We start from the raw sequence: 127,484 nt of genomic DNA, 5'->3' as shown, positions 1-127,484 counted from the left end.
TCCACGCTGCTCGCCTCTGTCTGCAGGTCAGCCACTCCTCCGGAGCCGCGGGGACGAGGCACCCCGAGAAGGGGTGAAATGCATGCCCCCCCCACCCCGCCCCGCCTTCACAGCTCTGCGCCCGCCCTGGCTGTTCTGGAGAGGTCTTCACGCGTCCTTTAGCCCCCAGTGATTAGTGCCTCTCCATCCCAGGCTGTTTAACCTAAATCCATTTGCTACAGCTCAAGACTTTTTGACCTTTGCTTTTTCTCTTCATTGGCTGGAGCCACCGCAGGAGAGTGATTGGGACAGAAGTGAGACGAGTCTATCCCTGAGCCCCTGTGAGGTGCCCATTTCTGTGCAGGGTCAGTTGAAAGTGACATTGTGAAGTAGGCAAAACCATGCCTTGGGTGACATTGTGAAGCTGGCAAAGGGTGGTGCCCTAGGTGACATTGTGAAGTAGGCAGAAGGCATTTTATTCACTCAGTGAGCATTTATTGAGCCCACTGCCATGTGCCAGTCATAAAAGCCCAGAGCATGGCTCTAGAAGAGAGACCCGCCAGAAGAGACAGCCATAAAAATTGGTGCGTGGAAGCTGCCTTTCATGCTGTCACAGGGCTTGTCTTCAGGTGCACTGGAGGACTCCAGGATAGGACAAGCCACCCACAGCTGGGGGGTGGGGGGGTGGGCTGCACACCCCTTTTTTATCTGTCTTCCAAGTTTAAGGGAGGTGGCGAGGGAAGAATTCCTAGAGGGAAACATCCATTTTTAATTATTAGCAAAGATCAGAACGATTATGTCAAATTTGCAAACGATGAAACCCAAGTAAGTCCTGTGGTTGGTTGGTAGCACCTGTCAGTGCCTGGAGGATTAGACCATTTAATGAATGAAGGCGTTAAAGACAGTGTGGACATTGCTCACTTTTCCAAACCACACTTTGGTTTGGGAAAAAAATTGAAAATCATGAACATTTGGTTGTAACATGTGGGTAAGAGAACTATATTAGGAAGTTGTCCACCCCAAATTATTTCAGTCATGCTACCCCTTAGCAGCATTCTTCCTTACCAACCCTTCCAATCCCAGAAGCCAAGTGTTCTGATGTGATCACCTACGTAAAAATGCCTGAGGCCAACTGCCATCTATTATTCCACCATCAATACCTGTTGACCACCACGTTCCAGGTATAGACAGTAATCAAGATGGACAAAGTCCCTGCCCTTGACCTTAGCCCTCTGACATTTTGACCCATATAATTCTTCGTTATACAGAGTTGCCCTGTATGGTCCCTGGCCTTTGTCCACTAGATGCCAGTATCACCACCCCCCTCCAGCTGAAGACATTGCCAAATCTTCCCTCTTAAGGGGGCAAATCTGCCCTCATTTAAGAATCACTCAACTGAGTGGTGATGTTGAGTGATAAGTCCTGCCTTCTTTAAACTGCCTAGGGTTTTTGTGTGATGGGAAATGAGCAGCTAATACTCATACCAAAGCCAGTGCTGGAAGGACCAAAGATGATGATAAATGTGATGTTTTTTCTCATTTCTGGAGTAGACGTGTGTGATTGAGGCTACTTATCCATCAGCCATTTTCAGAACCAATTTTTCATGGATCTGGATTCCATTGGTTTCGAGGTTTTGTGAGTAAGGGGGGAGGCATTTTTACGCTGAGAGACACAATCATTAGTTTCATTGACTTGGAATTTGAAATTACTTCATGGTCTCTATTGGGGTCATCTGAGAAATAATGAGCTATAATAGGGTTAAAAATGTTGGTTAGAGTGTCTGTCAAAAAAATAGCCCTGCTAGGGGGCCTCCCTGGTGGCACAAGGGGTTAAGACGCAACACGCAACTTGTGAAGCTATCCGCAGCTTCTGCAGCACGAGTTTGATCCCTGGCCAGCCAGGGAGCAACCCACATGGCGCAGCAGACCTCTCCTGACTCGTCCACTGCTCCCCTCAGCAGTGTATTTCAGTCAGTCTGCCTGTTCCACTCCCCACTCTGTCTCTGGTGAATCCTCTCACCCCCCACATCTCTGGCCTGTACCCCAGTTCTTGTATGCATAAATAAATAAATCTTTTTTAAAAAAAAAATAGCCCTGCTACCTCACAGGAGGAGAAGCAGTAGAAGATCAGGAAAGTCCCTTGTATGACCACATCTCACTGAGGTGGTTAATAAAAGTGCTGTCACCACCAGACCCTCAGCTTCCACTCCCCAATGGGCAAAGAACTCCAACTAGTTGAGAAGCTGGCCCAAAGCAAGAGGAACATGGAAAGAAGGTAGAGAAATCATACAGATCTATAGCTGACTGGCCAGGTATAGAAACTGATTTGGCGACCTCTATATTTCTTTCCTCTCTGAAACATATATGGTGGATTCAAAATATTACAATTCTAGATGAAATGTGACATCTTGCATCTCTTGGCTTGTAAGTTTACAGTACAATTCATCTAGCATTCAGTTTGTCCATGGATGGTAGATTTTGAAATGTCAGGTTTAAGATTACTTGGTCTCCTTTGTGTTAAATTCTTAGCACTCTTTGCCTCACATCCTTCACCCTTTTTTTTCCTGTGAGGTAGATCTTAGTTTCAGGGGGTTTATGTACTGACCTGGTACTGGATAGGAGATATCTACTCTGTAAGTCATCCTCTTGGTGTGGTGACCTGCCCTGAGATGGTGAGTTTGTCCCTCTGGCTCTCTTTGTGATATCCAGGAATGCATTGCTGACATTTGCATCTCTTGGCCTGTTCTAGATTCCTTCATGTTCTGTGGCTGAGTTAGGCTAATACCAGCTAATACCATGACAAACTCCAAAAGTTCAATGGGTTAAAGCGACCGAAGTTTATTTCTGGCTCATATATCACTACAGTGTGGGAGTTCTTAATTGGTAGGTGGCTTTCCTTCACGAGGAAACTTAGGAACCTGGCCTCTTTTCATCTTGTGGTTCGGCCACCCCTAAGGCAGAGGCTCCCAAACTTTCTTGGTTCACAGTGCCCTTAAAGTCTCAATTATATATTCTGTGGCTGCAGACCAAAAGAATTATCTGCTGGTTTCTTTTTAAAATTCCTTTGAACCAAACAATTTATTAGTAATAATTTGCTCAGTTCCTATACACAATTTCTCTAAAAAATTTTTAATAATATCCCAAACCCCCCTTTGATTCCTTATGGCATGTTCTACTGCTATTACTATTTTCTGTGAATGTTTAATATAACCTGGGGGTACTCCCCATGAACTCACTGTGGTTGTCAAATTGTGTGCAGGAACCATGGCCTTGAGTTGTTTCTTCTAGCTAGATGAAGGGGAACGAGAATGGGGAAAGCACCCCTACTTCTTACTCACTTTGTCTCATCCCATTGGCAACAGCTAGACATACTGCTAGGTTCAAGAGGCTGGGAAAGACAGATTCCAGCTGGGATCTCAATATGGAAACGAGAATGCATATTTTTGGTAGGCAGTCAGCTGTCTCTTGATACTTTGGGCAACCTCTCCTTCTAGATGTGGATTTTGTTTGGCTCCCTGGCTCATTCTCAGACCTCTCCTAACCCTGTAGGCAGTAATAGGGACCCAAAGATACCCTAATCTAGTGTGACAACCAGTGAGCCTGCCCCCAAGTGCTTCTCCCCAAACATCCCTCATTGTTGTTACTCTGCAATTCAGGAGCCCATGGCTACAAGGCTTGCTAGTTCCTGGGCTGCTGTCTGCAAACTTTGAACATTACCCTCAACTACAGTAATTCTAGACCTCTCTGGAGTATCAAATATCTTGTATTTCCAGCCCCCACCCCACCTATCAAACAGGTGACTCTATCCCTACAGGAAAGAGAGAAATGGCCCTTCATAGCCACTGTGGAAGTTTCCTGCCATTTCGTGCAGCTTTCACTTCTTTGGGTAGGAATGAATTCAACATTATTATATATTTGTATTCTAATTTATCATTCTTTTGAGTATTTCATCTACTTTTCTCTCTGATGTATAGATCTTACATTTTAATGGCTTTGAAAGGTCTTGTCTCTACTATACAAGCCCTCAAAAGCCACAAATTTTACTCTAGGGTCCTTTAATATTTCGTTTTCTTTCTCCTCTCTTCAGCAGTAAGGCTTAGCCTCTTAGGATAAACCTAGTGGTGGAAGGTTTACTAGATTCAACAAGAATTTCTCAGGAGAAAAATATAGAGGGTAATTTCTTGAAGTGTAACAATTACTTTATTAACTTCTATAATTAATTTTCTTTTCTATTCTTTTTCTAAATTATTCTGTGTAGGGTTTTGGGGGGTAATTAAACTTGCCATTTGGTCCAGAATACAGAATGGTGAGTCTAATTTGCTGTAGAACCCAAGAGAAGATGGAAATTCCTCAGAAATCTGGGCCTGAGCTTGTTGCCTGTGGGGTCATTTTGATCACTTAAAAATGCAGCTTTCTGCTGTCTGCCCAGCCTTTCCTTTGCTCACGTGCCTATCCTCTATATAAGCTATCATCCGCTCTAATTCCAGACTGGAAGTATCTTGTAAACTGGGTACTCAAAGAAGGGACTGGCCGCTGGTGAGAAATTGCAGGGCGCTAGACATGTCTTGGTTTCTGAATCATGGTATATGGATGAGAAGTGATTCCTATTGCAGTTGCTCTCGGGAGGAAGAGGGTAAGCAGGAAGGTGCTGTACAAGTTGAATACTGATAAATGCTTATGCCATGGGGCAAACCCTGAAATAAAGGGAATGGCCTAGTTGGTAAGTTCTCACCCTTGTCCTTTAGAATGCAGGCCACACAGAGAGAAATAAAAAGGATTTACTTTCATAGAAAAGGGAGAGCTGAGAGAGAGAAAAAAAAAAAATTATAAGCTGGCCAGGAGCCAGATGCAGTCTGTTCTGCCCAGAGATGACACCAGCTGAGCAGAAAGCAGGGTGTGCTCAAAGAGAGCAGGCATACATATGTTCAGTCTTTGAGCCCAGCATGACCACTTATCTCCATCTCTAGTTCCCAGCAGCCCTCTTTTCAGGAAGTCAGGTTCATGACATGCTGGGAGTAATGCTTGGGGCCTGAGTTCTCAGCAGCAAGGAGATGGGGGTAGAATCTGGAACGCTTCAACTTCTCTATGACCCTCCCTCACTGGCTCAGAGTTTGCTCCTCAGTGTTCCTGTTATAGTAATATTTTTCTACAGATGACAAACAGGAAGTTTTTACCCTGCTGGTAGGTACCTTCATCTCCATTTTTTACTTCCCAAAAGGCTGACAAAGACTCTTGAATACTTCTGGGGCCTAGAGCATTTTCAGCATTGTTTGCAGGGATGTGCTATTTTGCCCAGCAGTTCTTTTTTCATAATTTCTCTAAACCTCTTCCTCTATCTCTTCCCTAAAGTGAGTGGTTACATTCTTAAGTAGTTGCCATATACTTCCTCTATTTACTTTCTTCTTCTACTTCAGTATCTTAGTATATTCTCTTCATTCTACAGAAAGAAGTACAAATGTCAAATTAGAACAAATAGCAAAACACAGCCCTCTCTTGGTGTTGAACCTTGATGCTGAACCTTGACCATAGGTGTAAAACATTCCTATATTAAATGTTCCTGCTCATCTTTCAAAGAAAGGAATTAAGCTTGAATGGCACATAACAATGAATAAAGGAAAAGTGCTTAATAAATATTTGATTTAGTCACTAGTAATGTTGTTAAATTAAGACAATAAGAAAACAAATACTGGGCAAGTTATTCTTAGGATGGGGCTAGAAATTCTGGTCAAGTTTCCAGAAAATATTATCAAATATCCTACTTCAGTCTAGCTAAGCAAATTAGATGAGCATCTCCTGGCTACAGGGAATTGAGCTGTAAACTGCTTATCAGTCTCCCAAACGCTGCAGTCTGAGAAGGGAGTCCCAAAGAGCGATGCCAAGAAAGATGTGAATACTCTCTCTGTTGAGAAACACAGTGTCTGTTAGCACTTGCAATTTAAAGATGAGTGGTTGGAAATAAGAAGCAGCACAACATGGCGTCTTTGGGAAATACTGCAGACTGAGGGGAAGGGAATATCATCCTGAAATCTTAGATTTAGAAAAACGACCCAGTTTAGAAAATGTTCTAGCATCTCCTATCTGATAGAAGAAAACAATAGGCTCTATTTACCAAGAGTTGATAGTTTGTGAAGAAAATGGATGAGATGAGAAGGGAGATGGAGAGAATAAGAAAGGGTTGATAGAAAGCAACGTGGCATGGCAACACTAACATTTCTATTGGCGGAGATCATAAAGCGTAGAAATTGACACTTGAAAATTGTTAGTAATTTGAAGGAAAAATTGTTGAAACTTCCCATCCCCTAAACAGGGAAAAGATAAAAATGAAAAGGGAAGGCAAAGGTGAGAAACATAAAAGACTGCAGAGATCTACCAAAGAATGCTATGTGTTCCTAAAGATGAGCTCAAACTATTTAGAATGGAAGGACTGATCAATACTTACTCAAGAAGACTTTCCTGAGATGAATCAACAAATCACTGTTTTTTCTTGATATGACGGGTTGCAAGGTGTACCATTATTTTGGCAAAAATGTTTAACCTAAATGACACATGAGACTAAAACCTGCATGTGACTTAGCAGTCAAATATCTATGTATATAGCCCCCCTGAAAAGGACTCCTGCCTGTTTTAATGCTCTGCTATCACTGCTGATATTCTCACTAATTTCTGAATAAAGGGTTTTGCATGTTCGTTTTCCTCTGGGCCTCACAAATTATGTAGCGGTTGCTGCCTCTGGCAAAACTAGATTGTGGGACATTCTGTAAAATACCTGGCCTAATACAGCAGGAGCCGGGGAGGGAGGGGAGTCAATATAGGGGAGAGGGAAGCACAAGAGACGATGGTGATGGTTCATGGGTGATGAGGTAGTGGGGAATTTATGGGGATGTATTTATTTATTGCACAAAAATGAATAACAATGTAAGAAAAAAAGCTATAATATACCCCCCAAATTAATGTAATTTTCTAAATAGAGTAAAAAGCTTAAAAAAATAATAACTGGCCTATAAGATTTTTTAAAGGTCAGTAACGTAATAGATATCCTTCCTCCCCCACAAAGAAATCCATGCCCCCCCAAAACATGAAGTAAGTCCTGAAATAAAAGGGAATTAAAGAGATCTGACACACAAAAACCAACATGGGATTTTTAGTTGGATCCTGAGTAGTGTCTGTATAAGTTAAATATTGTGGTTAGTATTATTTTGTACAAATGATGAACAAGAACTTTCTACCCTGCTGACAAGCATCTATGTTCCGATCTTTACCTCCAAAGAGGCTGAAAAAGATAATCTTGAATATTTTGGGCCAAAGGCATTGTCTGTATATCTATGAAATACATTTTGGTAAGAATATTTGGAGAACTGTAAGTAAGAACCGTTTAGTAGATGATATATATTTTAAAATTTTGTGGGGTGTGAAATATAATGTGGATATGCAGAAGGGTGTCTCATTTTTACAGGATATACATATGTGGTGATGTGTCCTGACATCTGCAACTTACTTTTAGATGACTTGGTAAACATAAATGTATTTGTGGACAGAGGTGAAATAAATGTGGGGGAAAAAACCCACAATTCTTTCAGCCACATTTTTTAAAAAGGGGTTAGTTTTTTTTTAAATAATAAATTTTATTTTTATATTCCCCATACAATTGCAACCCCCCCATTTTGACCCCAATCCCTCCCCTCCCGCCCCCACCCCCTAAAAAGTGTCTCTGGTTCATAGTTTTTTGTTGATTTTAATTTTCACTTTCTTATAGTTATTCATTTTCCTGGTCCCTTATTTAAGTTTTCTAGATTCCTGCTATGAGTGAGACCATCCGGTATTTTTCTTTTTCTTTTTGGCTTATTTCGCTGAGCATGATCCCTTCCAGCGCCATCCATGTTGCTGCAAATTGCATGTGTTTATCTTTTTTGAATGCTGAGTAATATTCCATGGTGTATATGTACCACATCTTCTTGATCCAGTCATCTATTTTTGGACATTTGGGCTGTTTCCAAAGCTTAGCTATTGTAAACAGTGCTGCTATAAACATAGGGGTGCAGGTGTTCTTTGGAATTGATGTTTCTGTGTCCTTTGGGTAAATACCTAGGAGTGGAATTGCTGGATCATATGGAAGCTCTATGTTTAGTAGGTCCAGAAATCTCCACAGAGCTCTCCATAGTGGTTGGACCAGTTTGCACTCCCACCAGCAGTGCAGGAGAGTTCCAAAAAGGGGTTAGTTTTAATGAGCATTTGTTCATTGATTTCCTAACTAGCTTTTTATTTTTCCAGAATTCCCCTTTCCTGCTGCCACCAATACCTAAGCTCTGGGCACCTCTTCCCTGCCCTCCCTCAGCAGCCAGCACACCCTTTCTCTTTAAGCACACATACTTTCTAGTCTAAATCCATCAGTCCATCAGTCTTTCAGGTTTATCAGAGCCTTATCTCAACGGAGGTGGCTATTAAGAGGTGGCTATTAGAAAATCATAGGTTGTAAATTGGTAAGGGAAAAAAGAATAAACAACAAACATTCCAATTGAGGGGAAGTGAAAAATGTTATCAGCAGAGTATTTTTTAAAGATTTATTTTTATTTATTTATGCATACAAGAACTGGGGTGTAAGCCAGAGGTGCGGGGGGTGGGGTGTGTGTGAGAGGATTCACAAGAGACAGAGTGGAGAGTGAAACAGGCAAATCTACTGAAATACACTGCTGAGGGGAGCAGCAGGGGAGACAGGCGAGGTCTGCGGTGCCATGTGGGTCAGCTCCCTGACTGGGGATGGCAATAGCTTGATAGTGCTGAGACTTAACCCCTTGCACCACCAGGGAGGCCATTATCTGCAGAGTATTACAGATGAGATTGAGTTTGCTAGTGGAGAATCTGCTACAGACTTTTTTGCAGGGAAACATTGCAACCATGGAATTCTATGAGTTAATTTTAGTACATGTGCTACGGCAGCATATGTTCAAGGCATCAGAAAATAGGACTTAAAGGAATCATTTTTGAAAGAATTACTTTGCTATACTTCAATGAGTTGAGTGACTGGTCAAAATGAAGACCTGAAGAATAGGGAGGTTGTAATGTAGTGATTTAGCAGAAGATCTTTCACTCAGTTTAGGAAATCCAGGAACCCAGTCGGTGCTATGCTCTCAGGTGGATTCTGCCGTGGAGGGGACAACTCGCCCTCAGTGCTGCCATGAGCAGGGTTGCGTTTGCTTTTTGTTTCCTCTTAACCAGAAACTCACGGTCCATTTTGTCACCACACCATGCAGATGACCATTTAAAGCAAGGCAGATGCTTTTCTGTTTAGTACTACCTACTTAGTAATGTGGTTGGAAAGCTGTGTTAACAAGAGTTACATAACAAAAGCAATGTTTCATTAAAACCCCAAGAGCCATTTCCATTGCCAAATAAGTTGAGCAATGTTTTTCTACATCCTGACAACTCCTGTTGAAAGGGAGTCATGTTTTTGAAAATTGGCTACAAAAAACAAATGACTCAGGGGAGATCTATTAACAATCATGAAGCCCATCCTTCTATTGTTCATCTTCTAGGGAATGAGCTTATTAATGTTGGTTATAAATAGTGTGGTATCTGTGGCTGAACCAAACTGGGATTCATGTTTGCTTTTGTCTGATGAAGTTTATATTCATGTGCATCCATCTACCTGAGTTGGTCTGTGCTCAGGTAGGAAACTGGAGAAGCAGGTTTCTCTATGGGTGTTTGGGGGGAAACAGTGGGTGGGGCAAAGGAAGAAGGGATCAGGAGAAAAGCATGGCATCTTTTTATTTTTTCCCCATGTACCCACCTTTTAACTTGATTTGAGCTCTTGAAAGAGAAAGGGGCTTCCGGTAGAGGCAGAAGAAACAGATTTCAAGAAGTTTGCAAGACCTGGAGCCTCCGGAGCATTTTTCTGATGCCAGGACAGTGGAACCAGGCATGCAGTGGGGAAGAGAAACATATTCCACTAGTAAACAGTACAGGGAGGCGGTGACGCTGATGTGTTGACACCGTTAAAATGCACGTATATACAAGACCCCGCCACGTGCTATGAACAGAGTCCAAATACTAAGAGAAGCTTTTGCAAGCTTAATGCAGTGACAGTGGTGGTTGGGGAGGATGTAAATCAATTGCCAGTTATATGATCATTGACTGTTACTGCACACATATTTACCTTGCTATCTCTCCAAATGCATACAGTTTTAAAATGGGGGAGAGGGATAGGGGGTAGGCTAAGCAAAGGAAAGACTTATGTGAGCATAATATAATGGATGTCTTTATGTTGGGTTTGAGGGTAATTTTTTCCTCATATGTCAGTATTTTCCAAAATGTTTATAATGAGGTTATAGTTACAATGAGGTTATTTTAATTTGAAAATAGCCATAGGAAATGTCATTTTATAGAAACAAAATGCAAATATTTCTAAGTCCTGATGAAAGAGATCCTCTTAATACACTGTAACTGGCTGCTGTATACTTTGAAACATAAAGTACTTTTTGGATTAAGTCTTTTCACTTTTAAATAAGCATGCTAACAGTTCCATTATGTCATTTTTGTAGTTATTGTTACACTTTTATTCAAACCTTCTCCACTGACCACTGGTTGTATCTGGGAAGCATTTTCAGAATTTTCATGCTGCGGTATCAATCCAATCTCAGGATTGAGACTCAAATTTCCCCTGACCTGCATTGTTGAAAGCTCACAGGCCATATAAGAAAGTTCTATTTCCATCACTTAGTCTTTTTCTTTTTTTGACAGAATAAAAGTATGTTATTATTCTTATCAGTGAAGGAAAATATCAGACATATTTTCAATGGTGACTCCTATTTCCATTGAAGCCTGAAGCCACAGGTCTTGGGTCTATGCCTCAAGTAGAGGTCTAAGAAACCCTGCAAAGCCTTCCCAGCAATGAAGATGGCTGGTATGCAGGATCTTCCCCCAAAGTTCCCCAGGAACTTCCACCCAAAGCTTCAGTTCTTGAGTGTGGTTTCCACACACATTCACCTCCACTGCTTCCAGCCTTTCAAATCAGGGCCAGATGAGGGAATGGGTCATAGACAGAGAACTGCACTAAAGAATGGTGTCTTATTGCTCAGAAACTCCTCTAACAATTCTTTAGGCCAGAACAGTCTAACTTATTTTGACTTCTAAGAATGTTTGTTATCAGAGATAGTACCTCAGAAAATAACACAGAGACCATCTTTCCATGAGCTTTCCCATGGGGGACCTCTGGCAACAGCTTCTTCCCTGGATATGTTTCTTCCAAGTACTCAGAAGTGATGGCAGATTTGCAGATCAGTTGCCCCAGAACCGGCAACAGACCAAAGGGATTCTTCTTAAAGAACCACTCAGGCTTATGTTGCAGGTTGACTTCATGCCTGATTCCCTTGATTTCAGGATCAGAAGTGGCCTTTTGGTGAATGGCAGAACTTCATGCTACAGGCATGGATCAGGCCCTTGGGAACCAGCCCAGGGAGTGAGAAGCCCTTAGCCAAGCTTCTGGCTGGAAAACCCCCACCTTCTCTGCACCCCCACCCTCAATTCCTGTTTATAGGTGATTCACTAGTCCATCCATCACTTAGTTTTTACATCCTGACTCCCCATGCCTTTCCATCTCATTTTCTCTGTCTTGATTAAACATTCTGTTGTTCTAATGCCCTTTCTTTCCACTTTTGATAACATTGTCTTCCTGCTAATCCTTTTCCTCTCTTCCTTTCCAAATCAATCTGTCATTGAAGGCTCCCCACTAAGCCCCAATCAGATAGGTTCACCAAACACTTTGAAGGGTCTAGTTAAAAAACAAGAAGTCACTATGCTTCATACTGTAATGTCCCCTAAGATAAAATTTGTATCTCTTGCCCTAGAGGGGAGAGCTAAGTTTCTGGTAGTGGGGTTTAGGTAAATACATAGATTACTGCATTGCAAGACAGAACAATGCTCAGTACCATATGCAAATAGTTTGATGAGGTCCAAAGAAGGAGGAATGAGCTTTACTGTGAAGCTGCTTTGGTCCTTGATGACTTTTCCCTTCCCTGTGTTATTATTGTATTATTTATACCATTATATAAATAATATAAATTTGGCTCTTAGTATCTATTTCTTGAGTGTTATATGTGTGTAGTCTCCCTAAATACCTTGAAATCAAGGGCAAGTCTCAAAAATTCTGTTTTGCCCCAGAGCAGCCCAAAACGTTGGGGCACCTGGGTTGTATGGGATTGAATTCCAGTCTAGGTGGATTCTCCCACTGCATGGACGATGGTGGCGCATGACCCACCAGGGGAGGACTTTGAGTGCCCCACATTCAAAAGATGAGACTCCACTCATCTTTGTAAATAATCAGCTAAATAAATGTTCCATACTTGCCCTCTAGACTCTGAGATGGGCTCTTTCTTTGCTGGCTCCATATGTAGAGATTCTGAATCTCCCCAGAGAGTGAGCTTGTACTTTGATTCGCTCTGTTTTCCACCAACACCTCTTGTGACACTGGGATTGGATGAGCTAGGAGATGACTTATGTTACTTTCCTCCTTACCTTCCCTCTTTTGGTCAGTGAAACATAGTCAAGTATCTTGTTTCTAGAATCCCATCATAGGGTTTCCAATCTCCACTGCCACTCCCTAAGCAAGTAACTCTGCACCTGTTTCCACCTGTGGGAATAATAATGATAGTTCCTACCCCATAGGCATGTTATAAAGTGCCAGGGGTTAATGGAGTCCATGTGATTTGACAATGTCTGTGTAAAATAATATTTCACAAGTTCTCTTTTGTTTCACTTTGAAAAACTGGGTTCTTTCCATTCCCCTCATAGACAGTTTGCTAAACCTCCCCCCTCCAACTACTTCCTATTTCAGGTTTTCACACCCCAGGTTTCAGTATCCAATACCCAGCCACAGAATTAACTATAAACACATGTTGTAAAGCATATCTTTACAACTTTTCATCTCATTTAATTGAAACTACATCCACTGAACATTTCCCATTCTCCCCTCCTCCTATTCTCTGGCAGCCACCATTCCACTCTGTTTCTATGAGTTTGACTATTTTAGATACCTCATGTAAGAGGAATCAAGCAGTAAATAGTTGTCCATCTGTGACTCTTATTTCACCTACCCTAATGTCCTCAAGATCTATCAAAGCTCTTATATATGACAGTTTCTTTTTTTCCCAAGGCCTGGATAATACTCCATTGTGTGTCTATATCACATTTGTTTTAATGCATTAATCTTGTAAATATTTTATGTTGTTTCCACCCACCTCTTGGTTATTGTGACTAATGCTGCAATAAACATGGGAGGGCAAATATCTCTTTGAGATCCTGACTTCATTCTTTTTGTATATATCCAGAGTAGCATGAATGGATCATTTCATAATTGTAATTTTAGTTTTTTTGAGAATATTATTTTTATAGCTACCAAACCATTTTGAATTCCCACCAAGAATTCACAAAGATTTCAACTTCTCTACAACCTTTCTAATATTTGTTATTTTTTAATAATGGCTATCCTAACAGGTGTGATGTCTAGCTCTCTGTCATTATGGTTTTCATTTTCCTGATGATTCATGATATGAGCATCTTGAACTGTTGGCTATTTGTCTATCTTCTTTGGAGAAATGTCTTTTCAAGTCCTTTTTCCATTTTTAAATCAATTTGCTAATTTGCTTTTGAGTTGTAGGAGATCCTTTTAATTTTGGTTATTAGCTCCTTATTAGACATATGGTTTGTAAGCTTTCTCTTCCATTCTGTAGGATTCCTTTTCATTCTGTTTTGTACTTTTCTGTACAGAAACCTTGTAGTTTGATGTAGTCCCATATCTATTTTTGCTTTTGTTACCTGTACTTTTTGTTATATCAAAGAAATCATTGCCAAGACCGATGTTATGAAGGTTTGCCCCTCGGAATTTTACAGTTTTGGATCTTACATTTAAGTCTTTAATTGATTTTGACTTGTTTTTTGTATAGTATTTCTAAGTGTGTTCTTGGCTACCTTTTGCCAAGTGTATGTCCTTGTCATCCTTGTCAAAGATCAGTTGACTGTGTGTGTGTGTGGGGGGGGGGGGCTTACTTCTGGTCTCTTATTCTCTCCTATTGGCCTATGTTTCTGTCTTCATTCCAGTACCATACTGTTTTACTTATTAGAGCAGTATTACATGTTTTGAAATCAGTAGTGTGATACTTCTAGCTTTATGTTTCATTCTCAAAAATGTTGACTATTTAGGGTCCTCTGTGGTTTTATATAAATGTTAGGATTATTTCTTCTATTTCTGTAAGTAATGCCATTGAGATTTTGACAGGCAATGCATTGAATTTACAGATCACTTTGGGTAGTATGGATATTTTAACAGAATTAAATCATCTAAAAACACACTGTCTTTCCATTTTTTACATCTTCTTTCATTTCTTTCATTGATGTTTTACAGTTTTCAATATGTCTTTCACTTCCTTAATAAGGTTTATTGCTAAATATTTTATTCTTTTTAATGCTATGTAAGTGGCATTGCTTTTTAAATTTCTGTTTTAGATTTTAATGTATAGAAGCATGACTAATTTTTTTTTAAAGATTTTTTTTTTTAAAGATTTATTTATTTATTTATACAAGCACTGGGTATAGTCAGAAGCGCAGGAGGGTGAGAGAATTCACCAGAGCCGGGGCGGGGAGCAGAGCAGGCAGAAGGACTGAAGTACACTGCTGAGGGGAGCAGCGGGAGGCAGGGGAGGTCTGAGTGCCATGTGGGACCCCTCCACCGGTGGCCGGGGAGCAGCCAGGGATCGAACTGGTGCTGCAGAGGCTGTGAGCAGCTTAGCATCCCAGCGCTCAACCGCTGTGCCACCAGGGAGGCCCAGCATGACTAATTTTTCTAAGTTGATTTATATCCTGTAATTTTATTGAATTTATTAGTACTAATAGTTCTTTGGTGGAGTCATTAGGACTTCCTACATAAGAGATTATATCACCTGCAAAAAAAGTAGTTTTACTTCTTCCTTTCTAGTTTGGATGACTTTCTTTCTTTTTTTAAAGATTTATGTATTTATGCATACAAGAACTGGGGTGTAAGCCATGGGGGTTGCGTGTGTGAAAGGATTCACCAGAGAGAGTGGGGAGCAGAACAGGCAGATCTACTGAAAGACACTGCTGAGGGGAGCAGTGAGCAAGTCAGGAGAGGTCTGATATGCCTAGTGGAAGCTCCCTGGCCCTAGGGGATCAAACGTGCTAAGTGCTACTATGGCCCAGTGGCTGGTGATAGTTTGATAGCGCTGTCTTTAACCTCTGCGCCACCAGGGAGGCCCGAGTTTGGGTGACTTTCATTTCTTTTTTTTTTATCTAGTTGCTCTGGCTAGGACTTCCAGTATCATACTGAATAAGAGTAGCGTCCTTGTCTTTTTCCTAACCTTAGACAGTTTTTTTGACAAAATCTGTTTTGTCTGATATAAGTATGCCCACCCTGCTCTCTTTTGGTTACCATTTACATGGAATATATAGTCTATACCTTCACTTTCAGCCTGTGAGTGTCCTTCAATCCGAAGTGAGTCTCTTACAGACAATTTATAGTTTGGGCATCCTTTTTTGTCCTTTCAGTCACTCTATATCTTTGATTGGGGAGTTTAGAGCATTTGCATTTAAAATTATGGGTAGAGAGTAACTTCTTATTGGCATTCTGTTGATTGTAGCTCTGTTGATTTAGTCTCTTTTCCTCTCATTGTCTTTCTTGTGCTTCTTTGATTATTTTTGTAATACCCTTTGGTTAATTTCTCATTTTCATTTGTGTAATTTCCATAGGCATTTTCTTATTATTACACTGGGGCTTAAATAAAATACCTTATATTTTTAATAGTCTATTTTAATAACAGCTTGGCCTCAATCACATACAAAAACTATATTTTTCTCCTCCCTAATTTTGTTATTGATGACACATTTTACATCTTTATTTCTTTGAACAGTTCTTTGCTCCCTTTTTTCTAATCTCTTCTAGGATTCCTATATTAGCCCACTTGATTGTGTGCTATAAGTCCTTAAGCTTTTTATTCTTTGTCATTGTTTATTTAACTTCTTCTAATTAGATAATTTCAAGTGACTTTTCTTTGTGTCTACTCATTCTTTTGCTTGCTTAATTTTGTTATGTAATCCCTCACTTAGGTTTTTCAGTTCAGTTATTTTATTCTTCAGCTCCAAGTTTTCTGTTTGTTTTTTTCTGTAATCTCTCTTGAGCTCACTTTGTTCCTGCATTGTTCCCTTAAATCTATTAAGCATTTTATTAATGACAATTATTTTGATTTCTCTTTCAGTAATTTCATATACTTCCATTTCACTAGAGTTGACTTCTAGTGATTAAGATTTTTCTTTTGTTGGGGGCGGAGGGAATGATTCCCTGTTTCTTTCTGTTGACTCTGCCGTGCAGTAGGGAAAACCCATGTCTCCCAATCTTCCTCGGCTGCTTTTGTATTGAGGAAGACCCTCAGCAGTCAGTCTTGCTAGAGAAACTGGAGAGCTTCTCAAATTTTTTTTTGTATGTCTTCTCTGGTTTTATATTTGTAATTCCTTTCTAGAGGAATTAGCTGGTTTCTTTGAGGATTTTTAATCATCTCTTGCTCCCCCTGGTGTATGTGTGTGGTGTCACAATTCTGCAGCTGCAGCATACCCCATCACCTTTTCGCAGTTGTCAGCAGCCCCAAGGAAGCTAGAGTATGCTAGGTCACATCTGTGCTGTGAGACAGGTGACATTGAAACCAACCCTCAGGCAGGGGTCTGAAAGTTGTACTTACGTTTCCCTCCTCTGGGATAAACCTGGAGCTGAGAGTCTTCTTGATTATGTTGTGCTACGTCAGTGGCAGGGGCTCTAGTGCGTGAGGACACAATAGTTCACACTTTTACATTTGTTCTCAGCAGCCTTCAGGCTGCATGGGAGGTCTCATCAGAGCTCTGAAACAGTCAAGATATAAGCCGCTCCCCAAGATAGCCCCTGAAAAGTTGTAAAGCTGAATGATAGTCCAACTCTTTCCCTTTTTATGTCTAGATTTTGGATGCATTTGACGTTTGCTCTTATGTGTAGCATTAGATGTGAATATAATTTTATTATTTTCCAAATTCCAACCAGTTGTCCTAGTGTCATTTGATACAAAAGTCTATCTTTTCCCCCAAATGATTTGAGAGTTCATCTGTATCTGTTTTCTCTATGCACATAAGCCTATTCTATTACATTTATCTATTCATTTTCCAATTACCACAGTGTTTAGTGAAAGAGGCTTGGTTGGGCTTGTATGACCCCCCCCTTTTTAATCATCTTCCTATCCTTGCATGTTTATTTTTCCATATGAATTTTAGCAAAAATGTATCTGTCACAAAACTTTTATTTGTATTTTGAGATTGTGTTCATTTCATAAGTTAGGGAGAACTCATATCCTTATGAGGTTGAGTCATTTTATTCAAGAATATGGTTTCCCAACCCAAATGCCCAAAAATAGATGACTGGATCAAGAAGATGTGGTACATATACACCATGGAATATTACTCAGCATTCAAAAAAGATAAACACATGCAGTTTGCAGCAACATGGATGGAGCTAGAAGGGATCATGCTCAGTGAAATAAGTCAGAAAGAAAAAAATACCAGATGGCCTCACTCATAGCAGGAAATTAGAAAACCTAAATAAGGGACCAGGAAAAAGACTAATTAATACAAAGTAAAAATCAAAATCAACCAGCAACTATAAACCAGAGACACACCTCAGGGTAGGGGGAGAGAAGGGGAGAGGAAGGACTAGGGTCAAAATAAGGGGGTGGGAATTGTATGGGGAATATAACCAAAATGATAATTCATACATTGTGCAAAAATGAAAAATGATGTAAGAATTATATAAAATAAAATAATTTAAAAAGAATATGGTTTCCAAGAATACTTCTACTATTACCATATCAAGTCATAGTATAATATTTATTTAAATACTTACTGCACACTTAGCATGCCAGGTACTATGCTAGCCACTGGGGATATGATGAGTAAGATATTTTTAAATTTTACATAACATAAATAAAACTACATATGTCCCTCCATTACAGTTAAAAGATACATGTCAAAGTAACTAAGTCTTTAGATCTGTGATGTTTAATCTGGGAAAGGTTTGCCATGGTTCTATGTAATGTTACACATTTCTAAATTAACCTCTTAGCATTAGTTTGGTTCACATGATGGTTCACGTTGAAAAGGATGGAACCTTTCAAATGATTGAGTTGCTGGGCCTTCAGCATTGCCTCCTTGCATCACAGTGGACCTAGTGCTGAGGGAGGCAACCAATGAGCAGGAATGTTTGGTGCCATCAAGCACTCATTAGTCCCAGTATCAAGTGGACCCTCAGCTCTACCTACTCATGTTATTAAGGTGCTTTGGTCAGTTTCCTTTTTCCCTTTCTGTAAAGATTATTTCAAACACTTTTCATGCTATTTAAATTTCCCTTATCATTTCCCCTCTTCTGATCAAGGCCTCATCTCCTACTACAGAGAGAAAGTAGAAGTCATAATGTGGGAACGCCTCCCACACCTTTCTATACCTATGTGTGAAGGTACTAGATTTGCACTTCCATCTCTTTGTTGTGCCATTAAAGTAAAGAGGGGATTCTTCCTCTCGTCATCTAAGATCATTCCCTCCACATTCTTCTTCTGTCCCTTTTTCATTCCTTATATATCAACTGTTTGTTCTCCCCTATCTTTGGCCTCTCTCTTTACTCTTTCCTTATTAAAACATCTAAATCTTCTGAAATCGTTCATTAAAAACTAAACAAAATCCTCTATTTTATTCTCCTTTCTTGCAATGGCCATTTCTCTCTCCTCTCCTTCCTAGTCAATTTCTTGTCATAGGGTTGTGAGAGGTGAGAGACAACCCTCATGGCGTTCAGAAGTGAATAGTCACCAAGAACAGGAGGAGATTGAAGGAAATAGGGGAACAGCTGCAGACCTCCACCTTGTCCCTGGTTTTGGGTGGGTTTAATCCAAGTGACCAGGTGCCAGAGGTGACACATAAGAGATGCTTGCAGGTGGCCTGGTCAACTAGGCAATATAAACAATATGGCATAAGTGTAGGACTGGAACCAATTTCTTTTTTTTTTTATCTTATTTTTTTTTAAATGGACCAGACTATAACCCTTTTATTATGCAGAACCTATAGCTAGGCAGAGAGATACAAAATGTGTAAGATAGAGAGTAAGTAGGCTACCAATTAAAAAATTATTGAAGTATAACATACATACAGCAAAGTATACTATAGAACACAAATGTGCAACTCAATGAGTTTTTGCAGATTGAACTCTTTTATGCAGTGAGTTTTCAGATCAGAAGAAGATCATAGGAAGCATCTCCAGAATTTTCCCATGCACCTAAATATTTTCACTCTCTCCTTTTCTCAGTTTACCTCAATTAGAAACAATAACCTAACACCTGCTAATACTGTAGCTGGATTTTACCAGCTTTGTTATTTTATTTAAATTGATTTAAACATTCTATGCTCTTTTGTGTCTGATTTCTTTTTTTTTAAATAATAAATTTTATTTTTATATTCCCCATACAATTGCAACCCCCCCATTCTGACCCCAATCCCTCCCCTCCTGTACCACCCCCCAAAAAGTGTCTCTGGTTCATAGATTTTTGTTGATTTTGATTTTCACTTTCTTATAGTTATTCATTTTCCTGGTCCCTTATTTAAGTTTTCTAGATTCCTGCTATGAGTGAGACCATCCGGTATTTTTCTTTTTCTTTCTGGCTTATTTCGCTGAGCATGATCCCTTCCAGCGCCATCCATGTTGCTGCAAATTGCATGTGTTTATCTTTTTTGAATGCTGAGTAATATTCCATGGTGTATATGTACCACATCTTCTTGATCCAGTCATCTATTTTTGGGCATTTGGGCTGTTTCCAAAGCTTAGCTATTGTAAATAGTGCTGCTATAAACATAGGGGTGCAGGTGCTCTTTGGAGTTGATGTTTCTGTGTCCTTTGGGTAAATACCTAGGAGTGGAATTGCTGGATCATATGGAAGCTCTATGTTTAGTAGGTCCAGAAATCTCCACAGAGCTCTCCATAGTGGTTGGACCAGTTTGCACTCCCACCAACAGTGCAGAAGAGTTCCTTTTCCTCCACACCCTCGCCAACATTTGTTGTTGCTAGTTTTTTTAATATGTGCCATTCTCACTGGGAACCAATTTCTTTATTTGAAAAATCAAAATTAATTATCTTGTAGCATTGTTTTGAGGATTAAATGAGCTGATGGGTATAATGCTACTTTTCATGGTACATGCCCCATAAATGTTACCCATTCTATTTTTTTTAAGATATTTTATTTATTTATACAAGAACCGGGGTACATGCCAGATGCACGGGAGGGTGGGAGGATTCACCAGAATAGAGCGGAGAGCAGAACAGGAAGACGACCGAAATACACTGCTGAGGGGAGCAGCGGGCATGATAGGAGAGGTCTGCCGTGCCATGTGGGATTCTCGCCAGCCGGCCAGGATCGAACCGCACTGCAGAGGCTGCGGACAGCTTCACAGTGCTGTGCTCAACCCGCTGTGCTACCAGGGAGGCCCATTCTTTTTTTTTTAATGATACTTATTTATGTATGCATACAAGCACTAGGCTGTAGGCCAGAGGTGCGGAAGGGTGGTAAGAGGATTCACCAGAGACAGAGTGGGGAGCAAAACATGCAGACTGACTGATATACAATGCTGAGGGGAACAGCGGGTGAGACAGCGGAGGTCTGCTGTGCCATGTGGGTTAGCTCCCTGGCTAGGGATCAAACTTATACTGAAGTGGTTGGTGATAGCTTAATAATCCTGAGACTTTAACCCCTGCATCACCAGGGAGGCCCAATTGTTACCTATTCTTAATTCTGAATTATATGGTCATATCGATAGCTTTGCAGATCCAAATATGAAAATATGCATTTCAATACAGAAATACATATAAGGTGATACAGTTGTCTTTGACCTACAAGTTTGGCTAGTGCTTTAGACATCCATTCATTCATAAGAAACGTGTCAGGAGCTTAGCTTTTAGAAATTACAAAGAAGGCATTAGAAGATTAAGATAATCCATGTTGTCTGTGATTTCAAAGTCTTAGGTAGTCAAGGCCTAAGTATGTTAATTGTGCATTGTGTGGTAAGCGTAGTACTTTAAGAGTCTAAAGAAAGCACATAGTTTGGGGCGAGTTGCATCAATGGAATTTTCTAGGTTGAGGTGAAACCGGAACTGATTCTTAAAGTGATTATTGTGATAGCAGAAGAAAGAGAGAAGGCAAGCAAGGGAGGTTTTTAATTTCCTCTGCAGTTCATGCAGTTCAACTCAAAAGTACTGGAACTTCATGCTTTATTAAAATAAAAAAAAATATACTACTAAAGCTATCTGAAACCCATTGTCCTATTTGAACAATATGAAAAGACCCAAGGTATTGCTTAAGAATACAAGATGAGGTGAAACTTTTTTTTTCCTCATTGGGAGTGGAACACAGTAGGAGTTGCTGTAGGCAGTGTGACACAATGTATTTTAAGGACCTGGTGGCTGGGAGCCCAGATATACAACTACCAGTGATGACATAGCCTAGGTACTGTACCAGAGCCTCAGCTTAGATGGTACAGGAAGCTAATAGTCAGCTAATAGGAGTTGACCAGTCTCTGGTTCAATTTAAAAACAGATGAATAAGTAAACTACAATACATTCATTTATAATAAAAAATACAAAACTCATGCCAACTGAAATACTCATCGTGATTGGTACATCTGCACCATTCACACATGCTCAATTGCTGTCTAGGGAACTTGAAACCAGAACAAAAGGAGTTAGCTGGAGTGAGTCGCTGCCTGGTTGAGAAAGTGTCTGAGCCACATGAGCTCAATTTCCTGTTCTGAATCTTCAAAACTTGATTTTGTGTGATTTCACCGATTTCAAAATGCTTCTAGTTATTTGAAAGATGAGATCTGGAAACGAGCAAGGTTTTGGCTGATAAACATCTAATGACAGTGCATTTGGAAAGAGACTCAGAGTGTACAGGCTGGACCCACTTTATGAGCTGAGGTCATGTTAAGATACCATGGGAGGGGCCTCCCCTGGTGGCGCAGCAGTTGAGCGCTGGGCTGCGGGGCTGCCTGCAGCCTCTGCAGCGCCAGTTCATTCCCAGGCCGCCGGCGAGGGTCCCACCAAAAAAAAAAAAAAAAGGATACCACGGGAGGAAATTAGCATGAGAGCATATACCTGCCAAATAACTAGTGCAATGTAGGCTGTGAACATGGGGTATCTCTGAGCCTTTGGAAGCTAGATAAATTATGTTAACCTGACTTCAGAGTATTGTGCATATTATCCACTTATATAAAATAATTACATTTATATGCATAGAAAATATAGGCAACAGTGGTTTCCTATGTGGGGAAATATATGTAGAAGCATGAGTGTTCCTTAATTTCTTTTTGCTTTATCTGATTTCAAAATTTTGGATCATAAGGTTTTGCTACTTACAGAATAAGGAAATACAAAGTTAGCTTTTTCTCTTTCACGCAATTTTTTTCTCTCTCTCTCACATTGACTGAAAAACTCGGTAGTGTAAGTTGGATGATGGGACTAGCCAGAAGGTAAGCAGTTGGAAGGAGTATACAAAAAGGATGGAAGAATGTACAAAATTTTTTTTTTTTTTTGCAGTTGGGACTAAAAGCAGGAAGGAACTATTTTTAATGGAGTTTTAAATGCCCCTCCCACGGACACAGCCAGCAACAAAAATAATTACCTGGCATGTAGAACGCACACATTACATCTGGAGCACACTTGAATCTTTTGTGAAAACTGAGCATGTTCCAGATCATAAAGCAGGTGTCCACACGCTTAAGAATCAAAGGCATATAGATTACAATGGAATGACATCAGAATGAATAACAAAAAGATAACACCCTCTCCCCAAAAAAAACCACTAAAAAAATTTTAAATGTACATTTAAATAATTCATGGATGACTGAAGAAATCATAAATGAGCTTTGAAATACTTATGACACTGAAAATGCTACTTCTCACAACTCCTGGGCCTCGGGCCATTCATTGTTCATGCATGTTTCCCTCAGGGAGGTTGTGAGGAGGGGCTTCCAATGTGCTCCCAGCCTTAGCATTTTTTATTTTCTATATTACTTACGAATGATAAGATGCTGAGTCTCAATTACTTCATCAAATTAAAAATTATTTTTTAAAATTTGAGAACTATATGTTTTATTTTTATATAACTATATAAGAGTTTTTATATAACTATATAAGATTTATTTTTAAGATTTATTTTTATTTATTTACGCATACAAGAACTGGGGTGTAGGCCAGTGGTGCGGGGGCTGAGAGGATTCAGCAGAGACAGAGTAGGGAGCAGAACAGATGATCTATTGAAACACACTGCTGAGGGGAGCAGCAGGAGAGACAGGAGAGGTCTGCTGCACCATGTGGGTTAGCTCCCTGGCCAGGGATCAAACTCATGCTGTAGTGGCTGCTGATAGCTTCATAGTGCTGAGATGTAACCCCTGTGCCACCAGGGACACCCTAAAAATGAATTTTTAAGGGCCAATTATTGCTGTGAGTTTCTGACTGCAGTTAGGAGTTGGATGGCATCTATGGATACATTGGAGTTTTCTGCTGGGAGTCAGGATGGGATGCATCTTCTCTTGGGCTCATTTTGAAGGAAATCTAAGCAGGCTTAGTGAGTGAGGTTGTCTCCTGGACACTTTCCATCCTTTCCCAAGGCATTGGCCCACAAAATAGTGACTAATGCCCATGGCGTTCTTTGTATGTAATCGAGTTGCCTTGTCTTATGCATCCAGAATGGAATTAGTTATGTTAATCAATTAGTGAACCAATGTTAAGCCAAACCAACAAACAAACAAACAAAAAACCAATGGGGTGAGATGAGTTGGTGGTCCAATTGTCTTAGCATTTAAGCATGACTTTGAGTTCTCTTTGTGCATTTTACAAAGGGAATCATTTGCTAAAATAGCATTTATGATTTTAAGGCCTCAGAATTACAGAGTGCATCTCTATGAAAGGGGAAGGACCATCACAGCACAGGGAATGGATGCCACTTTCTATAACTCACTTTCATGCAGCTTTCTCAGGTTACAACTCCCAGGATACCATGAACTGGACTTCCTGAATAGGGGGGCAGCTGCATGGGAGAAAGGAGAGCAGCAGATGTATAATGGAGGTAGAATGAAGTGGGGAGAAGAGATACATGGGTGAGAGACATGTGGAGAGGCTGCTTCTGGAACTTTGGTGCTTTGGTAGGCTAGTAACCTAAGTTCTAGAATCAGCTGTCTATGGTTAGTTCTTAGTTTGGCTTTATCTGACTCTTGTTTAGTTTTTCTATGTTCCACACACAAGTGACACCTTCCAGTATTTGTCTTTCTCCTTCTGACTTACTTTGCTTACCATAATCTCCTTCAGCTCCATCCATGTTGCCAAAAATGATAAGACTTTATCTTTTTTGATAGCTGAGTAGCATTCCATTGTGTATACACCACATCTTAATCCACTCATCTGTCCTTGGGCATATAGGTTGTTTCCATAACTTGGCTATTGTAAATAGTCTTGATAGCATTGATATAAAATTTGAACAGTTTGAGGTCCCTGGGAACCTCTTGATTTTGCCCAGTTACAAAGACAACAGGCATCTCCCTCTGATCTGATAATGAGTCTTCCTTGTGCCATTCTCCAGAAATTTCTTAAAGTTGACAATTCTCGTAATTGCCATACCATTGATTCTTTACTGAAATCTGGATTCTCCTGGCTCTCAGGTGCCTACTTCCTATTTTCTATCACCCCCCTTTCTTGATATTGATGATATCCCCTCTTGTTTTCTTTCACTCATTTTCTCTGATTTTTTTTCCTGCTTTATGCTTTCTGTAGGTGGGTTTTAAGTCCTTGGTACCCATAGTTTTCTCAATTATAAAAGGCATATCACTGTGAGGATTTATGAGGTAATGTTGATAAGGTATCAGAGGTGTTCACATTTCTATCCAATCTCCCCACTTAGTAGTTGACCTGGACTTAAAAATCTCAATTTCTTTTACCCTTCTGTCCTAAATCCTAAGCAACCTCTATCTCCAGCAGCCAGGTACTGTGGTTTACCCTGGGCCTTCCTGGTCACATATGTTTGGAGCAAGTGTTAACAAGGGGAAGGAAAGAACAAAGGTCTATAGTCACTCTCCTGCAGGGAAGCTCTAGTTCCTCGTTGGCTTTCCCCAGGCCTGTGTCTAAAATTTTCTGACTTGGGAATGAATAAAGTAAAAAGGGAACCTTTTGAATGAAGTAAAAGGGGGAGTGTGTCTGTTGCAGGTTGATGGTCCACTAAAATGTGTCCACATCCTTGAATATGAACTTTTGTCAAAAGAAACTCTATAGCTGAAATTAAGATAAAGATTTCAAGGTGATATCATTTTGGATTACCTGGGTGGCTCTGAATTCAATGACAAGTGTCCTTAGAAGAGACCAAGAGGATAGGCACAGAGAAAAGAGCACTAGGCATGTCAAGGTAGAAGTGGAGTCAGGAGTGCACCAAATGCTGCAAGAGATAAGGCAGGAAGCATAGCACTGCCAACACCTTGGCTTCACATTTCTGGCCTTTGGAATTGTCAGCGAATACATTTCTGTTGTTTTAAACCACCAAATTTGTTACTATCTGTTGAAGGGACCCTAGGAATCAATATAGTATCCAGTCAGTGTCAATGGTAAATAATGGGGCTGTCAGACTAGTCTGTGGTGGCATAGGGCATGTGCACATGAAAATAAAGCAGATCATCTTGGAAAACTCTGAGCAAATGAGGAGGCAGCCATGTTTGGGCTGGTCATATGTTGGTATGCACAGGGCGGAGGCACCTGGCCCTGGGGGCAGCTGTAGGCAGGTTGCTGACAGACTGTCCCCAGTGGCAGGCTCAAGTGTCATCCTGAGCAGTGACTGAGTATTGTTCTGGTTCTCTTGGTTCTCACAGCCTCGAAGCCCAGTTCTTCTAGAGATTGGGAGGCTACCTGATCAACTCCTTACTTTTTTACTTGCTTGAATAGACCTTTTTCCCTGTGATTGAGAATCTGACTTGTTAAGAAGAACTATAACTGGGGAAGAGGCTTACATCCAGCAAGGCAGAATTAAGGCAGGGTCAGGCAGGCCTCTCTGAGGAGAGTGAGTGGTGGGATGTAGGGCTCCTTGCTCCCCTGGAAGCTGTGAGTCATGCGACCAGCTTGCTGATCAGGATTCACTTTCTCTCCCAAGTGGGATCTGTAAGTGTGCTCTGACGTGTTCTTCCAGCTCCCTCAGTCCTCAGGGAGAGGAAACCAGGATGAGATGCCAGGACGCCAGGCCCCATCTGCTGTAGGCTCAGTTCCTTAGATAACTCCAGGTCCGCACTCTCCACACGCTGCCTGCTTGCTTTATTAAACTAATGCATCAACATACGGAATCATTAACGTTTAAAGTGCCAGGCAGATTACCTCATCTTTGAGTCAGATTGAAACGCAAGTCCAGAGGAGTTAAGAATAATAACTCATATGAATGTAGTCTTCCACTGTTTGCAAATTTTCACTATATAAAACCGCCTTTGGTCCTCACAGCAGCCCTGGTCACAGGCTTCGTTTAGCGTGTGGCAGAGCAGAGACTGAAACCTCTGTTTCTGGCAGTGTGGCCCCCTCCACCAGATCTTGGGACGCTGCAGACTGTCTGGCCTGAACACTGCTAGCCCTCTTCCATTGCACAAAGTTGAGAGGAAACATTTGGGAACTTTTTTTTTTTTAAGATTTATTTATTTATTTATTTATACAAGCACTGGGTACAGTCAGAAGCGCGGGAGGGTGAGAGAATTCACCAGAGCCAGAGCGAGGAGCAGAGCAGGCAGAAGGACAAAAGTACACTGCTGAGGAGAGCAGCGGGCGGCAGGAGAGGTCCGTGCGCCATGTGGGACCCTCCTCCGGTGGCCGGGGAACAGCCAGGGATCGAACAGGCACTGCAGAAACTGCTGGCAGCTTCGCAACCCAGCGTTCAACCGCAGCACCACCGGGGAGGCCCACATTTGGGAACTTTTATGGCAAGTAGACATTGCCACAGCATCCAAGCAAATGATCTTTGTTTATAGATGTATCCTTCTGAGGCCAATTTGAAGTGGAAAAAAATTATTTAATCATAGATTGGCAACCACTAATCTGTAGCAGTTTTGTTCCTAGGCTGGATGGGTGACTGAGTAATTGAGGGTATCTAGAAGCTGCAGAGGGCTCTTGAGCAATCCCCACTCATAGAAAACATCTGTGCTTTCAGAATCCACTAGGGTTGATTTATTTCCAAAGAAATACAGAAAAGTGATAACCCACGTTGTTGGTAACAAATGTGAATTGGGGGTCATGAGTCTGTCCAAATACAAGGACACAAGACTGTTGCTCGTTTCTCCACCATGAGCTCTCTCTACCCTGGAGTTGGGTTAATGTATGAACAGTTTGCTGGATAATCTACATGATGTCAAATTGCAGTCATTTCAAGGGGGCAAGCTGAGGTGCATTTGTGTGATAGGGGTGTGTGTGTGCACATGCATAAAGTCATATTTTGAATAAAAATATGAAAAAAGGTAACAGATATTTTAACAAATGGGAAGACAAATGTGCTGTTGCTGCATATACGAGCTATTCTTCCAGGAGAGTTTTATACTGGAGTTTCTAGAATGACTAACTTATCACCACTTAATGGATCAAAGTCCTTTTCAGAACATATTATCCAACATCTGGTCTGCCCTCTACCACTTGAATAAATATTCATGGGACTCAGGTACAAAAGGAGGAATTTCCCCATCATTTTTGCTACTATTCTTTTTGTCAGTTCAGTTTTCTGAAAATTTGCAGAAGTTATTTTTCCCCCTCTCTAATTGAATCTTATTTTGCGCATAGGAGGAATATTCCATTTACAAAGAAATTTTATGCTGAATCTTCTAAGAACATACTAGTCCTCATTTTTATTGAAAAGTATATTTTTTTCTCAAAAAATAATTAATGCACCTGAGTGAAAAGATACAGATACAATTAATTTTTATAACGAGAAGCAAGTCATCTGACCTATACTACTCTTCTTGAATACATAGAAAACATTAAAAAACACTCCACAACATGGACTTCAGGGGTGTCTTTGGGGACTTGACTCCAATGACAAGGGGAACAAAACCAAAAATAAATAAATGGGACTATAGCAAACGCAAAGGCTTCTGCACAACTAAGAAAATACCATTAAAAGGAAAAGACCCCCTACTTAATAGCAAAAAAAAAAAAAAAGTCTCTGAGGTTTTCCCTTCTTGCTATTTTGCTTTGGGGTCTACAAGTTGTTGGCATGAATTAAAACATGCCTGTCTCTTGGTTCTTTGTTAAGAACCAAGACATTATCCAACTTCCTGGTCAGATAGAGTCAGTTCATCTATAATAATCTCCATCTGTCCTTTGCCTCCTTCCGTTCTTACTGGTGTCAGTCCCATATGGTTATCTTAACTTACCAAATGTATTTCTTTTCTTGCTCCTTCAACCTCAAATAGAATCTTCTACAAGCTAATTCTCTTAGGGTCTTTCTATTTCCTCCAACTTTCTTTTTCTGGAACTGGTATTTTATAGATGTCCCTCAATGTGAGTTTGTCTGATGTTTTGTCATGATTTGATGGAGGTTGTGCATTTAATTGAAAAGTATCACATAGGTGATTGAACTCTCCCTGCATGCGGTATCAGGGGTACATGATACTATTATGTCCTACTACCAATTAGCCTTAATCATCTGTTTAAGGTGGTGCCTGCAGTTTCTACAACTTAAATTATTCTTTTTTTTCTCCTTTTTTAATAATAAATACATGAGGAGAGAGCCTTTGAAAGTACGTAGATATTCTATTTCCCCTTATTACTTTCGCCCCACTAATTTTAGCATTAATTGGCAGATTTTGCCCATAACAATTATCATACTGGTGTTCTCATAGTCATTTTCTTTTTCCTTCATTTCTTCTACATTTGTTAATTGGATTTTTGTATAGCTATGTATTTTTAACTATGTATTTCAAACAGAATGGAATCATAGATACTTAGACTTGAAGTTATAATTTAATACTGTTATTTTATTGCTAAATATTTTCAGCTTTGAATGTTGGAAATTCTTTCAGGTTGGTTTCTGTTATATTGCCATACTGCCAACTTTTTTTTTTTTTTTTTAAGTACTTCAAGATTTTCTGGTTACATAATATTCCCTTGGCTTTTTTTTTTTTTTTTTTTTGGTATTTTTTGTGCTTCAGCTTTGAAATCAATCACTTCTCCAAGGAGCACTAGTTTCTTAGAAAATGGTATATAGAAACCATGATGTGAACATTCATTCATTGATATTTGACTGTTACTACTTCTAGGTAATATAGAGACCCCTGATCTGCCTTTCTGTCAATCTACTTACCTACCTACCTACCTACCCACCCAAAAAAATAATCATTATTCATAATGGTAACTCTGGACCAATCCATTTTTTCAAGGTTAATTCTAGCATTCCCTCTGCTTATTTATGACTTCTTTCTCTGACAATGAGAAATCTGTTGTTCATATCAAAAATATATTTACTTACTCAACACTGGTATACATTTAAAGTACTTTCAGAATTTCTAACTCATACTCCTTTGGGGAACAAATTCATCAACTAGATTATAATGCCTTGTATTTACAATATTCACTCAAAATAAGTTACTTATTAGCCCCTCTCTTCACTACCACTGTTGTTGAGTTTGTGTAGTTTTATAAGAGTTGACTGTAATTCTTAATCTTTCTCCTTATGAGTGCAATGTGTTTTCTTTCCCCTTTCACATTATTTCTTCAGAAGTTGATAATATGCCTCCTAGATGTGCTTTTGGGTATTTATCTTGATTGGTGTTCTTAATCATTGGATGTTGGTCTGGTTTGTTATTATATCTGATAAACTCTGTCATTATTTTTTCACTATTGTTCTAACTTCCAGATTCTAATAAGCACATGAGATGACTTGATATCTTCCTGTGACTCTTAGCTCTGCTTTGTTTTATCCACTTTATCCTCTTTGATTAATTGCATAACCTTCATTTTCATATTTCTTTGCATAATTAATTTAATTTGCATAATCTTCAAGCTAGCACTATCATTGAGATTGATTCGTTAGTAATGTGAAGTCTAGTTATGAAGGCATTCCATATCTGTTACTATATTTTTATTTACAGTATTTCTATTTGATTTAAATAGTTCGGTTCTATGTCAAATTGTCCATCTGAACTTTCATGTTGTACATGTTTTCCTTCAGAATTTTGTGTATATTACAGTTTCCTAAAACTCCTATTACATAGTTTCTCTTGGGAGTTATCTCTTGGGAGTGTGAGTATATCCTCTTGCCATCCCACTGAATCTATAATTCCTTTTCCCTAAAATGAATATTCCCCACTATGTGGCATTCTACAGTCATGCCATCTAGTGAGTAGTGACTCATGTGATATGCGAGTATTTAATGACTATTTCATAACTGAAAGATATACACTGCCATTAAAGACTTGGTGTAAAAATAAAATCGTTTTTTTTTTTTTTTAGAGGCATGTTTTTATTTATTTGTTTATACATGCACTGGGTACAGTCAGAAGTGCAGGAGGGTGAGAGAATTCACCAGAGCCAGAGCGGGGAGCAGAGCAGGCAGAAGGACCCAAGTACACTGCTGAGGGGAGCAGCGGGCAGCAGGAGAGGTCTGCGCGCCATGTGGGACCCTCCTCCAGTGGCCGGGGAGCAGCTGGGGATCGAACCGGCGCTGCGGAGGCCACGGGCAGCTTCGCAACCCAGCGCTCAACCGCTGTGCCACCGGGGAGGCCCCATAAAATACCATTTTGAAAAATTTACATGGTAAGTGGGAACTTGGTTTGCAGACACAAACTATGAAGCCTAGATGGGTAGATTATGGAACCTCCTTTACTTAGTGGGTATTTGGTAGCTATGGTTCTGCTCCTGGTAATGTATGGAGGCAGAAGGAAAGGGGTCTGAACCCTTTGGTGTCATGTTTTCAGTGTTGGTGGCTTCTAATCTGCAGGTTTGATCCTCATGGGACATGGGGGAAGTCGAAAATCAAAATCAAAAATGCCTACTAATTTTATATTGATTTCACATTGAAATACTGGCTTAGCTTTATATATATTAAAATATTAACCAGTTTCTTTTTACTTAAAAAATGACCATTGGAAAATTTAAATTACACAGATCTAAATAAATCATGGATCTATTTGTTTATGGGCTGGAATATTCAATATAGATGAATTGTCAATTCTCCCCAAACCAATATATTGATTTGATGCAAATGATATTAAAACAGTAGCAAGCCTTATTGTAGCTATAGACATTCATTCTAAAATTTATATGGGAACGCAGAGATTTTAATAGTTGAAACAATTTTGCCAAAGAATCAAGTGGGATGACACTCTACCTGATTTTAGGTTGTATTATATAGGACTACATGGCATTGGAGGAGGGACAGACACGTAGCTCAATGGCACAAAGTAGAGAAACCAGAAATAGTCACCCAAGTGTGGCAAACTAATTTTGAAGAAGTTGAAAATCAATTCTGTTGATCTGTTGGAGGTGGAAAATGTTGAACCTGATTCCTTTTGCTACGTGGAGGAAAATCACTTTGCTGCACTGTGGTTCTTCCAGTCTTGGAGTTCCTAATCTTTCTCTTTCCATCTTTCTGACTTCTTTGCTGTTTCTTGCATTATGGCATGTTTATATAGTTGTACATAGTGGGGAAGATCAGAGTGATATAAGTTATGCCATCTTGTTTGGACCAGAAGTTTTCTTGTGCTATTTTTCAACTTCCTGTGAATCTACTGTTTTTCAAAGTAAAAAAATGTATGCATCAGACTGTCCATATTTCCATTGGACAGTATATAACTCACAGCTGAGTCCTTTAAAGCCAGTCTGGCGATCACCACCTTACCCTCCTTCAGTTATAGCATCTCCTGCCAATGGGATAACATGATATAGACCTAGAAATATTATGGCAGCAAAGTTTCTATGCTGGTTCCAGTCTATTTAACACTAGTTGACTTACACACTTGGTGCCAGGAGAAGAGACTGGAGGTGCCTGCTGGGTTGTGGCAAGGGGCTACCTGCAGAGCTCAGATACCGTCTTTACAAGTAAACAGACCATGACTTTATTCCAAGACAGCCCTTCCGCCGGTGGTGGAAAGCTAGATAAAATTCCCTCCCGTGGGCTTCTATCCCAGTGGCAATCTAGCTTTTTCCCACTTCAGTACAGGGAAAGTTACTTTTTTAGCAAACTAAAGATGCATATTCCAGGGAAATGGGTGGAAACACATAGACATAGTAAACTTTCTGCTTTTATTCTTTCTAATATAGAACTCATTTTCTACAAAAATTATGAATTTATTATAATTAAGATATTTAAAATATAATTGTGACAATTTAAAAAATCCTATCATGCATATGGATGGAAAAACAGCCAGTAAACAAAATCAAACAAAAATAAATGAAATGAAAACTGAATCTCCTCAACTTCCTCCTCTTTCCCAGGGTAACAGGGTGAAGCTACTGGAGCGGCCACTGAGCTGAGAGGCTCCAGAGAGAAAGGTAATTTTTGCACTGAGTGCACATCTGATTCCAAGCAGAGTCTGCTCCCGACAGGCAAGCCTAGACTGAGCAGAAGCCCCAGGGCCTCCTCTGTTTCACCATGTCTCAGGGAATGGGGGGCTTCAGGCCACAGAGGCTGAGGCCCAAGTGCAGCTGCACTAAATTTGTCTGAGTTGTTGGACCTCATTTAGTTTTAAAAATAGGTGCTCTCCTTGTCTGTTGTGTTCAGCTGCAAGTACTCCAGACTGCCTTTTTTGTAGCTGGCTACCCGGGTTGGTTTTCGGTTTCTTATTCCTGCTGCTTGTCTTTTCTGTAAAGAAGTGGCAAGCATGTCTGAAAATTCAGCTTGCAAGCGCTGCTGATTCTCCCTGCAAAGAGAGTGGGGAGGGAAAATGGAAAAGCCTCAGTCACTCATGCTGAACTGTCCTTAGCTCCAAAATAATCAGTTAAGGTGCTTAAGTACTGCACTAACACAGGAAGTGCACACAGCACAAGCTGCCCCTTGCCTTCGCTGAGTGTCAGGAACTGTCACCCTGCTCTGGGCAGCTGGAGAAGCAGCAGAATCTATTTCAAGTGGGACAGTTTATTTCCATTTCAAAATGAAACAACAGACTGTTAGACTTCAGAGGAGTGAAGAGATTTTTCAGAAGCAGCCATGGTGGGTAGGGGATAGGGCCTCTCACACAAGACCCTACAAACTGGCTGCTCCCACAAGTGGTTCAGAGTATCGGTTTTGCTTCGGGCAGGGGGAGGCTCAAGTTGGAGGACCTGACATAGACCCAGGGCATGTCTAGTAGGGGGCAGGTCTCCATGCCCCAGGAAAATCTGGGTGGTTTTAGCATCTCTGCAGGCTTGCCTTCTGAGTCAAGCATCAAGGAATCAGAGAGGGGGTCTTTCTACCATGGGAACAGCCACATTCCTGGGTGCAGGAACTAGTATACCACTAGATGGCCATTTGAGCCACTTTTGGGGATCTGAAACTTTGTCTTCCTTATTGCAGAGGGAATATTAACTCCCTGTGAAGACTGGAACTACAGTCCTGGGACTTTGGGGAGCTCATGCTTTCATGAGGTGGATCAGCAGAGCGTGTAGGCAGGGATTTCTAGGAACCTCCAGCAGGCTCTTGTCTTATCAGAACCAGACACGAAGAAGCTGAGCTCCAAACTGCCCTATTTACCTAAGCAAGCCTGATACTAGCAGCCAGAGATGGGGTGTTTTCAAACCCCCACATGTGGAGTCTCCCACCTGGTCTTCAATACTATCACCCACTGGCTGACAAATAAGTGGGTGTGCAGCACATGCTACCAAGCCAGGACCCCACACCCCATACCCCACCCCGCCCAGGCAGCGGCTTACATGGTGGGAGGGGTCGGCAAGTTGTACTCCTGGTCCTTCATCCCGGTCAGCCAGTAGGTGGTCTCAGTTCCTCTTCCCTAGTGGGACAAGAAAGGTGAGACCATGGAGGCCACCATTCCAACAAATCTGCTTCCACTAGACATTTCATCCCCAAGTTCCACCTCAGAGCCTACATTTCAGCACACATTCCAGATAGGCTCTGCAGGATCTCCAGGCAGCTCTTTATTTCCCAACGCTTTAAATCACAGGCATGGTTTTTTTAGTTTTCTCCTCCCCTAAGATAATTAAAAACATCACTAGAGCAACACCCTAAGAACTCCAAGTTAAGAGGAAAAAAATCCAACCACAATTCTGTGATGCCCACAAATCTGACCAGTTTTCATTGTCCACAATTTCTTCCATGCCTTTTGTTAGATTTGGCCATAAAACTTTTTCTGTGGTTTCCCCACCTTAAGCATGTAGTTATAAACACATGTGCATCATGACAAACACTCACTAAATACATTTGCTGGGCCCATCTGGAGGCCGTAAAATGAAGTGAAACTTACCTGGAAATCTAGTAGTTTATTTTTCTTTTGATTTTCTTTTTTTAATTTTATTTTATATATTTTTATATCATTTTTCATTTTTGCACAATGTTTGCATTTTCATCTTGGTTATATTCCCCATACAATTCCCACCCCCCTTATTTTGACCCTAATCCCTCCCCCCGCCCCTGGTAGTGTATCTCTGGTTTATAGTTGCTTGTTGATTTTGATTTTTACTTTATTGTAATTAGTCTTTTTCCTGGTCCCTTATTTAGGTTTTCTAAATTCCTGCTATGAGTGAGACCATCTGGTATTTTTCTTTTTCTTGCTAGCTTATTTCACTGAGCATGATCCCTTCCAGCTCCATCCATGTTGCTGCAAATTGCATGAGTTTATCTTTTGATTGCTGAGTAATATTCCATTGTGTATGAAATCTAGTGGTTTTTACTAAAGTATTTGAAAAGCAGGCTGGATAGTTCTACATTTAAAATCACTCATTTTTAAAACTGGTGGTTTGCTCTGTTGAGACCCCTATTTTTGGGGGGGGCATTTCTCTGTGCAGAAAATTATGGAAGATTCAGAAAGTATGTATGATGTTAGGACACCAGGAGGCTTCCCACACTGCAAGTGCAGTGTTGAGATCAGCTGCACTATGGCTGCTGGGGACAGGTAACCTTACAGTCAATAATAGTTGGCTTCAGATCAATTATGAAAAGATTGTAATGACCTTTAAAAGGTAGCCTGGAAGTGAAGAGGAGACTGATGGCTCTGGAGGGCCACCCAGTAGAGGTGATATTATAATCTGCAGTAGTGATTCTCAAACATTTAGTATGCATCTCTATCACTCAGATTGTTAAAAATAAAGATTCCTTGCTCATGAACAAATGGCTGAATAAGAAAATGTAATAAATACATAATTGAATACTACTCAGCTATAAAAAAGGATGAAATCCCACTATTTGCAACAGCATGGGTGGATTTGAGGGTATTATTCTTGAAGTCAGTCTGATACAGAATGATAAATATATGACTTTACTCTTTGTGGTACATAAACAAAAAATTGATGAACTAACTAAATAGAAAGCAAGGGTAGAGTGCGTCCCTGGCACCGGCATTTTGCAGCAGGGACCCTTCTTGCTGGAGACTGTGTGAACCCAGCAGAAGGCTCACCAAGGAGACAGAGGTAAGCTGGGAGGCTTGCCCATGCTGGGCGCCTTCTAGCCTGCAGTTCCAGCCCAGAGGGGAGCAGCACCCACCGCTGGGGCAGACCGGGCGTGCAGGGGAGCGCGTCCCCGGCACTGGCATTTTGCAGCAGGGACCCTTCTTGCTGGAGACTGTGTGAACCCAGCAGAAGGCTCACCGAGGAGACAGAGCAGGGACCTGTCTTTGCTGGAGACTTGTGAACCCAGCAGAAGTTCCCCAGAGGAGCCAGTGGTGAGCTGGGAAGGTCGCCCAAGATGCCGGCCAATACCAGCAACACAGTGTCACAAGGAATACGGCAAATTAGAAAACAGTCAGTAGGGAGCAGAAAAACAACATGCAACCCAGCAACTCCTCAGCAAAATAGCACACCACAAAAAGAAAACCATCTACCAGATTGCAACAACAGTAACTTGGAAGAACTTCTGAGCCTTCCAGATAGAGAATTTAAAATTGCTGTGATTAAAAAACTGACAGAAGTCATAAAGGAAAACAATGATAAGGGGAAAATAATTAATGACCAGAAGAATGAAATTGAGTCCCTAAAGAGGGAAGTAAAAGAAATGCAGGAGATCAAAGAATTAATGGAGACGCTAAAGAACTCTGGGAAAAGCAATGAAAGCAGAATAGATGAAATGGAAGAACGAATAAGTACTCTTGAAGACACAGAAATAAAAAGAACTAAAACAGAAAAGGAAGGAGAAGTACGAAGGAAAAAGACCGAAGAAAGACTTCGGGAACTATCTGACTCCATGAGGAAAGGAAATATAAGAGTTATAGGAATCCCAGAAGGAGAGGAGAGAGATGTAGGAACAGAGAAAATATTCATGGATATAATTGAAGAGAACTTCCCAAACGCTAAGAAGGATCTGAAAATTGATATACAAGAAGCAAGAAGAACACCAAACTTCCATGACGAAAGGAAAAATACAGCAAGACACATAATAGTAAAGCTCCCAAGAATCCAAGACAAAGAAAAAATAATGAAACTAACAAGAGGGAAGAAACAGATAACATTCAAAGGGAAACCAATCAGACTGACATCAGACTTCTCTGAAGAAACACTACGGGCAAGGAGAGAGTGGAGGGACATAGTCAACAGACTCCAAGAAAACAGATGCCAACCAAGAATACTCTATCCCACAAAGCTCTCCTTCCTCTTTGGAGAAAGAATATGGACCTTCCCAGACAAACAAACTCCAGAATTTTATTACGACTAAATCCCCACTCCAAAAAATACTACAAGGAGTCCTAAAGCCAGAACCTCAGAGGGACGAATAACAACAAAAGAAGGCCAAAGAAAGTTATTAAAAGAATAAATAAATAAAATCAAAGGAAAGACAAACACAATGGCAAATACAGATGCTAACATATCAATACTAACTCTAAATGTAAATGGACTAAACTCTCCAATAAAAAGACAGAGTTGCAGGATGTATTAAGAAACAAAACCCAACCTTTTGCTGTCTCCAGGAAACACATTTAGCTGCAAAAGATAAAAATAGACTCAAAGTTAAAGGATGGAAAACAATTCTACAAGCAAATGGACCAAAAAAGAAGGCAGGAACAGCTATACTCATATCAGATAAAACAGATTTCAAACTTAAAAAGATAAAAAGAGACCCCAGTGGTCATTACATTATGATCAAGGGGATAATACTTCAAGAAGAAATAACACTCATTAACATATATTCACCAAACGAAGGAGCACCAAAATATATCAGACAACTATTGGCATCTCTGAAAACAGACATCAGAGAAAACACATACGTAGTGGGAGACTTCAACACACCACTATCAACAATGGATAGATCAACAAGACAAAAAATAAGTAAAGACACTAAAGCTCTAATAAGGATCTAGAGTGCTTAGGCTTAACAGACATATATAGAACACTAAACCCAAAAAAATCTGAGTATACATTTTTCTCAAGCGCACACGGATCATTCTCTAGGATTGATCATATACTGGGGCACAAGACAAACATCAACAGATACACCAAGATTGAAATCATACCAACCATCTTTTCTGACCATGAAGGCATCAAACTAGAAATAAACCATAAAGAGAAGGCAAGGTATTCTCCTACCTCGTGGAGATTGAAACCCACACTACTGGAAGTCCACTGGACTAACGAGGAGATAAAAGAAGAAATTAAAAAATTCTTTGAATTGAATGACAAGGAGGACACCAATTTCCTAAATGTATGGGATGCAGCAAAAGCAGTAATAAGAGGAAAATATATAGCAATAGATGCTCACATCAAGAAACAAGAAAGAACTCAAAGAAACAACCTAATCTCGAAACTCAAAGATCTAGAAAAAGAACAACAAAAAAGCCCCAAAACCAGTAGAAGAAAAGAAATAATAAAAACCAAAGCAGAAATAAATGAAATTGAAACTAAAAAAACAATCCAAAAGATCAATGAAACCAAGAGCTGGTTCTTCGAAAAAATAAATAAAATAGATAAACCCCTTGCCAGGCTCACAAGGGCAAAAAGGGAGAAAGCACAAATAAATAGGATAATAAATGAAAGAGGAGAAATCACAACGGACACAGCAGAAATCAAAAGACTTATTAATAACTACTATGAACAGTTATATGGAAACAAGTTCAACAATCTAGAGGAGATGGACAAATTCCTACAACTCTACAATCACCCAAAGCTAGATAAAGAAGAAATAGAACACCTAAACAGACCAATTACAAGCAGCGAAATTGAAATGGTAATCAAAAACCTCCCCAAAAACAAAAGCCCAGGACCTGATGGATTTACAAATGAATTCTACCAAACATTCAGAGACGAATTGGTACCTATCCTTCACAAACTCTTCCAAAAAATTGAGAAGGAAGGTATAATACCTAACACGTTCTATGAAGCCAACATTACACTAATACCAAAACCGAACAAGGACAACACAAAAAAAGAAAACTATAGGCCAATCTCCCTAATGAACACTGATGCAAAAATCCTCAATAAAATTTTAGCTATCAGAATCCAACAGTGTATCCATAAGGTAATTCACCACGACCAAGTAGGATTCATTCCAGGGACACAAGGATGGTTTAACATCCGAAAATCAATCAACGTTATCCAACACATCAACAAAAAGAAATATAAAAACCATATGATAATATCAATAGATGCTGAGAAAGCTTTCGACAAAGTGCAACACCCATTCATGATAAAAGCCCTTGAAATTCTTGGGATACAAGGAACGTACCTCAACATCATAAAGGCCATATATGACAAACCAACAGCCAGTATCATTCTCAATGGTGAAAAGCTGAAAGCAATTCCATTAAGATCTGGAACAAGACAAGGATGTCCACTTTCACCACTGCTTTTCAATATAATACTGGAAGTCCTAGCCAGAGCAATAAGACAAGAGAGAGACATCCAAGGAATCCAAATAGGAAAAGAAGAAGTCAAACTATCACTCTTTGCAGATGATATGATAATATACATAGAGAACCCCAAAAACTCCACAGAAAAACTAATTCAACTCATCAATCAGTTCAGTAAAGTGGCAGGATACAAAATCAACACGCAAAAGTCAGTAGCCTTCCTATATACAAACAATAAATCTGAAGAAGAAGAAATCAAAAAAACCATCCCTTTTATTATTGAAACAAAAAAAATCAAATATTTGGGAATAAATCTAACAAAAGAGGTAAAGGACCTATACAAAGAAAACTATAAAACACTGTTAAAAGAAATAGAAGAAGACACAAAGAAATGGAAAGACATCCCCTGCTCATGGATTGGGAGAATAAACATTATTAAAATGGCCATCCTACCAAAAGCAATATACAGATTCAATGCTATTCCAATCAAAATTTCAATGTCATTCTTCAAAGAAATAGAACAATTATTGATGAAATTCATATGGAATCACAAAAAACCCCGAATAGCCAAAGCTCTCCTGAAAAAAAAAAAAGAAGGGAATGGAGGCATCACACTCCCAGACTTCAAACTCTACTACAAAGCCATAATCATCAAAACTACATGGTATTGGAACAAGAACAGACATACAGACCAATGGAATCGAATAGAAAATCCAGAAATAAACCCACAGATTTATGGTCAACTAATCTTTGACAAAGGAGCAAAGACTATGCATTGGAGCAAAGAAAGTTTGTTTAATAAATGGTGCTGGGAAAACTGGGTCGCTACATGCAAAAGAATGAAGCTTGACCACTACCTCATACCATATACAAAAATCAACTCAAAATGGATTAAAGAACTAGACATAAGACCTGAAACCATAAAATACATAGAAGGAAATATAGGCGAAACACTACGTGATTTGCATATCAAAGACATCTTTACAGACACATCACCCAAAGCAGTGATAGTGAAGGCAAAGATCAACAGCTGGGACTACATCAAATTAAAGAGCTTCTGCACAGCAAAAGAGACAATAACAAAAACAAAGAGAAACCCCACCAACTGGAAGAAAATTTTTGCACACAACACTAATGATAAAGGACTGATCACAAAAATCTGCAAAGAGCTGATGAGACTCAACAACAACAAAGAAAATAATCCAGTCAAAAAATGGACAGAGGAACTAAAAAGAAACTTCTCTGAAGAGGAAATGCGAATGGCCAACAGGCATATGAAAAAATGTTCAACATCACTTGCAATCAGGGAAATGCAAATCAAAACTACCATGAGATACCATCTTACACCAGTGAGAATGGCACATATTAAAAAAACTAGCAACAACAAATGTTGGCGAGGTTGTGGAGAAAAAGGAACTCTTCTGCACTGTTGGTGGGAGTGCAAACTGGTCCAACCACTATGGAGAGCTCTGTGGAGATTTCTGGACCTACTAAACATAGAGCTTCCACAGGATCCAGCAATTCCACTCCTAGGTATTTACCCAAAGAACACAGAAACATCAATTCCAAAAAACACCTGCACCCCTATGTTTATAGCAGCACTATTTACAATAGCTAAGCTTTGGAAACAGCCCAAATGCCCAAAAATAGATGACTGGATCAAGAAGATGTGGTACATATATACCATGGAATATTACTCAGCATTCAAAAAAGATAAACACATGCAATTTGCAGCAACATGGATGGCGCTGGAAGGGATCATGCTCAGCGAAATAAGCCAAAAAGAAAAAGAAAAATACCGGATGGTCTCACTCATAGCAGGAATCTAGAAAACTTAAATAAGGGACCAGGAAAATGAATAACTATAAGAAAGTGAAAATCAAAATCAACAAAAACTATGAACCAGAGACACTTTTTGGGGGGTGGGGGGCGGGAGGGGAGGGATTGGGGTCAGAATGGGGGGGTTGCAATTGTATGGGAATATAAAAATAAAATTTATTAATTAAAAAAAAAAGAATGAATAGTAAAAGGTCCTGAAGTTAAATGAGGCTGAGAGAAACTGAAGAGGCACATGAAAGCTTTTTGACACATATTGGGATGGTTATATTTTGTATATCACCATGGCTTCATGTGTCCTAATATTCTAAAATAAGTTGTTACTATGAGGGAGGAGGAAGAAAAGTTAAGTTGAGCCTTTGAAATAAAATTTCAAAGTTAGGGGAACAGATAGCATTAAGAAAGAAATATAACTACTCAAAAATTGAGAAATAAATTTACCTAGGACAAAGTATACATAATAGCATAAGTTCAAATTATGTCAAATCACGTTAATATCATCTAGTATGGGTTAAACTAAAACCCACTACATGTTTTCATGTAGCCAGGAAGCTAAATGTAATTTATAAATTTTTAGATGATGAAAAAGATGAAAATCATAGTAATTATATGAAATTCAAATTTCAGTGTCTGTAAATAAAGTATTTTGAAATATAACTGGGGAAAAAAAAAAAAGAAAGCAAGGGTAGACTGTAAGGTCAATTAGTAGTTACCAGAAGGGACAGGGAAGTGGGTCAATTCAAGTATAAGGGGACACTGTATGTAAAGGATAGAACTGAACTTTTAGTGTAAATTTAACATCATCATATAGATGCTGATTTATAATGATGTACATCTGAAACTTGTATGTTATAATGTACATATAATGTAAATTATGTTTATATTCCTGATCTACACCACAGAGTCTGACTTAGCAGGCCCAGTGGAGAGTCCCAGCATCTAGAGCTGCAGTTTCACAGCAGATGACTCTGAGTGAGAAGTCTGTGGCCACACCTGGCAGTTCACTGGCCTAGACTGTAGGATAGAAGGCAACTCACAAGAGAGGTGGCCAGAAGAGCTGCAGCATCTGCAGCAGAAACAGAAAAGTGAGCTGGAGCTTTCATTTCAGTTACATAGTCCTGGATCAGACTGTAGCTGTTGAATTGAGAGGAGTTGGGGTCAAAACTTGGATAAGTGTGGAAGAAAAGAGTGGTAGTGTTTTATCCCATATTGGTCATAGTTCAAAAATCGAAAGGGCTCTTTGGTGTAAAGCAAAGTTCTGGGTTCCCATTCCTTGGTGGTGACTCATCCCACAGGAACCAGGGGGTGCTCCTGACATCACTGTCTCTGATTTAGCCTCAAGGGAGGGGGCCCAGGTGTGCAGGTTGGTGCCATCTCTGGGGATCCCTTACCTTTAAGTAAGTTTCTCCTCTCACTTCATACAGGAACTGGCACTCAGTTCTCCTCAGGATGGCAATAGTGGAGCCACTCACATGAATTCTCAAGGCTGGAAATGAAAAACAGATTGAGTGAAAATCACGTCCATTTTTCACATCCTTTATTGGCCACATTTGTGCTGGAGGAGGCTGTGGCCAGGACGTGACCACTGTGTGGCCCACAAGCTGGACCCAGGTAATCAGAAGCCCCTCAGCACCTCCCCTCACCTTGGAAGGTAGATTCTGCCCATGGTTCCCCCATTTTTAAGAACACAGACTTGAGAGAGTTGTGTGTTGCTGAGACCATGTGATGATGCTGTGACTAACCCCAGTGAAGGCCGCTGTATCAACTTTCAGGATCCGGGCGGGCAAGTGTGGAGAACTACATGTGCTCACCCAAGTCAAGCCTCGTAAGTCAGTTCCCTCCCTGTCCAACTGCCACCTACAATCTGGCTGCATCTCACTGCACTGAGTGTCGCCTCGTTGTGCATTTCACCCTACAGCTCTCTTCTGCTGGACAGAATATTTATCCTCTAAGAAAAACAATCTCCCTTCTTACGGAGGCCAGTGGATTCCATCCTCGAGGCTGTGTTGACTGTGTCTCCAAACAGGCAGTAACGCGGCATCTTGATCCCCACGACTCCGGCGGCACAGGGACCTGACGTGGACAGAAAGCAGGCATATGGGCAGCAGAAATTGCAGAGGAGGGTGAAGGGGGGTAATCCAGGGTCCAGTGGCTGAACACTTTGATTTCAAGAAGTCACTGAGGGTGTGTAATGGAAGCTGTGACTTTTGCTGTAAGCGAATACATGCCATGAAGGAAGCAGCATTATGTAACACCCACTTTAAGAAAATAGTTGGCTCTAGCACAAAAAGTATATTTGCACTAAAGAAGGCAATTAGAGACCCGGGCTGCAAAGATGGAAGTCCTTCTTATATATTCAGTGGGAGGCTCCCAGGAAGGCTGAAGACTAGCCCACTGCTGCCCTGGGGTTGCTGAGCTGGGAACTGACGGGGGGTGGGGGTTGGCACACACATGTGTAATGGCCCACGTTTAATTTTCGTTTCAGTCAGAGTAGCATTTCTGGAAGTGGTGGCATGGTGATGCAAGACCCAGGAGACAAAGCCCTAGCATAGTTTCCTTCCAGCATGCCCCGGCACCTGGAGCAGAGGGATGAGGAGAATTCGACCTCGGCCACGTAGCCATAATGGCTGATAGCACACAAGAAGTTAAAGATTAACCCCAAAAGTGCAAATTCAGGTTTTGGACAGTGGTAACTATTGATTTTCAAGTTGGCTTAACTGGATTTTGATTCACAAAAGTTTCTTTTTAGATTTGTCCTACAATATTCTGTATTTTTGAACATTGCACGGAAAAATAAAAATACTGGAATGGCCACTGCAGTTCCCATGTCCAAAACATCATTATTTGACAGTTCCCTCATGTCCAAAATCCTTTAGGTTTCGTGCAAAATAATCAAACATTAATAATAATTAAAAGTGGAAGGAGCAGAGGGGCAACTTCTCAACCTGATCTCTGATGGGTGCTCAGTCTTGTAGTCTAATTACAAGTGACTCCTCAGTAATGGAGAGAGAAAGCTGGTCAGGGCCTGGTGGAAGAAAATCCTTGAGATACAATGTCTTCTTTTTCAGCTATTAAAGTGCACCTCTTTAGCTTCTTGGGGCTAACCCCCTCCAGCCCAGTGTGGCAGTGCCCCCATTGGGCCCCACAGAGAGGGGGGCAGCCCCAGAGCTCCCTTCTCCCTGGCATGGCTCTGTCTGTCTCTCCAGGCCTGGAAATTTGCAGATAGTCAGAAAAGACTGCATGCTATTGCTGGCTAGGGAGGGGCCCAGAAATTTCCCTTATGTGTATATGGAAACATCAATGACATTAGCCTGGGACAGGCCACAGCTGTGTCCCTGGCAGTCAAATGTGGCAGCATTTTTAACTTCAGCTTACTGGCTCTTTGAGAATCTCACAGATTTATTACTGTCTTTAACAGGTTCTGAGGACACATGATGACCTTTGCAAAGGTAGGTATCTGCTTTTTGCCAAGAAACCTGGAATGACCTCTTGGATTTTTTTCTGTGAGACTTGGAGGACAGAAAAAGGAGCAGTGGCAGGAAATGACAGATGTAATTAATGCAAGGAAAGGCTCTTCAATAATGGAGTGAGTTGGCTTTAGAAACAGTGAATTTTCAGGAAATAGGGAGTCCTGGGATCAATCTAAACGTGGCTGTATTATTACTTATCATGAAAGCTATAAAGACAATTTATATCCCTATAAAGATCTGAGTTCCTCTCCAACTATATTTTCTGTTGGAAATAACCTCTGTAATTCATCTTTCCAAATCTCTATGTTCAACTTTCATGGTCTTTAAAGTGACCCATGTACCACCGAAGGGCTGAGAGACATAACACTTTTATTATAGGAATTCAACCAGTTACTTTTTTTCTCCTGTGGACTGTCTAATTAATCCACTTAGGATACTATTTTAATAGGAAAAAACCATGAAGGTGGGAGTGCCAGGGAGAGCGAATGGGGAGGGGATAAGCAAAGTAGTAAATACAGTAGCTGCAGTAGGAAGCCTGGAGTTTCTAATTTAGTATGTGGTTAGTCTTATTCCAGGAGCTAGTGCTGCCAAAGATGTGATTTCCTACACTTTCTAGGGACTGCGCCTAAGTTCATTAGGCTATATAATGGGACCTCATATTTGACTGAGAGAGCCAACCCGCGTATGAAAACTGATCACATCGGAAGGCCCTTTACCCTTTGTTTTAGTGGAGGTACATGTGGTTACCTAAGTGATCAGTCCCTACCAGAGTGAACTCCAATGCGAATCCATATTGGGAGGCCAGGGAGATGTTCCAGCTCAAAGGTCCCCATGAAGCTGAGGATATCCAGGGCCATCTTGGCGATGTCTATTGCATGCCGGTTGCCATTTCTCTTGGGCAAACCACTAGCCACCATGTAGGCATCACCAATGGTCTCCACCTGTGGAAATATTTCTCATCAGTCAGTCTGCCCTCAAAAGGCAAAGCAATGGAACAGAAGCAGTGAATCACATGAAAGTTTCTGAGAACTCTGTATAAGCACTGTTTTGGGGACCAGTTCTAAACAGTTCTAGCTTCAAGGTTTTTATATTTCAGTTAAAGGGATGATAAAGTAGCTATAAGGGATTTTAACCGTAAGAAAGTACTTCATATAAATCATCTGGATATGGTGACAATTCTATAAATGTTTAAAATCATCTTTAGCACTTAAATCATTTTTCATATATTATTGGACAAAAAATGATATAATACATATTCGTGTATGGTGCTTCTAAATACTTTTCATATAATAAATGGATTTATCTTAGCAGTATTGTATAAATTTTTTTTACTCCTCTGAATTATGCCCTCAAGTCTGAACTTAAAGAATGTTCTAGGGGCTCCCTTGGTGGTGTAAGGGGTTAAGTCTCAGCACTATGAAGCTCTCGGCAGCCACTGCAGCAAGAGTTTGAACCCCGACCAAGGAGCTAATCCACATGGAGCAGCAGACCTCTCCTGTCTAGTCCCCTGCTCCCCCCAGCAGTGTATTTCTGTAGATCTGCCTGTTTTGTTCCCCACTCTGTTTCTGATGAATCCTCTACCAATGCCCCCACCCCCTGCACCTCTAGTCTACACCCCAGCTCTTGTATGCATAAATAAATCTTTTTTTTAAAAAAAAAAAGAATGTTCTAGTCTTTGCTCTTTAGTTTTCTTTGAATGATACCTGCTATTTCAAAACAAAAGGTAACAGAGGAACTGATTATTTTACTTATTAGAATTTTAGTGTCTTTTCTGCTTCATCTGCACTTAACTTAGACATTGCCCACATTTTGGATGATTTAGGAGCCATTTTCTCTTAATGCAGTATCCTAAATACAATCCTGCTGTACTTTGTTGCTTATTCATACCACTTGTTAAAGTCACATGGCTATTTTGACCCTTCTTGGTCCTCTTCATTCTTAGCTGAGATTCAATCACCAATTCATTAAATGTGAAATGAGAGGTGACAATTCCTGAGTAATACTAGAACCCAATTCTAGCTCTGCTGACTGGGCCCTACCCTGGTCCCCACCTGCTAGGTGATGTGATTACCTTGTATACATCATGGTGATCAAGAATGTGGTCAAAACTCTTGTAGATGTCATTGAGCATGTCCACCACTTCCATGGGGGTGCTGTACTTGCAGATGGTCGTGAAACCCACAATGTCACTGAAGTAGATGGTGACTTCCTCGTATAGCTCTGGCTCCACAGTGCCTTTCTCCTTCAGAGACTTTACCACCAGTCTGGATGAGGAAAAGGAAAAAAAAATGCCTTCAGCTTCAGTAATTTTTTCCTCTTATATAAGTCTTTGCGACAGTAGTAGTTATCCACCAAGGATTCTAGAAATTGGAATTTCTCCAGTGTATTGGGTGACCAGGAAGCAAAGACAAGTTGTTTATGCCACACACATGGATATATTACAAATGTATATATTATATACCCATATAATTTGTGTACTTGAACTCAGATGAACATAAGCAGATTCAGTATTAAGCGTAATGCACTAGAACACATAACTAATACCTACATAAGCCTAACACATGCACACCCTTGCCCTCTTTCACCTCTGTAGATGGCCAGCTTCTTCCAGATCTAGCGCTGCATCCATAAACCAGGAAGAAAACTCAATGTAAGAGCTTGAATCACCAGAGCAATCAGATCTGACTTTGTCATTAGAGTCACGAGTTTTACTTCCCTGGCATAGTTATCATGGCACTGTTTAATATGGAGGAATAATGCATTTAAAAATGAATTTTGATATATTCTGAACCAGAATGTAGGTGATATACTTTGAACCATATGTGGGTCCTTTAAAAGACACAGTCAATCATCATGTAAACAAGTTAAAATTATGCTACAACTCCAGAGGTCTAAGAGAAGCCACTTAGAGTATCTCTGTTGAAGAGCTAAGGAGCAGATCAGAACCATGAGAAAGGGCTCCAACTTCTTTCATGAGCTAAGCTGCACTTTCATTGAGAAAATGGTGATTGGGATGATATGAGGTGGTGTGCTCCCTGTCTGCCCTTGGGGTCACTTTGTAAAGTACAAGGCTGTGGAAGCTCTAGAATCAGAACCTGGAAGCTGGGAGTTGCAAGAGGAGGTCATGGAGAACAGATCATTTTTTAAAAAAGATTTATTTTTATACAAGAACTGGGGTACAGGCCAGAGGTGCGGGAGGGTGAGAGGATTCCACCAGAGACAGAGTGGGGAGCAGAATAGGCAGACGGACTGAAATATACTGCTGTGGGGAATAGTGGGTGAGACAGGAGAGGTCTGCCGTGCCATGTGGGTATCTCCCTGGCCCACCGGGAATCAAACCCACACTGTAGAGACTGTAGACAGCTTCACAGTGCTTCACTCAACCCTGCTGCACCACCGGGGAGACCCAAGAACAGATCATTTTACAGATCATATTCACTGATGAGAAAACTGACATTCAAAAAGAAAGTATGACCTTCAGATGGTCCCACAGCCACTGAGGGTGAGCCAGTCCCAGAGCTCAGATTTGTTTTGCACCACACTCCCCTGTAACCTAGGCCTGGCATATCAGGAGCAGGGAGGATATGGAGGTGTGCTGACCTCGGCTAAGAAGGAATGTCTGGCCACCCCTGGATAACAGGAGCCACAAGATTCTCAACACTCATTTAGAGACCCTAAAAAACATGGGGGCGGGGTTTCAATGGGTACAGAAACAAAACTTGGGAAAATGTTCCTTTGGAGAAAATACTTGTACATCCAACAAAGGGCTAATGTCCAAGATCTCATACAACTTAAGAAGCAAGTAACACAATCAAAAACTGGGCAAAAGAACTAAAGACACTAATCCAAAGAAAACATACAGATGGCCAACAGGAACATGAAAAAATACTCATCACTTATTAGGGAAACACAAATCAAAACCACAATGAGACACCACCTCACACCTGTGAGAATGGCCTATATCAAAAAGAGCAGAAACGAGTGTTGGTGAAAATAAAGAGAAAAAGGAGCACTTTTACAGTGTCAGTGGGAATGCAGAATGGTCCAGTTCCAGTTCCTATGGAAAACACTATGGAGGCATCTCAAGATATTAAAGACAGTTTCACCATATGATCCAGCAACTGTACTTCTAGGTCTTCATCCAAAGAATTAAACCAATTTGAAAAGATATATGCCCTCCTATGTTCACTGCAGCCTTATTTATAATAGCCAAGTTATGGAGACAACCTAAGTGCCCAGCAACACATGACCGGATCAAGAAAATGTGGCAGGTACACAGTGGAATACTACTCGGCTATAGAGACATGAATTCTTGCCATCGGTGACCACACGGATGAAATTAGAGGGATTGTGCTGAGCAATATAAGGAAGAGAAAGACAAATACTGGACGATTTTACTCTTATGTAGAATATTTTTAAAAAAGGAAATTCTTGAAATCTGCAGAACTGAGCCTACCAAATGGGGAGGGGGGGGTAGGGAATAACAGAGAGCAGGCCCAACACACCATGGTGGAGGGTTATGGAGGTTTTGGTGGTGGCTGTGGTGTGGTGACATGCATTTGGGAGATATAACCTTTACCACTACATCATATACAGAACTGTATACCAATGTTATCTCAATTAAAACAGTTTAAAAAACAAGAAACACCCTCTTGGTATGGCCAGTTAGATTATAGGGCCACTTCTGGGATGATGGCTGTTGACATGACTACTATAAGGGTATAGATTATTTTGGAAGCTACACAATGTAATGGTAATGATGAAATTGGGTATCACACCTTTGTTGCTCATCATCTTACTGCTTATATCTGAAATGTCTTTTAAGCTTAGTGCACCATATGTTGCCCAGAGAGAGAGAAGCTAATATTGGGAAAGAAATAAAGGCTGTGAATTCACAGTGAATTTTGATGGTAGGTCATTTCTGGCACAAGCAGTGCACAGAGATGTTTTATAAGGGCTTCTCACAAGAAGAAACTCCTATTTTAATCTGTTTGAGCCCCCCAGTGGTACTATTCAAATAAATGTTATAGTTGTATCCTGGTTCCTGTGTGCAGTCTAATTTAGTTTTTGCCCTCAGTGCTTCAACTCTTTTAGCTATTGTTCATGTACATGTCAATCTTCTTTTGCAAATATAAAGAATGTTTACATAAGTTATCGAAGTGAGTTGCACTGGAGTTCTGGTGTATTGCAGCTATTGAAGGTCTGCATTTTGTGATCTGAAGGCAGGACGGTAAAACATCTGCCACCTAGTGGTTGAAGTGGAACAAACACACTGATCCAAAGTTAAAAAATCCTGAGGCATGAGCCAGCTGTTGTAAATCATTTGAGTGCATTATTGGTTGAAACCACTGCTGATGACACCCTGGGAAGGCAGCCAAATAATCAGGATGTTTTTGTCAAAACTCAGCATGAAAGACCAGGCAATGAATTATGCATCATATAGCCAAGAGGTATGGATCACTACAGAAATCACCTCTGAAGTGCATATTCAGGGTCCCAGCCTATTCCAAGGATACCATACCCAGGCCCCATGAGGACACATTCATTTTGCATTCTAGGGTGCATGACTGAACAGGACATGTAGGTAAACCCTACCTCTTAAATTAAATTGTAGAGAAATTTTTTGGTTTAGAAAACAGCTCAGTCTCAAAATCATTCCTTTACTAATGGAGAATTATAAATGAATCATGGATTCAAAATAAAGTGATTATGTAAGTACTATATAAAAGGCATAGCTACAGTGAAATAACAACCAGGGGCATCCTAGCACAAGTACCTTATATGGTGCTCAGTATTTCAGGGGATTCTTTGGGCCAGCCTGTGAAGTAGAGGAGTGACAGGGCTAGAGCTGCTGGAGGTGACAGAGAGGAGGTGACCACTGGATCACCCACGGGCTGGACCCAGACAACCGAGCTCCTTAGCCCTCTCACTTGTCCTGAGCAAAGTAGGAAGATACATTCTGCCTGCTGTGCCCATACTCACTACTGTTCCAAGCACATGGCCTTGAGAGACCAATGAGCTATTGAGAACATCTGGACAGTGTACATGACTGAACCCAGTTGAGGCCTCTGTATAAGCCTTTAAGAACCTGGTGCAGGAAATCGACTTAGCTTGCAGCTGTCCCAGACCCGCCTCAATCACTGCTTCAGTTCTTAGAGCCGAAAGCTCATTTGTCCAGCCACCTATCTGGGCTGCCTTGTTCTTGGGTCTCTCCTGGCCCTCTGTGTATCTGGATCATTTTAGAATTTCTTGGCAGAACTCCTGAGGTTGTGACCCGATAGCTTTGAGATGACTTGCCTGAGATTGTACATTAGTAGTAGATGGTGCAACACGACCTCAATTCCCACTAGTTTCTCTAATTCGAGAATGCCAAGCTTGTCCTTAATTTCATAGGAGAGTTCATTATGCTTTCATGAGAAGAGAACATCACTTCCTGATGTAACTGATATGGACACCTTCGCCAAGCCTGCCTCTTTGCTTTCCACTTTTTTTTTCTAATTCATGTTAACATTCCTTAGTCATTACTACTAAGTTATTACTAGCTAAACTTAGTTATTACTACTGTGAGTGTTGAACCTGTGGCTGGGGACTTCAACCTTACTTCTTTTTTCTTCTGTCATGGTAATGCACAAAAAGGCTTAACAAAGTGTATGTATTTTTAAACATAATAATGTGTGGGCCTCCTTGGTGGTGCAAGGGGTTAAGTCTCAGCACTATGAGGCTATTGGTAGCCATGCAGCACGAGTTTGATCGTCTAGCCAGGGAGCTACCCACAAGGCACAGCAGACCTCTCCTGTGTTGCCTGCTGCTCCCCTCAGCAGTGTATTTCAGTCAGTCCATCTGTTCTGCTACCCACTCTGTTCTGGTGAATTCTCTCACCCCCCCACACCTCTGACCTACACCCCAGTTCTTGTATACATACATAAATAAAAAAAATAATAAATTCAGTGATGTGTTAAGGAATATGCCAAAGGGAACTATTCCATATCATTGCAAAGAAAAACAATGCTGGACAAATGAGCTTTTGGCCCTAAGGTAGGAGGGACGGCTGTGGAGCTGTGGGAAGTGACACCAGAGGGACTTACCTTGGTTTATTCCCAAGTATTTGTTTTTTGTTTCAATAATAAAAGGGATGGTTTTCTTGATTTCTTCTTCAGATTTATTGTTTGTGTATAGGAAAGCTACTGATTTTTGCATGTTGGTTTTATATCCTGCCACTTTACTACACTGATTGATGAGTTGAATTAGTTTTTCTGTGGAGTTTTTGGGGTTCTCTATGTATATTATCATATCATCTACGAATAGTGATAGTTTAACTTCTTCCTTCCCTATTTGGATTCCTTGTATGTCTTTCTTTTGTCTTATTGCTCTGGCACAAGGATGGTTCAACATCCAAAAATCAATGTTATCCAACACATCAACAGAAAGAAATATAAAAACTGTATGATAATATCCATAGATGCTGAGAAAGCTTTCGACAAAGGGACTTACCTTGGGAGTAACATGAAGTTCAGTCTGTCGGCTCTGTCCCTCTCTGCCTTGTACAGCTGTGTCCTTTCCTCCACCAGATGCTCCAGGTTTCGGGAATACAGCTGCAGACGTCGGATCAAGGTGTCCATGTAACTTTCATTCTTTTGGTCATGAAAAAGGCTGTGGGTAGTACAGATCATGAGCTCGTCTCCTTATTAAGAAAAGGTGAACGTCCATTGAAACAATGGCAAACGATGGACAGGTCGTCAAACCAAAAGGGGCAATAAATATAACATAGGATTTAGCATCAGGAAAAAAAATAAAATAGAAATTAGAAGAAAAGTGAATGTCAGAAAGGCGGTAGTCAACGCAGGTAAGGAGGAGGAAATGAAAAGAAAAAAAAAAAACCAACAGTGTGACCTTCCTGGAGGGCCGACGGGAAAATGCGCCCTAAGCACCAAGGCTGCACTTCAGCTCTGGCGTAAGAATTATCCAGGGGAGGGCCTTCCTTGGTGGCGCAGCGGTTGAGCGCTGGGTTGCGAAGCTGCCCGCAGCCTCTGCAGCGCCGGTTCGATCCCCCGCCGCCAGCGAGGGTCCCACATGGCACGCAGACCTCTCCTGCCGCCTGCTGCTCCCCTCAGCAGTGTACTTTGTCAATCTGCCTGCTCTGCTCTCCGCTCTGACTCTGGTGAATTCTCTCACCCTCCCACGCTTCTGACTGTACCAAGTGCTTGTATAAATAAATAAATCTTAAAAAAAAAAAAAGAATTATCCAGGGGAAACAATCACGAATGCAGTGAAGAAAGCACAACATCTTATACAGTAGTGGACATGTGAAATGTGCAAATCACCTAGCTGTGCAACCAAAAAGGAGTTAAAATACTCTGGCAGGATGGAACATTCACATATCATTCAATACAAATGAAAAGAGCCAAATACACAAAAGTGTAGAAGTGAATAAGTCAGTTTATAAACTAGCAAAAATTAATCTCGATTTTTTTTTTTTTTGAAAACTGGTGGTGCTCTATGGGAAATACAAGGTGTTTCCTCTTGCTTGCATATTTACGTTTTCTAAAATTTTAATAATCATTGGCAATAAAGGGAAAATCCTAAAAAATAATAATAAAAAGGCTCTAGAAGTGATCAGCGCACAAGAGGAATGCCATGCAAGCAGAGCCCAGCCTCCTGTTAGCTTGTGAGGACAGAGCCAGGTCCTAGAGCAAAAAGCCTGTCTCTGGATGAGTTCATTATATGAAGGAGGCTCCAAGGCCGGCTTTCCAAGCCACAGGAAGCACAAGGGTCGCTGTGAGGTGGGTGGGAGGCACACTGATGGAGTACAGGCTTGGGCTCATCGTTCGTCCATACACTTCATTATGACAACAAGAAGCTGCTGAGAACACACTTCCATTGCAATGCCCTGGGGTGAGAGGACGTTGGTTAAAAAGTCACACATTGCTGAGTCCTATTGCGAACCCATGTGATGGAAGCAGCTAGGTTTGGGATTAAGAAAAATAATTTTTTAACAAGTTCCCTGGGAGATTCTTATGGAAAATACTTGGGTAGCGTATTCTTGGTAGGAAGGCTGAGGGAGCAGGTGGATTCTCTCATGATAAGCTGGTTCCACTGCAACAGTTCTCTCAACCTTGGCTGCACAGTCACCTGCGGTGCCATGGCAGCTCCTGATGTCACCTGCATAGAGGTCAATAGCATCGACTCTCCAGGACAGGACGTGGGTATTGTATTTGAAATTCTCCCCAAGTGACCTCAACGTACAGCCAAGTTTGAGAATCACCCTGTCAAAGGCTGAGCATCAGGCCAGTTTATCCTCGTGCATCTACATTTCACCCGGTGCATCTACATTTCACCCGCACACATTCGATCCCATCTGCTCTGACTAGCAGGTCTGTGAAAGGATGAGAGACGGGCAGAAATGACATTGCTTATTGTTTCCTGCTCCTTTCCTGCAAGTGACGGTGAAGATTGCCACTCAGCAACAGCCCTCTCGCTCATCTGAAGCCCTGGGCTTCAGCCCTCTGAGGCATCTGGACTGTGGACTGAAGGAGAGCTACAGACAGAGCTGGAAGGGATGCAGAGGTCATCTTGTCCAATTTAATGCCCTCCAACCCACCTCACAGCGACACGTGTGCTTCCTGTGGGCTGGAAAGCCGGAGCCCCTGCTCGGAGCCCCTTTGGTCTAATGAACTCATCCAGAGTCAGGCTTTTTGCCCTAGGATCTGGCTTTGTCATTACAAGCTAACAGGAGGCTGGGCTCTGCTTGCACAGCATTCCTCTTGTGCGCTGATCACTTCTAGAAGTGAAAGTTTTGCTGGTTTCCCTCGTCTCAAAACAGTCTATATCCTCACGACCTGCACAAGTATCAGTTTCCAACACACTTATGATCAGAATTTAAGTTTTAATCACGAAAATTTTGTCCTTGAATATTTTAACTTTCAAGTGATTATTTCCCTGAAAAAAGGTCTATTAGTCACCATAACATCTTTACTCCCTTGAGACAGGTCTGGCAAACAGCAAACACTGTCAATCTGTTTTTCAGATGCCACCGAATGTCAGTCGTCATGAGAAGAATCTGAAATTAGTGAGGAAAGGCAAGAATCTCAACAATACCCGGATATCTTGGCCAGAGTGTTCTCGATTTTCTTGAAATCTGGTCTCTTTTCTGGATCTTCCTCCCAGCAGTTCTTTACAAGGAGATACACCTGGAAGACAGAGGGGCAGATTAGCTTAGTGGCTGGCTCCTCTTCTTATTCTCTTCCATGGTGGCTGTAACTAAGGCATGGAATATCTTCAAGCTTCTCAGCTGTGACAATGAGGATGCACTCACCCAGCCCCTCCAGTATATCAGCATGTGCACTTCCATGTCCAGACCATCCTGTGGGCCCTGCATTAATCGAAGAGGTGGTGCGATTTGGAAGAGGCTAGGTCTATGGTGAAGACAAAATGCCTAATAGCCTTTTGCAGTGTGTATGTTGGAGAGAGCAAGAACCAGCTGGGACCGGGAATAGGAGGCAAGTGATGCCGAGAGCTGTAGGCAGGTCCACTTTGGCCGACAGCAGGATAAGCCCATGGAACCTTTACCACATTTCTTATGCTCAGGTGCCGCCCAGGAGATTGTGATATAACTAGGTTGTGAAGACACCTCAGTAAGATGCTCGGATTTAGAAAATAAAAGTATAGGGCACTCAGTTGAACTTCAATTTCAGATAAACCACAAACATGACCACAGATAATGAGATGCTTTCCCTGTCTCTTTTCTTTGCCTTAATGGATTGTTCCCAGGAAGCTCTGGGACAGCGTCGCAACCGTCGATGGCCTATTTCACCACTAGAGGGTGCTCCTGCCTCGGTAAAGGATCTGCCGATGCTGGAGCGGAAAAGGGACAGCACCACCCAGAGGGCTGATCTGCACAGCCCAGGCCTGGCCTTTCAGGCCTTGCTAGGCCCTCTAGTTCTCGGCTTATATATATATATATATTTTTTTTTTAAGGTTTATTTTTTTTGAGCATTTTATTTTACATATTTTTACATCATTTTTAATTTTTGCACAATGTATGCATTTTTCATCTTGGTTATAGTCCCCCGTACAATTCCCACCCACCTTGTTTCCATCCTACTCCCTCCTCCTCACCCCACCCTCCACCCCCAGTGTGTCTCTGGTTTATAGTTGCTTGTTGATTTTGATTTTTACTTTATTATAATTAGTCCTTTTCCTGGTCCCTTATTTAGAAGGAAATGCAAATGGCCAACAGGCATATGAAACAATGTTCAACATCACTTGTAATCAGGAAATGCAAATCAAAACTACCATGAGATACCATCTCACACCCGTGAGACCTGCACATATTTAAAAATCTAGCTACAACAACTGTTGGCGAGGTTGTGGAGAAAAAGGAATGCAGTGGGTTGATAATGAGCCCCAAAGGTAAGAAGTGTCCTCATCCTAGGAACCTGTGAAAAGGGGCTTTGTAGTGATTAAGTGAGGCATCTTGAGATGGGGAGATTATTCTGGATTATCTTGGTGGGCCCGAATACCATCACACTTATCCCTCTATAGGAGGGTGGTAGAGGGAGATGAGACAGAAGAGAAGGGAGTGTGTTCACAGAGGCCCAGAGTGGACTGTTGTGCTATAAGCCAAGGGATGTCAATAGCTGCCAGAAACTTCTGGAAAAAGCAAGGGTTGAATTCTCCCTTCAGTCTCTGGAGGAAACATCACCTTGCTGACCGACATTCCTTTCAGACTTCTGGTCTCCAGAACTATAAACGATTATATTTCTGTTATTTTAATGCATCAAGTTTGTGGTATGTTACACCAGCAACTCAAAGACACTCAGAGAGAACGAACTCACCTCCAGCTCTTTTTCCTCTGCTGTTTCCAGGAACAGGTCTGGGCGGAAGGGCTTCAGTCCATTGGCATGTTCCACTCTGAAAAGCTTCTCTGATGGGATGAGGGGGGTTCACATTAAAAGAAAGCGTGAAGGAAATGTTGGCAGTGGCCTGACTTGGAATTGGTTCTCTTACCCAACAGGAACATTGTGGGGGTCTAGGTCAGCACCCAACAGGTGGATGTTGAACAAATGAACGAGCCACCAGCTGAGGGGGGGCTCCCTCCCTGGTTACCTTAAGCTCAGGTTCCGCTCCCTTGACCCAGGCTCCAGCCGGAACCGGCCCATATCCCTCAGCCACCCCATCCCAGAGCCAGCACCAAGTGCTCAGTCAGCAGGGGCTGAATGGATAGAATGAACACCACCCTCCCCACCCAGAGGACACTTTGTTTCCAGGGCCCTCTAACTTTCACACCATCATCTGACCCTTCCAACCCCCGGTGAAGAGGTCCCGCAGTTAAGTCACTAATTTTGCAGAGGAGGCGACTGAGAGGTGGGCATGACAGACCCAGATCTCAGTGGCCTTGCAGGCAGGTTGGCAGATGCATGGTGGGACGCCTCTCACCTTTCTCATCTCGGCAGCTCTGCGTGTAGAAGGTTTCTCTCCGCAAGATAATCTCCTGAGCGATGATCCCGTAGCTGTATACGTCACCCTTTTGAGAGACGCTGGCATGGCGGAGGTGCTCTGGGGCCATCCACAGGTCTGTGTTCAGCATGGAGATTGCAAGTGGGGGCGGTGAGCTTCCAACCTGTACTTGGGCTCTTAAGTCCCTACCCCAAGTGCCCTGGACTGCAGAGGCCTGGGATTTACATGGCCCCCATTTGGGAGGCCTCTGGCCTCATGCTGGAGCCAAGAAGCACAATGCACACTTGCCTTCCAAGCAGATGGCATCATGCTAAGGTTTGGATAAGGTCATAATACAATGACATCCCTAAAAGTGCTAGAACCCTAGTCCCCAAACTCTCAAGGTCTAGTTGGAATCGGGCCTGGTGTACGGGAAGTACTCAGTGACTATTCGTGGAATGAATGCAGTAGAATATGAGAGGCTGGGGACGCAAGAGCTGAGGAGACATACAGCACAAACTTATGAAAAGCTCTGGATATAAAAAATGTACTCACATATCTTTGTAATAGGAAATAATATATTTTTAATGTAATATTAAAACGTGACTATGTAATATAAAACACGCTTTGTATTATAGAATTACATTTCTATATCTTTAAATTTATATTCTATATCTGTATTTACTTAAAGTATTATATACACAGAAGGAAAATAAAGGCAGCAATTAAAACAAAGATAGTCGTGGAAAGTTCCCAGATGTGACACCATGGCAGCCTCCCAGTCAGCTATTGTCCACAGATGGGTTTTCTCTGATTCCCACAATTTTCTCTGCTTCCTGTACTGCACACAATTTACTCACACTTTCCTGCTGCCCTGCCACTCCCTCTGCTTCCACCTAGTCCAGTACACAGTTCCTGAGTCCTGTGTTTGGATTTGGACAACTATCACCTGTCTTATGTAATAACCACAGGGCAGACAGTTGATTTTCTTCCAACCCTTGCAATTTTCCAAGGTCGTCAAGGTCCTGGTAAGCTTTTTGGGATTTTTACCTTCTACAGTTTCACTGAAATAACTTTGTGTTGTAAGGAATAGTGTATGTTTTTGATGAGATACATTTTCCTCATTTGTTTTTCTATCCACATGTCCACTCCTGTTTTGAGTTTCTGTCCTGTGAACCATGTGACTAGGGATTCGTGTGCAACTACTCTTTCAGATTTGGGGTCTTAAGAAAGGAAAGTAAAATTACCTAGGCTAAAATTTCAGGTAGCCAATAGCTAGTGGATACTGCTAGTGGGTGGTGTTCAGGATGGTTGGATTTGACCTTCAGTTCATCTAATTTCATATGGTGGGAAGTCATCCTTCTGAGGAGGGAGATTTGTTCCACTATGTGACCAACCAAACTTGGCACACAGTAGGTCTTCAACAAGCATGTACTGAGTTGTACTCTGCTTGACATGACTGGAGAAATAGGGGCAGAATGTAACTTTCTTTTATGAAGGGAAAATTAGCGGCCTGCAAAGTAAATGAGGAGCAGAGTTTAGTGTTTGGGTCTGGGGCATGGGGCAGCTGAGTACTAGATGGCTGAGGCTGCTTAACCCTGAAGTACAGAGAGGACAGGTAAATGTTCAACATGAGAAGTCCTTTCCCTTTCACAAATTCCTTTTCTTTCTGTTACTAAGAAATTTACTGCTGTTGCCTCTGAGGCTCCAAGTGTTTATTTTTGGATCAATCCCACCATTTCCTGAGCACTTTAAGTGGCCAGGAGAGAAAATGATCTAAAAAGTGGAAAAGCAGTAAGACATTCATACATTACAGACCTTTTTTGTAAGGTAAGATGGAATTGCAGCCAAAATCTGTGATTTTCACCACCATTCGACTGTCCACCACACAGTTCGTGGACTTGAGACGACCATGGACTTCTGTCTTGCTGGAGTGTAGATATGACATGCCCTGCGGTTGTTCAGAGGAAAACAAGGAAAGTAGGTGGTTTTAGTGGTTTCCTAATACCAAGTCTCTGTTTACAGAGCTAGTGTAAAATTATGAGGAGACAGACAGTAGCCCAGCTCTGTGTGAACCAGGCTGGCCAGCCCATCTCCAGTATGCTCTTCAGCTGCGTCAGTGTTTTAATAAATGGAAAGCTGTCTGGAGATTCCTCAACTTACTAAACATAGAGCTTCCATATGATCCAGCAATTCCACTCCTAGGTATTTACCCAAAGGACACAGAAACATCAATTCCAAAGAACACCTGCACCCCTATGTTTATAGCAGCACTATTTACAATAGCTAAGCTTTGGAAACAGCCCAAATGCCCAAAAATAGATGACTGGATCAAGAAGATGTGGTACATATACACCATGGAATATTACTCAGCATTCAAAAAAGATAAACACATGCAATTTGCAGCAACATGGATGGAGCTGGAAGGGATCATGCTCAGAGAAATAAGTCAGAAAGAAAAAGAAAAATACTGGATGGTCTCACTCATAGCAGGAATCTAGAAAACCTAAATAAGGGATCAGGAAAAAGACTATAGCAAAGAAAAAATCAAAATCAACAAGCAACTATAAAACAGAGACACACTACGGGGGGGAGGGGACGGGGAGAGGAAGGATTAGGGCCAAAATAAAGGGGGGGCAATTGTATGGGGAATATAACCAAAAGGAAAATGCATACATTGTACAAAAATGAAAAATGATGTAAGAATTATATAAAATAAAATATTAAAAAAAATGACCTATTATCACGTCACATACACTTTGAGTCACACCATCACACTTTAAGCTAATTGCACTTTAAAAACACCATTAAGGTGTTAATATTTGCCTAAGCACTGCATCTAGTTTTGACACCGAAAGGGAATTGTCTAAAGAATCTGATCAATAACTTTAAGAAGTATGAAGCAAAGGGTAAATCCTTTTTCTTTTAAAGTATTTCTGTTTGACCTGTGACCTTGGGGATCCCTCAGGCGCTCTGTCCACTCAATTCAGATATAGGAATAACATGGCTATGCCTTTTCGAATGAAGGGTCTAGGCTAGATTATTAAAATCTAATCAGTTTCATTCTATTTTGAAGGGGGAAGCCGGTTTGGGGGAGTAGCTTGATGTCTTGTTTTTTGCCTGCTGTGCTTCCCTCTGGCGGCTAGATGCATTATGAACAGACACTGGTTTTCAGCCTCAACCACAGGAGTGAAATGTGGCCCCCCCCAAAATGGTATTGTGTGGTGAAGAAGGATTGACTTTTCTTCATTCTTGAATGAGGTGCTGGTTACTGGCACCCACTTCCTTTTTCTTATTGTGTCTGGGGATATGCAAATTCACTCTTGTCTTGACTTGTGCAAGATCAATGCCCGCTTTTCCCCTTTGCCCTTATAAACATAAGGATACAGTCATTTCCCCTGCACCTTTGCATGATTTTTATTTTCAGCAAAACTGAAAATGTGCCTTCAGTCGGGTGCAGAAAGAATATACTAATAGGGCCTCTCCGGTGGCGCAGCATGTTGAGCACCGCACTGTGAAGCTGTCTGCAGCCTCCACCACACGGGTTCAATTCCCAGCCGGCCAGGGAGATTCCCACATGGCGTGGCAGACCTCTCCTGTCTCGCCCACTGCTCCCCTCAGCAGTGTACTTTGGTCCTTCTGCCTGTTCTGCTCCCCGCTCTGTCTCTGGTGGATTCTCTCACCCTCCTGCGCCTCTGGCCTGTACCCCAGTTCTTGTATAAATAAATTTAAAAAAAAGAATATACTAATAAAAAAGTCACTGTCTAGTGAACATGTAGATTTAGATGAACACGTGAATTGTTTCATGAAATCCTCACACACACCCTGTGACACAGGTGCACTTTCTCATTTTACTGATAAGGAAGCCAGTGCTCAAAGAGGCTGATACCTTGCTGGACTAGCTTCCTGTCAACATCTTTTATATAGGTCTCTTACCTTAGCGATGTCATACAAGACGGAGATCTTAAACTCCCAGTCCATGAATGTTCCATCAGGGTAGGAAATTGTGTCGTTCAAAACTTCCTGGTTGTGGAGAAAGAGAACAGAAGAGGATGATCTGGAGCAAGGTGGGGTGGGTGGAGATGCTGTCATAGCAAACAGTGACCTTTAAATCAGGAGTCCTGGGCTCAGGAGCAACGGGGATCCCATGGCCCTGGCTCCCAGAATGTGTATTTCCTTCCTCTCCTACTTAAGCACTAAAGGTGGCTGCCTCCACAGGCGCCGAGCAGCAGACACCATGTCCCAAATCCAGGACTTCCACCATCAGGAACGAGCAGACGCTCCTGCCTGGAGATGGGCTGGGCTGCCTGTGTCTCCTCAGAGTTCCAGCAGGGCTGGTAAACAGGGAGTTGCTGTCAACAAATCCTTTTGTGCTTTTTGTTTTTGCTCACATGATCAGTTGGACCCACTGGCTTCATACCTGTAAGTTTCTGAAGTCCTCTGTCAATAAGACAGAGTTCGTGCATTTTTGTGTGACCTTTTAAAATTAGAAATATTTTCTACATCAGTGCTAGACCATTCTCTGATTCCTTTCATTTTGATGAGACAGAAATTTTAGAAACCAGTTAGACACCTGGTCAGAGTGTCACGTGGCCTTTTATCCCTACAATGCCCGGTCCACATGCAGACATGGTGTTTCCGGCTCTCTACCATAAGCAGGACATGTCACTCACCTGAGTGATCCTGCACTCCCCCTGGAATGGCCTGTTGTGGGTTGAGGACAGGTAGCATGTGTTGCATCGTGAATCTCAAAGCCAAGGCTGAGCCCAGGCAAACTACAGTCCCCTCCCCGGGGTCATCACTGCAGCTTCTGCCCATGGCAGATCCCATCAGAACCTACTTTTGTGGGTAAACAAAGGAGAAAGTCTCTCCCTAGACAGACTAAGGACAGTCGCTTCCCAGCTTGTCAGTACACAGCCACCTGGGCTAACCTGTGTGGGAGCCGTTGATTCATTCATGTAACAAATATGGATTAAACATCTATCATGTGCCAGGCAGGTACAACAGTGAACAAAAATTATGAGAGGAAAAAGCAGTAATAAACAAGTACAGAAAATGTCAAGTCCTAAGAGAAAGAGTGACTTTAGAGTCTGGCTACTCTGACTCCCTGTAACTCAGCCTGCCCCCCACAGCCCAGCCAGGCATATCTGAATAATGAATGACTTTAACCCTTCTTTGGAAATTATTGTTACAGCACCTGCATTAAAATTAACTCTCCTATTGGCTTACTTCCCCAAACAAGAAACTATTATTAAGTTGTCAGTAAGAGTTTTACTATAAAGAGTGGCTACTTATTAAATAAGCTTAGTTAAAACCCTGTCTCTCTCAAGAGCTATCACTGGTTCAATAGTGAGTTCACATGTCTAGGTCATCGTCTAGGGAGAGATTTTCTCCTTTGTTTCTCCACAAAAGTAGGTTCTGATGGGATCTGCCATAGGCAGAAGCTGTAGTGATGACCCCGGGGAGGGGACTGTAGTTTGCCTGGGCTCAGCCTTGGCTTTGAGATTCACGATGCAACACATACTACCTGTCCTCAACCCACAACAAGCCATCCCGGAGGGAACCCAGGACCACTCAGGTGAGTGATATGTCCTGCTTATGGTAGGGAGCTGGAAACACCGTGTCTGCATGTGGACCAGGCATTGTAGGGATAAAAGGCCGTGTGACACTCTGAGCAGGTAGCTATCTGGTTTCTAAAATTTCTGTCTCATTGGAATGAAATGAATCACAGTATGATTCATTGCTATGTCTAGCATCATGTTTATTATATTCGCATCAGTTTAAGTTATCATTTACAGAATCAATCAAAATGTTCACGGGGCTTGTTCTATTTAAAGATACAGCAGGACTGATGGACAAAGCCTGAGTGATCTATTTTGGAATAAGCAGATGGACCCACCACCTTTTCCTGATCACTCTCTGATGTCATTTCATTGAGTGAGCATCTTAAAATTGCTGCACATATATTTTTCCCTCCCATGGAATCGGTCATTGTTCCTTACCCGGAGGGATCCTCTCTCGCAGTACTCCACCACCCCAAAAATCGTTGAGTCGAGTTTCACCGTGCCATAAAACTTGGTGAGGTTGTAATAGTCGATCTGAAGCAACTAAGAGAACATGTTTATTTACTAAGTCAGAATGTGCCAGCATGAACATGAACATACTAATAAAACACAGAGATTTCAGATCTTTGGGAAGATGCGTTGCTCTTGCTACCTCAGAACATCAGTACCCACTTCTGACTCCAAGCTCTATTATATCATACTCGAGAGTCTTCCTTTTTAGCAAGGGATTTCAATACCAATTTGGCTACTCCAAAACAGTACCTTTTTCTAAAACAGGCCAGTAGATTTACACCAGCAGACTGTACCCTTGAACAGCTCTTGCTAGAATTCTCAACAAGCAGTCACCCATTTCTTGGTCTGAGGGTTTCCTAGACAGCATCCCCAATAATGACCCTGATAATTGGGGTGCTCCCTTACCCCTCTGGGGACACCTCAGCACTTGGGGAACATGGAGTGAATCTATTTATTAATTAAGAGCTTCCAGCAAGGGACACATACCTTGTTCAACTCTATCTTCTGTTTTTCGGTGAAATTGCCATCGTTGTGTTTAAGATCCTTGAGAATCACGCGCTGCAAAGGCAGTTGGGTTGAGGAGACAGTGCACAGTGGAACCTGCCTGCCCGCGGTGAGGTCATGGGCTTGTCTTCCCACTACACTAACTTCCCGAGAGCAGTGACGGTACTTTATTGGTCCTGGAACAGGGTAGGCTCTGGCCTGATGGTTTTCTTAAATTGACTAAATGAGCAAGGAGAGAGAGGGAAGACGGGAGGGCGGGTGGAAGACTCCCACATGGAATTCTCATATTCCCACTGCAGTGAGCCAGAATACGAGGGTTGCTGGACTGCTCTGAATCTCTTTTATAAGTTTCCCTTTCCTTCCTCTTCCACCCCTCCTTAAAAAAAAAAAAAAAATTGTATCTGTTCTTTAATTTGCCCAGGACTGTGAGTTTCTGATGCAGTGCCCTGCCCATCCCTGTGGAAGACTCCAGAACAGCCCCTTGAAGCCACCCGGGTACACAGGCCTCTACTCCCTTCCCCACACAGTCCATGTCAGGAGCCAGATTGCTGATGAGTGAGAGCCCAGGGAGCAGGGGACACCACAGTCACCTTTTTGTCGTACTTGCACTGACGGAGTCGCTGAATTGTATCTCGTCTCTTGTCATCATCGATCTGGTCAAAGGAAAGGTTGGTGATAACAGAAACCACACCTGGTCCAACCCACTGCCTGTCGAGGTTGAAAGGCTCGAGCAGGTGGATGTACCTGCCCTCTCCAGGGAATGCCTTTCTTCCAGGTAACTAACACTCAGGCTTAACACAGGGTTTTCTGTTCTTCCTCTCATGGGTGCTGGTTTTCTACTTTTCTCCCAGTGGCCTGCCTCAGCTGAAGACTTTCTCTACTTCTCCTCCCCTAGCCCCTTGCTATGGGGAATCACTGCCTGTAGATACAGACAGAGGCTCATGGGGAGCCTGCTGTGATCTGAGCTGCTCACTTGCCTGTAGCTAAGTAGCAGTGCAGGCGAGGACATCAGGTGGGGGGCTTACGGGCAGCCACCTTATCAGCTCTGGGTTCAGCCTACAGCTGCCAGTGCATCTGATTTATCCAAAGGAACTGGTAATACGGATTTTTCCATGCCATTTCAAGAGTTTATGTGTTGGCAATTAATTTTAAAAGGTGTTAAACATTCACTGAATCTCTTTCCCCTACCCCTGAAGGAAACTCAAGTCACATGATCCTATTGGGGTGACCCTGTTTGAGGGGGTCCCACTAATTCTTCCTGTGGAAGGGCTGCATCTTCACCTCCTCCTGGCATACTTTGGAATAAAAATTCATGAGAATATGGTGGAGGGAGGGTGTTAGGATTTTCAGCTTCACACTTCGACTGGGTAGAAACCCTGGCCTTGTTCCTGAAATTCTAGCCCTGCTACCTCTCAGGGTTGAGGAGGAGGAGGTGGGTGGACACATCTGGACACAGGCTGTACAGAGTGTCAGCTGTTGGAGGAGCCATAACCCTACTCGCGCGTGCCATCCTGCCCATTTCTTTTTTCTTTTTTTTTTTTTTTTTGTGGGACCCTTGCGGGTGGCCGGGGATCAAACTGGTGCTACAGAGGCTGCAGGCAGCCTCGCAGCCCAGTGTTCAACCGCTGCACCACCAGGGGAGGCCCATCCTGCCCATTTCTTAACCCCTCAGCTCCTCATCAGCAAAGCTCTGATGACAAAGCTCAACTCCAGTGTTCCTGGGGAGGGGGAGGTGGGACAGGGGCTGGCACTGACTGGGGTGAGTGACAGAGAGATGGTGCTGCTGCTGCTATTTCCTGGCAGGGGAAGAACTGGAGCGAACACCAGCAGATTTCTTCAGCAATGAGCAAGATAGGTGAGAGGTGCCTAATACAGACAAATGAGGAGCCATGGTTTAGGGACACTCAGTAAAGCTCCCCTTTCCTACATTCCTCCTAGAACAGGCCTATAATGTGTGCCTTTCTATCCTGGGTCAGATGCAAACAAGGGGAACCCTCTGTCTCAGGGTCCCCTGGAGAGCCTGTTGAGCAGCAAGCTGACATTCAGGGCAATGGTGTGTCCAGGGAGACAGGAAGCTGAGGATGAGCAAACATCTAGGTCCTGGATCTGAAACAGATGATTCCCTGCTTGGCAATTTCCTACGTGTGACTACAACCTGGTTGAATGCTGGCAATGTTAGCAGGTAATCTTAACAGGTAAGGGACGCCTTACCTTGAGGCTCACGTGGTTGGTCTCATTGGTCTCCAGAGGGAAGATGTTTTCGGGAGGAATGTGGGACCATTTTTTCTGACGAAGTTTATTTTCTTTTTTATATCTTCTGAAAAAGAACAGAACCGATAAACAGGTTTATTAGTCATCAAGCCATTCAGTTTCTGAGCACTAGGAGGACTCTCCCTTGATATCCTCTGGTATTTATGTGGTGAGAGAGGTCAGCCCAACACTGGACCCACGTTCTCCAAACTAGTGCGTGCTGGCCACTTGCAGACCCCGTGAATGTTCCTGATATGTTTTATGGTCTTTCTTTTTGTTTCACCTTCTCAGGTCCTTCACTATAACAAAGACTCTGAAGTGATGACACAGAAAGAAAAAATGAAGAAAAAAAGCGGAAAAAATGTAAAACCAATAACCCAGGGAGGCAAAAATGTCAAATTTTCCACAACCAGGCCATCTACCAGACTCCTCAATAAGCCAGCTCCTCTTATGCATCTGTGCCCTTAAAAAAAGGTCTGAAGAGAAATAGGAAAGCACAGAGAAAATGTTATAAGTATCGCAAGATTTAAAGTATCAGAATTTTGTCACTATTTCCCACACAGAGTAGGGATAGAGTTGGAAGCTCAGGCTGTGGAAGATACACACCTTCAAGTCCACAGATACTGTCAAACTTTCCTGTTTTGAGAATTCCTGTTTTCTCCTTATTCTTAGTAACTTTTCCTATGCTGTTTTATGAAGTGGTGTTTAACTGCAACTTTGCACTGTATTTTCTTGATTACTGAAGAGATTATCTTTTCAAATCTTTTATAGAATACATAGAATTGCCTATTCATAATTTTGTCCTTATTTCTGTTGAATTTTCCTTTACTTTTCCTTGTTAACTTACGTGAATTCCTTACATAGTCTGCAAAATAAATCTTTCATCTTTTTATGTGTTGTAAAGAACTTCTTTCCACTTATTGCTTATTTTACCTGTTATATAGAAGGTTTTGATTTCATTTTGCCCATGTTTGTAATTTTTTTTAAAGATTTATTTATTTATTTATACAAGAACTGGGGTACAGGCCAGAGGCATGGGAGGGTGAGAGGATTCACCAGAGACAGAGTGGGGAACAGAACAGGCAGACTGACGAAATACACTGCTGAGGGGAGCAGCGGGCAAGACAGGAGAGGTCTGCTTTCCATGTGGGACCCTCGCCGGCCGGCCGGGGTCGAATCCGTACTGCAGAGGCTGTGGACAGCTTCACAGCATGGCACTCAACTGCCTGCACCACCTGGGGAGGTCCCTCCATGTTTGTAATTTTGCTTCTTTGACTTCTCTTTTTATCTGTGCCTGAGTATCTGAGAAATACTTTCCTAACTTGTGATTGTAAAGCCGTTTTCTGTTCATTTCTTCTAGGTTCAGAAGTTTGATTTTCACATTTAGGTCTTTAATCCATTATGGCTCCACAGGGAATGAACTGTCTCTGTGTATGATTTCAGCTAGAACGCTCTTTTCCCTCTGTCCCAATTGAAAGCCAACTATCCCAACATTTCCCAACTGACTTATCTGAGATGCCACCTCTGTCAGCCCCAAGTTCTCGTGCTCCCTTGTATCTGATTTTAGAATTTATATTCTTCTGCTGACCTGTGTGTATGCCCCTGAGTCTGCATTTGCTTGAGGTGACTTGACAAACTCCTATTCATTTTATGCCTTTCTTAATGTCCCTAAGCAGAAATTTTTATTCTCTTTTTATGCTGCCATCTATCTAGGCATCCCTCACTCTCTGGGGAACACCCAATATCTAGAAGTGGAAGAAGGACAGTGATATGCAGAACCAAGCCCGTGACCAAAGAGAGCACTGTACTTAGGAAGTGGGGGTACTCCAGGGAACACAGGAGGGAAGGTGCTGTGTGTCGATCACCCACACATCAGAGGTCATACTATTCACTCACATCTACATTCTGACTTATCTGATATGCACAATGGCTCCGGCCCTATTCTGGATATTTGGTGCATCTACATCACGTAGACCAGCATGGGACTCATGGGCAGGATGTCTGAGCTCAGGTTTGGCCCTACATACTGCCTGGTGATATGATTCCAAGTCATCCACTGGCTTTCTGGAACTCTCTTTTACCCTTGCTAACTCAGGAGTTTTGGAGTAGATGATATTTGAAGCCTCTTCCAACCAGAACATCATATAATATAGAGACCTTGACAATTCTACCAAGACCACAAAAATGCCATTTCTTTTAAACTTTAAAGGCTGTTATAGGGTAGTCACTATACATAGCTTACTTCATCTCCTCACAACACTTCAGATGAGGGCACTGAAGCTCAGGAATGTGTTTAAGTTGCTAAACAAGCCTGAGACCGCACAACTGGCAAATCACAGAGCTGTGATCTGAGTCGAGCTGTCTCCAGAGCTCTCATCTGTCCACTCGTAATGCCCTGTCAGAGCAGAGCCCTTGGTGTGGATCTCAGCTGTGCCTAGAGGTGTCTTCGTGACCTTAGTTAGGTCTGCCTAGGGGTGTCTTCATGACATACACTACAATCACCAGACACCAGCCTCCCGCCCCACCCTGAAGGAGGGGCACAACAGGACAGAGATGGTACCTTAGCACCAGGAGAGCGATTACCAGGAGCAGGATCATGAATCCTGTGAGGGTGAAGACGGCAATCATCAGGATCTGAGGGCCTGCAGCAGACAAGACAGTGAGAACGCTTCAGTCAAAACCTTCACAGAGTATGTGAGAGACTCCAGTTGTCTATTTTAACTTGAGAAAGGGAAAGAGGGGGAGCACTTTAAAAAATATTTATCTTTTATTAATCTCTTCTCTGGCAATATAAGTCCCATGCCCTTGAGACCCTGAAGAAAATTGGAAAAACGCCCAGGGGAGGTCAGTAACCAAATTTGATGTAACAGAGGAAGAAATTCACACTGAGAGAAATGACTTGACTGAAATGAACACTAGATTAATGCTGACTAGACACATTCAGTTATCTCATATTAATCTATGAACCTTTCTTCCCTCCTCCCATCTTTCCTCTGTCCACAGGAAACATGAGTGAAGAATGGGCCCTATGCATATAGAGTGTATGGTATAGAAAGATGTAGAAACAATCTCCTGGAATGCTAAGAAAAAATCTTGGGAAAGGTGAAATTCCAATTAAATATTTGAGGATGAGTGGTTCTTAGCAGTTGTATGGGGGAGTGACACAATTTCATCAGAGGAAGTAGCATAAATAAGGACCAGTGGCATCCAGTGGCAGGACAGTATTTTAAGCAGAAAAGGCTGAGGTGGTAGGGAAGGGATTTAGGTAGGAGGGAAGATAAAGCAGGAGAAGGAGGTGGGGACATGGTGTCAGTGGTGCTGGATCAAGTCCAAAACTTGACTCATCAGGTCAAGCGGAGCTGCCAATCAAAGTTGCAATGACACAACTGGTTTCTGCTTCATTTGTGAGGCGGTATGGGTTGGACTGGAGGTGGGTGGGAGGCAGGATGGAGAAGAGGTGAGCTGGATGTTGGTTATCATAACCCTGGAGGCAGATGGGGAACCTTGGATGAGAACAGGAAGAAAAAGTGCATTGTCCGTCATTAAAACCTAGGAAGCTTGAAGATGGTTCTAGAGTTAATTTTAAAAGCTTGCTAAAGAAGAGACAGCAACTTAAAAAGCCATTAACAGCAAATCTGAAGTCAGCTCAGGACTGCTTATCATTCAGTATCAGCCTCCCTCTGGGCTTTAGTGAACTGCTCTTGGCTGTTGAATCAAAGCACAGGGCTCATTCTGAAATTTGATTCATGAAGCCAAGCACAGTTAACAGTTTTAACCCAAGTGAGCCCACTCAACCTGGCTGTTTTCTCTAAGTTAGATCAACCTTTTAGTCAGTATCTGTCTGGGATAGAAATATTTCTAGTTTATCATCTTTTTAAAAATGATAAAAAATTTTTGTAGTATTAAGGCAAATGTTAAAAATGTTTAAAAAAAAGTTAAAAAAAAAAAACAGAACTATATCTGCCAGGTTCCTATTACTCAGAGCTACCACTGTTCACATTTTAACATATTTCTTTATAATCTTACATACATTTCTTATAATGTCCTCTACGTTGTTTTACAGTTAGAATCTCATTACATAAAAAGTTGTGTTTTCCTATTACATATCCTAAGTTTTTCCAAGTCATTTACCTTCCTTTAAATTTAATTTAAATTGATCGTAGGATGCTCCATTCATGAATGTATATATTCAAGTCATTTTGTTTGTACCTTTGCATTTTGGGACGTAAATATTTGTCCAACTTTGAACTGTTTCTCCTAAAAATAAACTAGTAACTTGGACTTACTTACTATTCATTGTGGCAAGTCTTGGCCAAGTTCCACATGGACAGGCTGTCCTGAGGCCTTGTTTCCCAGGAGACACTTGGCTGACCCCGCCCACTGATGGTTGGTGTTGCAGAATTGCACTGCAACCACCTCCCCCCAACCATCAAGCTATGCATGGCTTGATGGGTCCTCGTCTTCAGTATGCGGGTAACCATCATTATAACCCAAGTATGTGTCCTATGCAGGAATGAGGGAGACATCAGAGATCAAGCTCAGCTTGATGACATCAAGTATTTGCTAAAATATAGATCCTTTGAGTTTAATTGCAGTAAAATATAAATGGAGTAAGACTACATGACTGTTCATTTTGTCAACCATCAAAGCTATCTTTCTATAGTCATTTATATCAAAAGGTAGTACAAGATATTGTAAACATAGAGCTAAATTAATATAGGGATATTTTCAGTTTTCATCAGCATTATAGTTATCATTCATTTGCTAGGGAAAAATTTCACAATTATAATTCAGACAATAAAAGCAAAACCCACAGGCTATTCCATAAACTGTGCTATTTACTCTCCTTTCCAGAAGCAATTCATTGAGGATATCTTACCCTGGCCTGGGATGTCATTAGGAAGTTTATGATTCTTCCAGATGAATGTGGGTTTGCTATCCGCCCAGATAGTCTTGTTTTCGTGGGTCTCGTACTTTAAAAGACATTCATACTGTGTCAAAGAATAAAAAAGAAGGTAACAGAAAATGACATTTTAGAATGGATTCTAATGAACATTGACTGTCCTGCCCAATGATAGTTGAATCTCACAGTAGGCACCTGGGTGAAATGAGGTAACTGTTAAGCAGCTGGAGCATGGTTGGGATCCCCTTCTTAGCTCACAGCATGAACGTGGATTTAAGCTCCAGGTGGTGGACTAGTTTTCTGTCTTCATTATAACACACTTGGCTAGAAACTGCCTGACATGGATTCTTTAGGCCTTTAGAGTTCAAGTATCTAGTTTACAACTAGTTCAAGTCTCTCAGTTTACAACTGTTAAGACAGAGGCCAAGAGAAAGTAAATGGCTTGTTCCAAGTCACACAAGGAGTGAAGCTCCTGTGTTCCCCATAAGTTGCTATTGAAAATGGTTTCTTGAGAAAATTCACCACAGTGAAAGTTCATTATCCATTTTTATACATGTCAAGAGGTTCTGAAATGATGCTACTTTTTTTTTTTTAGATGAGTTGTTCCTTTGAGTAAAACTGGTTAAATGGTGTTTATCTTAAAGACAAGTCATATGGAGAACACAGGGGGGCAGTGATTTAGTTGATAAATGTTTGGAAGGCAATTTTATTAGACATGTGTGCCAATTCAATGTATATTTTGTTAGTAAATACATGTCACAGGATGACAACATTTTGATTCTATATTTCTTAAGTTCTGTCAACATAATTTTCAAATCTCCTCCATGCCTTTTGCTCTAACACTCATCCCTGTACATGACACTAATTAGGTTTTTTAGATTAAAAGATTTCTTTTTCAAGTAATCTACCAATGGATATTTTAATATATCCTTAAATTACTCTTGCATGTGTTAAGTGAACTTTGTAAAAGACATCTGAAAAGCGGCAATTCTAAATTTACCACCATCCCCTCAGAACATTCTAGACAGAAGCTTTACACTCTCAAAACTTTATTCTTAACTTGAGAGGATACTGAAGATAGGAAATAACTCATACATCTCAATGATGCACACCTCAAGTTTATATGCTATGATGCAATGTGGCTTTAATTACAATAAATGAGTAATTAAATTTTAAAAAGTTGAAGGAAATAATTCCTACTAAGGTGTGAAACAAAGATCTCTACTGAGACATACTCAATGTGGAGTGACTTATCTACAGCGCTATATTTGAAAATCAGTTCCTGATTTCCCCATATTTAGAAGGCATATAGGATAATTGATGGCATTATGGAAACATTCCTATAGATTTGCCTTCAGCGAGAGTAAGTGCACACAACAGCATTCGTCAATGTGAACAGCCACCAAGAGCTGACCAAGGAGCTCACCACATGGACCCATCTCCCTACAGGGGAGGCAAGGGCATCCTCATGGATGCCAGTAACTTAGAGGGGAGGGTAATTATTTTTGTAGTTACTACAAGTGAAGCATTGAGCATTTTTATTTAAAGATATTCCCATGGAATACAAACCAACTATTTATCATTTTCAGGGTTCAGTATAGTAACTAAGAATTATAGCTTACTTTTCTGAAATGCTAAAATTACTTTACTGACATTTCTGGGCATAATTTTCTCAATCTGGGCATCTTTTTTCCAGCTTTCCACATTTTCATTACAAATCTCTTTTATAAAGTAAGGTCAAGATAGAGATGGATGCTCAAATATAGGACTGAGGGGTATCATGAAGTTACACGCTGGAAAAACATGAAAAGATGAATGACTTCGCTTAGATTTCTAGTTATATCAGCACCCACCCTCTTAAGGGAAAAAAAAAAAACTTCCTACTGACCATTTTGCCAACTAGAACAGTAGTTTTCAGTCTGTGATGGACACAACTCTGGGTGCCAGATAAGAAGTTAAGCTCTGGGGACATGGAGAGAAGATGAGACACACTCCATTTTTTAAAATAAACCAGTGTATGGGTGAGGAGAAAAGACATAATGTGAATAAAGGCATAACATTATAGCGCTGTTTGTAACCCAGAGGGGTTACACGACTAATCATTTTCATGATCGTTCAGATGGAGAGAACAAGGAATGTTTCATTGAAATTTGCTGTTGTGGAAATGAATCAACAATTTTGATCCTCTCATTGCTATCCCAGCAACAGTCTGTCTTTATATCAATGTATCCTGGATCAGTATTTTTTTATAAAGTGAACAGAGTAGATATTCTGAATAAGAAGTTCTGTGGGTCAAAATCCTTAAAGAATACAGTTCCCAGTGTGGCATGATTGTGACTCTAATACACACTATCTTCCAGGATCTAAAAATCTTTTTGCTATGACTCTCTTTCTAAGTTATCCCTCCTCATCCTGCCACTTCACCCCAAGTTCTTGATAAGGTGCTAGACATACTTTTTTGGTCTCCACAGAGGTATACAGCAGCGCCATGATATTGTCAATATCCCCATGTTCGTCCAAAGTCACGGGACCCATACACCCTAGGGCAGAACAGAAAGAGAGACCTTTGCTGACTTCTTGACTATAAGTACAGTTAGAACCTGACCAAATGTATGAAAATAAGTTCGAATTGCTCTATTTTACTAAAAATTGTTGACTTTAATGTTTTAATTAGGGGGTACCTTGATTGGTTCTTGGCTCCGAAGGATAATTTTATGAGAGAGGTTATTTAGTCAAAAGGAAAACCATTTTTCATCGTGTTTAAGATAACAATCAATATTATCAGTTAACATTTCCTCCTGATTAATAGTGACAAGTTTTGCTAATATTGACTAAGCTAATAGAACATGTATAGGTCACTGCACAATCTTAGATTGTAAGTTCAAAAGCCCTTTGTTAAATCACATAGTGACATTAAGAAAATTACTTATGTTATCTGAGTATCAGCTTTTTCATCTCTGAAATAACAGCTGTATAGGATGAACCTATGAAATATCTCATAAAAAATGAAGTATCAGGTATTTCACATGCTAAAATTTATTTTGTGTTTATTAGGCTCTATGCTAAGTGATTTATATGAACTTACCACTTTATTCTTCCTGAAATACCAGGATAGGGAAACCATTATTATTTCATTTTTATTGATGAGAAAACTGAGATATTAAATATCTTGCTCTAAGTTATACAGTTTAATTATGAGAGAAACGAATGTCTCCTGGTTCTAAGTCTGTGTTAGTGGCCATTCGAATACTGGACCAGCATCATGAATGTGAGAAAATGAATTATGAATGTAAGTAGGAGGATTATGGAAGATGGATGAATAGCAAGCAATCAGAAATCTGTGTCCTCACCTGGTGAATAATTTGCACTTAAGAATCTGTCTTTTAGATGAATGGATCAAGAAGATGTGGTATATATACACAATGGAATACTATTCTGCAATCAAAAAAGATAAACTCATGCCATTTGCAGCAACATGGATGAAGCCAGAAAGGATTATGCTCAGTAAAATAAGTCAGAAGGAAAAAGAAAAATACTGGATGGTTTCAGTTACAGGAGGAATATAGGGAAACCAAACAAAGGATGGGGGCGGGGGAGGAGTGGAGAGAAACTAGCAGGCAACTGTAAATCAGAGACATTCTGCAGGGGAGGAGGAGGGAGAAGGATCAAAGCAGGGGAGGAGGGAGGAGCAAAAGGGACTATGGTTCATGGGTGACTTGGCGGTGGGAATTTCACAGGGACTACACAGCAGAGGAGAAATCAAACACTATAAAAATGTAACAATGATATAAAAAAATAAATATTTTTTAAAAACATAAAAAAAAAGAACTCTATCTTTTGCAGCTACTTTGGAATTCTGAAGTGTACTGATGGTCTGCAAATTCCAGGACAAAATTTACATGGTAAATTGTGATTAATTTTAGTCCATATTGCTTATAAGCACAGGGCTGCTACCTTTCCCCTCAATGCCTTGGCAATTTGCTATGTGTGTATTCTCAGGGCCGTTAGCACACAGTCTGAAGGAGTCAGGGCCCCAGAAAAGAAGCACTATGTCCTCCAAATATTGGGGAGATATTTATATATATATAAATGCAAATAAAAACCAGCATGAGATATCACCTCTCACCTATCAGGATGGTTATTATGAAAAAGACAAGCAACATGACATGCTAGTGAGGGTGTAGAGAAAAAAGGAACACTTGGACTCTGTTGGGTATGTAAACCAGTGCATCCCCTGTGGAAAACAGTATTGATATTTCTTAAAAAGAACAGGAATTTCAAATGAACCAGCTATTCCATTCCTGGGTAGCTATACAAAGAACATGAAAACATTAATTCAAAGTGATTTATGCAGCCCTATGATCAATGCAGCATTATTTTCAATAGCTAATATTTTGAAAAAAACTAAATGCCCACCAAAGATGAATAGTCATGGAACCAACCTAAGTGGCTTTCAACAGATGAATGGATAAATTGTGGAATCTATGCTCAATTGAATACTACATAGCTATGAAAAAGAGATGAACTAATGACATTTGGGACCAAATAGATGGGCCTTGAGGAGATCAAGTGAAATAAGTTAAAAATGTAAAGATATCTATCAGATGGTTTCACTCATGCATGGAATATATATATAACCAAAAAACACTTACTGGCAACATGTAGTAGGAATAAATATTGACCTCGATAAAAGAACATAGAGGTTACTAGAGGGAGCAGGGAGGGAAAGAGAAGGGTTTGGGACAGGAAGGCAAATGGAATATTGGCTGGGTGGTTTGATGAAGAGTAACTGGAACCATGTGCACAATGAAAGACCAAAAATAAAAATTTAAAAATGAAGAATGTAAAACAGTATAGCCACCATGTAAAGCAGTATGCAGTTCCTCAAAAAATTAAAAATAGGATTTCCATTTGCTCCACTATTCTACTTCTGGTATAGATGCAAATGAACTAAAAACAGGGTCTCCAAGGAATATTTATACACCCCTATTCATAGGAACACTATTCACATTAGTTAAAACATGGAAGTAACTCAAGTACCCACTGACATGTGACTGCATCAGCAAAATGTGCTAGAGCCATACAGTGTAATGTTAACCAACAGAGTCTCCAGGCAGAGCCTATAAATCACTACTCCAAATGTCCCGTGATGAGCTTATTCAATAAGTACAGGGCATGAGCTACCTCAATTCCTTTGAAATCCAAAAGAAATTGATGAAATCCAGGTTCTGAGATTCTGCAGCATAAACTGGGGTCCAGTATTAATAGTAGCATCCCCAAAGTTTCCACCATGTCTGCTCCAATGAAATTCAAAGGTATTAATCTAGTGATTCATCTGTCACTATCCCCTCCCTCCGCCATGTTTTACGTCCTGATGCCCATATTTCTTCCACTTTCTGTATTTGTGTTGGTTAAGTTTGGTTGTTATTGGCTCTCAGGAGACCGAGTACCTTGAAATGTGAGGTTCCTGAAAGCGTGAGCAAATTGGGAAGTGGTCATATCATATTCATTTTCAAGAAAAATCTTCAGCATGTGTCCAAAGAGCAAGACTCCATCCAGGTAGGCAAGAGCAAATTTGTTTTTTGCCTGAATGAGAAAGGAAAATCTTCAGTTCTGAAGAGGAGACACTGGGCCTAGGCCTGAAGCAGGTTAACTAGAAAAGTAAAAGGGTTCTACGGGCATGGCAGGGAAGGAAATCAAGGAGAATTCTGAAAAGTATTTCCCTGGGTCAGGGTTCTTCATTATCCCCTTGTTACAATTCTACTTTCTCTTGGGAATCAATCAGCCTAGAACACTGCCTCATCTAGGAAGTATCTAAAGGCTGACAAAGCTCAGCTGGGCTTTGATATTAGAATCGAGGGCCCTGGATTATACTAAGGTGACCGAGATTTCATGTCTAAGTGGAGGTCTTTTTGCTGGCACAAATACTAAACCAGATGGGATGCTGGAATAAATCAGAACTTTCCTGGACAAGCAAGGACAATAAGTAAACTGATCATATAGAGGACAGTGTCTCAACCTAAAAGCAGTTACACTTCCTCCTCATGATGATAAAACATCACTTCAGCCGGGAAACAGCAAGCAGCGCTTTTATAATTCTTGCGAGATTTTATACAGAAATAATGCACACTTGCTGTTGAATGTTGTCACTGAATAGGAAAAAGAGAATAGGAGCAAAAACCACCCTCTGTCTGCCATCCTGAGGCAGAAGGAGTGTGGGTTGGCTGGTACCAGTGAATGTGCTTTGTGGGCAGTTCAGACTGGGAGTTCCCTCAGATCAAATACCTGCCTCAGGAACAAGGGGGAGGGTCAGAACTCCCCCTCTGTGACATGGGCATTGCGGTCTGCACAGAACTGGGCAGATGGCTTGAAAGCTCTGTGTTCCCCATTCCAAGTGAGCTCATTCAGTTTAGGCATTTTGATTTGCCCGCAAATGAAGAATCTCACTTTTGCCAAGGTCTAGAAGCTGTGCAGGTAATTTCTGACAACTACATCAGAAAAATATTTGCTAGTAATTATTAATAAGCAAAAAAAAAATCCTTTCTTTGGTTTCAAAAATTGCATAAATCATTTCATGAAAAGAATCCAGTTAAGATCCAGTGCTGTTGCAACCCTACATTGTAAAACAGAGGGCATGGAACTGCTGGTCTAGGGAAACTGATATTCCTAAAGACACCCACCTTTCTTTATAGTTCTTGGGACCTGGCCCTTGGCTTGCCATGCCCAAAGTTTTGCTCTTTCTCTCCTTCTTCCACTCCAAAGCTGCTCTGAGGGCAGAATGTAGCTGATGAATTTAATCTCATTAAAGTGCAGTGGCTGACAAAGCTCAGCTGGGCTTTGATATTACAATCGAGGGCCCTGGATTATACTAAGGTGACCGAGATTTCATGTCTAAGTGGAGGTCTTTTTGCTGGCATAAATACTAAACCAGATGGGATACTGGAATAAATCAGAACTCTCCTGGACAAGCATGTACAATAGGCAAATTGATCATAGAGGACTGTGTCTCAACCTAGGACTACCTCTCTCCAAAGTTACCATTTTTACATCAGTGATAGCAGAAAGCTGCTTTAGGCAGTAGGGTCTTCATCATTCTGCATAGTTTAATTTCCTTCTCCCCTAGCTTAGCAGAGCTTCTCACTAACATCCCTCATTGTCACTCCCATTCTAGCATTGTAGGAGTGTCTATTGTTTAGTAGACCAGAACAATGGTTAGTGCCTAGACCACCAGCCTGGAGTAAGAGTATTGATAAGAATCTTGCCATTATACATCGTTGGTCTCAGTGAACACCGGTTGAGTCAATTTGGGTCTTGAGTAGAACACTATCGTACCCTTGACAAAGAATACTGTGTGTGTTGTGTGCATATATCAAGCTTACCAGTGAGTCATTCCTGGGTATGGAGGTACTTGAGTTGTGAGTGTGAGGAGGCAGTGTCAGTACAAGGACATTTTTCATATAGTCTGGGGCTATGACATTTTCCTGGAAGTAGTGGCTGCTGTAATAAAAAACATAAAAGCCACCAGAAAATTAGGCTTCTCCAACAACCAAGGTGGATCATCCACCATTCACACAAAATGTAACACTAGTTTTAAAAATATTTTATAACATTTCCCCTGTAACCTGCCACACTTTCCCCAGATGGGCTTATTTTCATCTACGCTTGCTAAGTCAAATGAGACAACTCAGGTAGGTCCGGTTAACATACACAACAGAAAAGAAGATCAGAATACAGATCCATTTAGATGTGAGATAATACTGGCTTTCAAGGTTTAATGACTTGGCTTACATATAGGGACTTTTTTGTCTTAATTAAAGACTTTTTATTTTTATTTTTATTTTTATTTATACAAGAACTGGGTTACAGGCCAGAGGTGTGGGAGGGTGAGAGGATTCGCCAGAGAGAGCAGGGAGCAGAATAGGTAGATTGACCGAAGACACTGCTGAGGTAGCAGTGGGCAAGGCAGGAGAGGTCTGTTGCACCATGTGGGTATCTCCCTGGCCAGCTGGGAATTGAACCTGCACTGCAGAGGCTGTGGACAGCTTCACAGTTCTGCGCTAAACCCACTGCGCCACCGGGGAGGCCCCGTCTTTTTTTTTAATTTTTATTTTTTGTCTTAAGTGCTCAGAAAATTCAAGATACTGGGATTTAATAGAAATGTTCTGAATTAGGACCTTCCTGGGGCGCAGGTGGTTGAGCACCTCATTGTGAAGCTGTCTACAGCCTCTGCAGCACGGGTTCGATCCCGGCCAGCCAGGGAGCTACCCACATGGCGCAGCAGACCTCTCCTGTCTCGCTCACTGCTCCCCTCAGCAGTGTATTTCAGTCATTCTGCCTGTTCTGTCCCCCACTCTGTCTCCGGTGAATCCTCTCACCCTCCCAAGCATCTGGTCTGTACCCCGGTTCTTGTATAAATAAATAAATAAATAAATAAATAAACAAATAAAATCTTAAAAAAAATGTTCTGAATTAGTCATAATTTTCAGATGATGAAACATAAGCAGGAAAAGCCTAAACATTTTCACTCACATTGTAAGCTTCCTGACTTTAGTTGATGTACCCTTTCTCCTCAACTCCTAAATATCATCTCCTCAACTCCCAGGCACCCTGCAGGCTCTCAATGCTGCCTGAGGTTCTGCTACAGAGCATGTGGTTTCTCAGCTTCCCAGTCATTTGAACATCAATATACCAAGAATTGAACATGCTTGAATTGCTCTAACCACGATGAGTATCATTTCATATTCAAACAGTAGGTTATCCCTGAGAGAGGTGAGGCTCTGAGGACAGTGTTGGGTATTTTGCTCATCATACTATCACATCTAATCCTAAAAATCCTAATCCTAAAAGCACCCCTAGTAAAGAAGACATTTTATTCCCATGACAAAGGTTTCATCTCAAGACAGTAAGTAATGCCCAAGAATCAAACGAACTCGAAGTGTTAGAATGTGAGCTCAAGTTGTCTAGTTTCAAAGGAATTGTACAATCTTTCCAAAACAAAGTCAAGTGTCCTTGGGAACACAGACAAGTGAATGCTAACCCTTCTCAGATGACTGGGAGTTTGCTAAAAGTAAAATTTTACCAGCCTGGCTACACTGAGGACTCCTTCCAGAGGGCAAAGCATCTGACATCAGTTATTAGTGGGGGTTGTACGAATGAAATAGGGATAACTCTGCATTCTTTCCTATACTTGTGCACTGAAAAGGTTGTTAGTAAATTGCTTCAATTGTCTCCCGGTGATCAAATAGGCCCGTGGTTCCTATACTTCATTTCCCTAAACACTGTGGAAGGCACATTTAGTATGACGGAAATGAGTAGACAAATACGGGAAAGATCTAGTGCAGTAATAGCTTCTGGTTTGAATGCATATAAGTAATGATTAACAACCCAGTCAGATAAGTAAAGTCATGTGATCTAGCTGATAGGAATAAGGGGTGCAGTACTAGCGAGAGCTGTACTCAAATATTCTTGATACAGTTTGTTGTGGGGGATCCGGGCATGTTAGAAGACGAGTGATGAAAACAGGGGTTGTGAAAAAGGATAGTTTCTGCTTTCCAGAAATTTCTCTCCTTAGTTCCAGATAAGTGTGGTAGAAAAGATCACCATTCAGTGCCTACACCAAGACAGGGCAAAGAATAACTGTGTCAATCAACCCCATTTAACTGGAACTTTCCTCTTACCAAAGGTAGCTGAGGGAAAAATAATCTAGAATCAAAGGCCATCAACAATTGAAGGCAGGGATATGGTCCACTTGGCAGAAATAACATTGCTGGGTTTTTAGGCATCATGACCTGGAGGAAGATCTTAAAATGAGCTTGAAGTGAGGACCTGGGGTTAACTGGGCATGCCCACAGATGAATGGGACCACTGATTTAATAGGGTTTTTGTAAAACTTTGGTTAATCAGACAGAATACCGATGTCAAATACATCGCTGCAAGCCTACAATTAATTAAATAAGAGGGTGTGATGAAGAAGAAATGAAACACTGGTTAAAATATCATCATCACCCAAAACTACTAAGAGATTCTGTAAGGTAAGAGAAAAGAATGTGATTTTGGATACCTTTGGAGTAGTTCCTTTCTGAAAGTAGGAGAGTTTTTCCAAATATTTTACCTACTTGAATAGATCCACCAGAATGATGACAGTGTCTTCAGGCACCGGCTGGTCCCCTATGAGAGAGTGGATGAGGTCTGGGGTGCCACACGTAACAATCACTGCAGGGATGAGAGTGAGAGAAGGAGAGGAGTCTACATTGGTCTACAAGCAAATGGGGCAGAATCCTGACTTTGAACCCAGTATATCCAGGCTACTTTACCAGACTATATCAGTTACTCAAATTACCACTCCCACCACATACACACTTATTTTCCTTTACAGTGACAGTATTAGAATTTCACTCATATCTGGAATGTAGAGACAATAAAACAGAGGAATCGACAAAACTAAACCAAAATCAAGTCTAGAAATATGACTACAGAATTGAGGCTATTAGAGGGTGAGGGTAGGAGTGAGAACAAAATGGGGGGTGGGGGAAAACAGTGATATGCCATAAAGGGACGCGGGTGCTCTGAGGTGGGTGTGGTGATGGACAGCTGGGGAGGTGTGACCCTATTGCTCTGAATCACATACAGTGCTGTAAACCAATGCTATCTCAAAAAAATAAAAATTTAAAACATTTAAAAGGCATATAATGACATGGGATCTTAAAAAGAATGGACTTTTGAATGGCAAACTGCTGATGCCAAGATATCAAAGGATTGAAGAATGAGCAGATGACAGAGATCGCTGTAATGTTCAAGTTTACGAGTCCTGGCTCAATGCTCATTCCACATAGTTTGTAGCAGCTACAAAAACTTTCACTGGCAAGCCAAGTGTAGCTCACCACTGGCAAGGTAGTTGAAAAGATACAGCTGAAGGTAATGTGAGGATTGATGAAGTCTTTCCAAGCAATTGTCCTTGGACTTTGTCTGTAGCTTCTTAACTCCCAACTCAGTGATTTTGGTAATAATGTCCAACCTGAATCTGTAAGCTCTACCACTCATCACAGTCAGATATTTCCCTCATGGATGGGTTCATGAGGGACAGGAGTTTGGAAGGACTTCATTTTTATGTACCGTGTTGTCCACCTGCATTGTAAACTCTCTAGGGTTGTGAATAATTTTAAACTTCTTCCCATGTTTTGGTCACTATTTTGCAAGTGGTATAGGGTTTTACTCTGATAAATGCTGAATAATGATAGTAGATGATGATTTGAGTAATAGCAGGAAAATCCTGTGATGCATTCCCTTGTAGAAAATTGCCACAGTTGATTCCTTGGCTCCTGAAATATTCTTATTTGTAAAGAAAAGTGTGTGGAAAGTGAGACAAATCACCTAAAAACTCAATGAGGATGATTTTTATCTCATTAGCCTTTTGATGAATACATCTTCATGGTCACTATGGGACCAGCATTGAGGAAGTGTGAGGGTTAGTCACAAGCTTGATAATATATTGGACTGAGGTAAACTTAAAGCAGTTACTGGTGAAATAAACTTAAAACAGTTTACTGATGGTGAGTCATGGTATCATTTTGGTTTATAAAATCTGGATTTCAGCATCATTTTGTTATGTTTGTACTTTCTCTCAGAGGATAGGTTTTCTTAAACAAAAAGAACATGATAGAAGGAACATGCAGGCAACTAGGGTGCTCCCCCCCCCCAAATATACAAGATATAGAGGTAATGACAGCTCTGTGGTGACAGGTTTGTCAAAACAAATCCTAAAGGGGTGGTGGCTATGAGGTAGAAGTTCGTAAAAAATAATCTCCATGTCTATTTACCATTGCTTTTCCTGTGTGGGTCTTTTAAGGTCTCATTGAATTGCTCATTTCGTCTCAAGAGCTCCTTGAAGTGAATTTCCTGAGAAAAATAGGAAACTCCGGCCTCCAGAGCATTGAGGTACCTAGAACAGAAAAAAAAAACCTGAGAAAACCAACTTAGCTTCTGTGTGGGCATCTATACTGTTTGCACCTTGTTTACAGGTCATTGCTGCTGCTAACACAATAGAAATCACATGCCATGAGACGACTGGTTAGGACGGTGGGATCTAGTTTAGTGAAAGTGGAGGGCAGTGCTGGGCATCTTTGCGCATCTATACACAGAGTCAAGATGGGGTGAGTGTCTGGGAATGGCTTCCTAAGACTTGTAAAAGGAAAATTCAACTCCACTGCACAAGCCAGCCCTATTATTCCCAGATAAGTAGAAACTTTCAGTCTACTGTACAAAAATTCAGAAGTGAATAAATTCTCCACCTGTATACAATGAACTTTCATATGTTCTAAGTTCTAAGTTTACCCACAAAGTTGAGTCTAGTAGTTTCCTAAATGCGCATTTCTTGGGGGTGTCCTGGCATGTCTTCAGAAGCATACTTAGGTGGAGAGAGAATGCAGAACCAAATAGTCCTGGTGATATAGACATAGCGCAACCACACAACTCTCCAAGCAGACATCTTTGCGGGGTTGAGTGAATCTTGCTGTTTGATTTTAACATAGGCACCCATAATCCTGTTCCTCCTATCATTCCTCTGCAAAGCTGTGAGAGAAATGACATCTAGGTAGAATGCACATTTGGAGGAATATCTTGCACAGCAACATGAAAGTGTTAACTTCTGGCTTTCCCTTTCCCTATCTGTAAAATGGGGAACACAGTAGGTGTTCTCCTGTCAGAAGGTTACTGTGGGAAACCCATAAAACTAATATTAAAGTGCTGTAACAACTAGTCAGAGTGCTGCAAACGCAGTATATGCCGATTATAGTTACGACACTGTGTTTGCTTTTATTTGTGTACAAGAAAATGGGCTGGTGCCTGTTCTCCCTGCTCTACCAGACTGAGGAGGCCTCTGCTCTCCAAGGCAAGTGCCAGGGAACGACGATGATCCTACTTACCAGAAACAGTCCTCAGACTCGGTAGTATTCTTGAAAACATAGGCAGAGTTCCAGGAAAAAGTTTTGAATGGCAAAGTGCTGTTCTTCCAAAAGTCGACCAGGAAATACATCAATTTCCTGGCTGGAGACATCAGCCTAGTTAACGTTTCTTTGTAGTCACAGGACAATCCAAAACTTGCAGCAGAAATCATGGGGTAGTCCAATTTTGTGTCAAGGCTATACCCAGAGGTGACAAAGAAAACAATGTCAGGGTTAACTTCAGGTTCCTTTTTGACTGATCCAGCTTGTGGCATCAATGGTAAGAACAAAATAGGGACATTCAATCAGGTTTCTGACTTCCAGAGATCTCCCTCCCAGATGGCTGGATGTTAAAACTGATTTATTATTATTATTTTTTAATTTCAGTAACACTGCATTAAAACAGTATACAAGTCTTGGTGTGCTATGTGGCTATACCACCTGAAGTTCATCACTGAAAGTCCAGTCTGTCCCTAACCATGCAATGGATGCCTCTGAGCTGATTTACTCACCCTCCCTTCTGGTAACCACTAACTCTCTTATAGTCTGAAAGTTTATTTTTCTTTTATTCAGTTCATCTGTTTGCTTTCTCTATAGACCAATATATGTGAAATGCAAATATATAAATAATACATTTCTTGAGCATGTGTGCCTCCCAGAAGGAAAAGAGGATTAGGAAAATGAATTCACCATTGATGAGAACCTCCCACATGCAAAGAAACATTTTTGTTTTGCCAGTGGAGAGAGACTTGCGTAAAACATTGCCCCTGCCCAAAGGGGTAATTTCCCCTCCTTCCAAGAGCACATGAACAGCTACTGCCATTCACACTAAGCAAAGGTAGGCATATCTGGATGAGGGCATGCAGTTACAGCGAGGTGACAAATCCTTGGTCCCCACACCACTGACTGTGTTGCCCTGACTGGACTTCTGTGGGATCAATCGCTTAAATAGTAAGGGATATCCTGACCTCAATTTATAAAGGTTTTAAAACAACCACAAACCAAGTCACTTACTACATCTGGAAGGTGGAGTATGTGCATGAGGGCCCCATGAGGGCACAGCCCATCTGTTTGTCTTTCTGTAAGGAAAGAAAAACAATTCCTCATTAAATGCAGAACAATGAATCAGTGGACATAATCAGTGCATAATGTCAGGAAATAATCATAATCAGGAAAGAAGCAGCAGGAGAAGGAAGGATCCCACGTGGTTAGAAGTGGGTCTACAGAGATGTTCATCTGCAAGCAGGAGGCGTGACCTGCATGCTTGGGCTGGGAGGGGCTGCTGAGAGGCAGACAAGTCCATGCAAGAAGGGGCTGTGGGCGAGGAGAGAAGAGGTGGCCAGTGGTGGCAGAGGACCTGACTAATTAGCAGTGTCTGTAGGCCAGATTGTCCAGACACTAGATGTGGAGGTGGCTTGGGGGAAGAGGGTAGGTTCCTGGATGAGAGGGGCTACAAGGCAGGCTAATGAGAACCCAAAGCGATGCCACATTAGAGCCATATGAGATCTTATTTTCTGTGCTTTTCAAGGGGAACCTGATAAAGAACCTCACATTCCTGGTTTTGTAGAACCAGGTTAAACCCTTCTCCACAGAGGCAGAGGGAGAAATCACAAAGTGTCGTAAACTCCCCTCGCTCACTCCTCTCCAGAGAGAGTACGACCCCTCTGGTGAGTGAGGGTGATATCATGAATAAAGCTCTGGACCCCCGGCTCTATGCCCAGGACTCCGCTTTCCAGAGAGCCTTTCCTCAGGTTTCCATAGTAAAGGTGTGACTTACATGCCTGCTGGTGTCTCGGGCGCCTGGAGCACTCCGGTCCTGTGGTGCTTGGGTTGTAATTATGACTTTAAATTTGGGGTTCAGGTTCAGCCCATAAGCTATTAACCTGTGACCACCTCTGTGGAGTGGACTTAAAATAGCCACCTCTGGTGCAGGGCCTTGGAATTTGTTTTGAACAGGGCACCTCAAGTATTTCTTGAGAGGCACAGAGGCAATTGAGTTAATAGTAACATTGCAACTGTAAACAGTTTTATAACAATTTAAAATAAAATAATCCCCCCCAGTATACAGATACTAAGTGGACAGACGGTACATAGCTAAGTCTTCTGGCTTGGGAAATATGTGGCATAAAGTCAGAGAGCCTGCCTGGAAGACCCCCGACAGCTGGAAAACATGAGACCATGAACTGAGGCCCAAGAAACACACTGTGATCTCCCAGTGCCATGAGATGCAGGTTCCCCCACCAATGCAGATACTTACCCACATCTTCCGGAGCAGGTCGAGGCCTTCACAAGTGCTGCTCCTGCAGTCACTTGATGTATAAATCAGGTTGTCCGAATAAATGAAGGTAGCATTGACAGTCACATTTCTGCCTGTTATCCAGATAGGAGGGAAAAGCAGAAACTCAGGTTATTTTTCAGTAGTGTCTACCTGCCACGAGATCAATCTTCTGCTAAATTATCCTAGGAAAAAGTGGACCTCCATTTTCAGACCTAGGAATATTTGGGGTTTGAGTTCTTGTATGATTTCTGGTCATTTCTTTCCTCTCAACTGTTGTGTTGTATAATTTACCCACCATAAAAATCACTCATTCGAAGTGTGCAATTTAATGACTTTTAGTAAATATATTTGTACAACCATCCAGTTTGAGAACATCTCCATAATGTTCACTGCTCCCTTAATCCTCTTTTCAAAATTCTATATTCAACAAGTTTCCTGTTTGGGTCTGGGGAGTGTTCGGTAAACAGAAGCCAAGGTATCTTTCCTGTTCCCAACAGCTGGTTCTATTTGCTGCCAAGGTCCATGCTGGCACCTCTGTGGTCCACCCCCAAAGCCAAACTGACTACACCCATTTTGTCATCCTGGTCTGGGATATTTGTAAAATGGAAAACTCCCACCTTCGGAGGAAGATAAGAACACCAAGCACCACATTTTTGAAGGCAAGAAAGAGAACAGAAGCATTTGACCAAGTTCTCCCTCCAATAAAAAAAATCTTCAGGACAGATGTCTGACTCCTAAGCAGAGACATCCTCATTCTGCCACACCCTTATACAGGAAGTCTGCAGACCTCTGCTGTTAGTCTGGCCGCATAAATGATTTTCTGTGTGTTCTTGCATAAACTATTTTAATTTCTCTAACATCGTTCATGTAAAGTAGGATTAAAATCAGATTAATCCCTTTTTTTAAAGATTTATTTATTTATTTATACAAGAACAGGGGTACAGGCCAGTTGCGCGGGAGGGTGAGAGGATTCACGAGAGACAGAGCAGGGAACAGAACAGGCAGACTGACGAAATAAACTGCTGAGGGGAGCAACAGCCATGACAGGAGAGGTCTGCCGCGCCATGTGGGACTTTCGCCGGCCGGCATCAAACCGGGGCTGCAGAAGCTGCAGACAGCTTCACAGTGCTGCGCTCAACTGCCTGCGCCACCAGGGGAGGCCCAGGTTAATCCCTTTAAAAGAGGAAAGCAGGTCAACAGCAGAAGTTATTGATTTTTTTAAAGATTTATTTATGCATGCAAGAACTGGGGTACAGGCCAGAGGTGTGTGGGGGTGTCACCAGAGAGAGTGGGGAGCAGAACAGGCAAATCTACAGAAGTACACTGCTGAGGGGAGCAGTGGGTGAGACAGGAGAGATCTGTTGTGCCATGTGGGTGGCTCCCTGGCCAGCTAGGGATTGAACTCTTGCTGCACTGGCTGGCAATAGCTTGATAACACTGTCTTTAACCCCTGTGCCACCAAGGAGGCCCCAAAAGTTATTGATCTTTAGAGCATGCAAAGGAGAATGTTTTTAAAGACAAACTGCTTTTTCAGAGAATGGAGGCACCTTGACTCTTCCAGGACCAACTTGGAGGTATATCTAACTAGGGAGCATTCAGTCTCTTGCTTTTTTAGCTTATTCTAGAACACTTATTCTCTCACTGTGTTCAATAAGAAATCTAGTTAAGAGAAGCAGTACTACATGCCAGTAGGACACATAGGAGAGGTGGATAAACTAATAAGTCAGTAAGTATTGGACCAAAGCGAATCGGGATTCAAGGTGCTGGAGGCTAGGAAAAGCCCTTCCCCAACCCTGCTGCCTCTAAGAACGCACAGAAAGTATGGCCTGGGTGCATTTAGCTGTGGAACTCACATCCTTGAAGAGCTGATGTTCTATGATGGAAGGAATCTCTTTTTTCATACTTCCACAAATTTTATTGTTATTCTTGACAACCCACAAAGGTTTCCTGAGACTAAGAAAAAAGTTTTGAGCTCTTCCATTTGGACATAACACACAGCAATTTGAACTCTTAATTTTCTTCAGTTTAATTTTTAAATATAATGTCATAGAATGTTTCCCAAATAATAATGCTTGATGTGTAGGACATGAACACATTTTCTCCATACTTCTTGAATTACTGCATCATGTGTTCCTCCCCCAACATTCTCCACTCATTCAGTCCATTCAGCAACTTCACCGTTAATGGTGAGATCAGTGAAACTTAGAATTAAAAACTTACTCACTGTCCCATAATCAGTAAAGGATGGAGCAGGAATTCAAACTCAGGGTGTATGAGTTCAGAGATCAAGACCTTCACTAGTGCACTCTACTGTTCATTCCCTAGTCCTGGTAACTTGCTCTCCTCACAGCAGCAACAGCACAGCGATAATCACCTTAACACCCTCACCAAAAATAATAATAAGGCCACAACACTAAAAACAACCACCTTCTATTTCAGTTAAAATATTAGCTACATTACATGAACCTCCTCATTTAGTCCACGCCTTATCCACAGGAGGTAAACACCATGTATTGTGATTTTCTAGCCGAAGGGACGGAGACTCGGAAAACTTCAGTAATCTACTCAAGGTCAGTGGCCATAAATGAGTGGCTAAAAGAATGGAATGTGAACCAGCTCTGAGTCTGAATCTACTTCTGACCACAGTGTTCTATTGTCCTCCTTGAAGTTCACTCAAGGTGGGTAAAGATCTTACAGTGGCACCTTAGTATTCTCTTTAGAATCACACAGATATGGGTTTCTAACAGACGAGCAAAATTATTAAACTTCTACTTCAGGACAGTGTCAACAATGCCTATCTTACAGACTTATGGTGAGTGAATAGATTATATATCTTCCCTGAGTACCTTTGTGACAAGTACTCAGTAAACAAGGAAACCAAAACTCAGAGAGACTATGGGAAATAGTTCACCCAAGAGTGAAAACTCCTGAAGCAGGGACTTCAGTCCAGGTTCTTAGCCTTGAAAACAAATATTCTTCTCACTCTACCACACTGCCTTCAAAAACAAGGAAATTTTATTAAATGGCCTACTAGTTCCATTATTGCTCTAGGCCACATCAACCTACTTATAGGTCAATTTTTTATCAAACAGGATGGGAGACATGTCTATGGCACAGAAATTATCATAAATGTACACTTATTATTACCAGAGAGAGAACCAGAGAGAATCTTAGAGGAGAACCAAAGAGAATCTTAGAACCATAGATAACCATTAAGATGTATGAAGCAGCCACTGACTCAGTAATTATACTTCTGGAATCCATGTAAAAGAATGAAAAAAAAAAACTGCATGAAAATGTTTATTGAAGTTCTTTTTAAACCATTATGACGATTTTTTAAAAAGGATTATCTATAATAGGGAATTACTAAGTGGATTGAGAGGATAGTCACATCAACGTACATTATATGTCTGTTCACATGATGCTACGGATATTGTACAGTTGCAGGAAGGCTGCTTGTAGAATATGAAATAAATTCAGAAGGATAGGAAATTTTTCCTTTGCCACATGATCTCAAAAATATTTTGAAAACCAAGAAACTGAGAAGCACATGAGGAGTCACTGGACACATCCAGCTGGCTGGAAATTATCTAGGCTGAAATTTGTTCTTTTACATAATTTATCAAATGTTCTAACATTAATTCTAATAGTTAAAAGACCCTGGGAAGAACTGCAACACTGAATTTGATGGCAAATGTATTATGTTGACTCTAGCTTAGAGTACAAGCCACCAGAGATGCAAAAAGTGAACAGCAGGATAAAAAAAAATTCCAATTTTTTTTTTCCAATTCACAGAAAAATTCAAATTCTGTATGAATTCTACTCCCTCAACTTCTTTTCTTGATAGGTAACCCTGTTAAATTTCAGGCTCAGAACAAATTTTGCCTCAAAGCAGCTACAAAAGGGCACATGATACCTCCCAAAATGGAGCAGTGAGTCCAGTTTTGTCTGGGGCATCTTACTGTGGTGGGCACCAGGCATTCCCTGGGCTAGGCCAGTCCTGGAGCAGGCAAGTTCTGTGCAAGCCCATTACTGCAGCGTGCACATCTTTCTCAGGATCTGCTGCCTTGACACAGAAAGGCAGGACGCAACCCTTAGAGAAGGCTGGGTGAGCAGGTAAAGGACATAAGATCTTTGCTTAGCTACCATGTGACCCCAGTGGTGGTAAAAGGGAGGAGAGGGATTCTGCCACCACGGTCTTACCAGTTTCTTGCAGACGCTCTCTCACTATTTCCAATCCCTTTTTCACCACATCTTCCAAGTCATCCGGAGACTTTGGGAAGGCCGAGTTGTTCATCATCAGGACACTGATGTCATAGCTAGCACTGCTGCAGTTCCGGCCCACCGGGGTGGTCCAGAACACCAGCTCGGACTGGATGAGCAGTGACCACAGAGTCAAGCCTAGCAACGGTGCCTTCATGACCTCGCTTACTTCACAACCATGCTCCTTGCACTCACTTGCTTTCCTCTGAGCTTTGAGGGAGGCAGTAGCGGGACAGCTTTTAGCTGGGTCCCTCAGTCCACTCTTCTCCACGCTCCTTTCTGGTCATGCCCACTGGTCACGTGGGCCATAGGATCCAGCCCACCTGCCAGCAATTAGCAGCTGCATTATGGTAGGAGATAAACCAAAGTTCACTTTGTGTGTTTGCTCACAGAAAGGTCAGAGTTGTAAACAGGGAGATTACCTGGGACTTGCCCAATAAAAATGTATCAATTTGTGACACATCACTGGGAAGAGAGAAAAAAAGGAAGAGAACAGAAATATATATATTATATATATTATATATTATGTATATTATATATATTACATATAATATATATATTTGTGCTTAAGCTATAGCTACTCATTGAAACTGAATCTTTAAGTTAGAAGAGCCATGTTTCAGGCACTCAAACTATTTATTGAGATTTGACTATGTGTTGGGCATTGGCAGGACACTGGGCGTATAGCCAAGAAGGATTTGGATGCATTAAATTCCTTGTGGAACATGCATCCTAGTGGGGAAGACAAACATTGAGCCAATGATTCTGAATCACTAAACTCAAGAAAGGAAAAAGTGCAGGGTGCTGTGGGAGCACATGACATGTCAATGTAAGCTATTTGAGAAAATCCAGGAGTCTGCCCTGAGAAAGTGCCCTCTAGCTGAGCCCTGGAGGATGAACAGGAATGAGCTGTATAGAAAGAGAGGGAGTGTCTCTGAGGCAGGGAGCAGCATGTGCAAAGGCTCAGAGGTGGGAAGTGACATGGATGTTTGAGGAAGTGAGAGATACAGAATGGTGGGAGTGGAGAGGGCTCGGAGTCCTGAGGCAATAAAGGATGCCACAGTAGTAGGTGTGGGTAGGTTAAGGGTTTTCCTGTGTGTCATTAGGATTTAGAACTTTGCTGTAAGGTCAAGAAAAGGACATGTCCAGATGCATTTTTGTAAAGACCACTTAGGTTGCTATCGAAGGAGGAACCTGGAGAGAGGCAGGTGGGGACATGGAACAAATTAGGGGTTGTTTCTGTGCTTCAAGTGAGAGGTAAAGGGGACCTGGATGAGTGCAGTGGCAGTGGAGATGGGTTCAAGAGAAACCTGAAAGGCAAAATGGATGAGACTTGATATTTGACTGGACTTGGGGCATCAGCAAGAGGAAAGAACCAACATGACCCCTGATTACTCAGCTGGGCTGATGGGAAAGCTATTCACTAAGCTCTTGAATTCTGAAGAGGAGCAAATTGAGGAAGAAGATCATGACATCTGGTCTTGGACATACTGATTTTTAGGAGACTATGCAGGTGTGAAGCTTGGGAAAGAGAACATGAATGTAAATAGGGGTCTGGAAACACAGTCAGAGGTGTAGTATATCATTGTTAGTACATGACTGTTACATCACAGACATGATGACCACTTAGGGGAAAATGAATGCTTTAACATAGAAGAAATGAGAAGATGGAGGACTAGGAGATCCCAGTCCTCATCCCAGTTCTCATCCCTCCATAAAGACAGCAAATTAAGAATTACCCACTGACAAAATAGTTCAAGGGGTATTTTGCAATATAATAATAAAGCTACAGAAACCCGGTGGAATACAAAAATCAAGGATGCCCCCATTGTAAAACATAAGGGGTACTTGATATGTGTCATTCTATCCTCCACTCTGGCACCGCTTCATAACAGGAGGGATCCCTTTGGCCATGACCTTACATGGTGGAGGGAAAGGAGGGCAGGAGTATCCAGCAGTCGGTATTTCTAATCAACAAGCTATAAACTGGGTTCTACCACCCCTTCCTTGAGTTTAACACTTTGCTAAAGTAGCTCGCAGAATTCAGGGAAACACTCCTGTTTATCAACTTATATAATAAAGGATATTACAGAAGATACAGATGAACAAACAGATGATGAGATACATAGGGTAAGACCCAGAAGGCTCCTGTCCTCATGGAGTTGGGATATAATAACTTGTCAGTATGTAGCTGTGTTCACATCTAAAGCACTCCTAATCCTGTACTTTTGGGATTTTTATGGAGGCTTCCTCATCTAAGCATAATCAATCATTAACTGAGTCTCCAGCCCTTCTAGGACAGAGAGCTCCAAGCTTCTAATCTTGACTAGTCTTTCAGGGGACCAGCCCCCAACCTAAAACTATTCGAGACTGATAAAGAATCCCCTCATTAGAATACAAGACACTCCTATAACCCAGGAAATTTCAAAGGATTTAGAATCTCAGTCTTAGAAAGCAGGGTCAAAGAACAAATACAGAACAAAAAATGTTCCTAGTTCTCTTATCACTTATAGTAGGAAATTATGAGTTTTAAGTGCTCTGCCAGGAAGTGGAAGGTAAATACCACTATGTAAATATATTACCAATATATATCTTACACACGCACACACATTCATACATACACATATATATTCATATTAGTTCTTTTCTGGTTTGGATGCTATGAAATAATAGGATCTGTTTGTAGATAATGTGATTATATATGTAGAAAACCCTGAAGACAATAACATAAAATTAAGAAATACAGTAAAGTTGCAGATAAAAAAAGCAACATATAAAAACCAATTGCAGGGCCTCCCCAGTGGCGCAGCGGTTGAGCACTGGGTTGCGAAGCTGCCCGGCCTCTGTGGCGCCCGTTCGATCCCCGGCTGCTCCCCGGCCACCAGAGGAGGGTCCCACATGGAGCGCAGACCTCTCCTGCCGCCCGCTGCTCCCCTCAGCAGTGTACTTCGGTCCTTCTGCCTGCTCTGCTCCCTGCTCTGGCTCTGGTGAATTCTCTCACCTTCCCGCGCTTCTGACTGTATCCAGTGCATGTACAAACAAAAAACAAACAAACAAACAAACAAATAAATAAATAAATAATATGTGCCCCCTTTAAAAAAAAAACAATTGCATTTCTATACACAAATTATAAACTATCTGAAAATAAATTTAAGAAAACAATCCTATTTACTGGAGCCACTATAATAATGAAATACTCTGGGATATACGAAAGCAAAGAATGAAAGACTCATACTCTAAAATTATAAAACACAGATGAATAAACTTAAAGAAGACACAGATAAATGGAAAGACGCCAATGTTCATGGATTGGAAGAATATTGTTAAAATGTTCATACCACCTAAAGTGATGTATAGATTAAGTGCAAGTCCTATCAAAATCCAGTGACATATCACAGAAATAGAAAAACAATCCTATAATTCTTAAGGAACCATAAAAATCTGAATATCCAAAGCAATACAAACTTGGAGGTACCACACATCTTGGTTTTTACAATGTATTATAAAGCTACAGTAATCAAAACAGTGTGGTGCTGTTATAAAAAACCATAATAGTAGAAGAATGGAACAGAAGAGAGCTAAGATAAATCCACACATCTATAATCAACTGATCTCCAATAAGGGCACTAAGAACATACAATGAGGAAATAATATCTCTTCAACAATTAATACTGGGAAAACTGGATATCCTCATGCAGAAAAATGAAATTGAACTCTTATCTCACACAATCCCCCCCCCAAAATTGAAAATGGATTAATGGTATAGACATAAAAGCTAAAATTATAAAACTACCAGAATAAAATATAGGAAAAAAATTTGATATTGGCCTAGACAATGATGTTTTGAATGTGACACCAAAAGCACAGGCAACAAAAGCAAAAAATAGACAAGTGGAACTGCATCAAACAAATAAGCAAAACAAACCAACCCCCCAAACCCCACAAAAAAGTACTTCTGCATAAGTAAGTAAACAACCCAGTGAAGAGGAAACCTATGGAAAAGGGCAAAATATTTGCAAACCCTGTTATCTGATAAAGGGTTAATATTCAAAATATGCAATGCACTCTTGCAACTCAACAGTAAGTAAGGGAACAAGTGAGCTAGCTAGCAAGAAAATAAATACTCCAACTAAAAAGTGGGTCAAAGAGCTAAATGTGTGTTTCTCAAAAGAAGACATATGGCCAACAAGTACACGCTGGTCAAAATCACTATATCAAGGAGCTGCAAATCAAAAATCACAATAAAAAAAAACGACAACTGTTAGAATGGCTGTGATAAAAAAAGAAAACAACAGATAGTAAGAGTTGGTGAGGATATGGAGAAAAGGGAACACTGGAACACTGTTGCTGGAAATGGAAATTGCTGGTCACTGTAAAAAACAACTCAGAGTTTATGATCCAGGAGTCCCACTCACTTCTGAGTATGTATCCAAGGGAAATAAAATCTCCAAAATATATGTGCAATCCCACATCATTGCATCATTAACCACATTAGCATGATATGGAAACAACCTAAATGTCTGTTGATGTATGAGTGGGTTAAAGAAAAGTGAGATATTACATTACACATATATAAATATAAATATATAAATACATTAAGATATATAACACTATTCACCCATGAAAAAGAAGGAAATCCTGCCATTTACAACATGGATGAACTTGGAGGACATTATGTTGAGTGAAATAAACCAGTAGGACCCACTAATATGTGGAAACTAAATAGTCAAATGCATAGAAGCAAGACTAAAATGGTTTTTCAGGGACTATGGAGAGGGTGGAAATGAGGAGATGCTGGTCTAGGAATATAAAGTTCCAGTTATGAAGAAATAAATAGAGTCTGGAGATCTAATGCACAGCAATCAACATGGCTATAGTTATCAATGCTGTATTGTATGTGTGGAATGCGCTACGAGCATAGCTTTATATGAGTTGATATGATACATGAAATGTATGCATGAAATGTTAATTAGCTTGATTGCATTAGATTATTTCACATTGTATACATATATCAAAACATCAAATTGTGAAACTTGGCTATGTACAAATTTATTTCTCAATTATACCTCAATAAAACTGGGGGTAAAACCTTAACATTTTGAAAAACCAGTGTAAATAGTACTATAACTTTTCTCCAAAAATCACTATATACAGTTTAAAACTCTCCAAATATGATATGTGAATTGTTAATGAGTGTGACCAAAGTGGTGGCGACCCTTTGAAAAACTTTTTGTAGAATCTGGGCCATAAACTAGATGGGTAACTAGAGTGGCAGCTGATGACACCTGGGCAGCTGCATCTCCCACTGTAGGGCCTGTATGGAGGGTGTACTTGCTTGGAACATGATTTGAAAGAGAACACTGGTGTAAAGAACCTGGTGTAAAAACCCAGCTGCCTGGACTTAGCCTAGCTGGTTCTGCTGTTGATCCCAAGAGAAAGAAATGAATTTGGGGGTACTAAATAATCTAACAACAATATAGGGGATTAGTAAAATCAATTGGTGCAGAACTCTTGATCATTTTAGAGTAGACAAGAAACTGAGGAGCAGACTGGTTCTAGAAATCTACTTACTGAAAACAATCAGGTTATGTTACTCTTAGCAGAGGTAGAGGGAGAAATACGGCAAAACCAGATCGGGAGATAGGGTTATGAGAGGATTTTTGAGGATGGAAGTTGAGTTACTTAAATGCTGATAAGGAGTTGGTCAAGAGGAAGAGGTGGAAAATGTGGGGAGGAAGTGGAAAATGTGGGGAGGTGTCAAGAAAATGGGAGGCAACTGGGATTGCAAACTTGGTGGAAGGGAACAAGGCTTCTTCGTGGAAGGGAGAAAGCACTGCAGGATGATGGCTTACACAGCTAACCCTTCAACAACATGGGGATTTGGGGTAATGAATCCCTATGTAGTCGAAACTCTGAATGTAACTTTTTGTTCTCCTGGAAAAATTAATAATAACCTGCTATTGACCAGAAGCCTTACCTATTATATTAGCAGTCTATTAACATCCTTTGTATGACAGATGCACTATACACTGTATTCTCACAATAAAGTAAGCTAGAGAAAAATAAGAATATCTTAAGGCAGAGAAAATACAAGTCAAACTTGTATTGTTCAAGGGTCAACTAACATGTGCATTTCTAGCCTTGTGGACTGGAGGATAAGGTAATTTGCCTAAGAATTTATTTTCCAAAGGAGGTGAGTCATTGACAGAGAGTGAAAGGTGAGCTGAACAGTTAGAGGTCTGAGAAGGGAAGGACTTACATGTCACTGTCACGAGTGAGACGAGACTGATAAGAGATATGTACTAAGGTTGTTGGGCAGTGATGAGTGGTGAGATTAGGTTAGTGACTGAATGTAGTGTAGCCCTACTCGGCCCAGGTTTATGATTTTCTCTGGCAATATTCAGTCGTTCCAGGGCGGGCATGAGAAAGTGAACGGTGAAGCTTATTAAGGTTTGGAGTTTTTCCATAGATACAATGAAAGGACAAGTGGATTTTAAAAAGAATTGAAAAAGTCAAGAGTGTTTTGATTGTTTGACTTGAGAATCTAAACTGACAAGAGAAAGGCATAGAGATGAGTTTTGTAAGAATGGAAGATTCAGTCAGAAGGATGGTGTTTGAATTAGAGGGTAGATTTTCTGCATGAGTAAGTTGAGCATGACAGAGACTTGTTTGAACCCAGGAACTAAGGAACTGGGTGGTTGGAGAGGTCACTTACTGGGTGTTAAAAGCCACCAGATGGACAGCAGGCCCTTGCCAGAGAGGAAGCTCAGTGGATGTAAGAATGAGTTAATGTAGCAATCAGGACGTCAGCAGTGGACAGTGGTTGTGAAAAGGATAGAGTCGTGGTTATTGGCACACACCTCAAAGAAACAGCTTTTTTTTTGTGTGTGTGTGTGTGGGGGGGTACCCTTGAGGGCGGCCGGGGAACGAACTGGCGTTGCAGAGGCTGCTGGCAGCCTCTCAGCCCAGCGCTCAACCGCTGCACCACCAGGGGAGGCCTGAAACAGCTTTTGTTTTTAATATTTTAAAATTACGATACACAGCATGCATTTAAAGGCATATCTGTAATGAAGATAGACAAACTGAAAGAACTACCCAGATAAACTCTCCTGAACCTACATTGCAGTCTAGGCTGTGGACTGTCTTAGGTTTTCCATCCCTTAAACATATTCTTCATGCCGCTTCCTCTTCATGGTTCATTTTGTGGATAGGCTAAGATATAGACCCTATCACTAGGGTTTTGCATTCTGTATGTACCCCATACTAAGTCATCATCTCTTATTGCTAACATAGCCAGGAGGTACAAGGAGTAGTTCATGAAGAGATAAGGGACGCGGAAACATTGGTGGATCGTGGCGTGGGTGTCCTAGAAGGCAGAGCATTGGGGATAAAGAATGGAAGGGGGGTTCTCCCTGGTGGCACAAGGGGTTAAAATGCAACCTATGAAGCTCACCGCAGCCACTACGAAACAAGTTCGATCTCCAGCCAGGGAGGTGACCCATATGGCGCAGCAGACCTCTCCTGTCTCACCTGCTGCTCCCCTCAGCAGTGTATATCGGTCGATTTGCCTGTTCTGTTCCCCACTCTGTCTCTGGTGAATCCACTCACCCCCCAAAACTCTGCCCTGTACCCCAGTTCTTGTACGTATAAATAAATCTTAAAAAAAAGAATGGAAGGGGAAGGGAGGTCAAGGGGGAGCAGTGTGACAAAGTCCTGACCCTTGACATCCAGGGCTGACATGAAACAAGGTCTCAGAGCTGGTGCCTCCAGGTCGTAGATACTCATAGTTTACAGGATTCAGCTCTGAGTTAGCAAGGCAGTGGGGTTATTTTATGGAGTAGGGTAGGTGGTGGGGAGCAAGTGATAGTGATGAAGAGTGGATATGCCCTGGAAACTTGTTAGTGGATGTCAGAAGGATGGAACACCAGGCTGCAGAGAGGCATATGGCTGTCACAAGGGAGAACCTTTGCAGCAGGTAACATTTTATACACTGCACATTTGCTTGCCAAGCTTGAAATCGATTTTCTGTTTATTTCTTGTTATTCCTACTTCCTGTGGCAGGAGATGGAGTTTTTAATTTGGTCTGGAAATGGCAGATATGAAAAAAAAAAAAAGCCATGTCAGGAGAGACAAGAGAGATCAAGATCAGGTGGCTTTTGATTCAGCTATGAAGACAGAAAGGAGAGGCAGTTCTGGGACTCCTGATTAAAGCATGGAACCAGAAAAATAATTTAAAATGTGAAGAACCACACAACAGTCCTTCCTGAAACCTTGAAGGGAAGAATTATGTCTGTTTCATGTTGTGAAACCACTAGCGTGTGAATTATACTTAAAGGGAGGTAGGATCTGCTGGGAGAGTTTCAAGGGTCAAAAGCAAATAATGGAAAACCTGAGTTGGCAGATTTATGAGACGCACTCTTCAACAGAACACGAAGCCTCTAAAGATAGGAGAAAAGAAGGAAATGACTCCTCTGGGCAGGGGCGGCTGAACCGGCAACCTGTGTGTGCACTGCTCCCGCACCCTCTTGCATGCTGGCTCCTTGGGTGCCCTGTGCACCTGTGGGACTGTGGGAACACACTGCCTCCCTGCATGCTGCAGCAGACTTGGGCTTCCCTTGTCTCCATATCTCAGCTGAGATGCAAAAAAGGAGTTTGACAAAAGGAATCCTATCAAGGAACGATGAAATGAGGACATGAAAGCTTTTTACTAAGCACAAAAGTAGAGATCCGATCTGAATTTATTGGGGGAAAATATTTCTCACCTGATTTAACAGACTCACCAGATTACTGAAATCCACACAGAATGCCTGCAGCCGATGGGCATGGGCACTTCCACTGCCCCCGATTGGCATTTGCTCACCAAGGGAAGCCTGTGTGTATGCCCAAGTCTGCTATATTTGTCATTGTAAATTAAATCCTAATTAAATGTTCTATAATCTGGTAAAAAAATGTGGACGAAAGCTGTTGGGAATCCTAAAACAAAGACAAATTACCAAGAAAATGATTGTGGCAAGATAACTAAAATGCTGGGGGGTTCTACACAAATTGCAAAAAGATTCTGCCCTTGGAGAGGTTACCAATTGCCTTTCAACACTGAAATCAGTCCAAGATGCACAAGGGATGTGGTTGACTAAGACAGTTGATTCAGAACTGCAAGCAGGAGATCTGTAGTTAAAGAAGATTCCCTGACATTAACCAATGGGAAAGTGAAGATGAAAATTTTTTGAGATAAAAAATTTAAGGTGTCAATATGTAATTTTTAATGACTCCTGCTTTAACTTTTTTTCTTTTGAAGGAAGTGTTAATTGTCCTATTTACATAGGGTTAAATGTTAACATGTAAATTCAAATGGATTCAGATAACTAAAAGGTTACAAGGCTTTGCTCAGCACTCAGATGGATTTGAATATGCAAAAATTTACAGAGACAAGGCTGCAAGGGTAGATTGAAATAAATAAATATATATATATATATGAAACCAGGAAGAATGAAGACAATGTATAGTTCATTTGGATTTTATCAGGAGAAAATGGAGGCAGTCTGGTGTAGATTTTCTGGGTGTCACTTGGTGCGTGCGGCTGCAGCTGGGGATGTGAATTTAACTTTAAGAAGGGAGGAAGAGAAGACAGCAATTAAGCCACAGGTTTCAGATTCCCCCTATTCAAAATGAAGAGTTCCTGGAAATACTATACCCACATGAAGAGAAAAACATGCCCAAATAGAAATATGTAAAGAGCGTGATGAAGATTCCTAGGAAGATGACAGCTGAGCATCCGGAATGGAAGCTCAAGAAAAGACCGATAGAGGGGGAGAAAAATGAAAACAGGGGTCTGAACATTGGACGGAGTTTAACTTCATCAAACCAGATATGTCTCCTCCACTAAGTGTTCACATGTAGACATCTGGATGTGAGGCAGACAATGAATGAACAAGGTATCTTCACTTTAAATAAAAAAAGACATTATTGGGCTTGAATTTAGAGCCTAGAAAATCATGAAAGGATTACTGAAGTGGAAGTGGAGAAAGCTGGTACGCCACAAAAATTAACAGCTGCCATTACTGGTCTGGGTGCCAGCCACTCCAATGGTCCTCTTTATATTTACTAATTCATTGACTCTTCCCAACTGTATTTTGGGGAGGTTTAATGTCTCCACTTTACAGAGAAGGAAACTCTTTGGGTCTAAGATCAGGAATGGTAAATATATAACTGGAATTTTGGCTCAGTTTTGCACATTGCAGAGGTAAAACTTTCTGAGTTTCTTAACAGAGTTGGGGGGAGGGAAGGAAGGTTTGGGGCAAGTCATTTGGAGGGCAAGAAATCAAACCAACTTCAAGAATCAAGATTGGGGAAATGAGAATATTTTACATATTCAAGTGTAAAAAGGTATAGAAGGATAAATCAGAGTACCATGAAGAGGAAATGGCTAAAACCTGAGTTCTTATTTTAGAAGGGGATAAATGAAACACCACAAAAGGTACTTTGTTTAGTTACCTCTTATGGCAAAAAAAAAAAAAAAACCATATTAAATGGATTGCCCTAGTAACTGTTGTAGTGTTCAGGGCAGCTAGTTTTTCCTCTACCTTCTTGGCTGAGACCCCTGTAATAAGACAGGGGTCTTATTAAGATAAAACACCAGAAAACACCATCAGAGTGCCTGAGAATTCAACTCAATGCTAACACCACCTACCCTGAGAGAGTGCCAGACTCCACAGTCTAAGGGTCCAGTCTCCGAAAATCGCCCTTCACTTCAGACGCAATCCTCAAGCACAGACTGCCACCTGGGCTTCTGGCCAACTGGCTCCAAACTAGAGGTTCCCAGGACCCCCTCCTCTGGTTTTGGGTGCTGGTTGCAAGTCCTTATTAATATCTGTGCTTCTGAATGACTGGCTACAAATCTGAGGTACCCAGGGCACCCTCCTCAGATTCCATTAATTTGCTACAAGGTCACAGAACTCAGGAAACGAGCTTACTCATTAGATCGCCGAAATTTTACAAAGGATATGAATCAACAGCCAGATGAAGAGAAGCAGGATGAAGTTCTGGAACTAAGGGGCTGGCTTCTGTCCCCATGGAGCCTGTGATCCGGCAAGGTAGCACTTGGGAAATCTTTGCTTTCCCTGTCTGGAAGCTCTCCGGGGACCCTCCTTTTGGGTTTTTTAAGCAGACTTCCTTACTTAGGCATGATTGACTCACTCACTGGCCATTAGCTATTGAACTCAACCTCCAGCCTTCCCTCTGGTCAAAGGATGAGCCTGGAAGTTCTGGCCCTCTAATTACAAAACTAGTTCGCCTGACAACCAGCTCTCCTCTACAGGTGATTTACCTAAAGTCATCTCATTAATATAACAAGAGACACTTTCATCACTTGGAAATTCCAAAGCTTTGGAATTGAATCAGGAATTATGAAGACCAAATGCATATGATTGATTGATATATACATATATATGTATATATATGATATATATATATGTATATATGATATATACATATATCAATCAGGGTGACTATGCATTTTCTATAAATCACAATGCCACAGCACCCTTAGGAGACTAGATGGGAAGTATGGTAGTTTCTGACAAAGTCTGGATGAAATCCTTTAGGAGGATCTGTTTTCAGGTAGAGGAGGAGAGTTCAGAAAAAATCTTCCCCTGTATTTGTTGGATTTCAAGTGCATACAGTTGAAAATAATCAATGCACCAAAGCAGCATATTTTGGCAAGACACATTTCATGACACTTTACTGTCTACATGCTCTTTCTGGGAGATCTCACCCATGGCTTACCTATTGCCATCAAACACAGGGCAGGCTCACTATGGATTCAGGCAAAGGGATAAAGAAGAGTCCAGAAACCCTCTGTGGATTTTTCAGGCTTTAATGCTCTCAGGGAACCACATAGACAGGCATGCCTGGCGGGGAGACTGGCATGCAAGGAGGCAGGCGAGTGACCCTCCCATCCCCCCAGGAATCTCACCTCTTCTGTAAGTCATGCGGTGGTCTTCTCGTAGCAGTAGTCATCGTTCTTAGTGACGCCGCCCTTATAGCCTTAGCCTCCAGGCTCAGCTGTGCCCACTTATGCATGCCCACACCGTACTCCAGGTGTCCACAATCAGGCACTCATGCCCTGAGCCCACGCTCCGAATGCCTTCCGCATCAACAGGATAAAGGGTGCAGGTGATAGCCACAGAGGCTAGTGGTGCAAAAAGCCTGATTAATTCATTTACCCTACAATGATATACTAAAAACAGTTGTGCTATTTTGTCTTTTGAATGAATCCTTCACAAATGTAAAATTTTTAACCTCAGGAACTGGTTAATTTGTAAAATACTGTTTCATTTGTTATATCACCATTGATCTTGTTAGAAAATCTTTAAGTCTGAGAAAAATATCAAGCTCAGGGGAGCAGATTAAAGTTCCCTGAAATTTTAATTTTTACATGCTTGAATTTTATCATTGGTAATTTTCATTTGTAGTCATTAAAGTGACAGGCTCACTTGGCTTTTTGAGAAAATGTATGCCAAATACTGGAGTCTGAATAAACATAATTTGTCTTTCAAATAACAATGGATCCCATAAAAAGTTGACAAGTTCAGCTTGCAGCTCAACCATACCCGATATGTGGTGGGTGAAGACTACTGTAAGGACTCGTACCGTTGGGCACCCCAGTCTAGAATTGTGCTGAGGTTATAGTAGTTTCAATAAAGAGAAAAAGGCACGTAACATTACAGTATTGTAAATACTAAATAGTTATCGTTTTGACTTTGTTGACCCCTCAAGGGTCTTGGGAACCTGTACACAAAGAATCTTTGGATCACACTCTGAGAACCACTACTCGAAAAGTATCTTGCCACACTACAAGTCTAATCTATCACCCTCTGCCTGGCTCACTACATTTCATCCCTTTTCAGCCCCTCCCCCTCTCCAATCAGCAGTTACCTCTGCAGGCTGAGCTCTGCCACTTAACTTGTTATTAGATTTCAGCGCATAGGACGCCCCCTAGTGACGTTTCTTGTGATCAAAGAGTTTAAAGAACACCTCTTCCCCCAGCCACTCTCTATCACATTTCTCTGCTTTACTTTCCTTATATTCTATTGTTTACTTATTAACTTTCCCCCCCCATTAGAATTTAAGGTGTAAATAACAGGTGATGTCACTTTTATGTGGAATACAGAGAAACCAAACAAAAAGTCAAACAAAGACAAACTTAAAAGCCAACAGTTGAAAACTGACCATAGATAGGATGCATCCAAGAAGGCAGGGGAAGAAAGAGGAAAACAGGGGAGGATAAGATGAGAGGAGTACAGTGGGCTGTAGTGGTGGGAAAGCTACTGAGACCACACCAAAGGAGAGAAATCCTATATTGCTAAAAGATTAAAAAATGCAAAACAATGGTACTTTATTAATAAAAAAAAATTTAAAATGACTCTGGAAGTGAGAGAAAAAGAATTTAAGGTGTTCTGAATTCAAGGAACTGAAACTGCCTTATTCATTTCTGTATTTGCATCTCCTAAAATAGTGCAAAATTCAATAATTTTGTATTGAATAAATTGATTAAAAGAAAACCTTGAGGAATTAAAAAAGGTGGATAGTGCAATCATTTGAAAAGCACAAAGTCCTATAAGATAGTTTTCAATATTAATTTCCCATCTGACCAAGATCTCCTGACAATTACTGACAATTTTTAAATGTTTTTATAATCAGACTTCAATACCATCATCCATTTACACTATGACACTTGGATGGAGTACAAGATATTTTAGTGCACAGATGATGAAGTTAGAAAGACACTTAATATACTCTTCCTTAGTTGCAAAAAAGCTAATTTTTTCTACAGTGTTTTTAGAGGATAGTGTGAAGGTTAGAATCCATGAACATGATCAGTTTTGGGACATTTGATAACTATAGTATACAGAGTCTTCTTACTCAGCTATAGTATACAGTGAAGTTTTACTATTTACATCAGTATACTGATCATTATTTCTAAGTATCCAGAACCCATTTATACACATTTTTTGTAATTGTAAGCAAAATTTTCTATTAAAAAATAGAAAATAAAACTTCCTGTGTGATACCTGTTTTTACTGGAATTGGAGTGCAATCAGAGCAACTGATTTGCTTATTTAGATCATATTTCATGTTATCTGTATATCACCCTATCAGTTAAAAACTGTTAAGTAGGAGACTTGTTTGAAAGACAGCTACCACTATGGATGAGCAAGATGCTTCTGCCTGAATCAAGGGTTAATTCTATGAAGCAATGTGTGTCCTATAAAATGTTATTTCTTTATAGCACATTACAGGGCTTATGTTTTTAGAGACTAAATTGCAGAGAAATTAATACTCTTCAAATTAATTAGACAAAATCTCCACAATGAACCTCTTGCCTGGTTGAAAATAATCTCTTCTGTTAAAGTGAACAGATATCTATCTAAAATAGAGAAAGTATTTAGGGAAAATGTATTTATGTCATAATCAACAGCAACAAATTTTAACACATTTAAACCTATTTTAACTGCAATTTCTTTAAAAAGCTATTTATTACTTTTATGCTCACTGCAGAAAATGTGGAAAATGTAGTGAAGGTATAAAGAAGTGAATACCTCACTCTAAAGCCACTAAACAGAAAAAAACATTTCAACATCGGTAGATTTTTTTTTCTAGACGTATTTCCCTCAGTTTAGATCATACTGTGTACCAAATTTTCCAGATGGCCTTTTTAATCTAAAAGTATAATTATCTGATTATTATTAATGATGAAAATGTTCATAAGTATATTTTAAATTATGATAAAAGTTTATTCTATGACGTAATGCACTTAACAATCTTCAATGTAATATTCGGATTATCCTTTTTTCTTAAATGCCACTGCAGGAAAATTGTACTTGGCAAGTTTATTTTTATCTGTATTTTGGACCCTTTCTCTACAGCAGATTCCCAAAACTCAAACATTTAAGGCTTGTGATGTTTGTTGCAAAGTCTAGGTCAGAGGTTCTGGCAGTGGAGATCTGAGTCAGATACTCACTTTTAAGTGAAAGAAGACACATACAATCAAATGTTAGTTGAAATCCACTCCAGCAGTTTGGAAAACTACACAATGTGAAAAAAGTTTTTGGCATAAACCCTGCATTATCAGGACAACAAATCTCCAAAGGGCAAACTAAATAAATAAAAGGAAAGTGAGAGAATGGCTGAAGGAGAAAGGTAACAGGCAGCGAATCTAAGGTGGTGATGGAAAATAAGGCTGTGGCTGAGGGGAGCGAAGTGGAATGTGAACCACATATTAAGCAGGATCCTCAAAGAAGGCTAAAGAGGTCAGGAGCAGAGAGCAGCATTTAGCCCAAAGGAGAAGCAAATGCTCATTTTTTTTCTTGATGGCAGCACTGTCAGATTCGTTTCAGAACTACCAATGATCTTGAAACAAATATTAGTTGACATTAAAAATCTGCCAAATTAGGAAGACACAAGTGTTCAGGTGTGCAGCAGAGAAACAAATCATGAATGTGGACCCCCATGAACTCATTTAGTCATTCATCCTGACTGCCACATCCTATTTCACCATAATTGTTTTTTCACCCACTAGCTTTTGCTATTACTCTTTGTTCTACCAAGAAAGTCAGTGACCACATGTCCTCATCCACATGTACCTTTATTTCCCCCAGGCAACACCCACTAGTGGAACTGCAGGTTCAGCACATAGGCAAATCTATCTTCAAGTTCACCAGAAAATAACCATGTTGCCTTCAAAAATAGTTGGACCAACTGTTAGTGGTGAACTTAATGTAATACATATACATGCTGAGTCTCAATGATGACCACCTGGAATTTATATAATATTATGCAGTGTTAGTCACCGTCAGTCACAAAAAAAAAAAACCTAAAACCATTCCAAGTAAAATACTTAGGGAATAAGTGAAGTTAAATACTTAAGGAATAGATACTTTGAATTGTCATAGGAATGCTTATTTCCACCCTCCTTCCTCAATAATTCAATTCTTGCTAAATTCAGTATTTAATAGATATGTAATCTATCTACTTCACTTCACTCATGCACTCATTCAACAAATATAAAGGCACACACAAAAAAAAACCCAAAACAAAAAAAAAAAACAAATATAAAAGCACAGAAGTGAGCCAAACTCTGCTATTCCTTTTAAATAATGCAGTTTTTTTTTTTTAATTTGCATTAATAAAAGTTGAGCTTCTGGGACTCACTGCCCTAGGAATGTAATCAGCACCAGCATCATGGATACACTGGGTCTTTATGGAGCAGAAGAAAGTACATAGAATTGAAATGCCAGCAAATAGTAACCAGGCCTCCATAGCAGAAGCAGTGGCACATAATGGTTAAGGTCCAGTGGTGTGGGACCCAACAGAGCTGGGTTCAAATCCTGACTCCAGTTCTTTCACACACCCCATGCCACCAGCATCCTCATCTGTAAGGCATAAGCTATAGTGCTTCATAAATGGACAATCGAGAGCAATAATGGAATACCATGTGTTCCAAACTACCTGGCTTTATTTTTTTTAAGATTTATTTATACAAGAACTGGGGTACAGGCCAGAGACGCGGGAGAGTGAGAAAACTCACCAGAGACAGAGCGGGGAGCAGAACAGGCAGACAGACCAAAACAATGCTGAGGGGAGCAGCGGGCAAGACAGGAGAGGTCTGCCGCGCCATGTGGGTATCTCCCTGGCCGCCGGGAATCGAACCGGTGCTGCAGAGGCTGCAGACAGCTTCACAACGCTGGCTCAACCCTCTTTTTGGACGCTCAACAAACGGTTACGTGCTCATCACCACTGAGGAATTCAGACAAATATCGCTGATCAAGGCTGCCAAACTCCTCCAAGCAAACACTTCCAAACAACTAAGCAACTTTACGTTGTCGCTTACATGTAAGCGTTAAGGTAACGTTAGCTTAAGTTAAATTTGCATGGATCCTCCTTGATGGCGCAGGGGGTTGAGAAACAACCTATGAAGCTGTCTGCCACTGCAGCACGAGTTCGATCCCCGGCCAGGGAGGAGACCCACATGGCGCAGCCCCCTGCTCCCCTCAGCAGTGTACTTCGGTCCATGTGCCTGTTCTGTTCCCCGCTCTGTCTCTGGTGAGCCCTCTTGTATGCATAAATAAATAAATCTTTAAAAAAAAAGTTGCATGGGATCGCATCACATTTTTGGGGTCCTAAATCCATCCCCATTTCTCTCAGATAAACAGGTTAATTAAGATAACAACCCGGGGTAGCCGCGACCACCCAACTGCGTTCGTTGCACGCTGCTCCTCCTGGCGGCCCCTGCGCCGCCCCTTGCTCGAGGTATCCCGGCGGCATCTCCCTGTCACTAGGAACGACCTCGCTACTGCACAGCTCGCTCCCCAACACCATTTTCACCCTAATATATGAGAACCCAACCAACCGCTCTCTCCCTTCCGCAGTCCGGCAGGCGGCTTCTCGGAAGCCAGGGTCTCAGCGCGCTGTGTTCTGAGCACCAGCAGGGTCTGGACGTCGAGCAGGACGCTGCCCCGCGCCCCCGGCCGCACTGCCAGCTAGTTCAGGGGTTCAAGCACCGCCGGAGGGGAAGCACCGCCCGCCGCTCTGAGGCCCCGCGCAGCTGCGGGTCCGCTCATACTTGGTTCGCGCTCTGCGCCCCCGCAGTCGGCGGGGGTGCTCAGTTACCTCGGACTTGAAACGCCGCCGACGAAGCTGCAGACTAGTCACCGCGGCCGGGAGCCCGAGCGCAGCCTCAGCACCACAGCGCGCGCCCGCGGACTGGCCGACTGCTGCTGGCGGCGCTGTCCTACCCGACGCCGCGCCCGAGACAGGGACCCGGAGGACCAACCCTCGGCGTGTCCACTCGAGGACAGGTCACACCCGCGCTGCCGTGCGCTCGGGAGCCGAAGCCTCGGCAGTTCAGGCGTGCTCTTTGCAAGTTCAGCGACGCGTCCTTTTCCTGAAAGGAACCGAAGTAAGCAGAAGAGCAAGGCCCTGCTGCCTGACGCCACATCCGCAGCCTCGGGGCCGCGTCCCCAGGGCGCAGCCCCAGGGACCCCACTCCCAGCGGCTCACAACCTCCTCTCCAAGCGAACCCCGAGTCTAACCCGGAGCTTCCCTCCGAAGCAGCTGCTTCTACAGCCAAGGTTTTCTACCACAGGGCGCTTTAGCGCACGCCCACCCCTACAGTTAAGTATTTTTCTTTTCTTTTTAAATTGTAGTTTTTATTATGGAGGTAATAGGTTGCCTGTCTTATGTTTTGGGCAAATAGGCTCACACCTCCTCAGGTGTTTATCACCAGTACCAATACCACAGCCACCATCAAAGCACCCCTATCCCTTTACCCCATAGTTAAGCATCGCCTGCTCCTGTCTTAAAGTTTTTTGGGGCCCTCAAAGGGTCTTTTGGAGGCTGGAGGCTGGCTGCCGAAGCCGTCCAGGGTGCAGCCCTGGCGTTGCAGCGCGGGCGCCGCATCCAAGGCCAAGGCGGTTCCTCGCTGGGAGAGCTCCGTGTAAGTCCCCGCGTGGCGGTCACATTCCCCCGGGCTCTTGGGCAGGGATTCCGGAGGAGCGCTGGACACCTCCGCGCGGGGCACACGGCGTAACTCCCTGTATTTTGTCCCGCAAGACCTTCCCGTGGAGCTAAGGCCTAGCCCTTCACCGCCTTTACCACACGCGGGCAGGTTTGGGCAGGAGTTCCCAGCGCACGCAAAGAGAAGCGAAGGGCCACATCCTCTGCTCCCCTGACCCAGGGCGCTGTGCACCCAAGCGCGGCTTCCTTTGAAACAGACCTGCTGGTCTCCCCGGTGGCGCAGTGGTTGAGCGCTGGGTTGCGAGGCTGCCCGCAGCCTCTGCAGCGCCGGTTCGATCCCCGGCTGCTCCCCGGCCACCAGAGGAGGGTCCCACACGGCGCGCAGACCTCTCCTGCCGCCCGCTGCTCCTCTCAGCAGCGTCCTTCGGTCCTTCTGCCTGCTCTGCTCCCCACTCTGGCTCTGGTGAATTCTCTCACCCTCCAGCACTGTACCCAGTGCTTGTGTAAATAAATAAATCTTTAAAAAACAAACAAACAAAAAAAAAAAAAAAAAAACGGACCTGCTTGAAAACCTGGAGAAAGTGGGAGGAGCTCTAGGGGAGAGCGACTTAGTCCTCCTCCCTGTAATAGTGGAATAGGCAAAAAGCAAAAGACCGGTCTTTGGGGTTTGGGGGACGCTTTTGGTTATTTTTGCCTTAAAATTGGCGGAAGACTCGAGCCTCCCCAGTGGCGTAGCGGGTTGAGCTCAGCGCTGTGCAGCTGTGGCAGCCTCCGCGGCGCCGGTTCGATTCCCGCCCAGCGGGGGGGGGGGGTGGTAATTTCCACTTGGCGCGCAGACCTCTCCTGTCTCGCCCGCTGCTCCCCTCAGCAGTGTACTTCGGTCCTTCTGCCTGCTCTGCTCCCCGCTCTGGCTCTGGTGAATTCTCTCACCCTCCCGCGCTTCTGACTGTACCCAGTGCTTGTATAAATACATCTTAAAAAAAAAAAAAAAAGATTGGTGGAAGACTCAACACGGTAACCTTGACCACTTAAGCAATACGATCGAATCGAATTTATACTGCCTTTTCTCAACACTTAAAACCAAAGTCGGTCTGACTCTGTGAGAAGACTGGCACTTGTAAGCTACAGAACTTGGACAGGAGTCCACAGACATCTGTCCAGGTGGGCGACTTTATAGGAAGCCCCTTTTGGAGCCAGCTCCCTGCACCGTTGGGTAATAGCAGGCACTTGGTTCAAAGGGGACAGTCCACGAACCCAGCACTGACAGGCAGGATTCAGCAGAGATGTGGTGATTTCACTGAGGAGCACCTTCCCTAGAAGCGCGAGCCCTGGAGCAGAAAGCTCCCAGACTTAGGACCCTGTTCTAGGTGTGAGTCAAAGCGCACAGCAACCCTGGAAACACTGCGTGAGCTCTATTGCGTTTCTTGCTTGCATGCTTTCTACTCGTAGGAGTAGCTCTTCTTCTGTTTTTTAGCTTCTGATCATGCCTCCTTCATTTTTTTTTTTTTTTAAGATTTATTTATTCATGCATACAAGAACCAGGGTACAGGCCAGATTTGCGGGAGGGTAAGAGCATTCACCAGAGACAGAGCGGGGAACAGAACAGGCAGACTGACTGAAATACACTGCTGAGGGGAGCAGCGGGCGAGACAGGAGACAGGAGAGGTCTGCTTTGCCATGTGGGCTTCTCTCCAGCCGGCCGGGATCGAACCCGCGCTGCAGAGGCTGCGGACAGCCTCACAACGCTGCGCTCAGCCGCCTGCGCCACCAGGGGAGGCCCATGCCTCCTTCATTCTTAAGACTTTCTTTTCCTGCGAGTAAGTGTGGACTTGAAGCCTCAGGAGTTAATAACTTAGACACAAGTGCCAAGCGCGCGCAGGCGAGTCCTGCGTATTCCTACAGTCGTTTGTGCAAATGAGGATGGGAGTTTGGTCTTCTGATTGGAGAGCGCAGGGAAAGGCAGTCCCTCCTGCCAACGCGCGTTAGTGGACGCGGAGCCTGCTAGTCATTGGTCAGGGGTGCCGAGGATGTTGGGGCGCCCAATGGGAAGGCGCTGCCTCGCAGCCGCAAAGTGGTAGTAAAGGCAGTTCCGGGGTGGTACGTTGCATTCCCGTACTTGGATCTGGGTCGCTGGAGCGCTTGTTTTCCCTCGCAGAAGTTTCAGCCAGGAGGTAAACATGTCTGGTCGCGGAAAGCAGGGCGGCAAAGTGCGGGCCAAGGCCAAGTCCCGGTCGTCCCGCGCGGGCCTGCAGTTCCCGGTGGGCCGCGTGCACAGGCTGCTGCGCAAAGGTAACTACGCGGAGCGAGTGGGCGCCGGCGCGCCCGTGTACCTGGCGGCGGTGCTGGAGTACCTGACGGCGGAGATCCTGGAGTTGGCCGGCAACGCCGCGCGGGACAACAAGAAGACCAGGATTATCCCTCGCCACCTGCAGCTCGCCATCCGCAACGACGAGGAGCTAAACAAACTGCTGGGGAAAGTGACCATCGCGCAGGGCGGCGTCCTGCCCAACATCCAGGCCGTGCTGCTGCCCAAGAAGACGGAGAGTCAGAAGGCGAAGAGCAAGTGACCCTGACGCCGCCTCGGGGAGCTCGCTGCTTCCTCAGCAAAGGCTCTTTTCATAGCTGCCCCGCAGTGGTTTTGAATATGCTCCTTGTCACGGAGGGCCGGCGCGATCTGGTGGGGAGGTGGGCACTAGGGGCCCGCCGGGCGGGGCCGGGGGCCAATAAAGTTGGTGAAAATCGTGTGGTCGAGAGAGCTGTGTAGTCGCGGGCACCTGCTGGACGATCCCGGGGCGGCCGGGAGGCCTCGAGCAGGTACTGGTGGGTCTGTGTGAGCCGCTTTCTGGGCTGTTTTGGTCACCCTCGCGGCGTTATGGGGTGACGAGGAAGACCAGAGGGGACCCACTGGCCTACAGGTGCGCAGAGCTGGGAGCTCTCTCTGCTCACCTTAAGGTAAAGGGGAGACCGAGGAGGTGCGGGTGCGGCAGAGGGAGCTGTTTTTATGGCCACTTCCCAGAGCCTTGGCTCTCTTGCTTTGTCTGGGCGGTTCAGGATCTGGTTCCAGCAAGAGACGGTGGGGGTGAGCTGGTCTGGGGCAGAGTCATTTCTCCGTGCTTTTCAAAAGATGGAGTAACTTTCCGTCTTGGAAGAGTGCCTGACAACTGTTTACTTAACAGATTTTTCTTAGCCTGATAGGTGTTGTGTTTTCATGCTTTGGATATCAGATCATTTTATATACACAGTTATGTCCACATTTCTTTAAAATGAAGGAAATATCCAGTAATGTGTGTAATACAGAAACATGAGTCATGAGGTTGGAAACTTGCTCCCCTGACACTCATGTTGCATAACAATGCAGCCTTTAGTCATGAGTTACTTAGACTTACTTGCTGTTACCATTATTTTCTCATGTTTCTACCTTCATACCACTCTTGTCTCCACCACATTATAGTCCTTTGGAAATGCAAATGGTTTGGTTTTTTCTTTATAATAACAAACAAACTGCTTAAAGTCCCTTATCTTCTACCTTTGGCCTGAAGGAATGGCCTCATTCCAGCAATGCTTATAGGGGTTGCATTGCTTAATGGCACAGCTATGCTTTAATAAATGTGTCAGATGTGAAGAAAGGTAAGGATAAACTATTTAAGTGCAGAAAAAAAAAAATTTCACACCAGGAATGGATGGTGAAAAGTTAAACACTGGCAATCCTAGTCTGCCCTATTCACTCTTTCTATTTCACCTTTCCCCGCAGGCTTTAAATCCTGGCTCACAGGACCCACAAAATGATCCCAGTTTTGTTTGCACAGCTTTGGAGTCATCTTTCCTGTGAACCAGAATTGAAGTCTTCAGGGATGGGATGGGGAGAATAATGTCTTTAGCCTTAGTCCTGGTTGGCTCATTTTCTCACATGGGCTTTATTTCTTCCCCGAAATCTATGCAGTGTCTCCATATGCCATGCTCAGTAGCAGATGATGGGCGATGGGAGGCCAACTATATAGATTTCCATTCTCTTGGGGCCTTTCTCTTGCTATCTGAAGACAGGACAAGACACCATATCAGAGAAAGGATTCCCCATCTGCCTCCGGTAGTACACTTGTGTGGAGCTTCCTTTCCCACACGGTCACTGTCAGGTGGCAAAGTTGAGGCCAACACATTTTTGTTTGAGGTAGGTAGGTTGTTTCCCTCTCATTCTTTTTTTTTTTTAATTTATTTATTTGTTTGTTTGTTTGTTTGTTTATTTATTTATTTATTTATACAAGCACTGGGTACAGTCAGAAGCACGGGAGGGTGAGAGAATTCACCAGAGCCAGAGCGGGGAGCAGAGCAGGCAGAAGGACCGAAGTACACTGCTGAGGGGAGCAGCAGGAGGCAGGAGAGGTCTGCGCGCCATGTGGGACCCTTCTCCAGTGGCAGGGGAGCAGCCGGGGATTGAACCGGCGTCTAAGAGGCCGCGGGCAGCTTTGCAACCCAGCGCCACCGGGGAGGTCCCCCTCTCATTTTTGAGGCAAACAGACCCTCAAGGGTGCCATGGGCAGGTTCCAGGAAGTCTAGCTATTTACACAACTCTCCACCTTCCAGAAAGCGTCCTTGTCTGTAAAATAGTCAATACCTCTCTTGAGGACTGAGATTGTTAATTTACTTAGGGACCCTATACATGGCACTCCATAGTTCTGTGTTTATTTTGGGGATGGGCTGGGCATTTGGGGGAAAATAACTATCTCAAATGCTATTTTGACACTTGTCTAATTTCCCAATAGATTTGAGTCCTCTGAAAGATAACTACCAAAATGGAGCATAAGGACAATGGCCACCAAGATATTTATAAGAACCTCAATTATTTCCTTTCCCTAATTCATAGGAGTCTAACTCTGTTACCTGACAAGGAAGACAGGTCCACCCAAAGTGCAGTCTCTGGCCTCAGCGTCACTCTCCTGTCCTAGGATTCTAAGTTCCCCTCAAACAGTTCCCTGCTGCCAGATTCAATGAGTCCCTCTCCCCACCCCTTTGTATGTTTTTGAGGGTTTTCTTAACCTGAATTATTTATTGGCAGTTAAAAATGTGTATCTCTTGCAAAATCAATTCAGCCTGTGATCTTTGATGAACAAACAGTTCTTGCCAACATATGATTGTTAATTTAAAAGGCCAATATTCAAGAATGGGATCATGTTGAAGAAGACTTGGGACAAAACCAGGTAGAGGTGGTATTCTGCATTCATTATCCCTGCTTGTCTTTATAGACACACGTGTTCTTTGCTGCAGAGATAAGCCATGCAGTGTGGTAGGCTGTGACTTGGGCAGTTGTTTGTTCTCTGCTTTTCTAGCAGGGCCAGTCTTGTTTTGGTATTGCTGAGAACTGGTCTGTTTAGTTTTGTCTGCCTGCAATCAAAAGATTTAGTCTGGCTCCATAATTGATGATGACTGGCCTATTATATGCAAACGCTTCACATATCCATTAACTGTGGTTGAAAACATATATGGTGGTGTTTAAGAACATAAGCTCTCTGGAATGAGACAAGTTGAGATCTACTCTGCCTCTCACTAGCTGGGTGATTTTGAAAATGTTACTCAATCTCCTTAAACTTTAGTTTCCTCTATGAAGGGGGCATGCCAATAGAGTTTACTTTAGATTTGGGGGAGGTGGCAATGAGATAATGGTAGTAAGGGCAGTGAATTTCCCATCTAGAAAGGTGCTCAATGATAGTAACTATTCTTATTTGGGGGTGCGACACTGGACTTATAGGGGGTAACAATAATTAAGGGATCCATTGAAAAAGGTAAACTGCATTCTAGTAATCCTGACTTCCCTGATATACAACCATAAAAACAAGTTGAGTAGCTATTTCACTAATTACAGGACATCCACAACTCAGCCTAGAATAGAAATGAGAGTAATAATAAATGATTAATGCCTGTGAACCTTACTTTGCTTTTTTCCTCTAAAGACAAACTAGTTTGGAATGAATGACTTGGCTGGACTTACATAGATTTTTTTAAGATTCATTTTTATTTATTTATGCATATAAGAGCTGGGGTGCAGGCCAGAAGTGCCAGGGGTTGGGGGGTGGTGAGAGGATTCGCCAGAGACAGAGTGGGGAGAACAGGCAGATTTTCAGATTGACTGAAATACACTGCTGAGGGGAGCAGTGGGTGAGATAGGAGAGGTCTGCTGTGCTATGTGGGTTAGCTCCCTGGCCAGGGATCGAACTCTAACTTGTGCTGCAGTGTCTGCTGACAGCTTCATAGTGCTGAGACTTAACCCCTTACGCCCCAGGGAGGCGCAGGAGACCCACATAGATTTAAAAATGGAAACTGTTTGTTCCACAGTCTCAGCATAGAGTACATGTTACACATATGGCTGATATAAGAATGTTTGTCACACAATCAGAAAGATGATTATAATAAAGCAGACTAGTGTAAAGAAAGAGAGATGTCAGAGGCATGATGGTACCTGGGAATAGAAACACCTGTTTCACTTAACCTAGTTGGGAGAGTGCCAGCTCACATAGGGCCACTCAGCCTGACAGGAAGGACAGAGAGAGGCACAAGGGTGAAAAGACTATGTCTGCATCTGGGTGTGTGTGACGCTAGGGGAAATGTTGGGCCTAGAGATGCGAATTTGGGAGTCAGGATTAAAAATGGCCCAAATGGATAAAATCATCCAGAGGGAATATGTATACAGAGAACATATGTGTAGATGTATAAGTGAATGTATAGAGAATAGCCACAGGGGACCTGAGGGTCTGTGACATCACAAGGTGAGAGAACCTGGTCTATAGGACACCAGGAGAGAGTGTCAGGGCATAGATAATAGCTCACGATTTGAATGGCTGTATCCTTAGCTTAAGCCTTTGCCATGTAATTGGAAAATGTGCTTTACAAGTTATTACATCTCCCACACAGGAGGTACAGAGATACTGACAAGTTGGCTGACTTTACTAATGGCATTGGAGTGGATAGGCATTTTTTTTTACCCTTTACATATTTATTTTTTTAAATAAATTTTTATTAAGATAACATTGTTTTAGGGGCCTCCCTGGTGGCGCAGCGGTTGAGCGCTGGGTTGCGAAACTGCGCACGGCCTCTGAGGCGCCGGTTCGATCCCCGGCTGCTCCCCGGCCACCTGAGGAGGGTCCCACATGGCACGCAGACCTCTCCTGCCGCCCGCTGCTCCCCTCAGCAGTGTACTTCGGTCCTTCTGCCTGCTCTGCTCTCCGCTCTGGCTCTGGTGAATTCTCTCACCCTCCCGCGCTTCTGACTGTACCCAGTGCATGTATAAACAAAACAAACAAACCAGCAAACAAATAAATAAAGCATGCCTCTATTAAAAAAAAAAAATTAAAAAAAAAATTAAAAAAAAAAAAAAGATAACATTGTTTTATAGTATTTTGTAAGTCTAGGGTGTATCCATTGCATTTTTACATTGCACGTATAGAAACTGGAATAGGCAGGTGACAGCTGAATCTTTTTTTAAGCCTAGATGAGTATTGGTGAAGAGTCACTTAAAATACATTATCTACTATTATTCCATTTAGTTGAAGACAGCTTTTTCCCTTTACATAATTTAATTGTTTTATTTTTTATTTTTTAAAGATTTGCTTATTTATTTATACAAGCACTGGGTACAGTCAGAAGCGTGGGAGGGTGAGAGAATTCACCAGAGCCAGAGCAGGGAGCAGAGCAGGCAGAAGGACCGAAGTACACTGCTGAGGGGAGCAGCGGGCGGCAGGAGAGGTCTGTGCGCCATGAGGGACCCTCCTCCGGTGGCGGGGAGCAGCTGGGGATCGAACCGGTGCCGCAGAGGCTGCGGGCAGCTTTGCAACCCAGTGCTCAACTGCTGTGCCACTGGGGAGGCCCCAATTTAATTGTTTTAAATGTAAAGAAGTTATAGAAACAGTGGTAACTTATTTGATTCATAAAAACCACTGCAGGTATTACAGAATATTTAAAACATGAGAAATATCACCACGACAAACCAGGAACAGAAAACAGGAACAGAAAAGCAGGGGAGAGAAGGGGAAAAGAAGGAAAGGAGTGGACCAGTTGACTTCAGACAGAGAGGAAGTTATAGTAGTGAACTTCATTTTGTGTTGTCTATAAGTAGAGGGGAAAGTTTAGGTGTCGAAAACCAGATTTTAACATTGACACATCCAAAAGAGAACAGCAGAACATTTAGATAGTAATTTGAGGTCCTTTATAATTTCGTCAAGCTCTGCCATGAAAAAGCCAGCACTGATTAACTCCAAATTATAGAAACATAGCATAGGCCCTACATAAAACAAAATTATCTTTGCAGACTGGTGATCTTCTCCTGAGGATTTATATGCCTTCTGATTTAAAGTACTTCTTGAAGGAGTGGTCTTGTTTATGTCAAAAGACAATGTAGTCAGTGCAACTCTAAAATATCTCCAATGCAGCTATGCCCAGTTTCGAGCAGAAAACACAAAGGCAGCAGATGTCTGCCCTGGAAAAGGTAATTTTCGATCGTGATGAGAAATCCAGTGGTTTGTAAAGATACGTAATTTCTGATCTCCAGAATGTGGCCAGTGCTTCACCATCACTGATGATGGCATCCAGGCAGACAAAACTAAAGTTTTGGGGGACCTGAAGCCAAGAGTAAGGAAGTCTTGACCAGATTTACAAATGGAGACCTGGAGAAATTTGTCCTAAGGGTCTGACCTGCAGAGACCAGCCTTCCACCCTCAAGCGATAGAAAAATTTGGCAGATGTTCTCCCTACGGACTTTGCCTCTTAGGGACAACTAAACATTAAGCCACAAGCAATGAAAGCAGGAAATAGAAGCCAACAATTTCACCAAAGATCAATCTGAAGAGACAGATACATTTGAGAGTTCCTCAGTGCGGCATGGACTTATCTCTCAGCCCTGAGCAGCTTCAGCCTCAGACGGAGAGAGACTTACAGGGACTCCTGTTCTCACATCTACTGAGTGACCAGACACAATTGCTGCATTAGCCCAATCTGTATTTTTGTTTCTGCCCTCTAGCCAAAGATCACCAGGAACATACCTGTATTGGAAAAGTTGGTTTACCACTCTTTGCAGCAAGAAAAAATACACAGAGAGGGAGGTGTGTGTGTGGGGGGCAGGGCTGTCTAAGTGGATGTTAGCAAAGAGTTTGTTTGGTTTGTGTTCCTTGATTTTGGGGGCTTTGAGGAGGTTAGCATGCAGTTGCAAGCAGAGGTAAGTCTCTATGATAGTAGCTTTACACTTAAACGTGCAGGAACAAATGAGACTAAAGCTGTCACTGGTTGGCCAGCATGGGGATGTTTGGTCATTTTTGTAGTTTGGATGAAGCTTGTGCTTTTGTGTTCAGACATGATTACAGAGTCATCTTGTTTTTTGATTTTTCTTGGCCACAGAAGGCTTAGTCTGGTGTTGATGCTCTGTGAGATTGTTTATGTGCAACACAACATCACGGTGTAGCTGAGTCAGCCAACTCCTGGAGTCATCGAGGCCGATAGACCTGGTCAAGTGGGAGCTGTCAAGGGCTGCTTTTCCCTTAATAGCTAAAGAAAAAAAGTGAAGCCCAGAAGAGGGGGAGCTTAGCAATGGAAGGCAGAGACACTCCTCAAGGTAAATGGCAGCAGAGACCAAGCACCAATCAAAGAGGAAGCTACTGTCCGTGAGCGTTTTAGTCCCACATGTGTGATTTTAAACATTCAAATCCTCTAACATCTCTTGTGCTCATTTTCATCCGGGCACTTTTTATCCTGAATTTGTATTTTTTGTGTGTGTCTTCTTAGAGGGTAAGAATGTTCTGCTTCCGTTACCATGATAATCCATGCATTTCTAATAATAAATTGTATAAAATTATATTTATACATATGTATATATGTTATATATTTAAGTTAATATGTTAAGTAAAGACCATAACCTCACTTTCTTCCCTCCTTCCAATATGCTGCTGTCCACTATCCTGGCCAAATAGGCAGTAAGTTTTATCATTTGCACTCATGTCAGGAAAAAAAGAACAATACTCAATCCAATAAAAATATAGGCACTTATTTATAAGCTTGCTAAGCCTCGTGCATAGAAGTAGAATATTATCTGTCCCATATCATAAAGCAGTTAGTGACTAAGTGTGTAACCAGCTCTCAATAAATAGCTATTATTATGATTATTACGTTTTATTTTCTGCTTCACGTTTCTTTCCCTTTAATATCCTCCTGTCCCACTGAATGTTTATGGTCTGTAACATGTTATGGTCTATATCCCCTACCTCTCTCCTAGGCTTTCTACTTCACCCACCTACTTAAGATTCCTGGGAGTTAGTTCACAGGGATTTCACCCTCAGCCTGTCGTAAGCTGGCACGATCCCGTCATCCTACAGCTGCTTCCGCTTCCCAGTCTCCTACTAGGTTTGAATTTCTGTTCCCTTGAGTGTGTAAACCTGGGCAACAGCTGCCTCACAGGATTGTAGTCAGGCTACATGTGTAAATTAAAATGTAAAGCACCTCTGGGGATGCCTGGCATACAGTAAATGGTCTATGTGTGCCATCATCCTTACCCTAACCCACTTCACACCTTTTTGTTCCCTGAGTAATAACAGTACTGTACCCCCAAAGTCCTAAGCTAGAAACCTGAGTTGTTTCTTTCTGTCTCATCCCTTATAGCAAGTCCACTCTCCAAATGAGCTATTTCTCTCTTTTTTAAAAGATTTTATTTTCGCATAGAAGATCTGGGGTGCAGGCCAGAAATGCGGGTGTGGGTGAGAGGATTCACCAGACAGTAGGGAGCAGAACAGGCAGATCTACTGCAATACACTGCTAAGGGGTGCAGCAGGCAAAACAGGAGAGGTCTGCTGCGCCATGTGGGTCAGCTCCCAGGCCAGGGATCAAACTCAGGACCATCTCAGTGATAGCGCTGAGATTTAGCCCCTAGGCCACCAGGGAGGCTCCTTGAGCTTTCAATTTCTGAAAGCTCTATTTCAGATGGTATGCCTGAATGTGAGTGGAGCAAAGTTTAATAACGGTACTGTTTATAATGATGTGAGTTGCATGCAGGGAAACTGTACAGAAGGGCTAGTGACAGCTGGGCTCCACTAGTGCCCCTCAGCTGCACGGGGTGAAAGGAAGTGCTCACCAGACCTGGCAGGAGGAGGGTGAGTTGAGGGGCTCACATGACATAAGTCACAGAGCTAACCCAAGACAGCCACACCGCCGGGAGAGAAGGGGAGCAATCCCCATGACCTCACTTTCCTCTGTCCTCCACGTCAGGCTTCTCATTGGCCAGACCAAATGAAAGACAAACACAGAAAGCCCATTGATGCAGACTCTACAGTTCAGCCTCCTGGGCAGAAACCAGGAGGAAACACTTAGAGGAGGATCTGGAGCCTTAGTTATCCACATGTGAATGAGCAGGCACCCACCACCAGGAAGCAGAATGTAACTACCTTTGATGGCATGACCCCCTCAAAATTCCCAGTGTTCTAACAAGAACAGAGCAGATGGAATCAACTACAACCGCGAAACTTAATTGAGAGTATGAGAGTACTCCTTGAATGAAGTATATGAAATTGATAGATTTCAGCCAATTCTGCTTTTTCATATATATGCCAATGACCTGTCATACAAATGACCTGTTACTTCCAGTGGCAGAGAGTAGGTGCACTGGGGACTCATGCTTTTCTTCAGCCCTTCCACTAGCAACAAAGCTCACACTTAATCCAACTGCAAAGAAGGCTGGGAATTGTGGAAGAGTAAATGGAATATTCTAGTTAGTGCCATTGTGTGTTGGCATTACTCACTGTTGTTTTGCTTGCTTTCTAGTTCCTAGGCTTGTTTTACTTAATAAGCCTGTTTAACATGGTGTCTGCCAGTGAACTGGGGTTCTCTTTTAGGAACAAAAATTACCTCTCTCCAATTTTTTTATTTTAGCTAGTACCTGTAAGTTAACCACCAGAAGCTCAGAAAATATTCCATTTGTTTTATCAAAGATTTGAGCTACTAGTTTTCTAACTAAATAAGGATTTTGGAAGTGAAGATGTTCTTTGTGCTCACGTGTGCCAGTTATGTTGTTTTTCTCTGAGCACTCTTTTCAAACTTCAGCACCTGCTCTGATATAATAGGAGTTTCTGTTAACATTTCTCCACTCCTGAGAGCATGCTGTTAGGGTCCCAGTACTGAGCACTAGAGGGCCTTTGCAGGAAGAAAGGACCCTCTTGCTAACTAGGCAGCAGTGTGGTCCTGGTCAGGAAGCAGTGAGGCTATGAGGCCATCAGAGGGCGCTCTGCCCAGAGTGCACACCCCCTGCAAGCCTGATTCTCTTGGGTACCCATCCTCAAGGTCCTGCTCTCAGGTTACTGCTACTAGGTAACTGCACCCTCTGGGCCCAAAGCCAGCATCGGTGCCAGCTAGTACAGCATGCTCACTTCCCCAGAGTTTATGTTTCGCGCCAGTGACGCTGCCTGACTGCAGTGCTGGCTTCCCACTAGGAAGGCAGGTAAATAGTTGTGAGGCTGTATAGTAGCAAAGGCCCAAATTATTTACTATCTTGCTCTTGGAAGAAAGTCTGCTGATCCCTGTTTAAGTCTATTAGTGGAAACAAAACATACAAAATAAAATTCAAATAAACACAAAGCATCTATTTTAAATAACCAATGTTGCTTTAAATTTTGTTTTCGGGTCTCCCTGGTGATCTAGATGTTAAAGCTCAGTGCTATCATGGCTACCACCCGAGTTGGATCCTAGCCAGGGAGCTAATCCATGTGGCGCAGCGGACCTCTCCTGTCTTGCCTGCTGCTCCCCTCAGCAGTGTAATTCAGTAAATCTGTCTGGTGAATCCTCTCACCTCCCACACCTCTGGCCTATACTGCAGTTCTTGTATGCATAAATAAACAAACCTTAAAAAAATTTAAAAAGCATTTTATAAAGAAAAGTATACCAATGCAAATTAAGTGTTAAGCATTCTTGTTCATTTTAAGTGCTTCTAAAGTGAATTTATAGAATTGGCAAATTCAAAAACGAAAAAATGAACTTTTCTGGTTATCTATTAAGTTTAGAAATGGTTTAAAAGAAGCTTTTGCTAATTAGTATCAGTTCACAAAGCTCTAAAGGAAGCAATTTTGATCATCTTCTTAGCAATAAAAAACACCTTTCAATTTCTCCAAAGCCAATATAATCATAAAGGAAAAGAGTTCTCTTCTTTATCCTTTACAGTTTTAGACACATTTACATTTTCAGTAAGATTCTGATCCTATGCCAGAAATGGTATTCCTTAAAGTTCAAGTTTTAAATACTTGCATTTTTCCTGCCCGTAACAGATATATTTACACATTATTGGTAACACAGGATATCTTGGTATAGAACATTTATTTCATGAAACACTCAAAGTTTAGGTCAGTGGGAAATAATTTTAATCAAAGAATTGTACATTTTCTTCCCACATATCTTGCTTTGTATTAGGAAATGACATTGAGATCCATTTCACTACAATATTACAAAATATTTACAGGAAAATATTAAAAATAACTCGAACACAAAAGGCAAGATGGGGTGAAATAAACTGTTTTTTTTTTTTTTTTTTTTCAGAAATCTCTACTCCAGTGCCCACAGCACACAGGAAGAGAAACAAATTAAGTAACAAAGATCCCCCATCACAAGTTTCCACAGAATTGGAAAGGGGGAAAAGTAACGGGATGAAAATGGTGGTATGAAAGGGAATGGATGTTAGCAGCACGGCTTCAATACCAACCTATTCTGAATGAAATATCCTCTCAGATGCCGTAAATTCTCAACAATGCTAAACTTTAGGATATTCCTTGAACTGAAATTAGAAAATACCCTGACACTGTAAGTAGCGCTTTTGCCTAAATTTTATAAGGGCCCCTTTCTCCATAAACCACTGATGTGGAGAGAAGCCTGTTCTGGCATCAGAAGCTGTCACAGTAGCCCTTCCATCTCTTTCATGAAAGCTTCATAAACATCATCCTTAGTTTGTACTGAGACGGGGACAGATGGGCCAGATTTGGGAGCTGCTTTGGCAAGAGGCACAGCAGAATCATCCTCTGATTTTCTTTGGGGAGTAGCAGTAGCCCCTTTATTCTCCCGACGTACCCTCAGTGCAGTGGGCACGAATCGAGTAATCTCTGCCTTAGGATTAGTGATCTGTGGCTTGGCACTGATGGTTGCTGTGGCTTTCTTCTCAATGGTGGCTGCACTTGTATCATCCGCCTTGGGTCGCTGAATCAAGTTGGGTGGAGCACTTAAAACCCCTGGGTTTGGCAAGGGAGCCGGTGGGAAAAGCCCAGGTGGGGCAGGTCCGAGTGGAGGCACCAAAGGTGGGCGCATCATGCCAGGACGAGGTGGCGGGATACCTGAATGAAGAGAAAATAGGCAGGTAAACACAACAATAAAATTTAACTATTAAGAACGTTAAAAACATGGGTTGATGATAATTCTGCTGCTTGCTGTTTGAAATTTAGGAATAGTCTGATGCTGAGGACCACTTTACTATAAAATAGTATTTACCCCCCCTCCTTTTTTTTTTTAAAGGTTTATGTATTTATACAAGCACTGGGTACAGTCATAAGCGTGGGAGGGTGAGAGAATTCACCAGAGACAGAGCGGAGAGCAGAACATGCAGACTGAAGAAGCACACTGCTGAGGGGAGCAGCGAGGGGTCTGCGCGCCATGTGGGACCCTCTCCCGGTGGCTGGGGATCAAACAGGCGCTGCAGAGGCTGCGGGCAGCTTCGCAACCCAGCGCTCAACCGCTGCGCCACCGGGGAGGCCCAAAATAGTATTTACCTTTAACCTGTATTACTGCACTTGTATTTTCTTCCTCTCTCAATGTACTTTAAAACATCTGGTTTCAAATTTGATCTTAAATTTGTCAAATTTCAGATTTGAGAGCCCAAAATCCTATTCTAGCCGTATAAACGCTGCAAGGCCAAGGTTGGGGGTTTTAATTCCCACGCCTTATTCATTTATTTCCATACCACTCCTCCCTCCAAAGAAGTAACTCAATAAGCAGGAAATGTTAATTTTAACCCTGGAAGGAAAGATTGTCACTAATTAACATTACCATTACTGAAAAAGAATTCAGGTCCTACTGACTGTTCAAACACACTGTCACTGTTTACTAGGAAGTACAGATCTAATTTTCTTCAAATCTTAAGACTGAATATAAAGTACCAATTTTTCATTAAATCCAAGACACTACTGGTTTATACACCCATAATTCCATATACCACCAGGAGAGGAGAAAAGTATGCTGGAAGCTTAATGGAAACCTTCACATTAAACTGGGACATTCAGTGTAGTAAGCCAGATATATACCTGTTACATACAACAAGGAAATGTCCTTGCAAACCTTGACAATGAGTAGAAGAGGGGGGAAAAAAAATCCCCCTTGAGACATTCCGCTTTAAGTAGATACTCATGAAGATGCATGTACAATTCCTAATGTAATCCTAACAGAAATCTCAAATGGAGAATTTAATCTGAGTGGTGTTTGGCTGGGACAAGTCCCTCATGTGACTGGCAGTATCAAATGCAAATATCTGGAAGAAGTCAAGTTCAATCTAGATCAGAAGTAATTAAACAAAAGCATTTGAGATACCTCTTACTTTTAAGATCAAAATGTGAAAAGATGTCTTAGAGCAAGTAAAATATACAACAGACAAGTTTTTGTATAGAAATCAAAAGCTTTACCTGGAGGTGCAGGGGGAGGTAGCCTGGGTGGGGGTCCCCGAGGAGGAGGGCCAGGAGGCAGACCTGGAGGTGGACCTGGGGGAGGTCCAGGGGGTCGGCCTGGTGGTGGTCCTGGAGGTAAAAGCCGGGGTAAAGGCCCTCGCAGTCCTGGCATTCCAGGGGGTCTCAGGAATGGAGGAGCTCCTGAAAAGAGAAAAATGACGAATTAAAGTCAAACAAATATATATGAATTTGTAATTGTGGTACAAAGGTGACTCAGATGTGGTTTGACACCCCTTATCAATAAAATGAAAGAATTTTTAACAATGATTGAAAATGTGGGAAATAGAATTCTTTATCTGATGAGAAACAGGGTATTTCCCAGCTGTGATATGAAGCATACTCAAAACACAGTCACAGCTCGTTGGGATAGAAAAAGATGAGAAGCATTTTAAAATGGTTCTAATATAAGCTGAAAATGGAACTTTAATAAAGCAGGGTGTTTTCAAGATTCCCCTGGAACTCATTAAGATATAAACAAGGACCCCTAAGAATGATATAAAATAGGTAATTTTTTTGCAGCATTCAGAAAAGGATGAACTCAATTAGAGGAAAATTTTTCTTCAGTTAATTGTAGAATAAGGGACAAACATAACCTTCCAAGAAGTTCTATATGCCAAAGATTTGATTAGTATTACGTTTGTCTCTAAAGATCAAAACGACCAGCGAAAAACCCCCAAAGAAAAATAGTATTTGTTGTAGCCAAGTTCCACTCACGACCAAGTCAGAACTGAGTCACCGTGTCACATTAAAAAATAGTACTAAAAAAACCAAACTCAATTAAAGATTCTAGTTTCTGCCTGCTAAGGTGGGAACTAAACACCCCTGAAAAAGGTTGGGTTTTGGACAAAAACATATTTGTTACAGTGCTGAGTAGCAAACAATGCTACAGAATTATTGTACTTACCCTGAGAATCCTTGATTCTTAAGGAACTGTACTACCAGGAAATAAAACAGGAATTCCAATGCTTACCTGGAGGTGGGCCTGGAGGAAGGCCTGTAGGTGGTCCAGGTGGCCTTAGAGGTGGGGCAGGTGGTGGTCCAAGAGGAGGCGGTCCGGGCATGGGAGGTGCTTGTATCTGAGAAGGAGGAACAGACTGTGGGGGAGCTTGCTGCTGTGCAGAAGCAGCAGATGTGCCATCAGAAAGAGATTCCTCTTTATGCTGTTTTTGTGATTGCTTTTCTGCTTCAGAGTCATCAGAATCATCTTCATCATCATCTTCTGAAAATTCCTCTACTTCGCGTCCCTCCTCTGGGATTTCCTGACCTGAAGGAAATTTTAAGTCAGGTAAATGAATTCATTTTTTTACCTCTTAAATGACAGTGATGCAAAGATAGACGCACAGGGAATACTTTCTTAAAACTAGTAATCAAACAGTCTACTTCCATGAAATACTTAGATGTGGAAGAACCAAATAGTGTTCTACAAGTATTCTGTGCTGATGTAGCAGAGTGGAACAAGCCCAGGCTTTATGAGAAAACTGATAGATTTAAATGCCAGTTGGACCACTTACTAATGTCTCTAAATCTTAACTTTCACAAGACTTAGGCTTAATACTTCAAGGTAGCTCAGATAATAATCAAGAAAATACATATAAAGCAACTGGCTTGTAGAAATACCAAAAGGTGACTCGTTATACCTTCCCTGCCATACCTGCCATTCGAAGCATCATGGCTTGAAGAGGAGTCAGCTCCTTCATATTCTTCTTTTTCTTCCTTGACTTTCCAGGCATATCTGCAAATCGAACACTCAAACCTACAGGTCAGAGGAGGGAGAGAGGACACTAGATTGATATCAACAAAATTCAGTTAACACTTAGCCCAGACTAGCTATTACTGCTGCCTACTATTTGATAACCTCAGAAAGATAGCCATATTAAAGATAGCATTAAATAATTGCTATGCTGATTAAAAAATTATTAATTAAAAACAATTAGGTATCATCTTTATGCCAATAAAAATGAATGCCAATTAAAAAAAAAAAAAGGAAATTTTCTGGAAAAATATAAATTGCTAAAATTGGTCAAAGTGAGAAGACCAGAACATACAAAAATCAAAGTTTAAGACCTACTCCCTAAAGATATCTGGCCCAAACAATTTCAAAAGTAAATTCAGTGTCTAGAAAAATGCCCCACATGTAGTAAAAACAAACAAAATCAGTTAGGAGTGCCATTTTCAGTCTCTGTATACGGATAAATATGTTTAAGAGAAACCAGTTAACAGCAACAAAGGAAAATTGGGCTAACAACCACATAGTTCCAGAGAAAATTGGAACTGCTAAGGCTCCATTGACTTTCTAGTTTCTCATACTTTTCATTATCAGCTCTCTCTACATACCCTTTAAAACTAGTCTTTAGGTTTGCATCTATGTTTAAGAAATATCGGGAGAAAAACTCATCATTCTAAGTACTGATGTCCCTGGTATGGTAATAAACACTGATTTAAGCTACAAAAACAATTCCAAAAGAAGCTTGAAGACTATGGTGGTATATTATTATACATTTTGCACTGCTCACTGCTTATTATGATGCTGAAATTTGTCAGTATTGGTTCATATAAGACACCAAAACCACTAAATTTAAAGACTTCTAACACCACCATTTAAACAAGTTTATTAAAAAACATTGAGTATGGTTTTCCCAATAACATTATATGATTATTTTCCTTTAATATCTATAATGGAACATTTTAATGCTATTGAATAGCCATTATCTTTCCCCTCCAAAGTAACTTTATTACAAGTACTTTTGTATTACATATACTGCTTAATTTTCCCTTCACAGACATTGAGTACTTACTATATGTCAAGAACTTACCAGATTTTTGAGATGTAAAGATGAACAGAACTATGATCCTTCCTTTCAAGAGGCTCAGTTACTTTCATAGTGTCATTAACAAATCAGGACCTTTGTTTTGTATGCTATTTACTGATCAGTACCATGGGACTTTCATCGGCACATACCTGACTTCTTTTCTTCATTGGTGTCTCTCTCATCATCACGGTGCACAAATTCATCACCTTCGCTTTCTCCATCTGATCTGTCAGTGTCACTGTCATCAGTACTGTCGTCGTGCTTATCTTGGTCCATGTCCTCAGGATAGCCATCATCTTCACTGGTGCTGGAAACATCATCATCATGACCACGTTGTGCTGAGAAGGGAGAAGGGAGCAGTCAACAAGGAATATGGCTACCCTCAAACACAGAAGATTATGCTCAATATTTTACTCAGATTAATTTGTTAAAGAAATTTTCTACATATCATTCTCAGCTATTCAGAGCCTGACAATATATTTATGTAAC

At 41.8% G+C, this 127,484-nt stretch overlaps 3 protein-coding genes across 3 annotated transcripts in view; 1 reads left to right on the top strand and 2 right to left on the bottom strand.

The window, feature by feature from the left end:
• Positions 1–32,770: 32,770 nt before the first annotated feature.
• Positions 32,771–90,119, bottom strand: GUCY2C (guanylate cyclase 2C; the record flags this gene model as incomplete). The annotated part of the gene is made up of 27 exons (XM_084254579.1): positions 32,771–32,945; positions 33,934–34,010; positions 42,236–42,330; positions 42,819–42,917; positions 45,081–45,255; positions 46,386–46,578; positions 51,806–51,964; positions 54,410–54,501; positions 56,149–56,237; positions 56,750–56,887; positions 58,568–58,700; positions 60,686–60,772; positions 62,752–62,856; positions 63,313–63,384; positions 63,921–63,983; positions 65,542–65,647; positions 68,141–68,222; positions 70,460–70,571; positions 72,938–73,023; positions 75,934–76,069; positions 77,863–77,980; positions 80,599–80,695; positions 82,300–82,421; positions 83,404–83,619; positions 84,436–84,500; positions 85,679–85,791; positions 89,903–90,119. The coding sequence occupies 27 exons, from the start codon at positions 90,117–90,119 to the stop codon at positions 32,771–32,773; spliced, it is 3,222 nt and encodes a 1,073-aa protein (XP_084110705.1).
• A 20,477-nt stretch (positions 90,120–110,596) lies between these two features.
• Positions 110,597–111,179, top strand: H2AJ (H2A.J histone). Its single transcript, XM_084255037.1, has one exon. The coding sequence runs from the start codon at positions 110,653–110,655 to the stop codon at positions 111,040–111,042; it is 390 nt and encodes a 129-aa protein (XP_084111163.1). The 5' UTR covers positions 110,597–110,652; the 3' UTR covers positions 111,043–111,179.
• Positions 111,180–122,308: 11,129 nt separating this feature from the next.
• Positions 122,309–127,484, bottom strand: part of WBP11 (WW domain binding protein 11) — an 11,965-nt gene continuing 6,789 nt past the window's right edge. The window contains exons 7-11 of the mRNA XM_084255242.1: positions 127,145–127,333; positions 125,837–125,938; positions 125,156–125,449; positions 124,144–124,326; positions 122,309–122,805 (exon numbers count right to left, since the gene is read on the bottom strand). Coding sequence (XP_084111368.1) covers positions 122,372–122,805; positions 124,144–124,326; positions 125,156–125,449; positions 125,837–125,938; positions 127,145–127,333 — 1,202 coding nt within the window. The 3' untranslated portion in view covers positions 122,309–122,371. The remainder of the gene's footprint in view (positions 122,806–124,143; positions 124,327–125,155; positions 125,450–125,836; positions 125,939–127,144; positions 127,334–127,484) is intronic.

The sequence above is a fragment of the Talpa europaea genome (genome assembly GCF_964194135.1).
Source record: "Talpa europaea genome assembly, chromosome: 15".
Lineage (NCBI taxonomy): Eukaryota > Metazoa > Chordata > Mammalia > Eulipotyphla > Talpidae > Talpa > Talpa europaea.
Note: the sequence above shows the minus strand (reverse complement) of the source record. Positions and strands in the feature narration are given on the sequence as shown.

What these genes read in the sequence shown, in the direction of transcription:
- H2AJ (XM_084255037.1), top strand. Translation starts at nt 110,653, where the DNA reads ATGTCTGGTCGCGGAAAGCAGGGCGGCAAAGTGCGGGCCAAGGCCAAG.